Raw genomic sequence first — 115,313 nt, 5'->3', positions numbered from 1 at the left:
CACACTGCAGAATATTAGATTAACTTAACTTAAAGCAATCCATCAACTAAGAAAAGAAGAAAAACTAATTCATTTATTCTAGAGAATTTCTTTTGCTGAAATGAAGTTTTTTTCATTATGTGCAGAGAAAATAGTTTCTCTCTGTCTATTCTGGGATGTGCCTACAAGAGGAGGCATAAATACAGCTCGGGTCCCCCAAGTGGAGGCCCAGCTTTACCTCAGAAGCTGTAGAGGCACAGGCCTGCCTGAGACCCAAGCACATTGCCCCTCTCAGCAGTGCTGACCAGTTAATGCTTCACCAGAGCTGAGCTTGTTCCTCACCTGAGCAGCAGGGACACTGCTGATTCCTCTCACTGCCACTGCCATTGACCCTCTATCAGGTTACTGATGAGATATCTTTTGATTTTTCAGTTTGGTGTAAAACTTTTCCAATGCAAAAATTGCTCCCTGTGCATTTGTACAGCACCATCAGCACCTGATGCTGATAAGAACCTTGTGCAGTGTTTCTAACAAGAGATTTCCAGGCTTACGTGCAAACAGAAAGAGCATTTTAGCTTGACAGTGCTGTTCTATAAATTTGGATTCCCAAACCATTTATTCTGTCAACCTTTGAAACTGATTAGTCGGCATCTAAAAACCAAAGTTCATTTGGCACAGGATTTCCATACCTGGCTGCTTGTCAGTGCTTTGTGTGGTGTTATGAACCTCTGTTCCTCTATTACTATTCACTGCAGCAAGATGATGAATGACACTGAAGATGTATTTATCTGATGTGATTTCTTATTTGCCTTCACCCATTTACTATATACCTCATTTTGTTTCCTTTGTTGTCTTCAGTCTTTTACCAAGGAAAACTGTTATTTTTTTTTCATGATTACCATTTTCTGCATATCCATGAACCTGTTCCAGCTTCTTTGAAAAAATTCCTATTGACTTCAGAACACACTGGATCTGGCCTCTGTGGAGGATGAATGTGTCTGGCATGCCTAATGCTGCAGTACCACCACCTACTCATCCTCTCTGGTTCTTGTCTCTTTTGGGGCTTCACACTTTACCAGCTCTGCCAATAAAATGCTAAAATTTACCCCCCCCTTGCTTGCATTTCAGAAATATCCCAGCGTTTGGCCATGCTGGTACCATGTGGCAGTCCTGCCTAAGCCTCAGTCTGCACTCTGACCTCAATAAACAGCGGTACCTTTGATACCCAAAAGCCAGCAAGAAGCAGCTCATCTTGTCAATCTCTGAACGAGCAGGAAGATCTCATCATTTTGTGACATGCAACTTAATCCATGACTGATCTTGGTCCCTTTTAAGCAGTCAAGCATACATGCTCTACTTGCCCATTATCTGTAAAAAGCATTTTTTTCTGGATGTGACAATGCAAACATAATGCAATACACACAAGAATTTTCCCCATTACAGGATGTAAGGTAGCAATCTTTACCTTAGGACTTTTATTTTCCAATTCATATGCAACTTTGCAGGACATGTCATTTCAATGGGAAAAAACAAATTATGCCAGAGGGAATTCAGCTCATCCTCCCTCTCCACAAGCCCAGCCAAAGGGACCGGCTTTTTAATTATCGAGCAAGAGACAGTAAAACATCTCCACCTCCTTTACAGGATCCTCAGGCTCCAAACTCATTATCAGATTGCTTTTTAAGAGTCAGCAAATTAAACTCCCTCCAGTGTTATAACCACCACAGTGATTATAATTCCATGGTACAGTGAAGTTTTAGGAAGCTACAGACTTGGAGCCAGTGTTACAACCACAGACTGCAACACACAGCCCCCACCAAGCAGCACCACACTGGGAAGCTCAATCTGCTTACTGGAACAATCTTTAAATAGTATTAACTGGCAGACAGCATTTCCTCTAGCTCAGGCTGCAGCAACACTAGGGGGTTGTAATGCATCCCAAATAGAACACAGCACATGCTTCGTAAGCTGTCCTATAACTGGCTCTTATTTATTAGAAATTCAACTCTCCCACAAAGTGGGTTTAGAAAGGCAACAGGGGAAAAAATATTTTATTTTTCAAACTATTATTTTCAAACTATTGCTTCAAAACCAGCAATATTTTATAACCATTTATTTGAAAAGCCATGCTTTTTAAAATAACCATTACAAAATAATAATGGAGAATATTTCAGAAAGCATTCTACTTGATGAAAAGCAGTAAGCCAGAGATGGCACCTTCAGGTTCTAAAGTTTCCTTTACAGGAAAAAAAAAATCCTCTTTTATATTTTAGTCACAGACTTGACAGATGAGTGTAAAGGGCTTGGACCATTTCTCAAGTGCTTGGCACTTGCCAGGTGAGGTCCAGGTAAGGATAAAATTTGGCTAGACTTTAGAATCAGCTTCTAGGAACACTCTTAAATCTGCCTGTAAGTAGATGCCAATCATAATCTAGTCTCTCTTGGAACTCTGTCCCTTATTAGATTCAATAATCACTCTTCTGAAAGACAGTAAAGGGAAATTCACTAAAAACTGTTTTGGAGATCTGAAAGGATCTCTCCCAGTGTGATAATTACTATGTTTCTATTTCTGTTAATGACATCTAAGAACTGGAAACAAAAGTAGTGGTGGAGGATTAAGTAATTATGGAGTATTAGATGCATTTGAAGAGCAGGGTCACAGAAAAAGGCAGGAGGAGGAAAGAGTGAGCATGCTGTGGGCTGCTTATCAGCTTGAAAGCCATAACATATTCCCCCTTACTCACAGTGTGGTAGCTGTAAAGGACACAGACTCACAGTACAGATCAGCTGTTCTTTATTGTTCCCATTCTGGAAAGCTACAGCTTTTATGGGTAAGTAAAGCTCTTGTTAACTATAGATAGATACAATCTCTAGTCTGTGCTTAATTTTCTCTCATCTACAAATTGCAAATGTATGTGACAGAAATAGAAAACTAATTTAGGCTCGTTTAAATATACAAGTGTAGTTCTATGACAAATGCAATACTATAGATGACCTAAAATTCTTCTCTCTTCTATTTCAAACAATATTTAACATTTAAAGTCACAAGAAAATTAAGGCTGGTTTAAAGAAACTAGTAAATTATAAGAATGGCAATGAAAAGGGAACTTAAAGCACTGGAAAATGATGAATTCTTATGAAATTTAAGTATTTGAAAGCAAACTGAAATTCATTCTTCTCTACTGACAGTACAACATCCATCAAAGCCAATATGCTCACATGTGCCTCTGCATACATGCTGCACTTTGCCAAGCACTACTGGGAGGACTGGAGCTGCATTTAGGTGGTCCAGCCTTTGAATATGCTTCTTTATGATTCAACCCTCAGCACAGGGAAAGCTGGAGTACAAGCCCTTAGCTCTGACCTTTCCACGTGAAAGGAATGCCTTTTATACTGGATTTAAAATATACCTTTGAGACTTTAATTTCCATTAGTCTCCAGATCATTCCAAGGTATTGGTTAACTGGATCAAAGGGTTCAACCTTCCACCTTCATTCACGTGATGGCAACTCACATCACAGTTGGACCTCATGACATCAGCAGAACTAATCTTAGTAAGACTCAATATGTTTAATGGTGAAATAATCTCTCTTTAAGAGCAGTATGACAACTGAGCTGCTATTTAGAGTAATTACCTTCCTAGTCAATTAAATGATTATTCAAATAAAGTTAAGCATTTCAGTAGTTTTGGGATACTGATAAAAAAGCAGGTCAAAATTTAACTTAAAAGCACTTTAAACAGCTAGAGAGATGGGCACAAAACATAAGTGGACTAAACTAGTATTAGACAGGTATTGCTTCTGGCTAAACCACCTCTACTGTACAGGTCATTTCTATTGCAATTCAGGTGGAGACAGCTGAACTTGGTGGATTGTTTCTTCTACTCCTACATCATTTATGTGTACCTGTCCTACTTTCTGAATGTTCTGCTCAGAAGGCTTATCCTTTTGATATATTTGATGGTCGTGGCTCAAAGTTTTTATTCCCATTTTTGTTCCAGCTTTTTCCAGCCTGATTTTACTCACACAGCACTGTTTCTGCTGCCTTAGTACAAAACTCTAGGCATAATAAGAAATGACAAACAGAATCCCACATACTTCTAAGTACAGGTTTGTCAAACTTATCTGGAAGAAAAAAAAAAAAAAAACATTCCTTCATGTAAAATCATATAACAACTCAGGCAATTTTTAGATGTAGGCTGTGTTACCTTCCTTGCAACTAAAAATGCTAAAGCCAGCCTGGAAAATATTACAAATTCCTTGTGTGTTCCAGTTTTCAGCTTTCCCCAGCACCTTGGCATTTGCTTCAACAGCATTATAAACCCATAATACAGCAATACCATAGGGAAATCCCACAGCTGCTGCTTTTAATACAAGTTGCTTTTCCTTGTTGATTTTAAAGCATTATATCAGATGCACTTAAATAAATCAGAGTCACCAAACTTATTGCTGTCTAGAACATAATGAAAATTCAGCTACTACTCTTATTCTTTAGAACTAGAAAGAGACTGCACCAAAGTCAATAAAGCCATCCTGACCTGCACAGGCTGCAGGAGGGGAGACAGGGTCCCAAAAGCAGTTTTGAACCAACTCTTCAAAGGCTCTCAGCCTCATTTCTGAGGTGCTTTATGAAACAAAGCTCTTGCACTTGAGGAAGGATGAGAAGGATGAAGGCTCATAGCTGGTATGTGTTTCCATTTTTTCTGTTTCTAAGGACTTGTTTGTATCACAGTGGCACCTACAACCTGAAAAGAAAAAAAAACAATCCCCCTCTTCTTGCTCTGTTGCAATCCAAGTAACTTTTAATATCCATTTGCCTAAACTTATTCTTGTGCTTTGGGATCCCTCCACATGCATTAAAAAAACTAAATTATGTAAATAAAACACAGTGCTGCTTGGAAAGAGCTAAATTATCTTTATTCTAATATCAAAAACAAATTTTCAGAGGGAGCTGTTTTCTAATGGAGTTACAATTTAAATTAAGTCTATACAGAAAAAGTACTTCATTCAGGGCCCAGTCCAGGGAAGGACAGTGACAGTATATTGTTGTTTATAAACTGGAATGTGGACTTTGCTATGGTCCTTTGTAGTTAAGAGTACAAAACTATATTCTGTCAAGTCGAAAAACATTTGGGAACAAAAGCAGCTCAGCTTTACTGAAAGATCTGTAGAAAGTCGTTCAAAAACACCAATTCCAGATGGGAAACACAAATACCCATTTAAAAGAAATTACCCCATGTTACAAATTAGATAATATCTTAAGACAATTAGAAATATCAGAAGTATTTGGAATCAGCATTGTTCAATGCAGATGTTGAATCTAGCATCCCAAAACTGTTTTATCCAAATAATTTTATCATTCTTTAACTTATTTGTGAAAAAAAAAAAAAAAAAAGGTAGACAAATAGGAAGAAATCTAGCCACAAAGTAATTCAGCCAGGACAAATTCAGCACAGCAAAAGAGTCTTAGGACTTGCTCAGAGACAGTCCCTCCCTCCCTTTATTAAATGTTTCTTTTTCTGAAAAGCCCCTCCCACCCACTCAGATAATTTTGATATGAATAAAATTAATATTAATAAAATTATTTAGATAATTTCTAATGATTGTAAGCATTTCTGCCAGACAAATAAAAGTGAGATAAACTTGCCAAGAATTTTGAACCAGATAGTTCTAGGTAATGTCAAAAAAGCTTGCACAGCATTATGTAAACATGAATTTGTCCAGAAAAATCTTATTTCAACCTTCAGTGCCCAGGCAACACCAACCCACTCATGCAGCAGAGCTCAAACCTACTCACACAGCACAGGTAACCAGGTCAACGTAATTAAGTTAAAACAAACAAGAAATTACCCAGCAAAAAGAAATATTGGATTTTCAAAATTGCTAAAACCCCTGTGTCCACCTGCATACATTTAAAATCTGATCCTTCTTGCTCTGCTGGGAGCAAGCATAAAAGTAACACTTTATAGATATTGAAAAAGTGATGCACCAGTAAGCAGATTCTGCTGAGCAACTTGGGTTTGGAGCAGAGCTTTAAATTGTAGGTCATATCTTACAGCACCATGGTACTTGCATTAAGCACTGAGAGAGCTTATAAGGCCATAGCTTTTAAAATGTGTGTCAGAATTGAGAATGATCTTTTTTTACAGTACAAAGTCTCTTATATGCATAAAAATATCCAAACACACACACTCGCTAAGCAAGAAAAAAGATTCCTGGTACATCCATTACGCAACCTATTTCAATACTGTCTTCCAAGGATCTTCTTCACATCTCTCTCATTTTCAAATGGGTGAAACGCACATGTCAGGATCATAATACTCAGCACTACAACATTTCAGACAGTGCCACAAAATAATTTTAAATTTAACAGGATTTAAGCAAATTCCCACTGTTGTCCAGAGATCTCTGAGATTAATAAGGTACCTCACTCCATCGGTCATGCAATACTCTTATCTTCAACAGTGCAGGAACAAAATCTTCCTTTCTCAATGGCTTCTTCCAGATCTTGAGTGGAGTCATACAAGCAATTAGCAAGAACAAGATAGGTGCAGGTAGAGGACAAGCTGCAGACAAAATATACTCTTTTGGCATTGTACCAGAGAAGCAAAAGAGAAATGAATGCCCTTTCCAGGCCTACAATATGTCTTTGTACTATAGCTCTTCAAAAAACATTTGTCACACACAGGCAGAACACGCAAATGCTCAGGCCTGTGAGTTTACTTGCATAGAAGCCATCGTTAATTAAACCCTAGAAGTTCAGGAATTTTAATCTGGACAGTGGAACCTTTGTGCTGTGCCTGTTTAGGTGGAGTCAAAGCACAAAAAGCCAATAATTGCATTTGGTTTGTTATTTGTCATCTCTCCACATAGGTCTCCTGCCACTGGGCTCCTGGTGGGGCCTCCTTGCTCTGCCAGCTGTGCCCAACATCCACCTACACTCCCAACAGATTGTTTAGCAGGGAGAGCTGAGGGCTGGGCTGATGCTTTCATATCAGCAAAAAAGGCTTCTGCTTTTTCACAGCTGCTCTTTTGCTTGGCCAAAAAGCCCCTTGTAGGAGTTGTCAGCCAAAGCAAATTAGTGTTTTCTCTGCCATGAAGTCTAATTGGTTTTTTCTCTACTGACAGTTCTTCAAGCTAAATTTAGGGAGCCAGGAAAATTAGGCTGAATGCTATTTGGCTGAGACTACAGCCCACTTCCCATACACACATGATAACCATAGGGAAGGGTTCCTTTAATTCACTTTATGCTGCAAAATTTAAGACATATATTTGATATATGCAGTTGCATAATCAAAGGTATCTTTAGAGACCAACATCACTCAACAAATGCAGAAAACTAGATCTAGTGAGCAAGACAGAAATTTCATTAATTTCCATAAATGAAGCCAATTTATCCCCAGCTGTCACAATTTGTGTGATTGCTTATCTGCTCACATGTAGCTTTGCTGCACTGACAATTTACGCCTCTTTCACAATACATGATGAAATCAACACCTCCTGGAACCAAACAACTGTGAAAGAAGTTGAACTTTGATTAAAACCATCAAGTTTCCTGACCCTTTGTTTATTAAAAAAAAAACCTACCAGAAAACATTACCCAAACACAAATTGTGCTGATGGTACTTGACTCATTGCTTTGAGCACAGCACATTTGTGGCTATTCCTGCAAGCATGACTTCCAGCCTTTGGATCTAGAATATCCTTACCTTGCATAATAAACTGGAGTATTTGGGAGCTCAGGCTCAGCATTAACCTATGAAGCTGGTCTATTTCCATCAGACTTGTTCCCTAAGCACTAAGTCAGTTAAATTATCAGGCATGTAAAAAAACACATACTGGTACACAAGTTCACAACATTGGGATACCTTTACACTAAAGTGAATTTTATCCCCATTCTCCATCCCTCAAAAAGGAGCAAGTTTAATAGAACACAATTAAGCAGCTTTTCATACTCTTCAGCAGATATGTTCTCCCTGTCTGCACTTGGCTGGCTTTATTTTGACTTAATCTCACTGACCTGTTTTAGGTTATCATATTTTTCCTCTTATCTGTTTTAAGTCAGGGTTCTGGAGCCATTTTTCTTGTTGACTCCACAGGGCATAACATCAGCCGCAAGCCAACAGGATCTGCTTTCTACCCACAGCTTTCCCCACACACACTTTTTCCTGTATTCCCTCCTTGGCAGACTTCAATTACCCAAGGATAAAGCCAAAAATCATAAAAATATAGAGTTGCTTTCTCCCACCCAAACAGTCTCCCTTTCACAATCAATTGCCATTTTTTTTCTCACTGTAATATATCAATTTGGGTTACCACCAGAATATCAGTATCTCCTTTTACCAGGGCTTCTGTGATTTCTTTAACTCATTTTCAAAAAAAAAAGCCATGTGTGACACCACATCAAAGAGAGCATTTGTGGCTGTCCTACCTGATTTGTGACAATTAAGAGAATTTTAGACATGGATTATAGAAAGTTTTTTAAATCCTTGTGATTAATAGAGAACATTAATGTAAATATCAGCCAGTCAGGCTTAAATTCCTGTTTTCGTCAGCCTAAACAGTGGCTCAGGCTAAACAGTGAAAATCTCCTTTAAAACCTGCTGCTTTCTCATATTCTTTGAATAGTGAAATGTTCAAAGGTCCAGCCCACAGGATTATAGGCATTGAATACTTTAAGGAGCTCAGGATGGGCCAATGCAGTCCAGAAAGACTGCAAAAGCAATGAGCAAAGACAAGATTTTGGGGACAACACAGTGGGCTGTCCTCTGTTTTCCAGTTCTAGGCAAGAGTTACTTTTAGTGCACACTTATGTATTTCTCCATTAACATAGAGAATAATTACCCATAGTCTAGACCAGAAGAATATTGGGGAAAATATGGGCCTCTTCAGATTCTGAAAGTGGGTGGAAGGAGATATTTCAATTCCCAGGTAATAACAGGGCTCCAGCTTTCTAGGAAAAACTATACTCATACATTCCTGCTCCTTTCCCCCTTGAAGAGAGTTGCTGAAGAATGCAGAGGAACAAGAGTTAAAAACCAGCCAGGTCAGGAGTTGTTCATAATTACATCCCTTTCATCCTCAGGATATTAGTTTTAAATTCTCTCCCCAGGTCCTTTTTAATCTCGTGATTTTTCTCCTACATCTCATCACCCCTGAGTGCAGTGACAAAGACAGAAAATGTATCTTTTAACATGGCCATAAGTGACTTTCCATGGAGACATAGATAATAGCTTATCTGATTTATAGGACAATTTCCTTGCCATGGGTTTGAAAGTCTGAAGAGATGGAGGATCTGTTCCTCCAATACTCTACTTCATGTACCAAGATAAGATAGTTCTATTGGAAAGAATATATGTCAGCCCAGTCCCAAAACAGTTGCACGACTTTCTAGAGATGAAATACAGTAATTCACCACTGGAGAAATTAAAAAAAAAAAAAAAAAAAAAAACCCTTGCCTTGGATTGAATTGTACCTTTCTCCTCCCTTCCCTGGTAACAAAATCAAAAGCAGCAGCTTTTGCTACCCTTGGTTACAGCAAAATGCTATAATCATGTAGCTGCACCACTCACAGCTGGCAGGAATGTATTTGACCTTACAGGCTTTATTTGCTCTTAACACACACACACTCACCAGCCCTCCTGGAGTTCTCCATCCCCAGTTTATACCTTTATGTTTCCTATGAAACAAATTTAATATCACATTCCCAGACAAGGAGACCTGGAGCTTTATTTCAACTACTATACAGTAATACTTCTACTCAGCATACAGGTACATTTATTACCATAGGTTCATTTAGGACATGCCACAACAAACCAGGAATTATTTTATCTGTTTTAGGGAAGAGCATTAAAAAATACTGTGAGAAAGTGGAGACTTAACAGCTACATGATTTTGCAGGCTGCCACACTAACATGAATGCAGGTCAACTTTGTTTTTCACCTTGTTTTTAATTACATTGCTAGACAGACCCAACAGCTGTTTTGCAGTATTATGAGTTGAAATTTTACTTTCTTCAGGCTACATCTTGTGCTTTTAAGCTACTCTTGACCTGCAGAACTCTAGGAGTTTCTCAACCCTAACCCTCATCTGTTACGCAGGATACATCAAAATAGAGACTTGTGTTTCCTGCCCTGGTGATAAAATACATCTACAGAAAGCCACAGTCAAGAGAAGGCCAGATGACAATTTCAAGAAGAAAAAAAAAGGAATTTTAGTTATTTTCTCTCTCAATCCAAAGTTACTTTGCAGCACTTATCTCTAGTCCATATTCTGCAAGCTAAATTACAAACAAATTCAACATAAATACTTTAATGAATTTAAGTGCAATTAAATAAGAGGAAACTTCCACCAAAGAAAATCCCTGTGGAGTTGATTACTGTAAGTTATGAAAGCATACCTGGGAAAGGCTATACAGTGTAGTCTTTTACTGTCATTCTTTAATCATCTATTACCAGAGACATTAGACAAAGCTAAATAGACCTCTATTGTGAATAACTACCTCAATTTTATACTCTGGAAAAACACGTTACCTTGTTCTTCTGTTTTGAATAATGATTATGATAATCTATGGAAGAACCTTCTAAAGTATACTAAAGGTAAGTGACAGAAGAATAAGTTCAGTATGTGAAATTACTGAAGGACAAGGCAGCAAAACACAAGGCATTTGACTGGATTAAGTTGTTTCAAGCCCTCAGATTGGCTCATATAGACCTCACACTGCTCAGGACCCAAATAACCATAAGTAATACCATGAGTAGCATTTATATTAAAGTATAGCATCTATGCTTCCTCTAGAAAAAATGAGAAAATCATTTCTACACATGTGAGCAGCTATAAAAAGGAAAAAAATCAGAAGCCATTGCAGTTTTACAAGGGGCAAAATCAGTTGCTGAAAGAAGGAGATGTATGGAATTCTCTCACTCCCTAAGGACTTTATAGGTCAAAACTAGCACTGAGAATTGACACAGCAGTGGTCCAAGGGATCAAAAGAGCTCACTCCTCGTGGCTCTTTGCCCACTGCAGAAGTCAGATGAAGTTGCTGTGCTACCGCACGTTTTCTGCACTATTGTCTCTGCTCTCATTAGGATGATAAAAAACCAACTCCCACAGCAGAAGTCTGGTTCCTATGCCTCTTACTCAGTAGCTTATGTACAGATTTATGTGTGAATTAATAATCTATGCCTTCAGCTCAGGAAAAATGCCTTTTGTATCTCAGTCTCAAGAGATTTCTAAACTCAGGCCCTGCAGACAATGAGTGCCCATTTCCCTCTCCTCTACAGTGAATTACTGAAGCTGATGAGTGATATTCTAGCAAAAATGCTGATTCAAGAGAACGAATAGTATTCCTTCAGAACATGTTTATTCTGCTAAAAGCCTCCTCAGAGGCCAGGGGGGCAGGCAGTGCCTGCTGTGTGACCAGCTGGCTGGCCTGGCTGGCACCCTTCCAGCCTGGCTCCCCATCGGGCAGTGCACCACACAGCCCCCAGCTGGCCCAGAACCACTTCTGCAAAACACCTGAACAAATCCTTCTGCTTTGCCTCTAGCTCCACTGTGCCAACAATCTATTCCAGCATGGGATGAAACAGAATGTCAGCACCCCAGAATTTTCCACAAAGGAGAAATAAATACCCTTTTCTGGTCAGTTTTAGTCACAATCTGTATATGTTCTACTGCTTTTTCACATAAATAACTGTCTTAAGTGTCCTCTTCACTGCAGAAGCATGGATTTAAGCACAAGGAGTACTGAGGAATCAGTCCCAAGCTGGTTATGTTAATCATGTTTTTATGAATAACAAGCATGATAAAATTCTGAGTCCCTGAGAAAAGGGTTCAGTATTTTAACACTTATAGTTAAATGCTGCTTTCTGTGAGGCTTTTATAAGTAACTCTTCAGTCAGCTACCGCTCATACTACTCATTTCAAAATCCTACAGACTGAAACCAGAGGGTTTTTTACAAGGACTTTGTCATCATGCATATGGTGCTATTCTACTATCTATTCCCTGGAGAAATGACAAAGCATCCGGATTTCTAGTTACCACTCTACTGACCCAATGAGACACCAGGATAGACTGTCCCCTGTTATTTGTAAAACAGCCTCCTCCATCTTAGGAAATCCAATTGTCTTTCCACAGCTTTATAGATCCTAATTAGAAATATTTTAGAAATGCATTTACAAACATCACTATTGCTCTAATTAGAGAACGCAGTACTAGAAGTTAAATGTCAAAATATTTTGGGTCTTGATAAGATGAAAGCAGAATTCAGTAGATAATTCAATCTCACAGGCTTCTAATTTATTTCATGTTGCTTAATCAGCAGCTGTAGCCTTCTGCCCACTCCCACTAGATCTTTGTTTAAGATCAAACCCAACTCAACTGTCAGGTTGCTCAGGTGGTTTGAGTTTCTACTGGTTTTTGTGTAAAAAACCTGCATTCTACTGTACTTCATTTACACAAAATTATTAATTCAGCAGGAGAACTTGACCTGATGAGTTCAGCCATTTTTCTGGAGATGCCAGCTTCTTTAAAGCACAAAAGCAAAACTGTTTTTAAATAACTACTTTTAATTTTTTAAGCCAAATAATTTTTCTTCTCAATAGGCAGTAACAACTTTCAATTATGTTCTACTTCAACTCCCTTTACTTCATCCTCTTTTCAAAATAGCTCAGGACACTTCTGTTCCTCAGAGGTAAATTCCTGTATGCACTGAATTCACATGTTTTCATTTAAAAAAAAATCTCACATTAATTAATGGATATCTTAGGGACAGAAAATATAGTGAATTCACCAAACAAAAATAAGTGATCAATTATTAATCCTTATGAAATAATTTGAGGCATGACTCATGAGTTAGCATTTTCAATGAAACTGTTTGTAAAGCAGAAATGCTATTTTACTACAGTTTTGATAACATCCTACATCATATCCTACTACGCATTAACATCAGTTTTCCAGCAATATTTCTTACATTAATTTCAGCCACTTTAGGTCTTTTTGTTTCCAGAAAGCAGATGGAGGAATCTCCATATTAAAAGGACAGAAAAATTCTAACAAAACAATAAAATAAATGGCAGCTAGCTGCCAGAATTGGATGCTATACTACAGAATTTATAAGAGATTAAAAGATGATCCATCACATCATTAACTGTGACATGCAGAATATCATTGAGATCACAACAGCATTAATAAAGTTGGAAGCAATAAGAGTGGGATGAGTTTACAAAAACAGTTTCAAGGAATCTGGGAAATTAAAATGCAGAAGTCTGATCTCTGCACAGGTAAATTGTAGGATTACAGTAAAGTGCAGAGATACTAAACACAGACATGATGAAAAAGGACAGTCTCTCTGACTTTTGTGGAGGTGAATCTCCACAACCTGTCTCAACCTGTCTCCAAACATATTTTTAAGGAGCTGGTAAGAAGGTTAATAAAGGAGATACTGTTAATGCATTTCAATTTCTACAAACCTTTCAATAACCTTTATCTAAGTTACCTTGGGATATGAGAGATGATTATCTGATGAAGACTGAAGAGCTGAATAAAGGCTACTTTTACAATAGAAAGCCAAAATTATTAGAGGTTACCTTTGCTGTAACCTGTGTAATTCAATATATTCATAAATGACCTAGAAATAGCAGAATGGTAAGGAGTTGTTTTATTATTTGGAGTACTCAAATTTTACTGTAGAGAACTGCAGGAAAATCATATCCTGTGTGACCTGGGATAAAGAGGCACATCAAGCTCAGTGACTGCAAATGCAAAACAACCTACATGGGGAAAAGATGGCCAAATTATAAATGATGGTGGGGTTTAAGTTACCTCCCACTGCCTGGAAGATAATTTTGATTAACTGCACAGAAGCCATTCTCAAATGGACAAAGAATTAACAGAGTAGAAAACAAAACATGACAATCTCTGTCTGAATCCCAGTCCATCTGAGTTTTGAGAACACTTTCAAATTCTAGATCCTCATGAAGTATAAAAGTGAGTTGGAAAAATATTAAGGCAAGTTATCCAATAAATAGTAAATACTTAGTAAATACTAAGCAAATTGGCAGAGGAATTACAAAGGAGGACTATAATAAAAATCCATCTCATTATGACAGACATGGACGAGCTAATATATTGTAAAGGATAATTCCTTTCTCTTACAATAGCAACTCAAAGGCCATCAACTTTGACCTTTCTGGTAAATATTTTAAAACAAAGGGAACTATATTCCTCTTACAGCAGTGAAACTGTGGAACTCTGTGATATAGAGATAAAAATTATGACTTAACCTTTAGAGATAAAAAAATCTGAATTAAAGTTGATCAACATGTATTAGATATATATTGATGTAAATACTAGGTATGTTTCTAAAGGCCAAAGTTGCCAGAAACAAACCTCATTTGTTTCTTGCATTTCAGGGCCTGCTACTGGCCACTGCCACAGTAGATAGTTGAGCTGCAAGTACTGTCTTTATCATAAACATATATTTAGAAATTACAGGCTTGATGTGGGTCCTGCAATTATTCCTCTCTCCTCCCCACCTCAAACTCTGCTGCAGTTATTATATGTTAATTTCTGTTTCCATATAGAATTTATCCCTGCATGTTTATGCTTCCCCAGAGCTATGTGCTGTCTGAGAAGTGACCACGCCTTTGACCTCATGCTCTTGAAATAAATGAGCTATTTTGATCTTCACCCCTCAGGATTTATTTTATACTAAGACATTAGCACTGAAAAGAACTAGCACAAGGAACTGAATATTTTCCCAGCTGGCTCACCAAAGTTTTCTATCCCATTCTGTTTAGAAACCCTGAATAAGCACCTGGAATACCTTGGGCTTTGTGGAGATGACACAGAAGCTGAAGATCAGATCCTTGAAAGTTTGAATGGGATTCTCCTGGCTATTACTGAAGATAGTTAAGTATTACTCTGGATCACCAATTAACCATTTGCATAATTCAAAAGAATTCATGGCAGGTTTTGCTTATTGTGATAAACTCTATTTCAAGAAGTGATTGCTGCTGGAACTTAGCTGTTCTCAGACTGTGATGCTTTCTTTTCTCTCCGTATAAAACTCACAAAATTACCTATGACCAGATAAAGTTTCTGGTCACTAAAATACCAAAAGCTCCAGCAAAATTCCAGGTTTAATATTCTATTTATTATAAACTCCTAGGATTAATTTAAGGTGACCCTACCAGGTCAGGCATTTTAAAAGTAGTTTCTAGTCTACTTATACAAAAGTCCCTAAAGCCTATGCACATTCTCCTAAAATTACATAAACCTGCATTTATTTGAGTCTCCTGGCAGATGGTAATTTACTAGGTTCAGGACAGCTGGCCATATTTTTGATGAAAAAAGGCTAAGGGAATTGTCTGTTCTAATTACTAGTCTAATAAAAGATGCTGTGCCTACCTACAGAATTAATTGCTAGGCCATACCACAGGAATAGCATCTTAATCCCTGACTTCCCATGCCTTATGCAGGCATCCTTTCATAGTCAGAGAGGATGAAACTGTTTTCCTCTTTGCCTTGCCGCCCCTGTTTCAATTCAGCATAAAGCAGAGTAATCAGCTGGAACCACACTTGCTGCAATTCAAGCAGATGACTGTGCCCATATATTCAAACTCAGACTGCCTTTAAGAACCTTGTTAAATCAGAGGTTTGGATCCCACAGATACCCACTCAGAACTCTAGGAAACAGAGGAACACGTGAATAAAACAGCTGCAAACCTACTGCAGGTACTGTTAACACTCTTATCACTGCAGAGCAGAGATCCTTCCGCCTACTCAGAGGGAGTGGGATCTTCCCAACTTTGGCAAAAATCCTGAAGGGCAATCCACGATGTGCAGTGAAAGCAGCCCACGTGCTCTCAGAGATAGCCAAAAATGGTGAGTCATACTCAAATTTTATTACAAGGCACCTTACAGCACATTAGCTTCATGTTTTCGCTCTTGAATTTTGTTTCACGGCTACCAGCTACTCCTATTGCCATTGTTTTATTCCTAAACGGCAAAAGCCTGGAATTCCCTCTCTTTTATCTACACAGAGGACATGAAGAAACCATGTATTGAAGCTGATTTGGTTCTAGCACTGATACCTTTGCTGGAGAGCACAGACCAAGAAATGCTGCTCCATGCTGGGAGGGCCATTGGCCGTATCTGTTACGATAACCGTAAGTATCCACTGGAGAGAATGTGCTTCTCCCTGGCTCTAAGGCATTTTTTAAAAGGCTTTGTAACCTCTAACTCATAATAACTTTATGAGACGTGAGCACATCATGCACCTCAGCCTCCAGTTAGGTATGCAATTCACAGAGCTCACAGACACCTGGCTGAATGCACCCCAAGCACTGCCTGAACTCTGGGCTTCCCCCCTACATTTTTTACTGCAAGTAGCACATCTCTGTCAGAACTGCTTTGAAATCACAAGAGGAGCAGAGCCTCACACATAGCTTAACCAATTTTGCAGACTTGCCTTGGGTCCAAATCCTGAATAGCTTGGACTTCTTCCAAAGTAATAAGAACATCTATAGGGCAAAGCACTTGTTTTAAAAGTGCGTTAGGAAAAAAGAGATAAAATACTGAGATACTTGTCTGTGCAAGGAATAGTCTTCTCTGAGAACCACTGCTTACATGCAGGAGATCTTTGTGCTCCAAATTCCCTGAACAGCTTGCTAGCTGGTCTCACAAGTTAAACAATTTTCATTTACTTGCCCAAAACAGTTTAAGATATTTTTTTAATCTTTATCTCTCAGACTGCCCAAAATATTTACTGTATACTGAAAGTAATATGGAAATTTTCACCCAGTATCTCATATCCATTACACTCTGCCTTCAACCTATCTTCTCTAATCCTTCTAGTGCGGATCTGCACAACTTAGAAATTTGTGGGTTTGCCTCCTTCACTGTTCTTATGAAATCCAAGCATGATAGGTACCTGGTATAGATTCCACTAAGCCCCCTGTGAGTTACAGGTATTGGTCAGGGAATGACAATAGTCTAGAAAAGCTTTCCCCCTACAATTTCATTCCCTGCTCATGTAACTCCTGTACACAGCACTGCTGCAGCATATGGCCATCCTGCACATCTGCTTCCCTTCTGGCAGAGCACAGGCCCAGCACAGATTTGCCAAGACAACTGTGGCATGCTTTAATAAATCCTATTACTAACACAGCAATAAATGCATCACAGAAGAAAAATTAACTTCACCAATTCCCTGTCTGAATTCCAATTGCCTGTGCTACAATAGCACCAGACCCTTCCTGGTGTCTGCCATGCACTCTGTCACATGAGCAGCAGCCCAGCTCTCAGCAAGACACTGCTGCAAAAGCAGTGCCATTGCACTGTTAAGCAACCATCACTGTCCAACTTTGTATCTTACAGTTCTTGGCACCCTCAAAATAATTTCAGATATTAAGCTTTCATTCATTACAAAAGAAACTACAAAAAGAAAGAAAACAGTTATCAGACTTTTCCTCAGAAAGCACACGTGGATGGAGACAGTGGCTTAATACCTTAAGTCAAAGTTGAACCAGGAGGTTTAGGAAAAATCTGTCCCAAAGTTGCATTTCCTCCACACAAATATTAGCCTGGAGCCACCACTAAAACCTTTACAAATTCTAACTAACAGTGTGAGAAAGAACCAGACTACCTTGCTGCTGAGCATCTCAGTTGGACCCTTTCCACTGGTTTAATCAGTTCCTGATTTAACCACCTTTAACACCTCTGCTTCGCTGACCAGGGGGCCTTCAGGAAGAGCTGGTGAAGGTTGGAGTAATCCCATCACTGGTCCGAATATTAACTGACTATGCAGAGACTGAACCACTTGTCCACGTTGCTCTATTGGCCTTGTACAATCTGGCAGACCTTGGTAAGTAAGGTCTTTTTTAAAGTTTTTTTAAGTTTCTGCATCTTAGAGCAAAATATCATCTCCACACTGTCACTGCCTTTCCATGCCCACAGGTTTGCAGGCTTTGTTTGTTTTCTCCTTTGTTTTTGGGGTGGGGTAGGGCTGGTGTTTGGGCTTTGTTTTTAAAACACAACTAATATCTAATCAGGAACTGGCCACAGTTCCTGATCTGGATTGGAGAAATAACTACTCTTTTATGGACTACCAGCAATTACTTATACTACATTATAGCAATTAAGTTTTAACAGTCAGCTTTTGACCCCAGATGAAGAGATGGCATAACTTCATATGATAAATTGACAGTTTAAACTCCTTCAGATTTGGTACATTAAAAGCTTGTTTATTAAAACTTCATTTCTATTTAATAATTAAGTTTCTAAACCTTACTGAAACAGCTTCCGTTTTAATTTACAGAAGTTTCAAATAAAAATGATCTCTCCACGAAATTTGTGGAGACAAATATATTTGCCCTACTTTACACAAGTTGTGAGTAGAAATGGAAGAAAAAGATCGAGTACAAAGTTATTACCACTCTCTATATATGGTCTGGCTAAAATTTGATCTACTGCTTCCTGCATTTAGGGGGATATGCAGGGAAGGGGACATGCTATCACACTGTCACATTATTCTCTAAGGAGGTCTGTCCTTGTTATATCTGTTATATTATTTAATACCATATTCAATTGAAATGTATTCTATGTCAAACAGTGGCAAGCTTTGCTAACACCCATCTTGCAGATGTTTAGGATGCCAGCAAGACTAGAAGCACCTAATCAAGGCAAAAAATATACTGCTACAGCAAACTCACATGTGCCAATTGTTATATTAAATAATCACACTACAGATGGATTTGTATGAGTCAGTGAAATTATGCCAGGATTAATTTGATACCTATGAGGTCTACAGAAGTTACAGAAAACATTTAAAGAACTTTGGGGGGAGAAGGGATAGAGTTCTGCTGTCTCAGTGCTGTCCAAAGAAACAGAAGAGTCTACAAGAACAGAAAAAGCCTTCAAAAACAGTGTCTAATCACTTCAGATCATAGGGAGGTATTTTTAAATGTTTACTCAAATAAAAAAAACTCAAAATCCTGACTTTATCACATACACAGATTCAGCCAAGGAAGCCCTAAGCATGACAAAAGTTGCTGAACAACTCGTGAAACAACTGAGGAGAGCAGAGAGCCATGAGAGGTTAGAAATTGTCTTTGAGGTCCTGCAAGCACTTGCAGAAAATGGTAAGGCTCCTTTTGGTCTGGGTGGAGCAAGGGGAGACTGGGTATTGTACTGGTTTAAAGCCTGGGTTCCAAGTTTGCCATGAGATCCTGCTAACGGAACCAGCAACCCTTTCAGGAGAAATAAACCCAAGAACATGCCAGATCCTGGCCCAAGCAACACGCGAACAGGTGAGACAAGAAAGAAAGGAAGGAGAGAGTACCATTCCACTGCATTTCAGTAGATCCAAAAGACAGCAGATTCACACTTACTCTCCATGGTGGGTAAGAGGAAAGCAGCAACACAGATATTTTTTTAGTTTTAAAAATCAGAACACTAGGTACCGGTTCAATCCCTGTTTGGGCCATTTACTTAAGAGCTGGACTCACTGCTCCTTGTGGATCCCTTCCAGCTCAGAATATTCTGTGACTCTGTGAAGATGCACACTCTAAGCAGAAGTGCAACTGACTGCACTGACACTGCTCCACTAAAAATATCACAATATCTGGCACAGATTTTAAAGACGTGAAAGTTCATGACTCGCAACACAAGAAATGTCAAAGACCAATGCAGAAAGCTTTGCTCATTCTGCCTTGGTGTCATCCTAGCTCCAGAAATCTGTTACAAACAAATCCAAAACAGTGACTGCACCTGAAAAACGACTGGCTAAAGTTCAAGGATTTAGCTTTCTATTTGAAATGCTTCCAAAAAGAGCCAAGAATCTTTTAATGTGCTTTTACTGTGATCTCTACAGATACTCTGAAAGTGCAGTTGGTGGATGCAGGTGTGCCAGAGGTGCTGTCCGAGATCCTGCTGAGGCTCCACGGCAGTTCCCAGGCTGAAGATACATGCATTGTGAAGGCTGCATCGGATCTCATTGTCTCTCTGCTTCTTGGAGGTAAAAGGGGAATATTACAGGTCAGGTGCATAAAGAATCAACATCCAAAAGTCTCTTTAGCAGAAGAGTTTCCATTTCTGTTGGTTTCTTTTACTTAAAGAGGGACCTATTCACAATCTCCTTTATCATCCTTGCAGGAATTCTTCTCAGGCATGACACTTTTCATTTCTATAGCCTAAAGCCCAGTGCTTGTGCCTAACTTCATATAAACTTAGTTTATATTCCTGCTATGCTGTACTTTGGGCAATATGGATTAAAAAATAAAATATCAAGAACTGGCCACTTACACTTCATCCCACCACTCTCAACCCCAAAGCAATCAACAACATAAAGGTCTTAACCTTAACAACAAACTAAGTCATCACTGACTGACAGAACAGCTCAGTTTGGGGGCTAATTATAATCAGATGTGAGATATTCTCTATTTCTCATAACACAAGTAAGTACTTACAGAAGGTTTTTGCTAAGGGCTGTGGCATCATCTCTTAGAACTGTGGCATCATCTCTTAGAACATAGGTACTTGCACCATCTAGACACTTGCAGGTACCAAGAAAGGGGCAAGGCTTATTGCTAATTTTACAAAAGAAATTATAAGGTTGGTTATTCTCTACCCTTCAAAGATGGAAAGCCACTGTTTGTGAGTGCATAGAAAACCAACACTATCAGATTTCACTACTCCTTGGTTCTGAAATAGTTACTTTCTGTTCTGCAGACTAGAGACTTGCATGCTTTTAAGTTACAGATGCTACTGAGACTAAATTTGGGGGGCATAATCGTAAAGAAAGGGGTGATCAAGTATGCAAGCCTCTGCACTTTTTTTTTTTTTTTTGCTGAACCACACTGTATTAGAGTGGAGACTCTGGAAATACTTAATGGCAAATGTTTGTTAAAAATAAAAAACAAAAAAACAAAAAAAAAAAAAAAAAAAACAAAAAAAAAAAAAAAAAAAAAAAAAAAAAAAAAAAAAAAACCAAAAAAAAACCTACACCCCAAAAGACCAAAAACTCACGAAAACACACAGAAGAAAAACCCAAATAAACAAACAAAAAAAAAAATCAACAGGGTTACTGCTGGTTTATGTTTTAAATCACTTTTAGGAAGGGAGGTTTACTCAGACATTGAGATGGGAAGAAATCTCATGATAAACCATTTTATCTTTCAATTCCTATTATAGAAAGCAATGAGCCTTTATACTCTGCAGAGAGGAAGAGATATTCTTATGAGGAGACTCCTGGAAAGCATGCTGTGCTCAATCAATCAGCAAAAGATCCCCCCCACACTCCCTGTCCTATCTCACTGATAGCTACTATACAGGCTTCAAACTCAATTAACAAAATTGCTCAGCTTTCTGCATTAGTAGGTGCTTAATTATTAGAAAAAAATCCCTCACATCTGTCTGAATGTTGGTTTTGGGGTTTTCTTTTAAAGCCAGCTATCATCCACACATCTCTTCACCTCCACCTCACAACCTTTCTAGACTCCCTTTCTTCTTGCCTCATAGCTTGCTCTGAATCTGCCATTGTGCATCATGGCTCTACAAAGGCCACAGAAGTGCCCCCAGTGCCTTTAACTGGCTATTTCAATTTACCCAGTTGAATGGCTTGCTTTGTCACTCACTTTTCTTCCCCACAACAGCATTAGATATTTCATGTGGAAGAAATGAATAATCCCTCTCATGCCTCAGTGTGTGTCACTGATGTATGCACAGCTTTTAATCTGAGAGAAAAAAAATTCTATGGAAATCTGTTCTGAGCATCAAATGACTTCTAGGCAGTGAAAGGATGACAGACAGCTTTTGCAACTATCAAAAGTGGCTGTTCCTATCAGACTTTAACTATGAGCCATTAAATGGAATGTTCTGCTGCTATCCAAGCAAAAACTCCATAGGAGAGAAAAGCAATTTGGAGCTCTGTGACAATCAAAGCAAGGCAACCACTAATGGGCTCTGCCTATTTGCACTTTACTACATGAGGGGAAAAAAAATGTTCTGACATTCTTCAGTTTGAGAGGTGGGGGTAGGAGAGAAATTAAGTTCAATTAAGGTTAGTCTTTATGAAGATCAAAATATTTTCCCTGTAGAATTTTATCAGACCAAAAGAGGTGACCTATTTCTATGGAACCTGTTTTTAAGGAGGACTGGGCAATTTTCCTCATATACTCTGATCTCCAAAGATTAGGACTAGGAAAGAGAGTACTTGAAGAATGACAAGCAAAACCATCAGCTTTAGAGAATATATGCATAAAATGGTATCAAAAGATTTCTGTGTGAGTAGAATCTTAACTATTTCACAGACTGACAGTTCTCTAATGAAAATATCCAACTACATTTTACAAGCATTTGACAAATTCTGATCTAACGTATGTAAGAATACAGAGGAAAAAAGACTACTAAGTGAAATGTTAAGAGATAAAGAGACTAATAGGCACTCATTCAAAAGACAACAGAAGTGTCTATGACTTTGAGGTGGAAATAACATCCCAGCCATGAGAAGTACTGTTGCATACAGTTAGAGATATTATTAAAAAAAAAAAGGCCTTGCTCTGCTGAATTACCAGCTAAGCCTCTAAGTTCCCTTAAGAAAGAAACAGAGGAATGAGAAGCAGTGAGCACAACAAACTATTCTGTTAAGAGAACCTTTTGCATCTGCAAAAAAAAAAAGTGTCTGTCCCATGAGAATCCACAAAGAAAATATGTAAACACCTGGATAAAGAAAGAGTCTTAGCACATAAACACAAGCATTTTCTATCTAATTAACTGAATGGAAAGAAAGTTATGAACCAATTAGAGTTGTACATGAGGTCTTGAAAACTGTAAAAAATGGGCTGTAACATTTGGCTTTTCTGCATTAAGAAACTGAGTCCCATCTGCTTATTACTGCAACAAAGTACTAGAGCTACTTTTGGCCAGACCATGTATTTGCATGAGGTGTGTACAGTTCCACTAATAACCCTTTATTCCAGGTGAATATGTCTTTCTATTTAGTGTTCACACTGTTTTGCCATTCTTAACAAACAGCTTTCAAAAGCACACAATAAGGAATTGTTCATGTGTGTCAGACATACGCTTCTCCTGAGGCATAACAAACTGCATAAAGCAAAATACAAAAAATTATTTTCCAAATGGAAAGTGTCATCATCAAAACACTTCCATCAGAAAGGATGTCATCTACAGCATAGAGGGCTTCCTTTTGTTCTTTAGCAGAATTTTCTCATTTCCTAGGCAAGCTAAGCAGCTTCTGAAAACAAAGCTGCCACCTGTATTGAGCAAATTCTCAAAGACAGGAGGAGAGATCCAGACATGCACTGACAAAATACTTGCAGAGCATTACTGGGCAAAGTGGTAGTTTGTTGGAATGTACAAATCTGCTCTTTCACTGGGATTTAATAAACCAGGTCAACACATATTTTCTGAGCTTCATATGAGTGCAACACAAATAGACTTCTCATTTCAGAAAATGGGTTTTTCAAAAGAGGTAAGAAAAACCTGGTTCTGATTCTTTCAAGGAGTTGTTAATGACTATTTATTTCATAGAAAATAAAGAACAGCAGTACAGAACTAGTAATCAGACTTACCATTGGTGGGTAAGATCCCTGGTTTCACAATAGTGCCTTAAATCAGTAGAATAGCAAAATTAGAGGAGTGTTAAAGATGTCCTGGTGAGAAATGAAAAATGCCACTGGTATTCTACCTCATGTGTAGTGGAAAATGCAGCAGCAGTAAGGGAAAAAAAAGGGACTGGGGAACCTATGGTTTTCAATTTGACAGTGATTGTCCCTTGAAAGCTCTCTCAAGCTAAGCTCCATTGGAGTCTGTCTCAGCATCCGTTTATAGGTAGCTGATATTTGTCTCTAAAGAGCTGAAGGTAACAAAAAACAATGCAAAAGCTATAGTCAAGACATGAAAACAGTCGAGGCAAAGACTCCCTGCATTCTGAATTTGCATCATTCACTTATCTTATTGTGTTTCTTACCTCTCTCACCTGCTTGGTTCTGCCTCTCTCTTCAGATGGCAACTGTCTGCGAATGTTCCAGCTGGGAGTCGTTCACCAGCTCCTGGATCTGCTGGAGAAGCACGTGCAGAGCGGGGACACCTCTGTGCAACAGGCTGCGCTCAGCGCCCTGCAGAGCCTCGCTGTTCCAGGTGCACAGTTTGAGCACAACTGCCTCACTGCCATCCTCTGTACAGATGGGGCATCCCTGCAGCTCTGTCCAATCACCAGTACCAGTCCCCTGTGTTTTGAGGGGCAATTGACCTTTTCCCCCACCCCTGCAGGAACATATATTTGAATAATTCATCAGGACTTCCTCATCTACATAAAGAGTTTAAATATCATAAAGTGTAATCTCATTACTAGCTGCTGAAGTAGTTTCATATTAATAGCACACAGCAGCTCAAGACAAAAAAATCAGAACAGGGTTCATGGCTTAAAAGGCAGAGAATGGAGTGAATACACCTGATAGGGATGTCTAACTTTCTCTTCTATAAAGCTAATATTCATTCATATTTTACAGAACCAGTAAATCTTAATGTTCTTTCAAGCTACATTTTAAAAAGCTCAACTCAGTTATAAAATATCAACATACAGCATTTTGTTTATCTGTTCTGTTCAAGTCTGTTACAAATCATTTTAGATGTTTCCAAGTGTTTGGACACTTAAAATGCTATTCCTACAATATACTTTTCCTCATCAATTCATAAAAATATCTGTATTTTATCTGTAATATCTGTTAGGTATTCTCTAACAGAAACACTTCTAGAAACAAACTCTATCACTTTCAACAATATAATCTGCTACCTGAAAAAGAAAAATGAAAGACACTGAGTGGAAATCCATAAACATGAATTAAATATGGGTGAACACTTGGAAATAGACATAGAAGAACTCTCCAATTTAAGCATTGATCTTAAAAGATAACAGATGCTTATAAAAATTTAAAAGTCATTATGATCTAGTAAAAGGAGTCAGTCTGCCACTGAAAAGCAAGGACATCAAGAGCAAATTACTTAATAGGGTGTGCTTCTCAATTTGCCCAATAAAAGGATGAGGGATATAAGTTTTCTCCCTCATTTCACTGTCCAATCTTCCTCACCACTCCCCCAAAAATATATGCAGAAGATAGGAAAAAGATTGCTCTGGAGGAAGCAGCTTTTGGTAGCACAGTTAAGCAGTATTAAGACTCCTTGCAAACAAGCTTCTGATTATTTCAAGGGATTTACTGCACCAACCACTGGAGCAAAGGCATAAAAATGAGAAGATGAAAGCACAGAAACAAAGGCACGAACAACAGGGCATCAGTGATCTCAAATACAGAAAGAAAATCCATTTCCAAGAAATATGGCTGAGTAAATCACTTCTGCCCCCCAGTTCAGTCAAGATGAGCTAGCAAATAACAGGCTTCCTCATGTGACTGGGCAAGTGGATGGATAATCTATTACAACTAGAAAAAGGAAGAGAAACAACAATGCTGTGTTTTACATACTTTGCTCTGGGCAGGGCTAAGATCAAAAGTAACCAAAACTACCCAGGAGCAGTTACTATCAAAGTTTTAGCCCAAAAGAGAAGTCTAAGCAATCAGGTAGTCCTGACTTAATTTCTGAGCTGGCTAACAAGTTGGACTCTTCACTAGAAGCCTAACACAGCCTAACACACAGTTCACAACAGTTATGTCATATCTACATTTTCAGGTGTTTGTGCCATTACTGAGCCTCACATCAACACCTCTTTCCCATTTTCTAGTTGTCAGCAAGGTTCAGATGCTGGAGGAAGGTGTTGCAGAGCGGATCGAGGCGCTTCTAAGGGCGGAGAGCCCTCCTGTGCAGTTTAAACTCCTTGGAACATTACGGACCTTAGCAGATGGCCAAGGTAGGCACCTGCCAACGTTCACTGGGATCAGCCTGAGCTCCCCTCCTCCCTTACCCTGCAAAACAAGGCTGTGCAAGACTACAGGCTGAGTGTCCTGCTAACCCAATTCCACTCCATCTGGAGACCTTCCAGCAGAGATTACTGCCAGAGGCTGCATGCTTTCCAGACTGTCCCAGTCAGCCTCAGAGGCAGTTGAGAAACAAACCACATGGAATGAATCTGCAGCAGTCAGTGAGAATGGGCAAAGGCCTAACAAGATGTTTTTCACCAGAGATACAGCAGCAAGGCATGAGTATGATGAAAAAGAGACAGGTTTTAGTGGCAAATCACAGGACAGCAAATCAATAAAGAACTAGAGAACGTAAAAGGAATAAAGGGAGCTGGGGTAGAGCAAGGCAGGAGAAATTAATTTCTACCAGTCTTTCTATACATGTTGCCAGTTTTATCTTGCTCATGTGGCTCAAATGTTGAATTTATTTTTCATGTCAATGTTTTGGATTATTTACTTGTACTTCATTCAGTTTAACACAGAGGGGGGTATGCAAAAACAACAATAATCTTTCTGAGCACATCATTGCATTTTGAGAAACATGCACAATGTCAGCATTACATTAAGATATACTTCAATATCTTCATTTATCCTTAGGCTTACTTAGCTCTTACCAGACCATGACACAAAACAAATGTCGTGCAGTTTGGTACTGTCTTTCACATTGCCAGAGGAGCTGCTCTAGAGCACTAATCAGTACTGATTCCTTGATATGCAGGAATAACAAGTTAAAACTAGAATAGTTATGACCATTTTGTGATGGGAAGTGATAACTGACATAGGACAATTAAAGACATCATCACTTCATTAGTTATATGGAAGAGGATAAAAGCTCACTCTGCTACATTCCATGCTGCACTCTATTGCACTGCTGCAGACACCACTTAATATAAGAACTATTTGCATCTTTTATCAAACTAGCATGCAAGATAGAATATTTAGATCTAGTTCTGCTATTAATTTGCACTACTTCCAGTCCAGTGAAAAGCTGCTTTCATTTACATTTCACTGTGGTAGGAAATGAACATTGTGAGACACATGGAAACCTAGCATCTTCTTGTTGTGAGGCTTTGAAAAAAGTCGTTGTAAGAGAATTTCTCCAAAGTTATATCTCAATTGTGATAAGGCATTTAACATTTAAAATTGAGACATCACAGTAACATAGATCTAAATTATCAAACAGTAAATTATCTTTTTTAATTTTATTAATCAGCCCTAATACAAACTTGGAATTTGACACAAGGTACAACTCCTGAATCTGAAACAAATGATTTATCAAAACACAAAGTATAATAAGATATATAGAAGACTCAATGTTTATCCATTCCTACCTATGAACACACAATTCTCCCACTTTTAATTACCTTCTATTCTATTAAGCTAACATTGCCTTTAATTAACTCAGCCTGAAACACTTATGAACACACATCTACTAAGAAGTCCACACTAAAGTCAATTGCCTTATCTAGTATAAATTCATTACTCTGACTATCAGCAGGCATGCTGAGGCTTACAGACTAGAAGAAGCAGGTTTCTTCCTAACCACAGAAAACTGCAGGCAAATCTGTCAGCTTCATTACTCTAAAGAGTCCTTAAACTCCTGGTTCTTCCACCATTTGGCTTCAGAGGAGCAGAATAATTTGTACACTTCAGTAGCCAAAGGACTTTGAGCACAACTGAAAATTCCATCTTATAAAATGACAAATTTGAATAAATTCTAAGTTAAAAGGTCTTCCTGTTAAGAATAACTGGGGTTTATCTTAAAGAGCTCTACTGCCTGTCAAACTGAGTAAAGAATCTGCCTTTGCCACAAATCTCTTAAACTAGTTCCATCCTCCAGCCTCTTACCTAAACTTCCTGTACTAAGCTGGATTACTGATCTCTGCAGACTAATGAGGAACATCTGACTAGAAACAAGAGTCTTGTGTTACAGGAGATAACAAGCAGGTAGCTCTGCAATGCCCAGTAACTCGTCTCAAAACAAAGTATGCCAGCTAGGCTATAAGCTCCCAGATTCCTTGTGGGATTTTGACCTGTGGACTGTTCCTTAGCATACTGGACAAATTAAAAAGCAAGTGTATGTACTTCATCATCTCCCTCCCCCAAAACAGACAGAGCATAGGCTCACTTACAGCTTCTGGAAAATGTCCAGAGCAATCGTGGTTTATTGACACTGACCATCTGGTGCATGCTCCATCTGATTCTTCCAGCATATCTCAAAAGAAGTGCACAAAGAAAGGGACAGGTAAAGGAACAGGAGCAGGGTGAGGCCTCTATCAAACCCATCCCTTCTGTTACAGATGTTCACACAATTAGAGTTCCACTTCCTAGGACAAGTTATCTAGTGAGGTTTTTTCAAATGTCAACCACAGACACTAATATTTCTAGCAAGTCTTGAGATAGGGTTCCTGAAATGCAGGGGAATGTAAATTAAAAGGCTCTTCCACAGTAAGGGGAATTTCTGATAATGCCTTATACATGGTTCAACACACATTCTTAAGACTCAGGTCATTCAATTACTGACATGCTGCCATTCTGTACTAAGACTTGGCTTCCCATACTACCAACAGTAATTAATTATCACCAAAACAGCACAAACAGGCTCCCAAGAGCCCACAATTACATTTGTGCAGGGCTCAAAGTGCAAGTGCCAAAAGCCAAGTGGGAAAGGGATGAGCCTCCTGAAGTATCACAACAGAATATTTTTTTCAAAGACAGAAAGCTGCTTATTTTAAGCCCTACTTCAGCAGCCCCCTTAAAACAAGAGGTCTATTGACACAGCTTATTTTGTCCTTCCCCTGCATGATTCCTTTGGAAAATATTTCCAAGATCTTTTAAAAGCTCAGTGCTTCAGTTAGAGTTCTTGAAGGTTGCTGAGCACAGGTCCACCATCTGAGTTACTTCTACATTGGCATTCCTGTGACAGACTGACTGAGGGACCTGATTTTGAATGCCTCTTGGTGATGCTTTTCTCTTCAGCTGATGCAGCCGAAATCCTGGGCCAAGACCCCCAGCTGCTCAACAGGCTCGTGCAGTGGTGCAGTGTGAGCGACCACAGCGGCATCTGCGGAGAGGCAAACCGGCTGCTGGCATCCATCCTGCACCACAACAGATCCCAGGTACCAGAACCCCTGCTCTGAGAGATTCCTTCTTCACCTTCTCAAATATTTTTAAAGTTTGTGGACAGAGCTAGGCATTAAACAGCACATGCAGCTTTATAATGAAAACCATGAAGGTTCACAGTGACAACCTCTCTGGTCTGCCTCAATGCCAGTAAGGGGGAAACCTGTGCACCCCATAAGCACAGACACCTCACTGAAACGAGCACCATGGTCACTTCCTGTCACTTGTCAACACTGACCCTGCTTGAGGAAAGCTTGAGAAATGGTAATAAGCAGGTCAAGCTTTTCTATGGTCATAAATATGTTTTAAATTTCAAATTAAAATGTTAAAAGTAACCCAGAGCTGTCCTAAATGTCAGTCCTTTGGAAGCTCCACAGAGCCCACCTACCCATGATGGACAAATCTGGCATGATCTTTACGTGCTGGCATTTTCAAACCAGTTCCTGTTTTTGGTAAATTGTGCTATTGCACACAAGCATCCAAGCCATGTTTTACTATGAGGTAGTGACTAAAAAACTCTCTGCATGGCCTTTGATAAAGCAAAACTAATCATTGCTAGTTTGATGGCTTGAAATGAAAGTGGAATAAGGACAAGTAGAAACAAGACAAAATATATATTTATCTTATAGATATGCACCTGTAGTTAATTCTAAGTATTGATATTCCAGGTATATTAGACCAACCCTAAGCAGACATGTATGATCAGTGCCAAAAGCAATGTTATCCCTAGACTTTGAATATTGTCAGTTTGCACTGCAGCAAACAAATCATTTCCCTCTATTCAGGAGCTGAAGGGTGCAATCTCATTTCCCACTTCATTCTACTGCATTCCTACATTAGATTTCCATCTGTTTTACTTTTGCTTTCACAGGAAGTGGTCAAAGCCATCCAGGCAGCACAAGGAGTGAAGCATCTGGTTTCCATGACAACAAGTGAACATGCTGCCATGCAGAATGAGGCTCTGAATGCCTTGGCAATAGCTTCTGCCATCGATTTAGGTATTTTCTTCCTAAAAGCACCTACCTGTGCAAGATCCTCAATTATTAAGAAACACTGTCATGCTGTTAATTCATAACATATACAGAAAAGCATGTTTCTTGTCTAGATTTAGCTCTTCAGCATGAAATGAAGGTTGCCACCATTCAGATAATAAAATCAACATGCTTTAGGAATGGCCTGAAGGCTTTTTTATTTAGGATAGAGTCAAATTATCATACTGTGTGGACAGGCACTATTTAAGTAGCATAATATGATGCTAGAAACTTACACAAAAAAAAATAAGGAAAGTGGAGGTGATGGAGATAAAAAAAGATGCTAAAGGCTAAATGAAGGACAAATAATATACTCAGATGGTCAATGAACACTGTAAGTAGCAGAAATAATCTTCAGACCATGAGGAAAGAATAAACCAGAAGAATAAATAAAAAGGCATTGTAGAAGCTGCAAATAAAGCAAGTGAGAAAACGGTAAATATTCAAACTAATTTTCCTGAGCTAATTTTCAGAGTTACATACAAATTTCTTCAGAATTTTCCTGTATAACTTGAAAATAGGTCTGAATTTATTACAATAAAGAGATGCCACATATCTATGTACATCAAAAGGTAAATTGAAAAGAAAAATAAACTTGACATTTGTAATTTTCTTTACCAACACGTAAGACTGAAGAGCCCATTCTACTGCTTGTCTACCACTAACTCTCAAACTCATTTAGGCAACTAATGGGAATCAACATTTCTAGCACTGAACATGGCAGGTTTTAATTTACTATCAAGGTTAACTATATACAGTCAATAGTAGACTGGTCCCATCTTCAAGAATAAGGCCAACAAAGAAATTCTGTACAGAAAAGAGCACAGAAATTCTTCCGTGCAGAAGACAGATGCTCAAGACCTTCCTGTATAGCCAGTTTTAAATGAAGCCAGTCCAGAACTTTCTTTAAAAAAGGAAGCATATTCACTTTATAATTTCTTTCCAGATAAGGGTCACCATATCTTTGTTTATTTTTCAGAAACTCTTGAAGAATCTTTTAAAGAATCACAGCTAATTCAAAGCTTACACAAACTTCTACGAGATGATAACACAAGTCCTGAGGTGAAATACAATTCAATGGGCCTTTTGTGCAGACTTCTTAATTCAGGTAATTTCATTTTAAGTTGTCTTGTGACAGAAGGATGAATATTTGTGAAGAAGACAAGTGGTTTCTGTTACCAAAATATGCTGCCTGCAATGCTCCAGTGAATGAGTAAAGGATACTAGAGGTTCATTCCATAGTGATCACCAAAAATCAGTCAAGTAGTTTCCTTCTCTAGGAAAAGCTGATTAAGCCATTACTTGAATAAAATAAGAGAGGAAGGCTTCATTCCAGTGAGTCAGTGGCATAACCAAGTCCCAAAATAGCAAAATTAGTATTGGAGTAAAAGCATCTTTGTCCAACTTCACCGTGCACAAGTGCCTGGGAGTCCCAGAGTATTTTTGTGTCCAAAGAAAGAGTGAGTCTGTACCATGCTCACAGGCAGGCATACATTTGTTCTGCCTGTGCTGTGAGCAAACCAGAAGCTGAGATAAAGCAGCCATTTTAGCAATGCTGCCTTCCCACAGTGACTTCCAGTAAAGCATGTGAAAGGCATAATTTCACTTTCATTCCATGGTCAGGGAAGACTTCAAATGCTTCCAGCAGGCTGGGACTATCCTGGATGTGTAGCACTAAATGAAACGAGCACCTTGAATCCAGGAGTCCAAAAATCTTATGGCAGTTTCTCACATCTTAACACAAAAATTACATAAATTGAAAATAACAATTGTACTTGGGCAAGGATGGATCACAAGGTGAGCTGCCTTTCAAATCCTTGAGCCACCCTGTATTGACAGACAAGCTGGATTCTGCAGTATACTCTATTTTATCCCTGTAGCCACACAGATATTGGAATAGGGATAAAGAACTTGCAGCTTTCAGTGCTACTATGAAGTATTGACATAACAGATACAATCTATAAGACTTTTTTCCAGAGATGTCTATACATAGCATTTTATAGACTAACTGTAAGGCTAAGAGTTGAGTCTTACTAATATGGAATGGTAGCAAAAAGCATACAAGTGCCAGAAATTGTCCAGTATTAGAATTTCAAAATTTGATTTTCTAGTCAATCAGCTCTTGGAAGTCAAACAGGAGGAAAAAACCTTAATATTTCCAATACTTCCAATGGCTGAAAGGGTATATATTGAAAAAAAAAATGTTTTAATTGAAGCAGCTTATTATGAACAGCAAGTACTCCAAACTTTTATCTCACAATTGTTGGGAACCAGTATGCCATGGCAGGTAACTAAAAGTCATCATTTCATCTCCCATTCAGGTGACCTGAGACAAGAAATAGAAGAGGACAAGATCAAAGACACCCTCGAGCAACTCTGCAGCCACAGCAATGCAGACGTGGTCAAGGAAGCCATCACAACATTACAGGTTTTGAGAGGAGAGACACCCCACTAACCTCCCTTCTCCCCCACAGCAAGCCAGCACTGCTGCTGAGGCAGACACCACCAGCTTTGCAACCCTTGCATTTGTCATGCTGCTGCACAACTGCTGAGGCCCAGGTGCAGCTCCTGCTTCAAAAGCTGTGTATAAAAAACTCCTCATTAGCACATCTCTTTGGCCTGATACTTGCACCACTGCTGCTCCTCACTGAGCCACTAACACACAGCAGGAAAAAGTCCTGTCAAGCAAATGGTGTTAAGAAACCTCACAGGAGAAACAACAGGCAATTACCACTCATTATACATTTTTCAGGGGCTTGGTTTTGTGAGATTAGGATACACACTTGCAATTTTCCTTGTATCAACTGGACTTCTAAATAATTATATAGAAGTCTTAAGCTTTTATCGTGCAACCTGAAACACAAGTTAGATTAAAGCGGTAGCTTAAACAATGCAAAAGGCTAACTGGCACATTGTGAATGACACTGTTAGGTGAACATGTCAAAACCAAAACTATCTTTAAGCTAACTCCCCCTTTAATCTCCAATTTTAAAGCCCATCTCTGAAACTGTACCTGCTCCTGTCACAAGTCATATTCCTAAACACTTGAGGCTACAGTCTTGTCCTGATTTCAGAGTTGCACCTACTGGAATGAGACTCTGCAGAAGCAAAATTTACAATAAACTACAGTCAGTGAATGCAGTGCTTGGACAAGACACAGAAAAATAAAGCCAGTCAGAAATTACAAGTGGGTAGGGGTGAGGATGTGGAGGCAGCCAGCACTCCATCATCACCCATAAGAGAATGTGGGTTTAACTTCAGATAATGGGAAAAAAATGTAGTAAAACAGATGTCTCTGAACATTTTTGTGGAATCCTTTGTATTTAAAGGATGAGACGGTAACAGATGAGAAGGTAACAGATTCTATTCCACAACTTGTTCTATGGGAAATTTTTGAAGCAGTTGAAGCTATGTTGCAGAGTCATGTTGTTCAGACCTAGATCAAATTCAAAACAACTAAGTGGTAGAGACTGAAAAGCTTGGGAGCAATTATTTTTTTTTTTAGCCAGCAGAAAAGCTATTGAGAAAAAAATAAACAAGCAGTGATCTTCAGAAACCTATTATAAAGCAGACTGTATTTAGAAGTCAACAAGGCTTCATGTTCTCAAATTGAGAACAACTGGCTTATGTCTGCAAACAAACATGACAACTTTGTTCCTGCAAAAGCCTTCCCACTTGCAAAACCCAGTAACACTACTTAGCCCCTGACACTCATCACCAAATATCACTCTCAGGAGTAGCCTTGAGAAAGGGAATTTCATAAAACTACCCCAGAGAAGTGACACTTGTTGAGCAACACACAAACAAGTTTTGACAACATTGCAGGAGAAAAGAAAAACAGCACTTTTAACTTTTTTGATGTCCAGAGATTTAATAGTTACTTTACACCATTCTGCAGCTCTTGTCTTGCTCATGGCTTTCCATTAAAAATGCAGAGAAAAGCATCAGTCTTATCTATTATTCAACAACCCAAACTGAAAAGAAAAAATATCAAGAATTAGTTTCAGCAAAATACAAAAACAAGCACCCTCAATCTCAGTAGCCAGTCTAAACCTTTGAGAGTGAAATATTAGTGACTGGAAGCAACATATCTCAGGAATCAAACTCCAGCAGTAGAAAATACTGAATTTTATTTAATCAAATTTAAGGCTTGAAAAAAAAAATATATTGAAAGTCACTCAGAAAAGCCAGCTCAGAAGAGGAGAGGAGCTCCCCTTCCAGTGGCTGAACAATATTCAAGCTGCATGACAATGCACAGGTAGTAAAGGGAAGAAAGAGGGAAGGATGGAACGGGGATACAAAACCCAAGGCAATTCTACACACAAATCAATGGCCACATTGAGCTCCATGGACTGGAAACACAAGTCTGTCCACATGGCACTGCATGAGCTCACCAAAGCTAAAGATTTCTTGGGAAGAAACATTCAGGTTTTCACAAGGCAACCCAAGGTCCTTTGGTCACTGCACTCTTCAGTGCTTATATTCATCCTGCTCTTCATGCACAGGGAAACTGTGTCCAAATCAGTTATAGCAATAAAAACAGAGGCAGTTGCACTGTCAGACTGACACAGACATACATTGCTTAACGGAAATAAGTTGTGCTCATTTCTGAGAAATAAAAGTGATCACATTGAAGTTTGCTTCTCTCAGTCCAGTTCTTCAAGTCCGACCTCTTTTGACATCTTCATGAAAAACCTTGGTAGTGTTTGTGAACTTGTTCCAAATGCAACCGCTGAAATCTCAGCATCAACAATGTGTCAAACCCCTCTGTGAGATCACTGAATTACTTTTCCTTTGAGGCTTCACAGGCAGGCTCACACCCAGCTGCTTTTGCTGACTTTAGACCATAACCTAAATCTTTAGCCATGATGTCACTGCAGGTCCACAGAGAAGGTGCTAAATAAAACTAAGTAGAAAGTCTTCCCATTAGAAGTCTGAAATTACACTAGCCACGTATGGGCATACCTCAGAACATACAGGGGCAAAACAACCTAGAGTCCCAGGATTTTAGAAATTATACTGAATAAGCACAGAGAAGTTTATCCACAGTGGCAAAAAAGACAACTCACTCCATGAATTTAAAAGTCCTCAAGATGAACTTCTCTCAAATTCAGTTCCAAATAACAAACACTGATACAAAGGCTGGTGTTAATATGGCCAAAGCCATTAAGAACAAACTGTGGAAAGACTGTGTTTCAGTTAAATTCTGGTTTGCATACAAACAGTACTTCAAAAAAAACCCAAGTATTAATTAGTCTTCAGGTAACTTGGCAAGATTTGCAGACCCTGGAATCCTAATCTGTAATGCTGGCTCTTGTCAGCAGCTAATTCCAGTGCATGAACTCCACAGCCATCTTTGACACCAGAATGATTTCCACCAAATCACTGGAATTCCTTCCTAGCATTAGGAGCTGGCTGTGTCAAAAACTGGCAAAGGGAAACGTACTCCCTAGCTGGTGTTTTCAATGCAATGTTTTATGACTAAAAAGTTCCAAATAGGAATCATCCTTCTCCTATTTTACATATATCAGATTATCACACATAACCGTAACCAAGTAAGTCGGCCGATGAGTTGTTGCAAAGTTTCAAGCACCAGAATTTAAAGCAAAGTTTGATGGCCACTGCTCTGCTGCTTGCCAAGTCGTAGTATAATCACACATTTCTGGCTGCTCCTGGATCAGATTCAACAAATAGGTAATACAGACATCAAATTCATGGCTTTACAGAAGAAATGCCTCTTGCTCTCCCCTCAGTGATCTACTGCTATTGTTTTCTTGTTGTATACCAAATTTTAAAAGTCACAGTGTACTTCTAGCCATTTTACTTTCAGGTTTTCAGATGAGTTAATAGCAGACTATTCTCTGCTACTGTAAGGAAATCAGCCATCCTTAGACAAGCTTCCTTTTCCTGTTGTGTCTCAATCACTGGCCAGAAAAAGAAACTATGAAAGCTGAAGTACACATGAGCACTGTCTGAAGTGCTTCACAGATTACAAGCTAGAAGGATGTCTGGACAATCCACCAGACACAAAGATTCTTACTGTTGATCAACTTTTCCCAGTGAAATGTTTGTTAATACATGCATAATAGAAAAAAAGGACATAATATATTTAAAAGTTTGGCTTCCAAAGAAAGCCATATACTTTAGAAATACAAGTATTAAACCCTTCAGGCACACTACATATAGTAAAATATCATTATAAAAATAGATACTTTTCTAAAATGTACACTATGTTAGGCACTGTAAATGAACCTGCTCTCCCTGAAAAACCTGGTGTCACTGGAAGCAGCAAATGATGTTAGTTATATGGCTCACAGTAAAACCGACAGCCAGAGCTACTTCCAAAAACTTTTCAGTCAGATTCTGTTACCTTACAGCTAAGGATACAACACCAAAGTCTTACAGAAGAGACTGCACCTCCTACTGAGCTACAGATCCATCTACTAAGCCCCCACAAAGGGAGGGCTGGAAGAAGAGTTCACTTTTTCTCTTGATTAAAATAAAAATAAGAAGGACTAGTTCAGCTTCATGTAGAAGATGACTGAAGAAATCATTCTGCTTCACTGTATTTTGATTCACACTGGAACCATGAACCAGGCAAAACTGATGGCTTGACAGCTTTACACAAGACTTTAAAATTCAACAACTTTAATATTTTGCTAAATATGTACTTCCTTATTTAAAAACGTATTTCAGTAAGGATTAACACTGAATTTGTAAGTCTTTCATCAGTCCTGGCAGTGGCAGTTAAGACTTGTGAAGATCAACATAGCAGTTCTGAGAGAAACTAGAGGAATAACAAAAGCCATCAACAGCTAGCACAGCATGCTTGCTACCTACTGAAACAAGCTGCATTCTCGAGTGTATGCAGACAGCACTTTTTAAAGATATTACTGATCATTGGAAGGATAAGCATTTTTAAAGAGGTTTTTCTTCTATAAATAAAGAATATTTACATTTTCCCAGGGAACAGCATCAGGGCTTTACACCCTCTTGCCTGAAACAGAAATTTGTAAGACTTAATGCTACAGATAATCAGATTTTTCCCATGCTGGGAACTGGCTTGCATTTTTCAAAATAGTGTGGGGTTTGCACAACCTAAAATCAACTCAAGATCTAGACATTTTGTGATTTTTTTCCCCCCCAGTTTCCAATTATGGTTGCTGGATATGTTGCCAAAAATGACTGGATAAGTCTACTGGAGAGATTAATATGATTGCAAGATTCTGAAGAAATCAGCATGAGACATTTGAAAAGATTACAATTTAAGACAGGAGACAGGAGTGAAGACAGAACAATCTTCTTAGCAATCCTTCAAGGAAAGGGTTCAGCAGTTTCATGGCTCCCCGCTACAGACTTTAAAATCTGTTCTGCCAATGTCTTGGGAAATTCCATTTCTTCCTCAGAGATCAACACCAGTGCACCGAGTTATCTTGCCAGAAAAAAGGTAGACAGCATGTGTTTGGTGATTTTTTTTTTTGTAACAGCTTCTAACAAAAACCATGAGCAGGGAAAAAAATCCACATAAGGCTTTTAACAATGGGAGTATTTCATGGTCCGTGCATTTCTTCTGCCTTGGTGTCCAATCAGTAATCTTAACATACACTCTCTTGCAACATGGGTCTGCTTTCATATTCAGAAGGCATTACTTGCCTTTACAGCTTCAATATCAGAAATCAGTGTTCTGGCTAGGAAAATCCCAAAAATCTAAAAAGATAAAAAATATACCATTTTGTGAGATAAAACACTTGTAACGTACCGGTCTGCAAGATGTTTGTTGGCAGGTTCAGATATCATTTCATAGCCAAGATTATCCATCAAAGTATAGCTATTACTAAAAGTAATAAAGGCAACAAAATCCTGCAGGTAATAAAACTCATGAAAAAAATGCTTCATGTAAAACTTCAGCAGCCTTCAAAATAATATGCTTTCAGATGCTTAGAGCTAGAACAAATCCACTTAACCAAATTTGAGTGTCATAAACACCCATGCTTACCTACTGCTAAAGCTACAAAGCAGACATTTGCATTCATTGCACAACTTTAAATAACAACCCAGTCAGTTTTCAGATCAACTTTTTTAAATACAGACAGAATGTGCTAAAATGAAATTCTTGTCACAGACAACAGTTAAAGTAGTCCCAGATTATTCAGAGACATTTTAAATTTGGAAATTTTAACATTCATGTCAGTTCTCAGGGAAACCTTCCTTTACGAACTGAGGATAAACTTTTAACTCAGCAAATTTTCTAAAACATTCTTAGCAATAATATAAAACTGGGGTGAAGTTTTGGAAAGCTAAAAGATTTCATTTAAATGCAGTCAGGTTATGTCTAATTCTCAGTCCCACAATGAAATAGCTTAATGCACAAGAATGACCCAATTGGAAAATACAAATAAGTGAAAGTGGTTTCAGGAAGCCTTGGGACACAAATAGAGAACAACATAGTCAAGCTATTGTCAATCAACACACCGCCAAAAGATTAAACTTTGTGTCTTGACCATCTTCCTAGCAAGAGGTGCTGTTCTTAGCATAGCATTTCTTAATCCCTTCTTAATTCCTTCTTAGTAAAAGCATTATCACCAGACGGTGAAAAAACCAGATCAAACCCTAAGCTACAGAGGGCAGTATTACCAGGGTTCCAGGAAGGTCTTTTGCCAGCACTCTATATTCAAGTATTGTCAATTACATGGAAAATACTTTCTGTAGCAGAACTTAAAGATTATTGTTTCCCATTGAAGTGAAGGAATTTCCTAGCACAGAAATTAATGCAGTGCAAACAACTGCCACAATGAAAGCGGGATCCACCTTGAAAGCAGCAATCTAGCATGCTTTACTGAGAATTTCAGCTCTCTCCTGATGTACCAAGCACTGATGAGGTAATAGAAGTCACTATCTTCCATCTGGTTCCGCTAACATCACATTTGCAACCTGTTCACCTACTTCCCTGCTCTTACATTCCCAACCATTTTGAGCAGCATGCTACAATCACTTTAGCTTAGCCACTGTAGGTTACCTACAGCTGGCTGAGGTAACCCAGCAGGTCTTTATTTGCAAACATGACTTTTTCCAAGAATCATAACATAACTAACCTGGAGCAGTGAGATAGCTATGAAGACACCTGCAACAATGTAGATATTTCGGGGTAACCAAGCTTCAAGCGCATGAATACATCCTTTGACAAAAATCTGATCATCCCATTGACTTTTGCTCTGAATGTAGAAAGGAAGAATAAGAATATTACTTTTCTGCTCAAGTTTGCTGTAAGATCTATCACATGATCCAGCTAAGCTTTGTCAAAAAGTTTTGTCACTTTTGCAGTTAAAGTTTTTAACCACACTTCAAAAATACACATCTGAATCAAGGAATGTCAGACACTGATATCTGTATCTTTCTGAAAATCCTGTTTATTAGAAACACTATAGAATTAGCAAATAGACTGTCAAATCAGCAAACAATAGATCAGCAGATTTAGACTATTACAACTGGTAACTGAAAGGCACACTTGAAATCCAAGTCCCACCTCTTTTTGAAACCCACCTTTCCCCTTACCTGTTCCCACTTGTTTTCTCTGCCCTCCCACAGTAGAATGTTACTTTAAACAAAGGACAATGTCTACTTTGCTCTACACCTGTATTATGATGTAGCACAGTTATTAATTGCTAGAATTTTGAGCTGACACATCTATCAGCAATCCCACCACTTTTAGTTTTGTCTGTGGAGGCACAGAACATGACAGACAGCACCTTACCTTCTTTCTGATATCATAGCCACACTGCGTATTCACAACTTTTTGCTGCAAAGCAAAAGAGATTTTAAATAAACAAATCAACTGACTTGTACTCACTTCTGTTCACAGCAAGTTTTTCTATCTTTTATAGCCATAAACAGGTCAATTGTCAGAGCCAACCATTTTTTAAAGTATTTTTAGTAAAAAAAAGCAAAGCTCTATCAGAACACAAGAAAATTAATAACAAAGCAAAAGTGTGTACTATAGATTATGATATCCTGCACCAGAAATTTCAGCTGCTTCTATCACTTGGCATTGAACTAGCAACTTTTTAACATGAAAACTGGACTGCCAGCACACGGGTGAGACACCTGCATTTACAAAATTTATACTTAGTTTTATTGAAATATTAATAATAGAATCTCACATGAGATTTAAGCATCCTTTTGCCTCCTTAAATATAGCACCAGCAACAGAAAAATGTGCATTTGAACAGTACTGCTCCAAACTAAGCTAGAAAATAATTACTGGGGAATCTGAATATGGAATATGTCCCTAACAAAGGCCTTTCTTGGCTGATTTCCAATACAACCAGAAGCCTACCAGGTATTAAATATAACTTACCAATGGCTCCCTCAGCACAAGGATTACTGGATGGATTTTAAGCTGTAAGTATTCCCAGCAGTACCATAAAGCACCATAAGTTAGCCCCTACCTCCACATTTTGGCATCTGCTGTAAGGCTCAAATGTTTCACAAAGTTTAGTAAAACAAGTTAACCAATAAGCACCTAAACCCTGCCAAAACCAAGGATTGACTCCGAAGCTTTTAGCTTCATACATGAATACTTCACTAATTACTGATAAACAAGCAGCAAATGGAGTTACTCCTGCCTAACTGGCAGAGGGGTGGTGAAACATTAATTTCAACTGGGGCAAGCATACTCTTAGAGCTCTCAGCTCCCTAAAAGCCAGGAAAGGCCAGAGATCCAAGGGAACAACACACTGGGAATAAAAAAAAAAGCCAGCCACAAGTGCTTCAGATCCAAACCATACTAAAATGGTTTGAATTCCTGGTGACAATACATTTTCAGTTAACAGGCTGCCACATTTGGACTCTAAAAAGAATGCAACAGAAACACAAAAAAGTTTGTCTGCACAAGAGTAATTTTTGGTCGCTTAGGACACCTCAGAGCCCTTCAACACCTTATTCAGGAAGAACTTCCTGTCATAACTTTACAATCTCAGGGCAAAAACAAAGCCAGGAAGCAACTTACAGCAGGATCAGGTATACAACAGGAAAAAGGAACTCCGCACTTCTCACGACTTTTGCTTTCACTCTTGCAGTCAAAGTATATGTTGAAGTCCCAGTCTTCTGGACCTTGGGCACCACAGCAATGGTTCTGCAGCAGATAAACACATTCCAGAAGTTTGTTCAGTGGATAAATTTTCTCTAAAATACCTCCAAACAGTAAGTGTTTGCTTACAAATCTTCACCATCCCTAAATCTGTGCAGAATCAATGACAACAGCAGAGTAAAAAAACCTAATAGACATGAAATCAAAGCAATACATCTGGAATACTGGAAACAGGTGTCAGCATGTCAAGCAAAATCATAAAAATTATCATTTTGGATGTAATTGTCATACAATCTGTTCCATTGCAAATTTTTTTAAGAGAAAGCTTTTTCTTAGGGAGCAAGGGAAAGGGGAGTAAATGAGAAAGGTCAAAGGCAGATGCGTGCCTGAGAGAGCTTCCACAACAGAAATCACAATAAGCCTGAGTATCAGGGTATCTTCTATCCCTACTGCTTTCAATACAGAAGGAAGAAAACCAGCACATCTGTAACACAGTACTATCACCTACAAATTATTATAATTCTATAAAAAAATGAAAACTTTAACATCTATATTCTCCTAGAAGGTATCAAAGAAGTGACAGGATATGAACTTACAATTCTCTGTAGTGAATCAATGATGTTCTGGAGGTCAATGTCATCTCTGTAGGATTTAATGTTATTCTCAAAGAATTCTTTTACCCTGTCCCTCACCCAGTCCTGGAACAGGAAAGCCATAACTGCTACAGCCAGCTCCAACAGGAATATAAACACAATTGTTCCACAGAACTGTAAAAAGCAAAAGTCCTAAATTAGAAAATATGAATTCATTTTGAATGCATCCCTGTACTACCAGAAACAGACACAGAATTGGGTTCAAATTTTGATTCAGTACAGATACTGAGCACAGTGACAATATAAGGTAAAGAAGCCCCAAGAGGCAGAGTTACCCTTTTGTTTTTGTCACCTGAACTTGACAGTAAAAAGAGCATCTGACAAAGTCATTATTTACAGCAGTAAAAACAATAAATGAGAATCTGTGAAACACAGGGCTAAAGAAGTCTTTATTACCTCTTGGATTGTTTCTAATTTTATAATTATTTTTTTAGACTTTTTTATCCAGATTAACTGTTTTCAGATCTAAAGCAAAGAAGAAGTGTCTGTATAAAAAGAACCATTTAAGAAATTTTACATCAGTCACTGAAGTCCCAAAGTACAAGATGTACAAAGTACAACATGTACAAGAAACTTTAAAGTTTTTAAGGGATTTTGTTCTACTCTATTATATTCTCTCAGTGATTCCTAACTGACTAAGTATGTTCCATAACATCACAATGTTAGATTCTGATATACCTACTGTAACATCATCACAGAGCAGAACAAATTTTAAAAGGCAAGGAAGAGCATGTTCCACAAAGAGGAAAACAGATAAGCTGGAACCACCCTGCTTTCAATACCATTACTCAGAGGTTTGTCAAGGCAGCAAGTTTGCCATATACTTTGCCACAAACCAAATTTTATCATTAATTATGTGGGCTTGCTCCCAGTTCATCATTTGCAGCATTCACACACATAATAATCCCCTCACATAATGATGTTACTTACAAACTTCAGCAGGCAGATGTTTTCTCTCAGTGCTCCCACACAACCAGCAAATCCCAAAGTAAACATCACTATTCCCACCACTAAGACAAGCACCACTGGGTCCAGACCGTGAAGACCAGTCACCTTTGTCAGATCAGACAATACACCCTGAAAGAAAAAGCCAGAACGGAATATGACCACTGTAAGCATGTTATTCACTCAGCACTCCTCCTGGGTGATTTCCACATGATTCCAAATGAACTGGCTGCAAACCCTTGAACTTGCCAACAGTGACACCAACAAAAAAAAGTCTTGCTGTAAAATGGTCATTGACAATACCAGTTTTCTTCACCCCAGCAGAGGAAGTATTAAAGTTACAGTTAGCAATTCTTTTAATAAGTCAGTTTCTCAGACTACATCCTCCTACGTCTATTTGCCAAACAGAATTCCACAAGATGGTGCCAAAACCTCAATTCTATCACTGAATGTTCATTTAGTTTCAAGGTAAAAGAATGTTTTAGATTAACTTGAAATGTATCGATCCGAAAGGCACTCCAATATCATGGCCTAAAAAATAAATTAAGAAAACTTTTCCAATCCTAGTGTTTAAGTGGGAGAAAGGGAAAAACATTCTAAGGACAAAGCACCTTATGGATGACATTTTAAAGAGGGAAACAATTTTTTTTTGTTTTCGAGGGAAGCATATTTTTCCTCTTTTTAGTTACAACCCTTCTAGTGCTCAAGGGTCTTAGTAGTGTTCCTCCAAACGGTTTCATATATATATAAGTATAGTCTAAACACTCCCTTTTCACCCCAATAAAAATTCTTATACCAAAAGCAGTTAACTATTCTCTATATTTGCAATTTGCCTAACACAGAAGCAATATTTTCTTTTTTGTTAACTATCCAGAAACCACTTATCTTGACAATAATCTTTGCTATGAAGCCTGTGTGCTTAGATTGCTATATCTATGTGAATGCAATGCTAATACAGTGAAAACCTTCCTTATACTTCCTAGATTAGGTTTTAAAAAGTTACAACACCAGCTACCATTAAAATTCCATTAAATACACATAACAGGATTCTCATGTGATATGCAAGAACAAGATGGAAAATGCACAAAGATGACAGAAGGGACAAACAAACTCTTCATGAGGATGATTTGTAGGGACACACAAGCAGCCTTGCAGTAGTCTGAGCGTTCATCATACAACCATCAACAATACACAGAAGATTTTAATAAGGGGATATTTTCACTTTTGAAACAAATAAATAACAAATCAACATAATATCCCATCATCATGTGTTCACTATTTTTTTTTCTTTATAAAGTATATTTGCAGGCTAACCATGTTTAGAGTAAAAAAAAAATATCAGAGAGACTTGCAATAAGCTGCCCAATTCTTTCAATAAAATGTGAATTACCAGGTACCTACTCTAGGAGTAAAGTGCAAAGTATATACACCTAAGATAACACCTTGGGGAAATCCCTCACTTCTTATTCAACTGCTTACTTAACAAAAATAAAATCTACAGCATTAGAAGCAAATGTGCCCTTGGAGAAACTCCATCAGCTGAAGACATTGATTAATAGTACTGCAGTGTTCCACAAGACTCCATCTTCTTTCATAGCATGCTCCATAACAGCTTCTGTCAGAGCTGTAAATTTGGCAACAGCAAGACAGAGTTGTTTATATCAAAACTGGCTGGTGGGGTGAAAAGGAAAAAAATAATTAAACTGTAGCACTCAGAATTGCCTTGCAACAGCTGGTGACTAACAGCTGAAACAGGCTATTAGAAAATGGTCCTAGTTTGTTCATAATGTTTTATCAGTCACACATTTTCATTCTTAAAAACTGTTACAGCTCACAGCTAACAAACTTGGTCTACCTGGTTAATTATGGGAGGCTCACCTAATCAAACCTTGGCTCAGACCCCACAGTCAAGAAACTTCTGTCAGGATCAGATGGGCTGATGCAGCATCTTTGTAGACTCAACACGCTGTGAAACCAAGCACTGTGTGACCAGAATGCTGGTCATAACTATTGCCAGCCATCTCCTTCCCACACCCAAACTTAAGCTTTTTGTTTTCAGATGATCTCAGCTGCTCAAGCAACATTTTTTGGAAGACAATTTCCTCTGTTAAAGCATGTTACAAGTAGAAGTAGGCAAGAGCGGGGCTTTATTACTCAAACTCAGATGTCACTGGTCCACAACACTTTCTTCACATTCACACAATGTTTACAACATGCTCTTTTAAAAAGAAAGTTATGGGGATTTTGCCTAAGAAATTATGTTAAGTTTAAAATCCTGAAGGAAATAATGGAATTAACTCAGAAAACTCTCATCCCACCATACCCATTTTGCTAAAGACACTCCCACCTGTGCCATCTGCAACAGGTACAAACAGGCTGCCCTTTACAACAGAGTTCCTCAGGTACACAGGAGTGCAGCCTGATACTCAGTGTCAGACATGCTGTAACAAGACTCACACTTTAAGCCTTTCTTCAGTGACTTATTTCTCCATGCTCTTGAAGTTCCTCTAAGCAACAGTCTTGATTTGAAAACTGACTGTATTCTTTCCATTTGTTATTAGCCATGAACTTGCTGGAATGAAGTTAGGCTGATCAGCCTCTAGTTTCCCAGATCTTCCTCTCATAAATATCTTCCTTTGTTAACATCTTCCTTTTCTTCAAATTTTATGCAAGTTAACTTTTATGTGACTGTTCAGAATAACTAAAGCCAGTTACAAAATAGGCCAACTAGCTACAGCAGTTAGAGAAGCTGGAGCTTAATCAAATAACAGGAGTAACGATGGTAACATTTTTCCAGGTAGTATTTTCAACACTTCTCACAAACCAGCAGTCTCATTTCAATATATTATCAGCCAAAAGAGAAGCACAGGATTTATAGCCAGAGAAAAAGACTGCTGATTAATTAATCTGTGGTCCTCATGCACAAAGAAGAGAAAAGCAGAGAAATGAAATGGATCTAATGTACTTCATGTTGTGGTAAGAGACAGGATGTTCAGAACTCTTCCACCACCTGTAGTTTATCTTTGGGTTCACCACTGCAGCTCAGTTTCTGCAAAGTTTGTCTCTTACTTCCCATCTATTGTTCACACAGATGTTTATCTGTAAAATCCAGGCACTATTGGCTGAAGAATGGCACTACTCAAAGACTGAAAACATAGCACAGAACTGACATAAAAATAACGAACAGATTTCACAAACCATTCAGAAGTTCAAAGGCACAGGAAAGGCTTTGAAGCATTTCTTTGCAAGATAGCACAGAGCAGAAAGAGCTCAGGCAAAGTTAAAAAATAAAGACAGAAAGAGTCTGCCTTTGCCTTTTAGTAACTTCAGTGTACCATAAAGCCAGTTTGGCAAATGGAGATACTAGTCGCCAAGCACACAGATCCTATCTGCTTGTATACAAAACAGAAGAATGAACATAAGAGAATACAAATTCAAGGCAAGTTTAACACCCTCCTTAAAGGGTTGGAAAGAAAATTCTTTTGTAACAACATAGGAGGCAAATGCATTTGTGTGTTGAGGTAGGTTGTCATACAGCAATGACAGCACCAATCTAGTTATGAGGATGTGTGCAAGCAGATGGGGAGCAGGGAGGAGGAGAATCAATACCTCAGAATTAAAATCACCATAAAACTCACTTCCAAAAAGAAGAGCAATCTCAGAACCTCTCTGCTTGTGGATAGCTGCTGTACTTAACCACTTCAAGGACAAGTTAACACGATGGCAATTGAAGTCTTACTAGCTCGTAGTACAACTGAACAGCGAGGGCACCTGCCCTCCACTCCTGACTGAGATGCAGATCAGTGAATGTGCTAATGGTCACTTTCTCTTACTGCTTGAATTCATTAAACCCACACTTTTACACTCCCTTTTCAGTGGGGGGAACCATTCATTTCCATACCTGTATCATTCTCTTCTCTTTTAACAGGAGAACTCTGACTACATATGCATATAACTTCCTTCAGCTGAGGAAGTTTCTTAGCTACTAGAAACCTTTGCTAAAAATAAAGTTATTCAGCTACATCATGTTCCCCAGTTTTTTTCCTCTATGTGGAAACACAATCACTTAAGCACTCCAGGGGGAATAGAGTGGACAGAGGGCCAACAGACTGGGAGCATCTTTCTGAAGTTTTTCAAAGATGCACATTTAGATTTAGTGGTGCTTTTTTAAATATAAAGACAGCTCATACCCTTGCAAATATTTGTTTATAATAAAAGGAGGAGAGTAGAGAAATACAGATTTTCGAAAACATGCTTTTGAAAGAGAGCCTGTTGATAAAGGCTAAATTCTGCCCAGCATCCTGCTCTTACAAGCTCATAAAAAAACTCTGATTATCAAGGGTCACAGCTTAAATCCTGATCAGGGACAAGCATCAAATTCCAACTAAACTCAGTTTAGATTATTTGAATATGCTCCTCAGCTCAGATGCTACATTTAACTTTTGCTGCTTCCTGAGAAAGTAGTTTTACTGGAGCAGGAGGGGGCAGCCACTGAAGTAAGACCAGTTATTTCTATCCTTACCTTTTCACTCCATGCCCACAGACCAGCTGCAAGGAAGGCCACTCCAGCTAGCTAAAATTAAAAAAAAAAAATTAATTAGATGTACTAATCAACCATATTCTCAAACTTGGCTAGTAGCACTATTGCTCAAATAAAACAAATATTGCCTGTAATTTGAGATAACAGTAATGGGACTTTACTCCCCATGAGTCAATCTCCTACAAAAATTATTTGAAGGGCATTTATTCCACATTTATGCATTTTATAAATTACTTTTTTAAAAGTATTTTAATTTGATTCTTCATGATTACTCAAGAAGTACATGGTACTTAACAGACAACCCCACAGAGCAGCATGCAAGTGGGAGTTATCCTTGTCCCAGTGACTTGCTATAAAGTGTCTGCCTACTTTCCATAAGCACCAAATCTGACTTATAACAAAGCCTCCACTAATTCATATGTTTGGATAATAAATATTTCTGAATTACAGTCACTCAAATGAAGCAAGAGTTCCTTGCTCTAATATCTTATTCCCTTTCTTCAGTGCTCAGGCAACTTGTTCTTAACATCTAATTTCAATAATCAAACTAAAATGACCTCTCCATAACCCAAGGGCAGCTCTTCCTCACTACTTAAAAAAATTCAACCCTGTAAGGGGACTTATGGCTCTCTATGACTACCTGGACAGAGGTTGTAGTAAGGTGGATATCAGTCCTTTCTCCCATATAACAAGTAACAGCACAAAAGGAAATTGCCTCAACCTGCACCAGGGGAAGTTTAAACTGTATATTAGGAAATACTTATTTCCTGAAAGAGTTATAAAGCACTGGAGCAAGTGGCTTAGTCACCATTCCTAGACATGCTTAAGGGATGTATAGACATGGCACTTAGGAACATAGACTACCTGGCAGTTTGGTCAACAGCTAAATTCCACCTTAAGAAATCTTTTCCAGCCTAAATGATTCAATTATCCTGTAGAAAGGACTGAAGTTGCCTCCCCAGTGCCAAACTTTACACACACTGAAGAGTAAATCTCAAAAACTGAAAAAACACTTTGAAAAAGGAATCCTTTTCTATAGTAAATGCAGCATCTCCCACGAACTAAATGGGCATCACAGGCAAGTTTCTACAGCACAGGTAAGAAGCAAGAATGGAACCCTCTTATAGTCACACAAGAAAACAGATGTGTAAAATACTGCTGGGCCCATGGGCTGCTTGCCCTAAGAACCCTTAGGGCAAGTGAAATTGTTCTGGGTTTACTCTACTGGGGAGAGTGGGGGAGAGCAAAGCCAAAAAGGGCTGCAAGCACCATCCATGTTATTCTGTAAAAATTAGTCAAATTATGTTTCACACTTCTGTCTAGGCAGGAATTATTATGTCATATTCTGGGTCTTAAAGATTAAGCAACCAAAACCACCACTGACACATGGAGCTAGACAAAGCGGTACAAAATAAATTGCCAGAAGCAACAGCACAATGACTACTCACCTTGGACTCTGAATCAGCTAAGAACATCTAAAGTGATCATTTGGATCAAAACATAACTTGAAAAATACTATTAAAAACCACACCAATATAAACAGAACATTGACCCAGATTAACCCTTGGATCTCAACTGAGTGATCTTCAGATCAAAAAAAGCAGGGAAAATAGTCAGTAATCAAACTTGTATGTCATTAAGTTGCACAGTGCATGTAATTGATGAATCCTTCATTCTTTTCACTCCAAATGCTCCAGCAATGCTGGCAGGCAAATGAAGACGGTATAATTTGCAGTAATCAAGGTAAATTACACAGAGAGCTGGATATTTGGAATTTTTTCTACATAAAACAAGGCAGAAAAAAATAATTGGGAAGACATATTCCACTCTCTGTATACAAATTAATGGTACTAGAATACTAAAATCATGCTATGGAATTTGTAAATAGAGTAACCTCTTCAGACTGTCTGCCTTCCATTATAATTAGCTTCTTAATTAAGTTGCAACGGATTTTTGATTAAGTAGATTTTTCACTAGCATGCATTATTCTCACCTTTGAACATTAACTTTGCTCTCATGTTTTTATAAAACATTCAGTTTCAAGAAAATCTACTACTTTTGCAAATTTCCATATGCATCTGTGCAAACCAGCTACAAGTAAAAGAGTTCATCAGAAGAAAAATAAACTTAGTCTCATTAAAACAATGTGGATAAATCTATAACTTAATTCAGTTAAGACAAGTAAGTCAATATTTTCACTAAAAGCAACCAAACCAGATACATTAAAAATTCTTTAGCAAAAATCCAGTAAAGTATGAGGTACTTGCAGAAGAAACAAAGCATCAGCCACTACCACTGGCAGGTGCAATTACCAAAACAACCAATTTGCAACAACGTAAAATAGTAGTGAAATGAAAAAGGAAATTAAGTCCTTTTGCTTCAAAGACTATGTGCAAGATACTTTAAAGTATCTCACTGAAAACCATGGTACAAACACACCACGGTGATCAAACTAGCTCAGGAGTTGGTGTGATAGAGCATGCCCAGAGCTCTACAGAGAATCAGCCCCAGGAAAAAACCTTCCCTAACACACTTCCACAGAGGCATCCAAGCGATGGCTCCAGGCAGACCAGGGAACTGATCTGCCTAAACTGAAGGCCAAGTTTTAACCTTCTTCAGCTCACTGAACTAAATGGCTCAATGGGACACAGGCAGCTGAGAAGAAGCAAGGACAACCAAAAGTGCTCCCAGGGTGAGAGAAGGCTAGTCAGCTATTTCAAAAAAGCACAGCATTTTGAAATTTGCCTTTCACCAGAATCTGAATGACATGTAAACAAGAACAAACTGGACTTCCCAATTCACTACTGTGCTGCAGAGTCCTTGAAGATGCATACTACACGAAAGGTTGGATGGAAACATACACAAAGCAGGTCAATTGTGCCCCTTTGAACAGGCAACTGAAACACTATTTACCAGCATTTGCTTACTTCTTGCTTTGGAACTGATAAATCCACTTTTTAAACATATTGCATCAAACTGTAGGCTCTGCTCAGATGTACAATACTGATGCCAATTCAGTGACACTGCCCCAAATGACCACTTATCCATTCCCAAGCATACTTTGAATTCTACAATTCCTATGACTCTGCTGTCAGAATCACACTACCAACTGAGAAAACAGGGCTCATTTGTTTCTCAGATGTAGGCAGCTCTTGCAATACAACTCTTGCAACACAAACTGATTGTGGGTCACTCTGCCCCTAGCTCTGATCAGCAGCAATAGGAATTGCATGCAGTTTTTGTATATTCTTACAGAGAATACATTTCCCACTCCCTGGATAATCCTATTTTTACTGCAGTTCCACCCATGCTAGAGTAATCAGCAGCCTGCAGCCCTTCCTTCCTATCCTTGTCTCTTCAGAGACTCTTCCTCTCAGTGTCAGGAAACCACCTGGTGGTACATTCTCTCCTCTTCCTGGCAGAGCAATGCTGTTTCAGATGTTCCTGGAAAACAGCATACATAGCAGGAGCCAAGAAAATCTTATGCTAACCTGGGTCTTCTCTTATTTTTCAAAGCAAGGAACTCAGAATTTTTTCCAGAGCTGAAGAGAATTTTTGACCTTCATCACCATGTGCAGGGCAAAATTCCAAATCTCCTACAAGAGGAGTGAAAAGTTCTGGTTTTGTCTCCAATAACACTTAAGAGTCACCCACAACTACAGACCTTTAGAAGATAAACCCAGATGACAGCAGCTAAAAGCTATTTTACCCTGTCCTCTCAATTCATGTAGGAGACAGTGAGCTCATATGCAACATAAAAGGCTTTGGCAGAGCGCACATGCAGTCCTTCACTTCACTGAAACAGCCATGGCCCAGCTGAGGTGCAATTCCCAGCTTACTCCAAAGAACACCCTTTCAGCTGTTTGGAGGCAAAGCAGCAAGCACCAGAGCTCTCACAGAAGAGCTCACTCAATTGCAGAATGACTCAAAACAGAAAGGTGCCAAAACCAAGCTCTTCACTTGGCATTGTTGCAGTCTTTAAATTGCACCATGACAAATGAAGCGATTTGACAAAAAAAAAAAAAAAAAAAAAGCTTTCAAAGACAAAAAGGTCCAGCCTTCTTATCTTGCTCTCTGCAGGGCTATCTTAATGGCTGCAGTACTGCTTTATCACCACTCATTAACAAGAGTGTACTTGGACAAGCTAAGTCTTGTGAGCATGCTTTAAAAGCAAGATGGAAACAAAGCAATCGCACATTAAAATCATACCTAGGCAGAGCCTTCCTATGGCCTCCATTCCCTTTCTTAAAAGAACAGAGAAATGGTATTACAAGCCAGCAGTGCACAACTAAAAGCCAGAACTTTGTATTCCCAAGTGACCCACCTGAAAACAAGAGACTTCCAAAGAATGAAGATTTACAGATTTCTAAAGGGTGAAAACACTGAGTTTGCCATAATTAGTCATATTTGCCCTCTTTGAGTTCAATATTTTGTTTAATCCCAATCTATGTGAACTGTATTTGAAGCATGACACAAATTGCAGTAACCACTCAGTGAAAAGTTTAAAAATTCTGGGAATTACTATATCACCACATGCTTTAAAGTTTAAACAGTCAACGATATCTTTAGAGCTACAATGGGAAAGTCAACATTTAACTTTAATAAGTATGACAGAAGAACAAATACAACTATTTTCATGCAACTATTTACTATTACCTGGTTTGTGCATTAACTGTGCATAAATACAGGAAAGCTCTAATAGCTTATATGGGCAAAAGGCCCTTTACATCTAGCTAAATCCACCCCTCATCCACCTCCTGAGCAGCCATGCTGACTAACAAATGCTCACAAATAAGTTCCCAGAAGCACCTGTCCTGCAACCCAAGGAAAGTGAATCAAAACCAACATTCCCCTCCTTCAAATCTCCTTGTGAGTTATGGTTACATTTCTCCTTTTGGTTTTGTAGTCCTTCAGCTCTTTTAAGGCACACATAAAATTCACTCAGTTTCACAAATGGTGAATTTGTAGTCATCCCAGCCAGCAGGATTTCACAGGCTCCTGAATCCTTGTGTCAGCTAAATGATTCATGGATTGCCTATAGGGGTGTCTACCTTCAACATTTACATAGCTTGTTCTACAACTAAAGGTGCCAAAAATCTTATCAAAAGAGCTGTAGCCCCACATCAATTACTAGGTCAGCCTGATAAGGTCAACAGAAGCATCAGACCCTTTTGTTGAGGAAGCTACCAGGACTACAAGTACCTGTTCAGAAAGTTAATTCCTCCAGCCAACAGATCTGCTGAAACACAGGCTGTATTATCAATTCTCCTCAATGTTTTGGCATCTCTTTAAAATTTTTTCTTTAAAGAACAGAAAAATCTTTAGATCTTCATCATTCATCTCAAGAGAACACAGCTTCTTAAAAGTGAAAAAAATGTAATGACTGCAGAGAAGAAAAGATACAAAATTTATTCCTGTGAAAAAACAGAGGCAAATTCTTTACAGTCTTCTTCCCCTTACAGTGAAGACAAAAAAACTTCAGTTTTTAAAAGGTTGTCAGAAACAGTCATAGACCCCACTTCATAAGACACTAGAAAAAAAGCAGAGGTCTAGAAGAATCCTAATATGTTCATGAACAAGAGTGTTGATTTCTCACATACCCCACCATGAACTTCTGAAGTGCATCCACATAGTTATGAAGTGATTTTTCTGAAAGCCAGAACAGTTTGGCAAGCATCACTTCTCACTTCATCACTTCTCACTCCACCACAGGTACAAGGGAATTGTACACTACAGAAGAAAAGGAACTGCAGAGCTGGTGGCTTGTAAGCACAACTTTTGACCTGGTGAAAGCATCCTCAATTGTGACACGGAAAACATCATGCCTAACAAACACTTGCACTATGTAATATTGTAGCAAATTACCCCCAGTGGAACAAAAGTTTCTACAAATCTTTTCTGCCCTGGTATCCACGCAAGTATAACTCCCCTGTGGCTTAATGCTACAGTATCATGTTAGAGCACTGCACTAGTAAACAAAAGGTGGTGACAGTAACAAAAACTTCTGTGGCTTTCAGCAACTTTACTGCTAGCACTGGACAAGTCACTGTATCTGCACTTTTCCAGGACTACTCCTGCCTGTCCATGACTGCAGCTCCTAGGAGTTCAAGTGCAAACTTGTAAACATTTGACCTCAAAGTTCCAAAAGGAATTATTGAGTTTGTCTGAACTGCTTCCTCACCTTCCTCTCACAGACATCTTCACTCTTTCTAGTGGAACACTAGGCACTAACCTTGGCAGGTGCTTCGTTAACCATCATACACATCTGAAACCACTCATCTATTGTTGCACCTTTTCACACTCACAATTCCAAACATTATAGGCAGGTTAGTCCATAGCTAAGTATTTCAAGACTATCAGACAATTCAGCTGCCCACAGAGCACGACATGTGTTGCCAGCTGTTGACACTCTCTGAAGAGGCTCCTTTTTACTCTTCTGCATAGTGTATTTACAGCTACACCACCCAACAAAGATTAAAGATGATCTGAAAGGAAACATTACAAAAGGATTCTTTTAACAGGGAAGCAACTTAACATGGATAATATGGACACCAAGTTCTCACACTTTCAATAATAATTAATTTCTCATAAGGGATAAGATTCTTCAATTACAAAACACCTGGGGCATACTATACATCAGTTTCCTGCTTTCATGCAACTATTGCAGTTTGTTCTCTTGAACAGAGTAATTAAGTTAATAAAACTTAGCTGTGCCTAAACTATTTCAGCATCTACATTTCATACTCACCCAAAAGACAATGTTGTAGCTGAAGAGCAAGTATTTGTACCAACAGCTGACTTCTGCATTAGAATATCGGTAATAGTGCATCTTCTATGGCACAGCGTCTGCACAGAAGAGAAAGAATGATGGGATTAGGTAAAGATTTCATGAATAAAGGTTCTTCGCAAGCCCCTCTTGATCTGTTGAGAAAGAGAGGACAGTAATCAGTACCATATGCCAGCCAAAGGCATTTTCAAAGTCAGCTCAAGCTTCCTCTCACCCTACGCTTCCCTTCAGTATGTTATAGGTAAAAATGATCAAGATGAATTTAATAATTAATAAAATAGATTTTTATTTCACGACCGAGATTTGGTCCAAGACAGCCACAATCAGAAGGTCAGTGCCAAGCCCGGGATCGGCGCTGGGTGAGACACAGGTCCGACCTCTACAGCAGAGGGTCTCCTATGTTCACACCGACTGTTCTGTCTGAGCAGTTCTTAATACTGTCTATTTTGCCTGAGGCAGGGTTTCTTGTCTTCTTTTCCCAGGTTCACATATATTCATGTAGTTTCTTTTCTCTGCCTCGACCTGAACAAAACCGTGTCCAGGAAGGGATGTATGTCGATCAGGGAGTTACTGGAACTCGGCATTGAGATGCATCTTCCTCATAGCTCTGGCTATCCCAATCTTAGATATTTATCGAGTATTCATAGCTTGGGTGTTCCTCAGATCACCTTGGAGAAGGATCAATCTCTGAGAGCCACATTCATTCCCTTGCAAATTAGGTCCTTTTCTCTCTGCTGCCAGCTGTGGTTTCAAAATACCGTGAAGCAATCTTCCTGACTCCGGTTTGAGTGCTAAAGAAACCTTGTAAGAATATTTCTTACCAACATAACATATTTCATACATCTATTTCTCATAAGCACGAATTATCCAAAATACACATAACAACTATCTGTTGCTTAATAATCTTATCTTTAAGCACCCTAATGTTATAACAGGGCAGGCACACCCACAAAGGAAACTCACTACACAGCTAGCCTAGGAAGATCTACATCAGCAAGCTGACACTCATCTGCCTTCTCACTCTTTCAAAACTGTTTTACTTCTGGAAATGGCTGCTTGGGCTTATCCACAAACCCTATGGATTGTACATCCAGCAATCCAGCTAGTGGGATACCAAAGTGGTTACCTGGAATCTCTCAGTGTCTCTGGATTGCTAAACACAAAAGGTAGTTGTACCCAACTCTTCCATATTTGCGTGTTCCTTTACAAGATCATCTACTGCAAGAGGTTTTATTCTCAAGAGCCAAAGTCCCACCGTTTAAAACCCACCTGCTCTGTGGATTTCGTTTGCTTCCTCACACACACATGAGAGATAAGGTTCAACCACAAGTCTTGCTCAAGTGTTTCAGACAACTACAGCTGTTCAAAGTATCATAACTAAACCACCTCTGCAGAAATGCCATGCATAAGAAAAACAGAACAAGCTGTAAATTCAGAGCAGGAATGAGCACTTGCACAGCCCTCACATTCTGGACAGCTGAGTGCTGCCTAAGACAGATGAGCAGCATTTCAATCCTCCACTTCCTTGAGGTAAATGTCAGTGGAAGGTTTGCAAAGGCAAGGAAACAAGAATGCAGAATTTTCAAACACCTCCCAACTAAGAAAATGTACTGTGCCACCCTAGTCATGCACAGACAGCATGCAAAAAACAAGCCTACCCAGTAAATCTGAAACCCAGACCATGGGATGGACAAGTGGACTGCACGACATCCACAGCTATGAGAAGGTAAACTAGGTTTTTGGGGGTTGTTTGTTTTTGGAGTTTTTCTCCCTAGAAAGGAATCTGCACCTGAGTATAAAAAACACTCCCACTTACAGAAGAAACAGAAGCTGGCTTTGAGAATCTCATCCCATTACTAGAGTGTGAATTAATACTTGAGCTTGGTATTTCTAGAGTTCAGATGTTGATTTCCATATAATTTTAACCAAACACTAAAAACAAGTCTTCTTCCTTCACCTTATAACTTCTAATGTGCATGGTCCATTTAGAGCAAAAATCATTTAACTTTCATTAAAACAAAGGATATTGTACTTTATTGGCAGTATAGGCAGTGACTGGAAAAGACCCTCCTACATGTGGCCAGTTGTACCACATAAAATGAGTTTTGTAATTTAGTTACTGACCTTTGCAACCATCCAATGTTACAGACAAAATTTAGGAACCTTTACAACTGTTATGAATCACAGCAAAGAACTCTTGCTTAAGCACCATTCTCTTGTTTATCTAAGTCCACAACTGAGTGAATATAAGAAAAGGAACAAAGTTTTGCTTTCCCAACTTCATTTCAGTTTCTAGCTCCAAATAGCAATTCTTATGTCAACAATCAACATGCATACACTTGTCCAAGTCAGTCAGTCTGATGTGCCTGGGCAAGAGAGGAAAGAGAGGGCACAAGAATAGAATCCCACTAATCTGAGCAGAGTTCAAGACCCATTTGTATGAGTGTAATCCCATTTTACAGCAATACACTGGCTGCCAGTGCAAATATATTCTCCAGATGCAGACACATCGAGGCTTCCATCATTGTTCTGCCTCCTCCCTCTGAAAATCAGGAACATGGTAAAAGACAGGAGCAGCAACTGCAAAATGCACATAAGGAACATTGCTTTTGCTGCTGTTACATCTACAAAAGAGAAGGCAGCAGGTTGCATTTAGCTAGCACATCAATCAATTTCACAAAAATGAGGTTCTGTTAGACAAAGAGGCTTAAAATATAACCCGAGGCAAAAAGGCAAGCAAATCATTTCACAACCTAAAGTACAAACATCATCTGAAGACTTACTTTTTGTCAGGTTACCCTCCCTGGCATTGGACTTACATTCAACTGTTCAGCCCCAGCTTCACTGAAACAATTCACAGGAATAAGAGGATTAAAAGTATCCTTATTCATAAGTACTACTCCCCACCAACCTCACTATTCTGACCACCAGCTTGCAAGACATTTCTCCATGCTTCAGACAACTGCTAAGATGTCCCAGTCAATACCAACCACAGTATTTTAGCAGAATGAAAAAGTAAAATACTTTTTTCAGCATACACACCTCTAAATGCTCAGAAATGATGAGGGGTGCATTACCAGTACTAGCAAGAAGCTGTCCTGTAACAGCACACAGCTCCTCAGACAGATATTAGCTTCCAAAACACCCGCCTATCTTAAGAGCTGATTTGGCTTGCTCTGTGCTTACCTTCATCAGAATTCTTTTGGTGGTTCTTGACAGACCACTGAACACAGTATGGCTGGTATGGGAGTAGCATAATAAATCTGAAGTGCAGGTACGTGATTTTTTCCCCCCTAACACTACAAACAAATTAAGAAGTCCACTCAAGACTACACAGCCACCTTCCCTGTGTTTATACTAAAAGCAGTCATGTTTCCTAACACAGAAGGCATCTGTTACCAGTCCAGAAATCTGCTTGTCAGTAATTCACTTTGTTGACAGCACAGGCTGCATGGCTATGGTTAGGCAATACTAAAAACACTTGGAAGATTAAAGCAGTATGTGGGCAGCAGAGACTAATAACGTTCTCTACTGTTTCAGACAAAGCAAGTCACACAGTGTCAGCTGACAGTTATCACCCACTCACAGCAACAGGAATTTCTAAAAATCCAATACAGAGCCCTGCTGCTTTGGTAGAATATAATTTTGTCTTGGTGTTTACAGCTTTAGTGAGAGGGGAAAAACATAGTCATTCATCGAGCCATTTCCAAAGCTTTTCAACACCCACAATTCCACTCTTACCTTCAAAATGCTACAGTAGTGATATTCCTAATGTATATTCCTAACTCTCATAAAACACAATGTCATCTGTTGAATAATCTAATGTAGATATGCAGAGAAATCCTCATAGATAAGATGTTAAGTCTAGAACAACTGCAACAAAGTAATTTTCTCGATTTAGATCCAAAAATTATTTTAATCCTCCAGAGACATTTACTTTACAAGGCAAACCTAAGTCACACTAAAACTCCAAGTTCAGCCAATACTGCCACCATATAGAATCCTGATTCCCTTCCCTGCCCCTCCTAAAATCCACAACCATTAATCAACCTACTCAGTGGAGCAAATAGCCACACAGCAAACCACTAGCAAATCTTCAGCTCAATCCTGTAATCTTGTACCACACACCAAGAAGTAAACAGGTTTAAGCCTTCAATCTACCTTGCCAGACTGTGTACAAATGCCAGCGTGGGGGCAGTCAGGAGGTGGCAGGAGAACAAGCAAAAGCTTTCCCATGAGTGTGCCCATGGAAACACAGCAACCCTCTAGTGCCAGCCTACAGCAGCAGCACACCTGAAGCTATTTTTACACACGTGAGGCTGGGGAACAGGGGCACAACTGAGGCAAGAGGAAAAAAAAAATGTCATTATCCAAGCTCTTGGCTTCTCCAGCACTGTTCATCAATACAAAGCATTACATCTGTATGAAGCTGGTGAAGCAAATGGACAAAGAAGAATTTGCTGAGGAGCAAGAATTTTTAAAATACAGCAAGAGATGTACTCTGGTCTACGACTTGTTTTGATATGACTCAATTCTATTCCATCAAGACCAAATATATATCGAAAAGCATCAGTTCATTTAAGATATGGTGCCATTAAAAACAACTGTTATTCTTTGAAGGTGCTCAATCATTAGGGCTTTTTGTGAAGGTAAAAGGAAGCCTAATCCCTGACCAGGAAAAATTCTGAGATATTCTTAGGACCTTCTAAAAATGGAACAACTAAGAAGCATCTATAGATTGCTCTTTCCACATCCTAGAGAGACGCTGACCACCAAAGGGGTCCTAATGTTCAGAACAGTATCTGGGTGCTGTCCATCAAATCTTCACGTGAAGAGGCTGAGCTGGTACAGCAAAAAGCAAGACAAACTGACAGGATGTGATGCTCTTACAGGCTAACCTGCTCCTGGAAACAGACAGTGGTCCTGCTGATGACTCAGGAACTCCAAGCAAGCATGTGTCATTTCGCAATTCTGTCTCAAAGAAACTCAGACTAGGGCCTCAAAAAGAACAGACAAGCTTCTCTTAAGGAACACTAGTATAGTTTATTTAGTTCTGCTGCAGTTCAGATGAGCAGAGAAACATTTGCTCTTTCTTAGAAGGAACCTGAGGATTAATCAACAAATGGGCATTTTTTAACCTGAAAGACTTGTGATGAAAAACAAATATCATTAATAGGTTATCCCTGTTTTGCCAGAAAAATAATGGCAAGTAACAAATCTCAGAACTCAATGGAAAACATGGCCAAAGCCAGACAGAATTCTTAAGACATCTCTTGGGACCCTTACTTTGTGCTGAAGACTCAAAGAATATTTCAAGCAGAAGCTGTTCCACTGTAAGCACTAAAAAAACACTCAGAGAAGAACAAATCCCCAACCTGTCGGGAAGCATTTCATGTTCCAGTGACCAGGGTTTAGTCTATTTCTGCATCACAAACTACAACTTAGGAAAACTTGTCAGAAACACACACCAGTGTTTCCAAACCCCAAACAAGGAAGCAGTAATTCAAGAGAGCTCCACTCCAGGTCTCTATACCTCACACTCATTATGCTGCACTTTTGGCCAAGCCACTGCTTCTATGTGGATGAGTTGCATCCAAAACACCATGTAAGTGCTCAGAACTCACATTCACAAAGTGGACATTCCACATTTTTGGGAACAAGCTACATTGTCATCAAGAACCTCTTCTGAACTCCCCACTTGACTAACATCACCAACCCTTTGGCATAAAAGCTCTACACTGCACAACTGTAATTCAAGGAACTATTCAAGCTATGATTCATGGAATATTTTCAGCTCTATTTGATTTCTTAAACCAACAGAACTACACTAAAGACTTGCAAAAGGCAAGCAGAATTCAGAACTGCTCCCACAGCAATTCAAAAGCTGTAAGAGGACAACAGCAGTTCTACCAATTTCACTTTTCACTGTTCTTCATGCAGAAGCTACAAAGGATACATTTGTCTGGCCTTGCTTCCATGTGAAGAAGTATTTATTCCTACTCAGAAAAAAACAAACAAACAAACAAAAAAAAAACCTACTACTAATTTTAAAACAAAATCAGCAAAACAGAAGAAGTTCCAAAGAGTCCACATTTTAATTTATACAAACCAGTCAGAACGCCAGCCAATGACACTGTACACTGAGGAGAAACACAACTCAATTATTCTGAGAATTTCAGTACATTTATGCTAGTTCTGCCCCACTGACCTCAGGCTCATTGAAGTAGTAACTGAACAGATGAGGTCGTTTCTGCTTCAACATACTGAGGCTCTTGACAAAAGGTACCAACTGAAAGGCAAGGATCTCTTACCTAGTTCAAGCAAAATCTGCTTGAAGTAGCTGACTGCAAACAAAGCATCAACTCCACATTCTGACTTAAAGCAAGAGATAGCACAGGAAACAGAAAAGAAAATGTTACATGTAAACTTCATCTAAAAGCCAGCAATTTTCTAAAAATAAGGAGAATGCAGTGGAAGAGAGACAGATTCTTTTGTAAGATATCCATCTCTTTACTAATATTTAAGAAATGCAGAGAAGAGCAGGAGCACAAGATGTAGGGCCTTCACTGATCTTATCCTCAAAAGCATTATTGGTTAAACCTCTGGAGTTAAAACTCAGTTGGATTACACCAAAGTAAGTGAAAACAACACTAGACACTACCACTACAGTTCAACAGATCCCTCATTAACATCTTAGAAAAGTTTAGAAAAATATTTTGTGACTATGAAAACTTTATTAAAGAAAGCTATTGACCAGTTTCATCTGAACAGGACATTGCCTGTGCTGCAATTTATTGACGATACACAATAAGCCACAAGTCATGCTTTCCTTTTACTTCACAGCATGTTCAAGTATTGGGAAACACATAGAAGCCAGTTAGTCATTCTGAGCAGGAATTTATCCACCCCAGGGTGCAAAACCTGACAGAACAAGCAAACAGAATAATTGTAGCTGACCCAAACTTCCCAGTTGCTTTCTACTACCTCTCATGAGAGCACACACACCCCAACTCTCTGTAACATTGACAGATGCAAGGCAAAATTCAAAGTCTTCATGTAAAAGAAGCATGTGATTTGATTTTTTTTTCCCCTTCTAACAGAAGGTTTTGGAAGCCTTACAAAGCAAATATCTTATCTGAGGAGCCAGAACTTCCAGTTTGGGGAATATTTTTACTTCTATTTAATAAACCAACATGAACCTATTTCATACACTTTGTCGGCTCCCTCCCACACCTCCACACAGACCAGGTTTCAAGAACTGAATGGGCCCCTCCATTTGCAATACCACTTCATAGCATAAAAAAAGACAGGAAGCCACCACCTTTCTTTGCTGACAAATACACTCTTTCTTCAGGGAACATCCTGAAATTTTATACATATTGTGACTTGTCTCCACTTCCAGGAATGCCACTTGTTTTCAGTCTCCAGTTATATTTCAGTCTAAAAGAATATATCTTCATTTTCTCTTTTCATAAGAAAAAACTCCTGAGAAACTGATTATAGCAATAATCAAAGAAGTGATGAGCATATAATTTGCTTTGGGTTTTGCGGTTTGTTTCCTTAAAAATGTTCCTTGCTTTGGATACAATGTGCAGTCTGTCTACATCCACACCATATTTCTTAGCCTTCACACTGAACACTCCTATATATGAATTTGTATATATAAACATATCTATTACATATAATAAAATGGATATTTATATTTTAACAGTTTAAATCAGATCAAGGTATTTCTTAGTTAAAAAAAATTAAAATTCCAGGGTTGAAATCTGATCTCCAGTAACGAGGATGCTAAGTAATAACTGTAATATCTGGATAATACTAGCGACATTCACCACTTGCTCTGCTTAAACAATGTTGACACCATGTCACAGAAACCAGATAGGGAGTTCTATCCACAAAACCTCTTTTTTTCTTCCGCTCCCACCCCAATTACTAGGGCCTATGCTTTCAACACCAGAGCAACACTCATTTCAAATGAGGCACCAGGGAAGGCTACTTTTTGGGGAAAGGCATGGGAGGTTTGGGGACAATGCCCTCAAAGCTTTCTTTTGCTGCCCTCCACCTCCAGCAGCTGCGTTCATAACAACCAGGACAGCCTCATTTTACTTGCCAAGGACGACAATCACCAGCTTCCAAGCCACAAGAGAAGATGGCTCTTTGTGGCCACGTAGACAGTTCAACCACTGTGTAATTTTTCTCTTAACCTCCTTTCTGGTAAAGAAACACACTCGTGAAACTTGCAAAACCCAACTAGAAGATAAACCTCTAAGGCAGCACTGGAAAATCTTAAAGATGTGACAAAACAGCCTTCACCAATGGCTCACAATCCCAGCCACTTCAGCAGAGTCAAGGTCTCAGCCCAAATACACAGGAACAATTAATGCTTCAGGAGTTATAGTAAGCAGGTTTGCAGAGCACCCTGCACATGCTACCACACCACAGGGAAAAGATTAAAAAGACAAAAACCAATGCTGCTTCAGGACAAGCCCATGCTTGAACAGCTCCAGCCCTTCCCCCCAAAGCCAGTGCTCTGGCAGGTCGTGAGAAAGCCTCCACTGTCTCGCCCAAAGTCTCTGTATCCGCCCCTGGGGAAGGAGGAAAAACAGGCTTTCCACCTCTCAAGATGATGCCAAGAACAACACTGTGCCATTAAGAGATCAGGGCAACAAAGGCTGTGAAGGGACGCAGTCACTGCTCCTTCCAACACAGACCTCAGTCTCTGCAACAGCTAATTACAAACATGCCAGCAGAATTAGAAGGTGCAGAGCTTAGACAAACACTTCCCAACCTGTGCCTTCAGTAAAATGAGAAACATAGCTCCTGATGGAAACAACATGACAACACAGGAAACTGCCACCTGAACGGGCAGTACGGTGTGACTGGCTACACGAGCAGCACAGCTCAGATAAAATACCACCACAGAGCTAAACTACACCCTCCCTTCTCACTCACTCCAGCTGGACAGACTCTTTCAGCTGAACACTCCCCTGTTTCGCAGGAGCAGACCACTGCTATGACCACTGAATCAAAATATCCTTTGCAAGCTCAGCATGATGGACACTTGGCAAAGAAAGCTGTCTTGCTGTCTTCCAAGAGTCATCTCACCAATTGCTTTCCAAGAGTCATCTCACTAATTGCCTTCCATTAGTTTCAAGTCAGACAACTCTTTTGATGAACCTTCCTCCTCCACAGGCTTGCCACGCAGCCAGACTGAAGTAACTTAGTACTCAGGGCAAGGTAGAAAGCTTTGCTGTTTTCACCCTTTATTCGATACAGCTACACCACTGCAGGCATATTTCACCCCCATGAAGTCCTTCCCTGAGCACCATCTAATAACCAGCTGTTGAGGGAAAAGCAATATGCATCCAAAGAACCAGCTCCATACCCTGCCAGTCAGAAGGCTGCTGTCACATAAAGTCCAACCTCTCAGGTGTCTTCCTTCAGATCCAAGCCACTTGAGGCTATTCCCTTTGTTTTCTACTCCAGAAGTTTCCAGATGTCAGTGAACGTATTTCAGCACCCATTTTATGCCCCAAAGCAAGAGTACACAACTTGCCAAGCTGAACAAATGAGGTTTTAAAAAATATTAAAATTCACAGCATTCCGCTGCCTCGAAATACTCCGCTTCATCCTGTAGCTGCAAGGGCAGCAACTCAAACACCTGACTTTGCTACCTTCAAGTCCATCAGTTATATAGAGAAAGCTCCTTTCCAGAGGGACTCAAGTATCAATTATTTAGTCTTTGAGCAGGAAACAAAAACAGTTAAAAGAGGAAAAGAGATTTCTGGAAAGGGCTGTTGGGCCACATGAACATATTTGGGCTTGTACACAAGCAACCTGCCTGAAACAGAATGAGAATGCTAGAACAAAACAACCCCTAAAGCCAAAAGCTCTTGTGCACACACAAGCTCATCAAGTGCCAGAGCCAATTAGTGCCAAAGAGCCCCAACTACATCAGGGGGTGTCAGGACAGCTCTTCCCATTGAAGACCTTTATCAGTTTGGTATAAATGCCTGTTCTCTAGCCCGGGAACATAAAACAGGGAGAAGCTCTTTTCTAATACCACAGAAGCTCTTTTACAATACCAAGACAACATTCAACAGCGCTTACTACAGAGATCAAGGGGAAGCAGAGCCCTCTGTTTATCACACCCTTGCCTTTCCCACTCAGGTTCAGATTAAGGATGAAGACAGGCCTAAGATTTTCAGCTTTTGCACAGCTTCTAAAGACAATGACACAGAAAGAGCTCTCAGAAGAAGCACAGATAAAGCATTCACCTTAGATAAGAGCAGGAATTCTTCCACCCACATGTATCATACATAAGCTGTGGTATAATGAAAAGGACAAAACACTATTGCTTGGCTCCCAAAGAGTTGAAAAAAGACAGGAAACACTGAAGCAAAACAAGTGCTGATCCCTCCCCCCTGCCAAAAAGGGGCTGAGGCACACTATGGACCAGAAAAGAAAATAAACCTATTTTTAAACCCAGTTAAGAGCTCTGGGTTTGGATATAGTTCCTATTGTGGCCAGTGTCTTTTGATTTGTTAAAGGTTTTCTGCACAAGTGATAACAGAATTCACATGTATCAAGCAGAAATGAACAGAATTCACATGTGACTAATCAAGCAGAGTGGTTCTTCTATCTGAGAGCTTCGGTTCCAAGATTAATGTCAGATGGGTCAAAAAGTTTAGCAAAACCCTGGCCATTCAAGGCAGTTGTTTCAACTGCAAACATCACAATCTCTTATGCAGTCAATTTTTAAGGATCACCACTTTTGCAGGTGATCCTCAACACCTGCACTTTGCTATTAACCTCACCTGTGACATTCCCAAAATAGAAGAATTTGCCCAACAATGATTTTTCAGCTACCTGAAAGCAGATTTTATCCACAAAAAAGTTGTTTTAAAACACAAAAAGAAGTTCCAATATGACATTCAGCTATAGTTAAGTAGTTAAAGTGTGCATTTAAAATTAAGCCATCATAGCTTAGATATTTCAGCCCCTCGCCTTCTTTTTAGATCGCTGAATCAAATTCAGATTCCTGTATTCCTGGGAAGATCCAAACTGTTACTCTTTAAAACCCACACATATCTAACCTTGATAAGCTTTAGTCTGACTATCTCTGACGTTGTTCTTAACCTTCATGAGATACTTTGTCTGAGCATGAGCAAAGGAATCAAAGAGAAGGATCCTGTCCCTGTCCAAACTGTGCTGGGGGCTGAAGGCAGCATCAGTAGCTCCACCCAAGCCACCAACAGCAGAGCTTTGGAAGAGCCAGAGACCTTAGGACTGGGCAATACCAGAGAGGAAGACATATGGCCATACTTTGAATCTAGAATATAACCTTTGCATCTAGAAATAACTTCAGCTTAATTCCCCCTTAGTAACACCCTGCACCATTTACTGTTTGAGGGTCTACTTTACTTTATCTGAGCTACTTCAGCTTGAAGCAAAATGCAAACCACAGCACGTTCATGGATTTTGTGAATTGCAGCCCTCTTAGCCTTAAAAATGTACCACAGGTGGCAAAGCATGAAAGTCTGTTCTACCAAAAAACAGGAAGTTTTGACACAGGAAGCCACAATGCAAAGCAACAAGGCACAGAGAGCTCACAAGTAAAGCGTGTCAGAAATCCACAGATTTTTTCCATACCCCACCCAGGTGAAATTTTTTGTAAAAGCAAAAAAATAAAGGGAGGATCTGTGGAACAGTTTTGACAATTGCTCTGTGAACTCCACTTCCCCTCACATACACCCCAATGAGAATTCTGAACTAACACAGGGAGATCAAAACAAGAGTTTAATTTATTCACACTTATCAGTGCTCAAACTGTGCCACACCTAATCCACAATGAGAAACTTGATAGACTATAAGAATCCATTGTAGCAGTCTGTCAGCAGAAAAATTCCTCTTTTTCCAAACACCCATTTACAGGTAATGGCACATTATAGTAGTCACCCACTAAAGTTTCATAAACTAAATAAAAATACCTTTTAAGAAAATCAGAGGTCAGCCTCAAAACAATCCAGTATTCCTCAGTTATTCAATAGAAAGATACAATAAACTCATTCATCACCCAGATAAAACCAAATTCATAAGACACCATGTCAACAATTTTCTTGTTACACCCAAGAGCAAAAAGTTATGCCTTCAATACCAAGGAAAGTATCCCAATTAAACAGCCTCTTAGAGCTGAGAGCAAGGGCTTTTTATGGTCCTGTCATTAAGTACTACAAGACCTACCGCCTGTAAAAGGCAGCCCAGAGCACACTCCCTTGCAGTCCTGTCAGGTATGTCACCCATGCGAATGCTCTGCACAGACACCGCTCCCAGCAAAAGATCACACTTTTTCCGTCTTTTCTGCCACCCTCCTGCTTCCCAACAAGGAGGCAGGAAGGACAGGAAAGAAGCTTTATACAGGAAACAGTAAGATTAGCTTGTCTACAATGCACTAAATGCCAGACAAAGTCTGTGCCCAAAAAAAAGAACAAGACTTAAGTGAGTTTTCTTCTGATTTGGGGACTGGAGATAAGGTGACAATACAAAGGAAGCTACAAAGGAAGATAACTGGATCGACTTACACACAAAAAAAAAAAAAAAAAAAAAAAAAAAAAAAAAAAAAAAAAAAACCACACAGAGCGCACACCACCCAGAAAATCAGCTTTCCATGACTGCGATTTAGACAGACTGCACCTTCAGCAAGTCCACCTAGGAACAAGACCAACAAACATAAAACAAAATGCCAACTGTGTAACTTACTTGCGCATTGTTTTTTCAATATAAATAAACTTACAAACTTTTGGAAAGCTATTTCTAAAAATTCCTGTTTCAGTGGTATTATAGTTTTGAACAAGACAACCTTCTAAGGACAGGTAACACCACTATATTCCATCCTCCAAGAACAGAGCTAAAAGGATATAGATCACATCCTAAAAGTACTTTCTTCCAGTCTCATTAACCAAAGGATAAAGAACACCACTCTACCGAACAAAACTGTCCTGAACTCCTCTAAAAAAAAAAAAAAAACACACAGAAACCAAATCAAAAACTGCAAAGCAGTTCCCACCACAGCTCGTTCCTACTTCACACCAATGACCAGACTTGAATTCCCACCAGATCCCTCCTTGTCTCTGTACACAATTCTTCTGTCAAGCAGATGGTGCTTGGTGCTAGCACCTCAACGTTCCACAACAAAAGCATGTCAAGCTTCACACATTTACTGTGAGTATAAAGTGTCTCAGTACTGATTGCCTTACTCCCTGCTAGAGATAGCCAGAAATGATGGAGCATCTCACCAGGGAACACTTATGAACAAGACACACCGTGCGCTTCCATTCTCTAGGAACTGCTTTCCTTCCATTTTATCCAGAGTTCTAGGTCACAAGGCTTATGTCACTGTAACAAACAAGCAAAAACCCAACCAAACTAAAAAGCAGTGCTGGAAGAATTTTGTCCTACCAGTTATTTTAAAAGATCCTTCACACCTCCACTACCACCGCCTTGGAAGTTCCATCAAAAAAAGGAAAAAACACCCAAACAAGTAGCCTCTTTTACAGCACGGGTTAGGCTTCTTTGTAGGGTTTAATTCCTTTCTTTTTTTATTCAGAATGTCTCAAAATGAAATCGCTAAATCTACACAGAGAACGGAAGATAAAGCAAGAGCCAAAACAAAACTGAGCATGGAGCATCACCTCTGGTACTCCCGCGCTCCACGGCCGGGCCTGTTACGGCAGGAGGCTGAAAGGGTCTCAGAGAGGTCGCTCATTACCACAGGCGACAGGCAATTAAAGTTAAAATATTTTAAAAATTAAGTTACGGGCCTCAATCCTTACACCCACTGCGCCGCTGCCCCCTCTAAACAGCCTGGGCTCAGGACAGGGTCTGGCAGCAGCCGGGGCGACAGCGGAGAACGGAGCGAGCAAACTGGCTGCAGCACTCCGAAAGGCCTTTTTCTACTATTTTAATTTTTGTTATTATTACTGTTTTTCTCCCTCGTGGCACCTCAACGAGACAAGCTAGCGTGAACTCCCAGAGGAAGCCTCACCCGGCCTCTCGGCTTCCTTTAATGGACAAGGACAATGGCAGGGGCTCGCCGTAGCTGCCGGGAAACTCAGGCAGCCGGGGGCTGCTCCCCGCCCGGCTGGCCGGCCCCCAGGGGATTCCGCAGGGAGCGCACTGCTCCGGGGAGAGGGGACAGAAATGCCGGCGTTTCAAGACGGGGAGAGCAAGGGGCACGCCGGACGGCGCGACCGCCGGGGCAGGCAGGGACTCACCGGGGCAGCAGCCTGCTCGCTAAGTTTCGCCGAGCCGGGCGGAGGGCGAGGCGGCGGTCGGCGTAGGTCCCTGCGCTGCCTCGGCTAGTCCATGGACACGGCGGCGCTCCCGGAGCCTCCTCCCCGCGTCAGCTCGGCCGGTGCGCCAGGCGTGCCCGCCGGGCGTGCCCTTGTGCCGAGCCGCCCCGCCGCGCTCCCGCCGGGCCGAGGCAGCGCGGAAATGAACGTCCCGGCCACGCCCGCTCCGCACGCCGCCGCGCTCCACACAAAGGGGCGTGCAGGAAGCCCAGCTCTGCCTCCGGAGCCCGCGGCTCCCGCCGGCTTCTCCCGCTGTGACCCCCCGCCCCCCTCCCACGGCAGGCGTTCCCCCCCAGCACCCCCGGGGCCGGGCGGAGGCTGCGGGCGCCGGCGGCCCCCGCCCCTGGCGGTGCCTCCCGCAGCCCTGCGAGCGCTGCCCCTCGGCGAGGCCCGCGGCTTTGTTGTCTCGGCCTCGTTCCGTGGCCGGGTGGCTGCGTCCCCCGCCCCGGCCCTGCGTACGGGGCTCAGCCCAGCCCGGCTCGGCTGCGGGAGGGAGCGCGGCACGGCCCGCGGCCGCGCCTCTTACCCCGCGGGGCTTCGGAGCATGAGCCGGCGTGTCAGAGACAGCACATGCTGAGCGATACTGAAGGCATGGTCGAGCCTACCTGGAGAGCCGCAAGGCGAAGGAAAGACATGAAATAAAACGACCCCGAAGAGTATTTTGAGTCTTCCGGCGTCCTAGGGCCTTTACACCTCCCGAGAGAGAGGCTGAGAAAAGAGGAGGGAGGGGAAGGGAGGGCTGAGCTGTTTAAACCCGTGTAGTTAGCGGGTGATAGCTCCCACCTGAGGCAGCCACCGCCTGGCAGGAGGGAAATGCTCCCCTGCCGTCTCGCTTGGCTCCCAACCTCCACGCTCTCCTTCTGTTCCCTTTCCGCACCTTGTGATCTCTCTTGACACAGGGAAAAGTCTCTGTCACCTTTGTTATAAGTAAAAATAAATCGAGCTGAATTTAATATTTAATAAAAAATAGATTTTTATTACGCGCCTGAAATTCGGTCCGAAATAGCCACAATCCAATCAAAAAGGTCAGTGCCGAGGCCGGGAATCGGCGCTGGGTGAGGCGTAGGTCCGGCCGCTACAGCAGCGGGTCTCCGATGCTCACACCGACCGTCCCGTCCGAGCGGTTTTTATACAGTTTATTCTGCCCGAGGCAGAGTCCCTTTTCTTCCTTTCAGAATTTCACATATTCATGTGGAGTTCTTTCTCTGTGACTAGCTGAACAAAACCATGTCTGAGGAGTGATGAGCATCCATGACCGAGTTCCTGGCATCCGGTATTGAGATGTATCTCTCCGACGGCTCCGGCTATCTCAATCTTAGATATTTATCTCGTATTCATCGTCCGGGCGTTCCTCGGATCACCTTGGAGAACGACCCATCTCCGGCTGGCTACTTTCATTCGTTTGCAAATGAGGTTCTCCTCCCTCTTGTCCACGGTGGTTTCGACACTGTGAATGCAATCCCCTACACTGCCTTGTGCGCTTAAAAATCTTTTATAAGAATGTTTCTCACCAGCATACTATATATATAAGATACAGATAACATTTTATACGCACGAATTATCCCATATACACAGAACACCTTCATTCCCTTGCTCATACATAAAGCAAAACTGATGTCTTCGGTGTCTCGCTATGAAAATACATTTGTGGCAGGAAGGCAAGGCCAAGTGAGGTAGTGCAGCACCACACGTGCTCTTTCCTACAGGCTGCCTCATATTGTTTACACTTTCTTCACCTGCTCCAGCTCTTGGACTTTGAGGAATCCCTTATTCCCCCTGGATCAGGAACAAGCCCGCTCACAAAGACAGCAGCAGTCGCACTGAACTGAAAGCTGTTGAGCAATCAAATGGTGTGAGCTTAGCACTTCTCTAGTGTGCTAATTCTCCACTCATCAAAGCTGACTACCAAAAGCGTGCTAAATTAATAGCAAATGCACAGTTCCCCTCACCCAACCCCTTCTGATGTCTGACAAAGCAGATACACACCAGTGTGTCACCCACTCGCCGCTCACATGATCAAGATTCCTTCTCATTTCCCACACGCAGTTGTTTAAATAAATGAAGGGTTTGGTTTGTTTTGGTTTTTTGTTTGTTGCTGGTTTTTTTTTAAGAGAGGGGGACTATTTACCAGTCTCCCCCAAGCTTGCTCAAGCCTTCTTAGAAACCAAAGCAAAATTGAACTGAGTGTTAAAGCTGACAGAAGATGCCAGAAGAACTACCTGAATTTTGAGAAGAATCTAAGAGGGGAAGGGCAGCTCAGAAAGGTCACTGGATTATCAGATGGTAAGAAGAACTAGAAGAGATCCTTTCTCCATCTCAGAAGTACTGAAGTAATCTCACAGAGTACAGAGTCATGTCTTCAGAAAGTCCAGAGCCAAGGCAGAAAGCTGTAGTATGCTGATTCCGTAAGAGAGAGGAAGATGGTGCAATAGTAACTTCTAATTCAATTCAATGGGGAAAATGGGAAATTTCAGGGAAATTCAACAGCTTTAGGATGCAAGGACTGTGGAATTAAGAAGGGTATGTGTCGATAAAATAAGGTTCTCTTGCAATTTACTCTTTGTAAAATGGTTAGTGTTAGCAGCTCACAGCATAGTTGAATTGAGCGTGTTCACTGTTAGCATGGAGCTGGTTCGAACAGCCTCTCAGTGTGTCATTTATTTGCCTTTGACATTATCTCCACACAGTGCTCCACTGTGTTGCCAAGAAAATTGCAGTAAAAATCTCATCCATCACAGAAACCATTAACTAAGTGCTAGGGCAAATTGGAACACTCTTAAAAGACAGTCACTTCAGCAGTAAGAGATGTAATAATCCCGCAGGAATGAAAATAGGAAATCTGATTTTTAAAGTGAACATATGCAGGCCGAAGTTCATGTATGGTTTGTTAATGTTGTTTTCCTCTGACTACTAAAAAACGTTTTCTAAAATAAATGAAGTCTTCATGAGGAGTAGCTGGTGGAAAATGGCCTGACCAGAGCTGTTCACCACTGTATATGTTCAACATTATCACCAAATACCATTTTTCAGTGTAAAAAAAAGTCTATTTATGGAGGGAGGCATCCAGAAATCAGAATTGCAGTCGGAATTGTCATGTGGTTTTGATAATTATGAGATTAAGAGAGAGGGGTGTGCAAGGAAACAAAGCCCACAGAAGCTACTGAGAGATCTCAAGCAACTTCAAGTACAAAGAAATCAGTAGCTGGATCTAAAAGAGAAGCCAAAATATTTTTGGGAAAGCCTTTATAAGACGTCTGAGATAGATTAGAAGAATAATAAATTAGGTTGGAACTGGTCAGACACCCAATAAAATTCGAGGGGATCAGGCTGGATCAGTGATTTAAGTTTATCCTCAGTCCCACAGCATTTCCCCACCTCGCTCTGCTGTTAGCAGCGGCTGTCGCACCTCTCTGCTCCGGTCCCCTCGATCGGCCCCGGAGAGTCCGTGAGACAAAGGCAGCCACGCACATCCCGGCAGGCGGAAATTACTACCACAAACCGCAATAGGTTACATTTTGTAAGTATCGCAGTGAGTCTGTTAATAATTTATTCCCTCCACTTAGAAATATCTATATACAACAAACTGTGTCCGTCAATACAGTATATCCTTCCTCCAAGTTTCTTATTCTTAAAAGGAAAATGTCCATACAAGTGAAAAGATCGTAGGAATAGATGTCTGTTCCAACAGCTTTCTTCCAGCCGAATGGGACCCTAAGCAGTCTGCTCCTGGAACCTGTCATGCTAATCTTCTCCTGCAGAAAACCCCTCGGGTTCACCGCTGACCTGCACTTTGCCTCTTTGCCTGGGTAGCAGTGACATCCAGCGGTGCGAGAAACTTGCCTTTTTTTTTTTTTTTTTTTTTTCGTCCACAGTGCATCACAGGAAACACATCAGAAAATGGCAGGGATCCCTTGGCATTCCCGTCTCGTTGTGGAAATTTGTGAATGGCACCAAGGGCAGGCAATTTGACAGCGTGGGAACAGATAATGCGCACGGGGAAACAAAGATGCAGAACAAAAACCACCCTCTGGGGCAGACAATCTTTCTAATGGCCCTAAAAGGACACTGCAAATAGGAATTGCAATTGGGGATCCCTAAAGTTCAAATAAAAAGCACTTTCCTGTTTTACACTTACATCAATGACTTCATAGCATTTTCATTCTTGAAATATTTTCATTAACCCCAGTTACGTGCTGAAGAAAAGATAAATGGGCTGACAAACACGGAAAAGTTGATGGAAGAGAAATTACCACAGCAGAGCTGGGTTTCTCAAGCCCTACCCCTGCACTTTGTGCACTTTCCTACTGACCTGATCCATCTTCAGCCTTAAAGATGAGGATAAATAGAATATCATACTGCATGGGTGCAAAATGCACATCTCAGAATAACAAACTTTTAATTATTAGTTTCCAGTAACTAGCTGAGTGTTAAAGTATGATGTGATATTTGATGTGCTGAGAAGTGATTTAGATTTTGGGTACATGCCATGTTAAAAGAAAAAAAAATCAAAACATTAAATGCATACAAGGGACTGGGCCAGCAGAGGTAGCTGTTAGCACAACAAAATTAACAACTGTAGTATTTTTTTTCCCAGTGGACATTCTAAATTCAGTCTGCAGTATTGGAAATTCACTTAGATTTAATTTGTTCCTCCTCTACTATTTTGCTCTAATTTTAGTTATTTGGGTTAGCCCATTTCCAATGGTAATTATCCATTCCTATCTCCTATGTACTACCTATTGTCTATCTTTCCCATTTTTATTTTGTCAATATGGTGTTCAGAAAAGATGAGTCAACTCCAAGTAATCCCAAGGTTGTCTTGAAAAAAATCATCAGATTTATCAATAACAATTTTTCAGAACAATTTCAAATGCCATTTTGACCATCTAGGGCTCCATCTTGATTTTTGAAAGACACAGAAAACTTTTAAATGCATGTAAGCTTATATAACTTTCAAATCAAGACGTGCACTAACTGTTTATTGGAAATAATGCTGTTTAAAGCAGGAAAAGACCTCAGTCTGATGTGGTTTCTGTATACATCCCTCTGGGGAATCTGCCAAAGCAGAGAACTTTCAGTTTCCATGAGTACTTTAATAAACTTAAAAAGACTTCATGACTCTTTCTAAAAATGTTTTTACACTACAGGAACACTTCAGCATGTTGTAGTGTTAGTGATTTACACGTTTGACAGCCATTATACTTCCAATGAACATTCCAAATGCTGGACAGCATTGCTTCCTACTTCTGTTGCCACTCCCTTTGGGTAGGCTGAGAGCAGGGCTGCAGCCCCATGGCATCCTTGTCACCATCCAAGGCTCCCTGAGCAGCCAGCTCTGACACAGTGGGTGGAATTCAGTTGCCTGTACACAAAATTGTAAGGAGATACTTTCCAGATTCAGCAGGTTCTACAGGCACTTCACTTTATCTTCAATTTCTAGGAATTTATCTGGCTTCCATTCCATTCTCCAAGGACTGTTTATGCCTTTCACATTTCATGTTTATGTGAAATGCACAAACAGCCCTTGGGACAAGGCCTGAAATGCAGGTCTAAGATCAGTATTTCCTTTGCTGGTCTTTGTGCAAGATCAATTCTCTGCAAATGGCAAAGCTTTCTACTTCCCATGAGAAAGAAAACTCAGACAGAAGCCACAATATGCTGCTCTAAGATCTTTGTTAATCATACCCTCTTGCAACCATAGGAAATGGTAGCTCACACCCATTGCTTTTAGCATCTCTTGTGTTCCCTACCACTTGCACCCCCAAGTATCCATATGCTGACTGCAAACAAGTGGACACTTACACAATGCTTTGAATTTTTTAGGAGCTTGTGTCAGCACACAATCCCAGTAATGCGCCTTTCAGTGGTAAAACCCAGGAAAAGAAGCCCTCAGGCACAATTCTTTATTTCATGGTTCTCTGCACCTGTCCATAGCTCTGAGGAAAGCCTTTATAGAGAAAGTCCATATCACAGAGTCAATTTGCCGGTGTACTCTCCAAATCCTTCATCCCCCAAAACAGTCAAACACAAATAGTAGCATAAATGAGTCCAATTTCTATTTAGTTTCCAAATGAAACATATGAATCACTCAAAATTCTCACTGCTAGTGCTGTTTCTGGGAACTGTGAAAAACAGACTCTGAAGAGCATATATTTTTCTAAAATCAGTTTTATCTGGACATAAATACTAAGGAAAAAAGGTCAGAATTTTATCCATAAGGATGCAAATTTTTTTTAAAGAATCTTAGATACAAAAAGGAACCTGCCCTTGAGCCACAATTATTTTCCTTGCAGGGAATCACGTGGACTTAGAAGATCTAGAACCAGTAGTGAACTAACAAGAAATTCACTGTGCAGACACAGTGGCATGTCTTGAATGCAAAATCTCAAGTGTTAGACTGACAGGGTGTAGTCTTCTAGAAACACAGATGTATTTACATGCTAATGAAAAAGCAAAAACCAAAGGCATTTCATTTACGTAAAGTTTTATTATCTTTTCCCCTGAGCTGGTACTGCATCACTACAGCCTTAGAAGAGTTTTGTTTCCCTAGGTAAACAGGTTTTCAACCGACTGTTTCTGACTGAGAACATCTAGGCTAGGTCAGATTTTAGACCCAGCCTTTCATTAATACAGTCAGATACAAAGGACCAGTCGAAATCCTGTCCACCTGGAAGGCTATAAGGAAACCAAAAACAACCCAAGAGGATTTTCATAATTTTCTATGTTTGAATAGAGAACCTTTCCTGTGCTTTGATCACTAAATAGTTAAGCAATTACACCACACATTCAGGACATGGATACATTCTACATTTCAAGCTCTAATCAGAAACATGTGCAACTGTTTTCAACTTATGAAGCTTGTGGTTTTATCTTCTCAGCAGCTTCAAGGACAGATGGAAGGCTGACTTTGTCTCCAAATTCTTTCTCACGATGTTCCAGTAAAACACCCTAGTCAAAGACACAAGAGAGAAATTCAGACACATCTCCCAGCAAAAGATCCACAGCCCAACCAAACAATTCCAGGAAACAAACTTCTGATCTTAGAGAAAAAAGCCTCCTAGATGGCCTGCAGTACCTGTCTTCCTGCCCCAATCACATATACACCTCCCAGGGTGAATCCTTCTCCTTCCAGATTTCCACTATATCCACTTCTCCAAGCACGGAAGAAATTTTGCCAAACTCCCAAGCGGAAGAAGCCTGACAACATCATTTTTCGTCTGCGTGGACCATAAAAGCCTTTCTGCAGGGGAACAGAAAATATGTCAGCAAACAAAGGGAACAGGGCTTTTAATTCATGTGGATTTTAAGCTCATCCACAAGTTTTTAAGCCCCATGTACACTTACATCCCTATTGTTGACAACAGCAGTGCTTTGTGATAAATGTATTTTTTTTTGTTGGTTGGTTGGTTGGTGGGGTTTTTTTAAATTCAATCTGATTCTTTCACACAGGCAGGGTGGAGAGAGAAAACAAAAGGATCATCTAGATTTTGAATATTACATATCCTTTTTTCTTCAGAACCCAAATGATTTTTAAATGTGTATCCTGGTTTAGGGAGAAAGCAGGGCAGTGGTTCTGTAGGACATGAGATTGGCAATCCAGCACGTGCTGGTGTACTGGAACAAGATATATCACTGCAATCCATGAATTAATTATATGTGTCACCTTCAAACCTTGATTCACACACCATAAAAATCAGTGAGTCACACAGCCAGTGAAAGAAAGGAATAAATATTAACAGGCCATATTGTTTACCTGCTAAAGGGGAGGAGTAAGCCTGCAACAGCAGGATATCAATGCACTGCTACACCGCAGTTTGTAAGCTCAGCAAGATGTGTAAATATAGAAAAACAAAGCCAATTAACTACTTAAACTACAGTGCTACTAAATCCTTTTTCAATCAGACTACATTCTACTTATTTATACAAGCTCCTCAAAGAGGGCATTCATAGATTTGTTTTTAAACAAAAGGAGAACACCAACTTCACTATACCTTTTCATCCAGAAAGATTTCTCCTTTGAAGTAATGCTGAAAATCCTCTACTTCAGTCCCTATCTTCTCTTTCACAACAGCATAGAGAGGGACACCCAGCTTGGACAGCTGGGGTTTCAGAGAGGAGAGCTCGGAAGCCTCCTAAGCAAAGGAACAAAACCCCAAGCATTTCAGTCGATAAATGGAGGTTGCAAAGCTTCACCTTGAATTTCAAGACTATCAGAAACACACAACTTCTAGCTTGAGGCACAAGCCAGAAACAGACCTGTAACATTTAAGCTAGTTGCACTCCTAGGTAGCTCTTCATAAGATTTACTATAATTTTCTTTGTTAAACATGGAGGAAACAGATTCTTCTGAGCTGGATAAAACATATATTTAATTTAAAGCTGTAGAGATACCTTGCCTGTAATAGAGCTTCAACTATCTTCTGAAGTATTTGAGAATGGTAGAAATATAATGCCTGCACATCACTTAACTTTTTCAGAATTTTCAATCCTTTTTTCCAAGTTAACATCCATCATTATCAGTACTTCTGCAAAGTATTTTGAGGGTTCTATGCAGAAGCAGGCTATGCAAGTTTACAGTAAGTAATGAAGATACACTCTCCTTCCTAATTCCCCCAGGAAAAAAAAAATCAGGGAATTTATTCATAGACTTTCAGTATCCCAGAAGCAAAACTGCTTTTTTTGGTGTATAAGAATGTAAGGTGTCACCCTCATCTGCTGGGTTTTTTGTTCTCCTAAAGGAATCCAAATTCACACAGTTTATACAGAGATCCCTGAGGTTTTGAACAGATCAGAGTGTGCACTGAAAATATGTTTCTTATCTCCCATGGAGAAAGGTATTTTTTACTGGACAGAATTCCCACATAAAAAATCAACCCCACACTTTAAAAACATGGACACAGCTTATATTATCACTCTCAGTCACCTAACAGAAATACCTTAACTGAAAGGCTAGCAGGACATCTAGAATTTACTGAGCACCAAGGAGCAAACAGATAGGGATGAACAGACAGGCAAATTTGAAACTTTCAGTAATACTACTGCTAATAATAAAAAATCACTCTGGGATTCCTGACTGTGTGTGAAAGTTACAGAGGCAGGCACCTAAGTGCATTCTCCTCCCACCTGTTCAGAGAGCAGAGCACTGGAACCTTCCAAGAATTCTACACGTATTTAAGCAGTTGCTACTGTTGGGAGCAGATGCCTTAAGGTAGAGGTTACAATGTTAATTGCTCCATGTTATAGAGCAGTGAGTAATAAGATAATAACTATTTTTCCCTATAGCTATGAGAAACACAATGTCCAAGGTGCAAGCTATGGCTGTTCCCAGGTATTTGGTACATTCAAATCATGTTTTAGGTGTCTGCTTCCAAGGAGCTCCACCCAAGGAGCCTAATGTCAACTTAAGGATCAAAATTTATTTTCCAGCCCAGCTTGTTATGGAACAAGAACTCCTTATCTTCAGAGTCTGTACCTTATGCCTCACATTTAGCACCCAGCACCAAGAGGTACTCCCTCCATGCACACCTCTTTTTGCAAATGAGCTTTATCTGATGGCTTTCTGCCAATCCAGTCTTGGGCTGTATTTGACCAGACACTACCTGGCTCACAGAGACTTATTTTGGACTATATATATATAAAAATAGCTCATAAGACTCATTACCAAGTGAATCTTGTGCAATCTCCCTTTCTAATTACCACGGACTAGGTCCCTGGCAGATGTAAAAATCATGTAACCATCACCTTCAGAAGGAAAAGGTAAGGACCTGGACCATACAAACCAGCTGCAAAAGAAACTAAGTATGCTGGTAGCTGGTGGCCAGTTTGAACCATGAAACAGAACCTTTCAGATACTTCAGATGTATTTGATGACTGTGCTATTCATCCCCTCCCTTTATTTACAGACTACTTATGCAAGCAGATCTCAACTCTATTTAATTAATCCCCAAGCCCAGCAAGTACCTCTCTGCACAAAAATCATCCAGGTCTTCGTACAGCCATGATCACTGCACCATTCTCCTTCCACAGTTCACCTGCTTTGAATGTCCTTTGTTCTGTTTGTACAGGAGAAACAACACCAACAATAATATCAGCCAGTCTTGTTTATAACGATTCATACTTCATGGACCAAAGCACTGCAGAGAATTCCACATTCAAATACAGTTCTCACAGGAAAAAAAGTCATAAGTATAAGAGGAGATTACTGCATTATTGATTTTTAGAAGTGTGTCTTGTTTCATCCAGAAATAAATAACAGTTTTGGTTGTTTTTCCTTCACCACAAGTATTGGATATCAAGGACACTCAACTACGTGTCACAACTAGGAAAGACTAAGAAAAGTGCTTCCAACCCTGGCCTTAGAAAGGTTCTTATAGAAATCCAATTCTTGAAGAATGTGGTTTGAACTAGCCATAATCTTACCTGATCCCAAAGTTTTTAGCTCTATCTCCTCTAAAAACTCCAGTGTAGCCTTTTCTGGCTTGGACAAAAATAAGTCTGTGTTAGCAAGGACGATCCCCGTCACAGCTGCACCAATGGCTCCCAGGCCAACAGACCACATGCCCATGGTGAAGGCGCCCAGGTCAGGCAGGAAGGACATTTCTGCAAAGAGAAAGAAAGAACAGCTCTGACACTGAACATCAATGATGCAAGAGGACGAGGAAGTGGATTAAAACAACTAAAAGCTCATGCAGGTATTTTTGGTTTAACGGAGATGACCTGTATATTTATTAATGTACTGAAAGGGGTTTTAAAAGATAGCAATTACACTCCAATTCTGTGCCTGACCCACATCAAAACTAGATATTGACAAGATGTTCTTATGCTTCCCTGACACCAGACAAAAACATCAATTATTAAGTGCTCAGATGCAGTGAGGAGAAAGATGATCAAAATGTATGTAATAAAGCGCCTCTCATAATATGACCTGTACATTAGTCAGTAACTTAAATTATTACAGTAAGACAGAAGTTTCTTCAAAAAAAAAGAGAAGCATTTGTAAATTAAATGTTTTACACACACTATATTAAACAGTGAACTTTACAAATATACTATAGAAGACTTGGGGAAAAAAAAATCTAAACCTGCTGTATCTGGTTCATCATAACTGGTAACCTTTCACATTCCTTATAGTTCCCCACTGAGAACCACTGAGTTCCCCACTGAGAAAAGGAAAAGCAGGCACAAAGCCAAACTTAGAGCTCATGCCTGCAGACAGAAAAATGTAGACTTGCAACCATTTTATTACCCAGTGATCTGGCATTGCAAATATGCTTGGGCCAGCACCTTCTCCCTCTATGCTAACTTGCTGCCACTCTTGCTAAAGCAGAAAGGACAGCAGGAACAAACAGCCTGCACTCCTTGGAACACCACTTGGAACTGTGCATTGCAATGGGAACCATCACTTACAAATATTCCTGATAGAATATTTTGGTAAATACTGCTGTCTGTATATACTTTTGTATGGGTGAGGTTCCCACCTCAATAAATGTAAGAATAATATTAGTCTTTTGAACTGTGACTGCTAATAAACCAGACATACACATCATCTTTATCCCCATGGCGAGCTGTTTCCAGAATTCAGAAACAATGAGGAGAAGCTCCTCAATTTTGGGCCGAGAATTTTCTGTGAGAAAACCCCTTTCTATCCTTAAACCCAGCTCCAGAACACTACTGATAAACAAATGCAACATTGGGAAATAAAAAGAAAAATCACATTGTTCTTTTAACAGCATACTTGGTTTCAAGGGAGGCAGTATCACGGTTTAAAAACGTAAGTAACCCATGATCCTGAGCAAGAAACAAGGCCAGTTTACACAAACATCATGCAGATAAGAGAACAGATCCTACCCTATTTCACCAATTATTTCTAACCAAGGCAAAACTTCCTTGACTGTATCTGCTTTCTTTACATACTTCTTTCAAACATGAAGTCATGTTGTAATGACATTTTTTATATCTGCCTCTGACACCTATCAGAGACCATCCTGACCCCAGCCTTTGGAATGATGCAAATGTAACTCCAAATGTATGTAATGCAGCAATATCCTTGTGTAAAGACTTAAAATCTCTGTAGCATACCCCATTGGCTAAAGCCCCGCTCCCTCCCAGAGTTTGATTACCCCATTATTTGGATTTCAATCTCATCAGGTCATGAAGTGTTGTTTGTTTTTTTTTTTTAACTTATAGTTACAGGCAGTGGAGCAGGACCCAACTATTAAACCCTTGTGCACATAATTTGTACAAAAATGTTACAAAATTTGTGGCAAATGATTAATGAGTAGTTCTCACATAGCTTTTAATTGTTGTTAGCATAAAGAGCATCTCTAAAAGTCAGCTTCCAATCAGTAGTTATTGATCCAGGAGATCATTAAGTGTAGTTGGACTCTTTGTCACGCTCCACACAGTGACTAAAAAACCAACCTTATTCAAATATGGGATTTTTTTGCTATTTATATAAATAGGAAAAAGGAAAATGCAGCTCTGCAAGTTGATACCTAAATTGCTCCCCTTCTAAGCAAACACCATAATGAGCCACTTTGAAAAATATGCATGGGAAGCAGCAGGCAGGATTATTAAAACATTTTCTAACGAGATAGGCTGAGCCCTGACGCATCATGTCATTGAACCCCAAGTGCTGAGACTGACTGGAAAACAGCTGAGCATTTGCAACTAGAAGCTCCATTTCTGGTTAGCTGCTGTTTATTAAGGAAATCTGAAGCTCAAAAGGACTTCAAAACTCTCCCCCCCACATTAAAATACAAACACAACTGCCTTGCGATCACGTTTTTAAACGCCGAGCAGCAATAAGAAGACAGAAGAAAGCATCCCATAAGCCACAATGCATGAGAGGAGACAGGAGAGCATCCCGCAAGCCTCGGCGGGGGTGCGGCACTCACCAGAACCCATGCAGGCTGCTGAGCTCCGGGCACCAGCAGCGCCCCGGCGGCGAGCGCAGGAGCGGAGCCGGACTGCGCTGCGCGGCGGCCGGGGCAGGGCTGGGGAGGAGCCGCAGCCGCTGCCTCGCCACGACCGCGCTCTGCCAAGCCCTGCCCAGCCACCCGGCAGTGACAAAAGCCAGCACGGCCGTCCAACCCAGGGCAGGACTCATTTAAAGGTATCCTAATCGTTCAACCTTCTGGTTTGCTTTTTAACTGAGCCCTTTTTATGGGGCGGGTAGTTACAGGGAACAGGAATTACAGAAAGCCTTTCTGAAGCTGGGAACACAGCACAAAACGATTAGATCTGCATGCTAAGCCATGCTCTTCTGTAGAACCGGGCATTTTTACAAGTATTGTTTTCCCTGTGCCTATTCTACATCTAACCCCTTCACACATGCATGCAGTATACAAAAACAATACAAACAACCCTGGAAAAAAATTTAAAAGTCATCACAATGCACAATATTAGGAAAAAAAAAATTAGTATAGAGGCTGTACCTCTATAGAGAATTATAGTTTTTATAGACAATTACCTGCTTTAATGGCAACATCCCTCTGCTAAAAAGCATCATTTTCTCTGGGACTATCAGATCTTCAACCTCTCTTAACCTCTGTTAAAACTTCCAGAAAAGACTGAACACTCCTCTTTAAACAGTACAGGCCAAAGAAAAAACGAAGACACAAAAAGATGTTTTATGTTTTTGTGGTGACCACAAGAGATCTACAAAATAACAGTGAGTTATTTTATGGCCTGTCAGTACTCAGTTAACCAGAATTTAGACAAGCTTAACCTTAATCCTGTTTTAAGTGCCAGTGGATGGTCTTCACTTTTGTCAAGACCAGTTAAAACGTTGTTTTTTAGATGTCTCATTTCCCTCCCACCCACAACCAAAGAAAAAATTGTCATTCAGAGGACAGTTATCCTTAAACATTTATTTTAATAGTGTAAACAGGACCCATTGCAGCTGTGTCCCTCTGTTTTCAAGATGCCAGTAAGACTCAGAGTAGCAAACAGATTTCCTCACATACTTTTCCTAAAAAGAAAACTGTCTTGCAAGTTGGACTGCACTAGCAAATACTCTCTAGCCTAAAGCGGTTTTGACCATTGCTCGTTCTTCCTTCCTCTCCCACTCCAGCTTCCCCAAGACATTCCATATCAAGCCTAAAAATGTTTCAGGGCTTTGTCATAACTTGCGTATCCCAAACAAGTTACAAGTTGAGCGGATTTTTTATGAGATATTTTCCACCTCCCCCCCCCCCAAAAAATGAGTCATGATTACAAATACCTTTGTAAGCTACCCCTATAAAGAAAATTTACAATTCACAATAACCTGGTAACATGCTCATCAAGATTTCATGAGCATTTAAATACCATTAAGCATTGCAAAATACAGCATCCTGACAGACCTTCAAACTTAGCCCTGCTTGAAGCAGGGTTCTGACTGGAGAAACCTAGGAGTACTCTTCCAACTTAAATTGGCCTGTAAACCCCAAAATCAATGCACAGAGAGGCCTCCTAGCATTTCTTCTGGCATAAATGTAATCTTCACAACACAAGGGATTATTTTCCTTTCTTTTTAGCATTGTAAAGACCTATCAAACCACACATTGTGTTGAGAATAACAATCATCTTTTTGGGTTTCTTCCCAACTCGTGCATGGTTCACTACTGAATTCTATAGCTGTAGCTGTAGAGAAAGTTGGTGTGTCAAGCAAACAAACCATACTCCTTCCTTTGAAAGGAAGTTAGTTGTTACCCCCATTTAAAGACTTTTTTAAAAGACTGTTTTAAAGAAATCCAACAGCTCAACAAGCCTTTTCTTTAGAGCAAGGGAGAGCAAAGAGCTCTGGCAAGCCACTTTGGAAATCTTCCAGGTCTCTTGGTGTATTGAGAGGGAACAGGCAGCTAGACACTATGTATGGAAAAATTCAGATCTCTGATGAGTCAGTGAATGGATACCATGGAGATGTGTGATATTTCATGGAGCACAGAACTGCAAAAAGTACCTATCTGAAGATAATACAGGATGAACTCACAGCTCAGTCTGCTGGTGATCCAGAGCAGGAAAGCTGCACTCTGTGTCAGTCTGAAGAGGTGGTGGAGGAAAGAGAATACCAGCAGACCCACTGATAATACAAGTCAGTATTTACTGAAAGCACGGCAGGTGCTAGGCAGCAAGTGATCCCTCCTGTTCCTACACAGCAGATCCAGGAATTCTAAGCCCTGCAGATTCAAGCTTAAATAAAGATTTCCCTGCCTTTTTGGGTTCTTAGGCCTTGCTTATATTTTAACGTTCTATATTTTAACTTCTGCATTTCTCACACTATACAATTCATAACAGCAAAATTGTTACCAAAAGCAAAGACACCAGATAATGGACACGTTTCAACTCCACGCCATAAGGCAGAGGGGCTTTATGCATGAACGAGGCTGTAACACCTCCACAAACCCACCCAGTGCAGATTAATTTCCACACAACCTTGTTTCCCCTTCCATCGTCTGCTATGAACCAGGTCTGATGGGAACAGTGCCCCTATGGTTATAAAAGAAAAGGCTGGGAGACCTCCAGGCTGTCCTTCGAGCAGCTCAAAAATGGATTTCCTGAGCTGAGCGACTGCACCCAGGACCCAACCAGCGCATCAGGAATGGAAGAGAAACGAAGCACGGAGTCTCTTCGTCCTTCACGGATCCTGCTGTGCCTACTCACGCACGGGATAAGATTGCCTAGCAAGCAGGGATCTCTCAAAACGTCAAACCACGAGGGCAGGCATAGGTAGGATTCCAAATCTCGACAGCTCGGGCTGGCGAGAGCTGCGGGGGTCCCCGGCCGCCCGTCGGTGCTCAGTAGCCGGCGGTCGCCGCCGCCTCCCCCCTGCCGGCGCGCTGCGGCTGCGACCCGGGGCCAGCGGGGAGGAGAGAGACCCCCGTGGGGCGACAGCCACGGGTGGGACACCCGGCCCCGGGCGGCACAACGCGGACCCGTGGCCCTCCCAGCCGCCGGACGCCCGCTCTGCGGCCCCGCACGCCCAGCGCCGCTGTCCCGCCCATCCCCGACGCGCCGCACGCACACGCGGCGCCGCACGCACACTCGCACCGTGCCCCGCGCTCACCCCGCACGCACACTCGCACCGTGCCCCGCGCTCACCCCGCACGCACACTCGCACCGTGCCCCGCGCTCACCCCGCACGCACACTCGCACCGCGGCCCCGCACTCACAGCGCCGCCGCTCCCGGCCCGCGGCCGCCGGCACCGCCCCCCGCGCACGCACGGCTGCCGGCCGCGCTCGGTGCCCTTCGGCCCGGCGGCTCTGCGCCGGTGCGGCCAGCGGGATTAGCCCCGCCGTTAGCGGCTGCAAGGGATGAAAGCCTTCTGTTCCCTCTGGGAACCCATTGTCCCCTCTCGGGGGCTACTGTAGCTTCTGGCTAAGCAAAGAAAGAAACTAAACACATTATGGGATACAGTGCTTAAATACGCAAGGCAAAAAAAGCACCCAACCCATAACGACCCGAGTCCAAGAATGTAGTGAGTTTATCATTCAACTAATCTGATTAATGGGGCACTTAAAATGTTTGCATATATATTGCATTCAAGAATATACTTGCTCAGATAAGCCAGCCAATAACATGTCACAACATCGTTTAACAAACACGCTCTTCAGATGCTTGTGGTCAATGGGCAGCACTCCAACCACAAACTCGGAGGACTTGTCTTTGCAGCTGAAATCCCAAAAAACAACAACAACAACAACAAAAAAGGTAGTAGCAATGACAGAACAGTCTGGTCTGTAACACAGCAGTAGCTCAGAATGAACATAACCCTTTTGATGGTACTGGCATGTCCACATTCCACCAACTACTGTTTCACTGTTTTTCACCACGTTCCAAACTTAACTAGACAAAATGGCCTTTTCTTATCACTCTGCTCCTACAGCAGAGCACAGCAGCAGCCACGTGCTGCCAGAAAGCCACATGGAACAGCAAGTTCTGCGAGACAGCCTATTGCACCATATTGCATTGCACATGTCAGAATGGCATGGGCTCGGGCAGTTGCAAGGAAAAGATTTTGAGTCTTTTTGCCCAAAATTGTGGTAGTTATCCTTTTATCTGCACACATTATTTTAGAAATCAAATGGATTATAAAAAGCACTAAAGTCTTAGCAGCAGTAAAAAAATAACCTAAGCAGACCTCATGGCAGAAACAGTATTGCCAGACTGCCTGAAAGAGATGGGGAATTTGGAAGGATTAAGAATTTGCGGCTGCGTTTTTCCTGGGAAATACATGAAACAATAGCTCTGCTTTTTCTCCTTAATCAGTGTGGGTTGGCTCTCTGTCAACACCAAACATAATATGCTGAAGTGACTGTCATTTTTTAAAAATTCAATCAGCATTAGAATATATGTATCTGCCATGCTGACACAGCAATCTTTAGAAAAATACTATGAGTAAAAAAAATTATTGGCAAATGTTGTCAGCCATCATTGTATAATTAAAACCCTAATTTCTGCAGGCTATCAAGATTCCTTTCTTCTGAATTTCACTATGGTTGTGGAACGAGCTGACAACATTTGGCAATGTTGCAGCTCCATTGTACTTACCATTGTTTCCAAGGTAAGTACACAAAATGAACTTTTTTCTTAATGATACTTCTGCACATTACACCTCTAACAGCCTGGCAGCTGGTCTGTCACAATTCTAAGGTAGCCAATATTACTGAGGAAAAAAACACCACCTATCACAAAATGAAAACATCTATCTATTCTTTGCTCTGGGCAGGACTCCATGACAAAGCACCAGGCAAGAGAAACAGGCAGTTCATCTCAGAAGTGACTCTGATTTCATTCGTCCCTATTCTAAAAATGTTGCAAAAAATGCAGCAAAATCTGAGCCCACACATCTGGATTCCATCCAGGAATAGCTTTCTACTTTACAAAGCAGCAAAATCCTTTGAATGCATGCACACATCTAATAGACACAGAATCCAAAGAGTATGGTGTCATGATAATCTACCGGAATCTAACCTTCTCTACCCACACCTCCAGAAAAACTTGCTTTCCTTGAAAAGCTACTGTATTGCATTAAGTGGAGTTGCAGCAAAAATTACTTTATTTTTATTAGAATAGCTTTGCCTTCATTGCTTCAGAAAAGTAGTGAAATTTTGGTAGGAAAATGGGAATTTGACTTCTTTGGTTTTCTGGTTTTTCCTCTTGATAAAATCATATTAAGATTGATCTCTTCTAGTTAAGTTTTTCTATGCACCTATTCACTTGTTATTAATATATTTTTCCTCTTAAAAAACGGGACTTTCTAACACATACGGTGGGAAACACTTCACAAAGCAAGAGACACCAATATTTAATCTTCAAGTTTCCAGGTTTTGAACAGCGTTCTTAAAACACACATTCAGCCTTTCACTTCCTGCCTTCATAATTCAGTTTTATAGCAGTGAACGAGGAAAATCAGTCAGTAGACTGCTTGTACATCAGTTAATTAAATTTCCCTGGCATGCCTGTAAATCAGAATGCAGTGTATCAGTAGCTATGCTAAAACATGATCTAGTATTACGAAACTTTCAATTCATGTACAGAATGACAAAGCTATGCGTTATTTCAGAAGTTTTTTCTTTTTTCTTGTTGGATCATGCTTCTATAGATCAGCCTTAGACCAAGGGCATTGTTAGACAAATGGCTTATATTAGAGAAACTGTCTTTTCTATGAAGAAACAGGAGATCTCTAAAGCAACAAGGAAAGACAGTGGTGGGATCTAGGCCCTAAGTCTGTAAAAGGACTTCCAGACTTTCAATACCAAGCCAGTAAGATTAGATGTAGATATTAAAAAAAAAAAAAAACCAACCCCAACAGCCTGAACTTTTCACCTATGTGCTACTAAAGGCAAAGCCACCCAGATTCAGACTGATGTAGCTGTCCACTTGGCCAGGCAGAAGCTGTCTCTTGTCTGGAGGCTGTCCAGTGACATGTACCTGTGTAGGGGTGTTCTCAACCACATCCTGATTCTCAGGAAATAAACACACCAGTCAGCCTAGACACAGAATCTCAGATTTCTCTTAGCTAAGATCAGGGAGCAGTAGTCACAGAAGAAACAAAAGGAAATACAGGTCTTTTGAAATTAGTTCATTCACATAAGCAGTTCACAGTGGGACACCAAGAATAGATTGGTGCAATACCCTCCATCTGGACAGGAACAGGAAGAAAGAATTAGTAAGTCTTTTCAGTGGGTACACAGATTCTTACAACAAATCTCTTTTGCAATAGCCTAATAAACACTGAATCATGGAAAAGCCTACCATTTACAAGACAAAAGATAACCAAGGCATTTGGAAAGTGCAGATGAGGTCATTAGTCCTCCCACCGTCCTTCAGTCTTTAAATATCCTTGTGTCAGGTAAGTGTAATTACTAAGTGCAAGCAAAATAGAATCTGTGGTCTATAGTTTGTCTCCTGTTTACTGCAGTGCTACAAATAAAGCTACTCTGATTATTTTAGTATTCTCAGATTAGGTAGGACACTAAAGACCAGTAAAAAAAGTTATTTTTAATGACTATTCAAGCCAGATAGTTCACTAGAATAGTGATCAAGCCTCAGGCTCTACAAGCAAAACAAGGCTCTTGAACATCTCAAATTACCCACAAAGATAGCACTGAAAAGGCAGCAACTGCACTTCTGCAAAATCAGGACATCAGAGGAAAACAGTCATTTTGCAGTTGATCCTGGTTAATCACCTGAATGTTCCTAGTTAATCACCTGCAACTACTGTGTGGTTTCTATTAAAATCCAGGCACTCAGCATGTTTCTAGACTATTTATCTTTCAAGTTATTGTGATGAAACTGGCATGTTTCATTTCTTACTATGGACTTCAAGAGTAGCTAAGCATCTTCCAATCTATAGAAGTCATGAGTAAGGACAAGACTGCTTGTGTTATTAATACAACTGAAGTGCCCTACATCGTCTTGAAGATAACAACTTTCAGTCAAATAATGTATCTCACCAAGGTGGTTGTATGCAGCTAAAAATCAGATGTAAATACTTTGATCTTCTCCAGTAGAAGATGAGTTGCTCTTAATATTTAAGTTCTGGGAGAAAAATTCCTTGACCTCTTTTGCTAAAGAACATCCATGTAATAAAACCAAAATAACCCTGGTATTAGAAGTGTTGATGCCAATGTGGGTCATTTTAACAGAACTTGGCTAGGAATCAAATACACATGCCAGCAAGCCTCAGTTCCAACTCCTGGTGGCAAGGCTGCTATGAGTAGTTAGGCACAGTAAACTTCTAATCTAGCAGAGCTACAGCCACACTCTAACCACAGCCTTAAGAGCTGAGCTCTTAATCCTCTTATTACACTGAGCTATTTGTCTGCGTAACTTTCTTCTGCTAGAGCAAAACACAAGTGTGTTACTACCAAACTGAATTTCAACACTGCATTTCTCTATTTTGTGATAGTGTTTGTTCTTTATACATCTACCTAGGAAGGGCCACAAACTATGTATTTCATATTTTCAATGCATGGTTTCTGTTTAATTCTTGGTGAACTTTCTTTTTGAGAGATTATACTCGTCTCTCATGGGCATATATACAATTTCCACATTGACATCTACCACTGTTACATAACTTGATGACAACTTGAAAGAAATGCAATATAACAAAGTATCCAATGCACAATCATAGGGTATCTGAAATAAACTCTAAATAATGACTTAAAGGGTGAACATCATGGAGAAATGCAGCAGAAAAGATGTTCTACTTACTTAGCAAGGTACATTTCAAGTCCACAGCATCCCTTCTGAAGTCCCATTTCTGAAAACATATGGGTTTATTTGCTTTTAATGGGAATGTGGAAGACTTCCAGCAGTATACATAACTAAATCACGATCAGCCTTTCTTCCTAGAACCAAGTTAGAATCCATAACCCTTCCTCGTGACTGATTAGTCACCAACATAGAACTAGAAGTTTGCAAAGATATTGTTTAGATTTTGCCTGAATGGTTGCTTTGTTAGATAAAGCCTGTCAAATTGTAACTGGTTTGAGGAATGTTGATAAAAAACCAAAACATCAATATAGTCTTCTGTTAGTAATGTGTTTGAGTGTACTTTCTTTCAAACATTTTTTCCCACACCCATTTTGTTCACATCCACTGTATTTTTTTTTCCACTGTATAAACTGTCAAAGAAACTTAAGTGTAGCGCATACTTAAAATGATTGTGTAGGGGGTAAAACCCAAGAACTTTTTGGTTAATTTTGCTAAATTAATAACTTGCATAATTTTAATGCATTTTGTATCCTGTTCTTGACTTAACTAAATTTGTATTTGGGTGATAAGTGAGTGACAATGGGACAGAATAATGTGTGGTATGAAATAGTGTGCTGATTGTGTTGAGACCTTTCAAGGTTGCCATTTGCTGTGCTGCACTACCAAGCCAGCATTTTAACAGGGATTGCTCATTTGTATCTTGCAGGTTAAACTTGGAATGCAGGCTTTTGGAAGGGAAAGGAGATTGATTAGGTAAAGTGCAGTGGTAAGGCTAATTCCATTTCAAGCCACAACTATTCAGGAAATGATCCATGTCATTGCCCATTCCTGTGGTTGTACTATTATGATCCAAGAACAATTCACAAAAAAAAAAAAAAGTTAGCACCCTGAGATAATTTGGCAAATGCTTTTCTGCCTGTGCCAGCTATTGTTCCAATACAGACAACCTGCAGAGGCTCTGGTTAGCTGAAATTGAAAAAGCTCTAGAGAAGAACAGTTATTGAAAACCTGATTAATTTACAGCTTCTCATGTGTAGTAAGAGATAGACTACAGACCCAAAAGGTTTATGGGATATGAATGAAAGTCACTGCACCTGGGAGATGACAGGTGAAAAAAGATGACTAAAGACCTACCAAGCCAGATGAGCAATGCTCTAGATGCTAAATAAGGAGACCAGAGAAATTCACTAAGAATTCTGAATTGTAGCCATTTAACTCACATGGAAACCATAAGAGCTGTGTTCCTGTTGAACCAGGGGAAGCCCTAGGTAATCACATTACAGATGACTCAGAGGAGCTGGCTCTGAACTGAAGCAATTTCTAAATGACAGAGATGCCAAAGACAACCCTATCATCAAATGCCACAGGTTGAGCTTTGGATTAATGACATACAGAATAAACAGGAAAAATTATGTTTCCACTTTAATTAAGATGGTATTTAGGCTCACCCTAATTAATTCATTTTTAGTAATTCCCTTTAACTATTGCTATTAAACCATTCAGCTCATTAAGAAGCACAGAACATCACAGATCTAAATGACTGCCTAACAGCTGCAAGGAGATCATTAGGTACCTACAATCAAGCTTTTCTCCCACAGGAAGAAGGCATCAGTTACTACCTTTCCATTAATCTAGGGTTCTCCTCCTCTCTCAAAACAGTAGCAAATTACTCAGACATTAAAATTCACTGAGAGTTTACCCTTCCAAGACAGCATCTCCTCTATATGCATCGAGGGACTGCTACACAAAGAAGCCAAACATAGTTTTTTTCAGAAATGCTGGTTTTGTTAAAGATTAGCAAAATTCTATGGCATCTTTATGCTATTACTAAAGAAAACAGTGTCTTGAATCAAAAAACACATGACTATTATTGTGACATCCTTATCACTATGTCCTTAATACTAGGCAGGTCATCACTTAGGGAAAGTGACAATATCCCTGTGAACATATTTTTGGTCTTATCTGATCATTTGCCTTAACCACCCTGTGACTGCTTTATGCTACACCCTGCAATTATTTTCTGGTATTCTCTACCTGCATTTCTCTTCCCAAATTTCATAATATATTAAATAATTACTTCATGTCATTGTATAAATGGAGCACCCAACCAAAATTAATGACCCAACCAAATTTAATGACCCATGGGATACTTTTTGCTATCCCAAGTAAATATGGATAGTTTGAAATTTTAATAACTGTACAAAGAATTACATACAGCTCACAAAACAACCAGTTTTTTTAAAGAAGACCTATGTAGTTATGCTTCAAAATTCAGATCTAATGAAACCTTCTAAAGACCATCTTCCCACTAGTCAGAAAATTCATGAACATAAACAGGGCTTCATAACCACAAAGGTGAGTCGAAACAAACTCCTGAAACAACACTAAATCAAGCTGAGTGGATAAAGAAGAGAAATGAAGAACAACCAAAGTCTAGTACTTCATTTAAAAAAATGCTTTTAATATAAATCTGAATACAAAAATAAACAAAACACCCTACAGCCATCACAAACAAATCCTCAAGGCTTCCTCTTATCAGTTCCCTGACAGTTTGGCAAGCGCTTGTTTTCTCTGTTGTGGAGTCATATACTCACAGGCTTCCAAAATATTTACTATAATTAAAGTCTGTTGAACTGTTTTTGCTTTTACCCATATTCTTCCATTCATTCCCAGCACCAGCTCAAATGGGTACAATTGTGACAACTCTTGAATTATTTCACATTTGGGAGCCAAGAGCCTGTGAAGAAGACAAAAAAAAAAGTCAGATGAAGGAGTGATCACACTTACAGAGACCACATTATTACTGACCTTTAACTCCAGCAATACTGCTATTATAGGAGCTATTTAAGAAACACTGAAGATGATAAAGTTGCATATACATCCAACTAGCAATACAGTATCAGATTTTCAAGGCTCCTGACATATAAAATGCATGCATCTAAAAAAAATAAAGCCATTATAAATTTAGGTTTTTTCTCATTAGACTCAGAAGCAATCCCTGACAAGTTTAAAGCAAATTGATAATTTTACAACAATTCTATGAGCTAATAAATTCTAAAAGTACACTGTTTGACCAAATGACACCTTTGACATGCTATTTAACACCCCAGAGGTGTCTTTCAAAACAGGACTTCCCTTCTATTTCAGGAAACAGTATTAACAGCAATAAACAGCCTACATTATTTTTATTAGATGACAGCATACTAAATACTGTAATAAGTCTAGGATTAAATCAAGACTGGACAAGTATTCACAAAAACTAAAAGCATATCAGGATTTAGCAGTTTACTTGTAATATGTTGTTATTTTTTTACTTGCATACAGACAAAATTTGTCTGCAAGAAGTTTTTGTATCAGTTCGCACTGACTTCTAATAGGACGTATAAATCAGACAATGCCAGGTATAAAAAAGCTGCTCTGCAGTGCCAGATTGCTTATCCAAAGAATGACAAAAACAAAAAAGTCCACCCAAAAAGCAACAACAAAGTTTGACTATTGTTTATCCATGTAATCTGGTATTCTTTGACAGTCACAAAAAAAATCATGTATTTACATCAGCATAAGCAACTCCGAAGTTCACAATACATTTAAAAGCTTATGCAACAGTTCCTAGATTTACGTGTCAGTTTTAAACTAAAATCCTACATTTTAAAAATCTTTATTTCAATGTTATTTATTTTTCTTTGGAAGTCAGAAAATAATGTGTACTGATGTGCAAAGATCCCTTTAATCAGCTGTCAGCCACACATACACCCTCTACTACCCCATGAAACAGGAAAAGGACAATAAGCGTTGCCAAGTTTTAAACTCCAAGGTAATATGTACATACCTGAAACACCATCCTGAATGTTTGACTTCCCCAAGTTGCTACTTTTATTTTCCATACTGCCTTGGCAACCACATCACTTTTTTGAACACGTGATGTAACACCATACAAAAGAGCTTCTAAATCTCTTAAGAGAAAAAATAAACTTTCCTTCTAGATCAATCCATACTCTATTCAGTAAATCTAGTTTCAATGCACTACAAGAATCACACAGTCTGATTTACCAAACTCCCCACTCTGCTCAGAAGACACAGTTGTGGTCATCTTACACGTGAGAGTGACTAATTAAATTTTGTAGTACTTACTTTCTTATTAGACCTAAGGAAACTTTAAAGAGGAAGCCATCTTGTCCAATTATTCCCATGCCATTTGATTTTCCACTGCTGTCTATACACACCATCTCTGGTTCCATGTCTTTATTTGCTACAACGAACTGACCATAAATAAGATCTCCCACCTAAACAAAACAGTGTCAAGGAACAAAAGTATAGGATTTTATCTCTTATAATCATTTAGCACGACAACAATAAAAAATATCACACCTATTTTGTTTTTTTTTTTACAGTTCCTTTTACGTTCTGTTAATGGCATTTCATCCGAGTGCAGAAACTATGGCATTCATGTGCAACACAACCTTTCTTAATAGTGCTGTTAAAAGAACCCACAGAACTAACGTTTTCTACCAGCATCACATATTTTAAAATCTTAACATGGGAGCGCCCTTTCGGATGCACCTTACGAACTGCATCTGCTCCTGGCAGCCCTATGAGCGAACAAAAACATGAGCGTGAAGCAGCCAGCCGGCTGAGAGAGAGCAAACCACGCTAGTTACAGTCCTCCTAAGAAACCTCAGAAAGGCCGCGACCTAATGGTGCAAAACCCTCCGAGGAGGACCAAGGCGAAACCACTACAACCAGACCTGCCCACCTCCTCTAATCTCCCCTAAGGAAAGCTACTGAAACGCAACAGAAGCGCCACCAAACGACGCAGCTGAAGCGCTACCGCCAGCTAACCAGGGCACCCACCTGCACGTTTGGCCTGTTCCTCTTCGTGGCGCCTTCGAAGGCCAGGTAGGACAGGGACGCCGGCTCGCTGCCGCCCACGTCCAGTCTGAACACGTCCCCTGCTTTGGCCGTCACGATCCCTATGACGTGGTCGCCCTTCACCGGCACGTACTGCAGCGGGAGGGGGACAGAGGGTCAGGGGAGCGCGGGCGAGACGGGGGCTAGCACGCAGACACACACACACGGATACCCGGGTCCCGCCGCGCCCCTACCCGCTTCTGCTGCGAGTCCACCCAGTAGGCGCCGCCGCCCGCGGGCCGGTGCCGCAGCAGCCCGCACTTGGTCACCAGCAGCCCGGCCCCGCTGCGCCGCAGCCCCGGCCCGCACAGCAGCCGCCCCTGCGGCGCGGTGCCCGCGCTCAGCCGCAGCCGCTCGCCCTCCGCGTCCTCGTCGTAGTGCGCGGGGAGCAGCAGCAGGTCCCCGGGCAGCACCACCTGCCCCACGAGGGCCTCGGCCGCCGTGCCGCGCTCCGCCGCCATGGCCGCGCCGGCGCACGGCCTCTCGGGCTGGGGCGGGCGGCTGCGCCCTGCGGCCTGCGCGGAGCGCTCGCGGGGCGCCAGCGACACCCCCCGGCCGCAACGGCCCTGCCCGAGCCCGGCCCACCCCGAGCTGCTGCAGCCCGGCCCTCGCCCCTCACGGCACCTCCGCCGGCTGCCCTTCCTGCAGGGAAGCAGCCCGCCTTCCATTTCTGCCGGGGAGCGGCCGAGATCATGTCAGTGCACTTATACGTCGGAATTAATAAACACACGGAGTTAATTCTTCCAGCTGTAGTTCCTTGCTAGGTTTTCGAATAGCCGATTAGAACTTGACAGCAAAACAAGCAGCTGGTAAATCTGAGGTGAACGTCATCCGATGAGTTTGGCAGGGAGCCGAAAAGATCACGTCAGTTGTAAAGAGAAACCGCTCACAGAGAGATAGCATTAAAACAGTTGGAAAGGATCACACCCCATCTGGTCCATCCTCCCTGCTTAAGCAGGGTCATCCTAGAGCACGTTGCACAGAACTGCATCTAGACAGTTTTCAATATCTCTAGACAGAGTCCACAACCTCTCCAGGAAATCTATTCCAGTGTGTGGTCACCTGCACAAAGTAAAGAAGTTCTGCCTCCTGTTTAAATGGAACTCTCTATGCATCAGTTTCTGCCCATTGCCCGGCATCCTAGTGGTTGGCACCACGGAGCAGAGCTTGGCACCTCCCCTTTAGATATTTATACATATTAACAAGATCCTCTATAAATCATCTCTTCTCAAGGCTAGACAGGCTCAGCTCTCTCAGCCTTTCCTTGTAAGAGATGCCCACATCCCTTAATGATCTTCATAGCCCTCTGCTGGACATGCTCCAGCATCTCCATGTCTCTCTGTCCCTGGGGAGCCCAGCCCTGGACACAGCACTCCAGGCAGAGCCTCAGCAGAGGGGCAGATTCCCTTCCCTTGACCTGCTAGCAATGCTCTTCCTAATGCAGCCCGGGATACCATTGGCCTTCTTGGCCACAAGGGCACTGCTGCAAGAGCTTGCTGTCCATCAGATCCTCCAGGTCCTTCTCCACAGAGCTGCTCTCCAGCACATCACCCCCAGCTTCTCCCGGTGCTTGGGGTTATTCCTCCCCAGGTGCAGGACCCTGCATTTGCCATTGCTGAATTTCAGTTTCTTCTCTGCCCATCCCTCCAGCCTGTCGAGGTCTCTCTCAAGGGCCACAAAAGCCTCTGAGGTCTCGGCCTTTCCTCCCGGTTTTGTGCCATCGGTGACCTTTCCGAGCAGGCCCTTCACCCCTCCATCCGCTCCTGCGGGCGGCGCTGGGGCTGCTGCGCTGGCGGCGCTGTTGCGGAGCAACCCCGCGCGTTCGGGGCCGGGCCGGGCGGTAGCAGCGGGGCGGGCCTGGGGCTGCCGCCCCGGGGCTCGGGGAGCTGCTGCCAGGGAGGAGCCGGAGCGGGGCTGCTCTCCGAGGGAAGGCGAGCGGCTACAGCACAGCCCCGCGACACTACCGGCTGCCGGGAACTGTCGCGGAGTGTGAGACGAGGAGGGGTAACAGGCCGGGCCCGCCCAGGATTCCCAACACCCAGCGCAGGGATGAGGAGCGGGCCCGCCCCGCCTGGAGTGTAGGGGAAGCGGCGAGGCCCAGCCGGTGCTTAAATGGAGCCCGGACAAGAGGGCGTGGGTGGCGGCTCCGGGTTAAGAGGGTGGTCATTAAGGTCACCGGGAGCCGCCGTGAACGCGGAGGATGGGGCCGGATTCGCTGGTGTGCTGAGTGCCTGGGATCTCTGCCCCGGCACGTGTTCAGCCCCCCTGACAGCAAAGGAAGGCTCCTGTTTCCTTAGACGGGGCTGGTAGAGTGTGTGCACAGAGATCTGTGCCTTTCGTCACTGCAGAGGGAGTGCTTCAGGCCCTCAGCTTGCATACATGTCTTAAAGACAGCTTTGACAGTTCAAACTAAAATTACCCCTTAATTGTCCTCAGAGTTACTTGCTTGGTCTTTGAGTATCTGTATAGGAGTTTTCAATGTCCTATGTAGTTTTCAGGTTTGGGGTTTTTTTTTGTTTTTTTTTTTTTTTTTGTTATCATGCAGACCTAGAATTAGCAGTGTGTTTCCAAGTAGTTTATGAATTATACATGTCCAAACAGTAAGGTGGGGTTTTAGCATTTTTTTTACTGCAGTGATTGTTATAACTGACCTGTCACTGGAGCTTTTAAGAACTAAACTACTGCTAAACAACTTATATAAATTGTAAGCTTAGTAAAAAGTAATGTTGTAGTCAGTGTTTGGCACCTGAAGCAAGACCTCTTAAAACCCCTAACTTAATTCTAACATTGATGTCTAATATCTGCCTGTTTATTGTCAGTAGATTTGGATGGAGTCTCAGTACCTGAAGCAATGCCTGGGAAGTTGTTTGAAGAAAGGACTGGCAGAGGTTGTAGAGCATCGGCCAGCAGATCCAATAGAGTATCTTGCACACTGGATTTACAATTACAGAAGAAACTTAGATGAAGAAAAAAAGGTAGATTTAACTTAGGAAAAAAAAAGATTGCTACAGTATAGTTTATGCTATTTAATATATATTTCATTTTTATGTTTAATTGATTCTGTGTTATGTCTGAAACAGAGAATGCTGGAGAGAGCTGAGCTGGAGCAAGAACGGGAGGCAGCCTTAGCAGAACTGGAAAGGTTAAAAATCCAGGAAGAAGAGCAGCGGAAACTTGAAGAACAACGTCAGGTTATTAATGCTTAATAATAGATAACTCAGAGCAGCATATGGTGCTGTGGCATCTTGGAGCTCTTTGTATACTAACAATAGCTGTATAATGATTTTGGTAAAGGTGGCATAAAGCAAGTATTTTAATCTCACTTTTCTGAGTAACTGAAATTATTAGTCAGCACATAGGTAGGAAAAGTTACATACTATGCAGTAAAATGTTATTAAAAATTATGGCTGTTAAGTTAAAAGGCAGCAAATTTAGGAGTTACGTGACAAGTAACTGAAAATACTGTTTGGGCTTACAGTATGAGAAGTACAGTATCTGCATTTCTAGCCATTCTTTGTAGAGGAGTCATATGAACTCAGTGTTGCCATGGTGATGTTAGTGTGACTTGACTGTTTTTTTTTGTAGGGATGACTTTCATGATGTTAAAATCAAAAGCTTAATTTTAAATTTATGCTGATCACATTAAGCCCAGCCCTAGTGTAAGATGCATTCATTTTATTTCATTTACTGTTTTCAAATTTGGCTTTTAGTAATTTGCAAACCAAAAGTAACGTGCTTAAGGGTTTCATGAGTGATATAAAATAGTAAATGAAAATAAAGAGATTGTGTCTAGAGATAATTCACTGAGAATTGAATAAATTATTTCACCTGAGCTATGGGAAAGATGTTGAACAATACTCACTGTAGATACATTTTTTTTAACCTAACTCAGTTTTGGCTGTAGTGAAATACTGAGGTAAGTTTTGCTTTTATGTACCAAAAAGGAAAAGAAAATTATGACTATACTTGTAACTACTCACAGAATGCAAGAGCCAACTCTCTAAGCTTGTTGAATGTAAGTACTTAGATTATGCAGTTTCTGAAGTTTTGCTGTAATAGGACTTATGTTCACAATTAATAAACACTTCCTGTTAGATATTTCCAGTTGTAAATACTAAAGGTTGCTGATGGACATGATGAATGCTAATGACATTGCTTGCCAAATTTTTTCTATAGATTTGATTCTGTATTGATTCATCCATCTGTGCTAGGTGCTACACAAAATATCAAAGAGCTTAATCCAAAGGATAGGAGATAACTAATACAGACTGATAAAGAGCTTGTGTAATGAGACAGTATCTGAAGTGTGTACACTAACTTCAGTTTTAGCTTCCTCTAGGTAGAGGAAGCTATCTATAGCTTTATCTATAAGAGTCTCAAACCTTTGAAAATGTTAAACCAGATGATACTGAAAGGACTTTGTTATTAGCATAACATAGCAGTTATGGTTTATGTTTACTTTTTATTATTTCAGTATTAAATACATTGTAAACAATGTGGTGAAAAAGATAAATATGGGGCTTGTTTCCATTCTAATTTGTCCTTTCTTAAACTGATTGTAGGCGCAGTTGGAGAAAGAACTTGCAGAGTTGGAAGCACAGAAAAGAGAAGCTGAAATGCAGTTGCAGCAGGAAGATCAAGAGGTTTAAGCCAGTGCTTAGTTGGTGGTTTGAAAATACCATTTATCAGCCATTTTTTCCAGATGCAAGCATCTATTACAAAACACAACACCCATGGGTGTTGAACTAACGTATAAATAAAGAAACAGGAGTGTGGATAGGGGAGAATGTCTAACACGTGGCTTCTGCAGTCTGGGTTTTATACTTGAATTTTGGTCAGAACAGAACATAAATTTATTGCAAAAATCCAGCATAAGGTCAGCTTACCTGATGCTTCCACATTTCTTGATGGTATTTATTAGAAAGCTTTTTAGAATAAGCATGTCTAATTTAAGTACCAAGGCAATGATATTTTACAGGGGGTTAGCACAAAATCTATTTACTGTACCTGAAAAAAGAGCTGTGGTTTTGAATTGTAATGCATCTGGATTCTGATATCTTAGTGGTGTATGGGAATTTGTACTAACAGAAGAGTGTGTATACACTTACCCATGTTTATGGTCTTTTAATGCTGCTTCAGTAAAAACATATATGGATAATTGGCATGCTTATCTCCCTAAAGCTTTTAAAACTCTGTAGAGCACAGAGTATTTTAGAAATCTAAGTTTTTAGAAAACTCTGTTAAAATACTGGCAAAACATAACTGTAGGAAGATAAGCTTATGAAAGCAACAGAAAAAATGAATATGTAAAAATTTTAAATTGCTGTTAATTAAAAAAACCCAAAAAAAACAGGTTTAAGCATACCAACACCATGTTCCCATAGTACTAAATTTATATAGCACTTATCTAAAGTGCTCTCTTTACATTAATACATAATGGCATTTTAACACACCTGAAATGCGATTTCATGACATGGGACATGTTAACTGAAAACTGGTTTTCATTACCACAGGAAAATGAAGAGACAGTAGCTGAAGTTACAGATAGACCTGGAACACCTACTTCACCCAAAGCTGAGGAGCCAGATGAGAGTGAACCCGTAAGTGTGTAGAAAGGGATTATAAATGAGTGATTCTTACACATCAATAGGTTAGAACTGTTTAAGGAGAGGTATTTTGGCCACAACCTCCAAACTGCCCATAGCTGCTTTCTGGTAGGAGTTAAGCCATTCTGGAAGACTCTGTGGTGTTAGCTGACTAAATCCTCAAGATTTAAAACACCATTTTGTATTCAGACATGTTACTGACGAAAGCATGAATATATGTAAAGAGGAAGCAGCCTTTCCCTGCTGTGTGAACAGTTACGTACGAAATCACTTCATTTCTGGTATCAGTAGTGTAATTCTTCCCAGAATTTATTTTGTTATATTAATGTGCTTTATACTTAAGGTTGTTTTAATAGCAGCCTGTTTTACAAGTGTTCTCTCAATAGCTTTATGAAAATACTTATGACTGTTCTTAGGGTCAGGTTTTCACAGGTGTTTTTTCCACTGAGGTAAATCAGGTGTGTATGCAAGATCTCATATAGCCCCAATTTTTATAATTTTCTGATAATTACATATTTTAAAATATTCTTGTGGCTTTGGGCTTATTTTATGGGTTCTTTAATAAGAAAATTGCAAAACTAGAAGTGAAAATGAGTCTTAAGTACCTGCTGCTTCCTACATCTGCCAAGTTTTCATGCCTGAAGGTGTTAGATTACATTGGCTTTTGGGGATGTTATTTCACGTTTTACAGTGCCATGTTTGCTACAAATTAGGATCATATTGATAAAATAAGACCTATAGGCTTGTACTATTGATTCTGCCCTCAAAATTACAATGCATCATCTAAATTTGCTGGATTTTATAGTAGAAGTCTGGTGATGGCATTCATTGTATTCACTGTATTGAATGGAAGAATACATGGTTATACTGAAAGGTACCAACTTGTCTGTCATGGGCAGTTTTGTTCTATTTTCCTTTTTATAAAGTTCAGTGTATGCTGGTAAGTGTTTTTTTGTTGTTGTTTTGTTGTTGTTTTCCAGAGTCAAACAAATCTCCCAACAGTAGCAGAAGAAGAAGAAGAAGAAGAAAGTTAGAACTGACCTGAGAGCAGTAAATATATTTTCTACTCATTACTTGCTGTTCTGAAGTGTAGTATCTTGATTTATGTATTTTATAAATATAAGTGATTTACATAACTGTTTCTCCAGTGTCTGTTTTCAAGGTGTTTGTATAAAGTCTGTTATTTCTGACATTGCTTCTTCCTTTTTATTCTTAAAGCATTGTAGGTAGCATGGCTGACTTGCAGGAAGAAAACTGCAGCTGAAGTGAAAGCAGCAAATATATTTTCTACTTATTGCACATTGAAGTAACCATAATAAATAAAAGTATAACTAAAGTGTCAATATGATTTGAGGATAGATGCTACAATATGATAATTTGAATCAATATTAAAATAATAAAATATTACTGAACATTATTTTCCAAGAATTTGAATGGTTTCTGACAGAAAAAGGGAATGCTCTGCAAATTAAAAGATGGAGAGAGTATTCTGGACTTGGTGCAAAAATCCAATCAGATTTCCCAAATATATTTGAAAGAGGTAAATTTAACTCTGACTCAGTATATACTAGAAGATCTTGTCTCCTAGAAGTCATGAAGGGATCTTTGTAACATGACGTGTTTGCTTTAGGCTTTATTATTGGATAAATATATTTATTATTAGAACCTTTTTTGGGTATTGTGTGGTACTAGGTAAGCTGAAAATGTCTGCAAATTAGTCTTGATTAGTCAAGTTTTTAAGACTTTTCTGCATTTTTCTTGAATTTGTTAATCAAGAAATTAAACGTGTTTTCCACTAAATACCATTATTATTTCCAAAACTTCACTTCTAAAAATTTAGAAAAATATTTAGCTTGATCCATGGTTATCTATAGAAATAAGTTTTATAATCCTTAAAGATTGCATTTTTACAGGAACAGATGTTTGTACTCACTGGTATCTTGGTATAGGTTGTCAAGAATGTTCTGTGTCTCTTCATTATAAATGGAAAAAACATCAGCATTAAGAAATCTTGCTGTTCTTCAATAAAATGTGCCTTTGCATCTGTCTTCTACTACAGGTTGGATGATCGTGGCCAATATTGTGTAATGAAAATACCTTTCATTACAAAATCAGTGCATAGTTAATGCTTTCACTGCATTCTTCAGTCTTGGGATGAAAAAGATTTTTCTGATAATTTCACTTCGTTTTTTTTAATAGTATTGCTGAGTCTAAGGGGTTTGCTATGCTTGGCAAACTGTTGAAAATAACTATACACCTAAAATTGACAAGGGTCAATCACATAATAAATGTTTTCCTGCTCTGAATAACTTGTTTTGATCATGTAGATCAAACTAAGAATAATCTTACAAAATTTTAAAAACATGAGCACTATTGATTTTTTTATAGATTAATGTATTATTTTTCCCTTAAAAATAAAATACCCCTATTAAAAAATCCTGTGCCCATCTTACTGCTTTTTGAATGCTGTTAATGTCTTACATGAGCATCCTTAAAGTTGAAAGAGGAAAATGTCACTTACAAGGTATAAATACTTAGAAATGTTTGTGTAACTTTTGGAGTAATGAGAAGTGGAACTATTTTTTGTGTCTAAGTGGTCAGGCTTTGCTATCTGCAATAATTCTGATTGGTTTGCAATTTCTGTGATAGTCAAAACCTTTCCTGTGGCATGAATACACCCTTGTGGTTAATGTTCCAGTAAACAGATTTTGACACAGTTTACAATTATATTTGTTAGTAACAGTTAGTAGAGTAATTTAGGGACACACTGTGATACCACAGTTCTAATTGCACCTGTTAACACTGCATGCACAGCAACCTCTTGTGCCAGTCTCAAAGGGATAGAGTAGATGGATAAACAGATGGAGTTTGTCTTTTAAACCAATATGTATAACTGATTCTTAATATTTAGACTGACACTTTCAAAAATTGGTAACTCATGTCCATTTACATTTAATGTCCAGTCATGTTGACCATGAAACTTTCAACCTTCATACAGCCTTCAAAATGTAAGACACTATTGTAAAACATGCTAAAAATTAATTCTAATGACATGTTGCTTTCATTTTTTTTATTGTTTCATACTGTTTGTATCTTTGTTTGATTTCATTATATGTGTGTCCACTAGAGTGCATCCTAAATAAGCACACTGGGAGTTCTGTCAATTACAGCCCATGAAAACTACAACTTCTGTTTGTCATTCTGTTTCAGCTTATTTTTAACTATGACTTTTTCTTTGTGATGCTGCAGTCCATATTCCTCACTTTATTTCAAGGTAGGAAGTTTTGGATGCAAATGTTTATCAGAAAATTACTAAGTAAGGGTCAAAATAAAGTAGATTCCAATTTACCAGTTTCTTTGTTAAGTACAGAATTTTTTTGTTGTTAAAATGTTTTTTATAGGAATACCCATTTTTTTTCAGGATCTGGTGTGCACAGACCTAGTGCATTATTCTGCTTCTACAGCTTTATAGGAATTCTTATCTTGGATATGGGACAAGAGGTAAATAGTTATTGGCTCAGTGCTTTCTTGAGGTGCAAACCTGCCTGTAGGTTACTTGAAAATGTAGTTCACAACAGAGATGACTTCTCCTTGGGTGTCTAAACCTGGAGGGAAATTAAGGCAGCTTAAAATAATGTTTGCCTTCTCTTTCTGAACTTTCACCTTCTTTGGAGTATAGCAAGCTAGAGCCTGGAGGAGAACAGATGACTCTTTTAGTTACTGAACATGATGTGATTTCAGAAGTGGTAACACATTTAACCTCTGCATAAAATGTAAAATTGTACCTTGGAAAGAGAAAAAAACAATTACAAAATGTAACTTCATCTGCAGCTTACACTCCCTTTGAATAAATTTTTATGGAAAGAAGACAGAATTCATAGACAGATGATGAAAACTGTCACTGAAAGTAAGGTTTTAAGTACTGACAGAAGATTTACGAAATTTTCATTTTTCCTTTCTTCAGAGTAAGAGCAGTCTTGTTTAGGCTGTGGCCAGGCCATGTCCAGATCCTCCAGAGAACACGCTGATAGTATGTTTTATGCCCATTCACAGCTGTTCTCATTCCAGCAATACTGAAGCACAAGGATGAAAACAGATATGAAGCCCAGAATAGGACAAAATGATTCTGATTAACTATCAGTCTGCTCACAGAGGTGAAAACAAGTCTGCAGTGTGAGAACCTTCTCTTGGATGGAGAAACACATGTTGCAGCAAGCACATTTTAAAGTTATCTTTTAATAGAATAGGTTTTATTAAGTTTGGAGTCCCTTTTATGATGAATGGTTCTCCTTCATAGTCTAAAGGAACTAACTTATCTTTTTTTACCAAAAGTTGTATATAGTAATTTGCTACTGGTAATGGGAGCCATATGAATTAGTCTGGATGAAATGTTAAATTGAATTTCTGTGAACTTTGCTAATACAGTTTACTCCTATTTGAAGTCAGCTATTAATTGCTTTACTTCTTTGAAGAATTTCCTGTACTTAGGTTAGAAAAAGAGCAGTGTTGTCTATTGGCTACAGCTAGAAATGAGAGTCTAAGCCTGTTATTTGCTGATAAGGACTTTTAAAAATATCTTACCAGTATACTTGTTTGCTTTTACAGTTTTGTATTTGAGTTCTTGATTTTTTGGAGTTTTTGTTTGGGTTTTCTTGTGGGGGAGTTTGTTTGCTTGGTTTTCTTACTTTTGTTTATTTTCTGGCACTGCCATTATAGACCTTCATGCAGTCATTGTGTTTTATACTTGTGTATTTGTTATAATTCATACAATGGAAGAAGTTTCACTATTACAAGCATTTGTACAGGTATTGGGCTAATAGTAATGGAAGAAGGTAGTGGAAGGTGCCCTTTTTTTGAGCTGTCACAGTGTAGCAGATTTTTAAGAAGTTAAGCAGAAGACTCATTCTCAGAATTTGAGAGTTCTCAGATATGTATGCAACTTCAGTAATCTGGGTCTTCCCTGTTAACTTGTACATCACAGAATCATTATCATTAGCCAACATCAGTGTTTAACTTAGATCACAATTTTTGTAATCTACACTCTTTTTTATTTTAAATAAATTAGAAGATACTATGTCATGAAAAATTACGTTCATGAGAGCCTGTCTGAAGGTACTGAGTGCTCCCATTTTTTCTTTAGTTGTAGGTCATACAAAATCAATGCCCAAAAATTCAAACCATATCAATACATTAATACTGCCTGTGTTTGTTTTATCACCTGAAAGTAAATGCACATTCATACTGTCAAGTAATAGAATGAGCAGAGAAGGTTGCCATTTGCTTCTTGTTGATTAATATTTTTTTGAGTTACCTATTTCAAAGGCTGTATTGACATTTCTGTACTGCTACAGAAATATACGCTTCACTAAAAATCCCAAATTTTCCCACATTACTTTCATCCATCACAGTATAAAAATTCAGTGTACTTTAAATCATGATGTGAAGCATGGATTTGATTTAGAAATAAAAACTGATATTTGGGCATATCACACCAAAGTTATCTGAATAATCCGAGCTTCTCTAAGGGCACGTAAAAAGTTTTAAGAATTTTTTAATGAACTCCCCAAGGGAATTCTGCCACTTTCTCCATGTAGTTACTCATGGATCTCAGTGGAAGTTGATATAATAAAAGTTTGGGGGTTTTCTTCCAAAAAATCTTGGGAAAGTACTCATGAAAAATGTGACTTTAGTTTGATGCAAGAACCAGCTGGTGTTTGAGTTCAGCAAATTATTTTATTCAGCGGTTCCTCCATAGTTCAGATGTTGTCTAGCAGATGCCAGATAAAGAAATTGGCTGTTCCTGATGGAGGAGGTGGATGTATGTTTGAACTTGATCAGTATTTTGGTTAGTCTGTTTTTCTTAATGAACTGAGTCATATTTTCAGCTCCATTATAGAGCTGATTGTTGTTATTTTGTTTCAAAAAAAATCAAGGCAAACCCTTTTTTGGCATGGTGAAGATGCATTCCAAGGATCTCAGTCTTGGTCTCATTGAAGTTGCTGAAAAAGTTGTGGTTGAAATCATAAGAGGATTGAGCTCTCAGCTAACATGGAGTTCTACCCCTGAGAAACCATCTCCTAGTTATTAAACTTTTAATGTACTTAATAGTAAAACAGGAGAGAATTGAGTGCTTCAAACTGTATGCAAGGCAGATACCACAGAAATAAAAAGGGCTTAATTGTGGGGAGGGTTGGAGAGAGGAAACATTCAGATAATAAATCATTTCCATTTCAGCAGAGGGGCACTGCAGCTCTCTTTTGCTCTGTTTCAAGTCACATTCCTGGGAGTGTGTTAGGCTTCTCCAATCATTCTGCCTAATTTCTACTCCACCTCTTGGATGTACTTTCTTGCAGAAATGACTGGCTACATACAGACACACCTGTATTTGGTTCATTATCGTAAGCAATTGCGGTTTTGCCACTGATGTGTTTAGTAGATAAGTTTAAAAAATTCTATTTATTTAGCTGATAATTGTAACCCTGGAAACAGGATCTGTTTGTTTCATTGTAAGCCAGGCTGCACTGAAAAGTTACCCTTAGGCTCTGACAGCTGAAAATTTCTAGGGCTGGGACTGTGGTGCAGTTCTGAGACAGCTGTTCTTCAACATTTTTTCTGTGGGCATATATATCTAAGTGGAGCCTATAGCAAACATGCACCAGTATTTTGTTTCTCACTTGAACTTGGGTTGTTATTGTATTTGCCTGTATTTTAAAACTATTGAGTAGGATTTATTGGTAAGAAGTATGAACCCTATAAAAACTACCACTGATGATATATTAGAGCAGTATACTGAAACACTATTATCTCTCAAGTTTGTGTTTATAGGCACCTGTATCTTCAGGATAAATGGCTTTGCCACTGCTCACATGTAGGTTGCTGTTAACTGTACCATGTTTTCCCCTTACCTTCCTTATGTGACTTTTCTAGGTTGTTTTTTTTTAGCTATCACTTAAAAACTCAGCATAGTTGGTATGTGAATCTGTCTGTGAATTTGCCCAAGCTGTGCATGGCACAAAAAAATAAGGAAATACAGCCAGACCTATATATTTGCATTTCTATACATTTGGCTTGTCTCTTGACAGAGTAAAGGCAGGCTTCTTTATTTTGCTGCTGTTTCTTCAAAAGTCTCTCCAGCAGCTACAACGCTTTCATTACTCTGTGACTACAAGAAAGTCACCACTTTTGTGTGTGGTGAGCTCATGCAACTGGCATCAATACACCAATATTCTTTTCCATACTTCTTTAAATCAGAGGACCATCTAACCTTTAGAGAAAGGTCCATTGATTTCTCTGTTTTGCTTTGTTTGGTAGGATAAGTAAATTCCTAGTTTTAAGTAAAAAAAAAAAAATTGCTTACAGTATTTCATTGTTATAAGCACCATAAAAATGAAACCTGCAGCTTTGAATAGGTTCACATATTTGTGAACTCAAAATCTGGAAATGAATTCTATATTTTAGTTTCTAAGGAGATCAGGTATGTGCTTACTGAATTTGCTGGCACGAATCCAGCTTGAGTCCTAGTAAAACACTCATGCCAACTGCGTGGGAATATCTGTATGTGTCTTAAAAATAATTACCCATTGAAATGACCTTGCTGACCTTGCCTCTAAAGACTTACAAATCCCAGTGACATGTTTTATGGTACTGCAGAGGGGGAGAAGGAACAAACCAGAACTGATTACCCAAAACCTCTGACTCTTGTTCTTGGGATTCTCAGCCATTGGTAGCAATTGGGAAGAATTTAACAATAAGCTGCCCAATAAAATTGCCATTAGTTTTCTCATTAGCCAAGATTTCTAAAAACACAGAAAAGAGAATACCTGAGAGGAGTTGGCTTATGCTAGGTGCTGATTTCAATACCAATTTTCAAAAGCAGAAATGAGAGGCTTCACTTCACTGGCTAAACCTTCTAATATGTGTGACTCAAATGTTTTTCTTCTCAGAGTCAATAGGAGTAGTTGATAGGTTTTCATTGTGGCAGGTCTGCTCTGATCTCTGTTTTCTGGCTGATTTACCAAACTGTTGAGAGGCCAAAGGCAACACTGGTGTTTAATTACAAGCAACACAGATTGTAGACATAAAAAAGAAGCAGCAGCAGGAAACTTACAAGCTGTCAACCTCCTGTCAAGAAACAGGAAAAGAATCCTCTGCATAGAAATTGAATTGGTGATTTGTATGAATGTAGGAAGTTTAGGTGCTCTTTAAATTGATTAGCAGGAAAACCTGGAAGAGGGGAAAAAAGACTCAAGGGGAAAAAAGAAAGCTAGAGATATACCCTAAGACCAACTCTTCCACATGTTTAGTTATGAGCTGTTACCATTGTGGGTAGCCTGTTTACCTATGTAGGGTAGAATTTAAGATGGTAAAGAGAATAGGTTTGTCCATCTCTTTCCCTGCCTAGTAGAGCTGCAGGCTTCAGTTTCAACTTAAAGGACTAAAATTCTCTTCTTCCTTGAGATGATCTAGTGTTACTGGTTTATTTTCTGGAGTACTGAGATTTGTGCAAAACTCAAATACTTTCCATTGCAAAAATGAAAAGGTTATTGATCTTAAACCTTAAGAATAAACTTTTGAAGTTTATAGTCTTAATTTTCATTGCAAATGCTGATTGTATTCAGGAGGTTTTCTGGGGGCTTTTTTTTGTTCATTTTGTTCATATTTTAGTACAACGGGTAAGACATAACATTCCAGGTACTGATATTTCTCATTGCTACAAGTGTTCTTGTTGCTAAGGGTCAAAGCAAGATCATAATACATCATAATTCTTGAGCTTTTTAGTTTGTTTCAGGGTAAAGGACTTGGAAGGGGAAAAAAAAAGAAGAGTATCATAATGAAACTCTGAGAAGGCAACTATGTCTATAAGTGTAAGATCTTTTGGTGAGATCCATTTTCCATTCGATATTCTGTTAATGGGAATCTAGAAATATTGATGCATTGTGATTGCTGTATGAATTTTTGTGTAGTACTGTTTATATACTTGTGTTAGGTGATCCTACATACCCTTCTTCCATTACTTAATATCCCCTGTTTAGACAGATATCTAATAATATTTTTTGGCTGTGTTTTAGTTCAGACCTGCTTATCTGAAATTGCTAAATGACTAACTGCAGTGAAATCTTTCAGACACAGATAAAAGATAACAATCTTTTCTGGTTGCTAATATATTTGCCTAGGTGAATTATGTGAAACTGCTACTTAGGTGGCAACCTTCCCAGTCTGGATCAACTGTAGTAACAAGGTCAGGTTGGAGGATTTCTGAAAGATGTCACCAATCAGTTGATTTAGTGAAGAGTTTCCTGCAGACCTCACAGCACTAGTAGAGCATTTGAGCTCTGTAGCAGTGACAGTGGGAGAATTTCTGAAAAGGCTGTGAATAACCACGGATAGGAATCATGGCTAAAATGGATGTTGGATGTGTGCAGTATCTTTTTCTCCGGATAGCCATACAAGCCTAATTCTTGAGCTCACAGCATTGTGTAGTTATTTTCAGTCATGCAAAATGCATGTAAAATTATGCTATACATTATTTACTAGATTAGTACGGAGTGTTTGAATAGATGTTTGCCTGTATCAAGCAGTTCAAGTATGTAAATATTTTCGTTGCAAGCATAGAAGAGTAGGAAAACATACACTAGTAGTGTAGGAAAAGTGCATTGCTTCCATATGTGTAGTGTATGTTTTACATAGGGAAGGCTTGTAGAGAGTTTTGGTCCAGAGAAATAACTACAGTTTTATACCAGATGAAGGAGAAGTATGTACTGGCATTGTATCTCAAAAAAGTCAAATGTGTCTGAATTTAACCCGATGTTCCTTGTTGGGAAGCCAGAATTAACAAATTCCACAACTGTTCTTGCAGATAGGTTTCTGAAACCTGATTTCATGTACTAAAGTCAATATTTGTTTCAAAGTCCAAAGACCACCTGTACTGTAAACATCTATGAAACACTGCAGCAAAAACTCTTGGGCAATAGCTGTTTAAATGCATCAGTCTCTTTCCTAAGGTACTGAGGAAATCTTAATGGTTTACACTGATAATGTCACAAGACACGGGAAAGCAGAAGATTGTACAGAGCCCAAGCTGCTGGAAGCCAAATTGAGATACAGATCTATGGCTGTAATGGGGTTTAGTCTGGGCAGGTGATCAGACCTGTCATTCACAGCAAAAAGCTCTAACTACTCCCACAGAAAGAAACTGTGGCTGCGTGTGGATCTCATGTGTGGTCACACCCCATGCAATTGAAGTTAAGGGTTGTGCTTTGTTACATGTCAGATGAGTCTTTCCTAGCCAAACAACTGATCTTAGCAGCTGGAAAAAACATCCAGTAAAATATATAGATGGCTTTTTGTAAGGTTTAAGGGAGATAATTTCTAATTGAAGACTTTCTTATACCTGTCTAAGGCATAATTTTAACAATGAATGGGTTAATTTACTAAATTTACTATGGTGGCTTATGAGTAAAATGCTAAATATGTATGTTGTACACTGCTACATTTGCAAACTGAATCTTTTAATTGTGTGAGGTGAGTATGGAACAGAGCTCTATTTTTTCCCTTCTACCCCCTCATTGTTTGTGAAGGATACAAAGAACTTGTGATTCTGTTGTAATAGGCCTTCACATGAGCATGTAACACAAACAAAAGCTTGTGCATTGCTCTACAGAGCTTAGCACTTAAACAGGAAAACTGCCAAAGACTAAAGGCAGAACTGATTATATACCAGTGTGGTTTAATGCTGTTTAAATGAGGCAATAGTAACCAATCAGCAAATGGAAAACTTTAAACTTTAACTAATCTAGCTATTTTTGTACCATTTCCAGTACATCGAGGGTTATTAATGAAAAATTATTAGGAAAAACTTTTAAATTTATTTTCATCTTGGGATTGAGACATGAACTGCTAGTACTTTTATTAGGTGAATAAATAGAAAATTAATTTGTATTAATTTCTGCTATTTTTAAAGAAATAATGCTCCCAGTGAAATTAACACCAAGATATATTTTAATGAAAGGCCAATTTAGCCCCAGTGTAGCTTTAATTATTTCCTAAGAAACTAAAAGTTGCCACTTCATGTATAAAGGCTTGGCACATACTACTTTATAACATGGCCATGAACACCCTGTTCAAATTGGTTCTCCTTTGAGCAGAAGGTTGGAGAAGACTGTCCAGCTTTAAACATTGTGATTGAGTGAGGTATTGGAATAGAGAATTGGAGGTTAAACAGATGCAAAAAGGACAAGCATAGGGGAGGGAAGTAAAATCTTTTCTCTGATATTGGTAATAGAAGAACCTGGAAACACTTCTTAGGAAATGGCAGGCGTGGCAGTTGGGAGATGCAACAGAGGACCTCTCTGAAGCTGAAGTTACTGTGGAGTGAGTTACATAGAATGCACACCAAGAAATTGCTCTGACTGGAATTGGTATTTACTCAAAAAGTCATAAAGGCCCTCCAGAATGAAAGAGCTGAATTGCTCATGGTCATGTGCAGGAGGCCCCATAGTCCAGTCTGGAGAAGGAGAAATGTGAGATGAAAGAATAAATGCTGGGTGATAAACACCCATCTCAGGGCACACACAACCTTCTTTCTTTCTACAATCACAACCATTTTTTTTCTGCTCTGCTGTATTTATTTTACCCTGAATGTTTATGGGCCAGTGAAATGTACACCTGCACATTTGAGAGGCCTTGAGCCACTCTCATTTTCAGATAATACTAGATAGAGGCAAGAGTTTTGAAGCAGGTGGGAAGCGAGTTTTGAATTCTCCATGTTCAAACTCTATTGCTTTGAGCAGGTTTGTTATTCTTCATGCAAAGGAAATAAATACATCTTAAGAAACTTTCCTTATGTTAACTCTAAAAATAAACCAGAACAGCTACCTCCCCCTAACCAAAATGTACAGGCTAAATCAAGGCTTTTCCCCAACCAACCAAAAAGCCTTAGAGGATATTCCCATGAGGCTTGCAAAATTTATTGCTCATTTCTAATAGGAAAAAAAAGATGGACTGCAGTAACTCCTTGAAAACACATTATTTATATAATATAAACTACTAATAGTAAACAGCAAAAATGAAACTAGTATTAAAGTTGTTGTAAGCTCCTGAAAAACTGTTTTCACAGGCATTAATTAGGAGTACATTCCTTGCATGAAGTGAGAATAAAATAGCCAAGTAAGAAATTTAAACTATTAGCCTGTTAAACAGTTAACTTGGTAAAAGAATATCTGAAGATAAGAGAACAAAACAGAAGCATTTAGGAAAGCACTTTCCTACATGTTATTTGTATCCATGAAGTATTCCTGTATATTGCTACACCTAAACATGTTTTGGTTCTTTAATGTAGTGGAATTGTAATTTTAAGTTACTGTAGTAAAAAGTGTGTGATCTCTACATATCAAGTAATTATCCTTAACATTTGAAAGCTGTGATAAGAGAAATTGCACAGCCTAAGAAATGGTTTTCCCATAACTGATTCTAGTAATGCAGAGTTCTTCCGAGATCTTGATACAATCCTCACTCAAAAGAAGTCACCAAAAAGTTACCATGGCAATGAAACCATAGGAGTGAAGGAGCCTGTACTTCTTGCCAGGAAAACTTGATTATTCTGCAGCTGAAGTGAGGATGCCTAAGCCTTAAGAGATACCTGCTTTCTTCTTTGCCTTTCTGCTGTCCTAATGTTTGTCTGTAATTCATTAACTCAAACTTGTTTCTCACTTCTACAGATATCATTCACCCATGTAGGCTCCATTTTCAGTGGTTTATAACTTGAATAGGATATCAGTAGTGACAAAAAGGGAGATGGAAATGCACAAGGTAAAGGAGAAAAACAAGAAGAAAGGGAAAATGTGTTTTAACTAAATGGTATAAGCAAGACAAAATGAGGGAACAGGAGAAAGGCAAATAAATGTAGAAGAGGAGAAAATGAGCAAGTAAAACAATCTGATGAGAATGAGAGGTCTAGGGTGAAGACAATTTATCATCTTTCTAGAGAATCAGCACCATCAATAGCAATCATTCATAAAGGTTTGTCTGTTAAATCTTGTTCACTGATTTCCAGGGCTTTCCCAAGGCTGTGATAAATCTCTGCCTTCTTGTCAGTCTTTGTTATATGAGCTGGAAAAGGGGTGGTCTTGCAGAACTGCTGTGAATAAAAGCAGCAGAACCATAGGATGGTACCAAATATGAAGACTCTTAAAGTCAATAGAAAGATTTACATTGGTATTCCAATTGAAATGGTGGTTTCAATTGGCATTATAGGCGATACAGAGAAATACAGAGGGGCAGTGTTGTTTTTACATCAAGTGTTTTCCTGTCTTCAGCCTCATTTCAAAGCACAGTAGTCATACTGATTTGGGAGATTTTATCAGTAGTTATCTTCTGAGTAAAGATCATAAATATGGTCAAAAGATAATATAATGATGGGCAATACATGAATTATAAAGAGATTTACAGAGAAACAAGCGAGTATGGCAATAAAGTTAATAGGAAATTTGGAATCCTGTTACATTGAGTGATGGTCTTTATTAATAAAATGGAATAAGGAAAAATGCTGATATCACTCTTAGTGTAATTTTTTTTTTTTCATAGACAGGAGTGCTATGCCAAAAAGACATGATGGTAAAGCACTATCTTGCCTTTTTACAAATATTTAAAAAGTCAAATTGTCTGGGAAGAGAAGCCAAATTAAACATTACATAATCCTACAATGCTTTAGCATTGGTCATAGATGTCCTAGAAGAGAACATGCTGAGGTGCTTCATGGCCATAAAGCAAATGTATTGTTCTTGATAGTAAAAGCACAGCTTGGAAGAAGCTCAAATTGGAGGTTTTACACAAATTAATGTGAAATGCAGCTGGGCAACATTTCTGGAGTACTAGTAGCAGAGAGGCTTTTTGATGAAGGGTGACCCTCCAAAGGTCACAAGGACCAATGCATTTAACTAGACAGAAGCAAGTGCAAAAAGAACTGTGAAATCAAAATAAACAGTGGTCCTGCAAACTCATTCCTCATGTATGTCAATACTTGTGCTCTTCAGCATTTTGAGAGCTTGTGATTTTTTTTTACATGTGATAAGAGAATTGTGTGAATGCCCTGCATTCTCCTGAAGTGTTATCTTAAAACCATGAATGCTGATTCCCAAACTACACTTTCTCTCCTTTAAGTGGCATTGAAAACCAAGGAAAAGCAAAACCAGAAGCAAGAGAGAGTGGAACTCAAAGGCTAATGATAATCAGTCTTGTCTGCTTTTGTTGGATAATTGTTTGTAGAATCAGAAAGAAAACCCTTAATACACACAAAATAATTTTTTGTTTCATCCATTCCCATTGTGTCTTTTGGTGCTTTCATAAGGAAGAAGAAAGCATTTGCATTTAAGAATGAGTGATTATCAATGATGTTATTTCACTTTAAAAGTTAATATAGTTTTTGAATGTTACAAATTAACTAGGTTTAATATGGTTAGTTACTATTTGGTGGGGTTTTTTTTGGTTTGTTTTTTTTTTTTTACAAATTCTATTTTTCTGGGTGGTGTTAATGTATAATTTATTCAGGCTGGGATAGTATCTTCATGTCAGTGGGGTGACCACAGTTTACTCCAGAGAAATCTGTGCCTCATAATGTGTATCTGATGTGTGAATTTGTGGAATTTTTCAAGGGCAACCAGTGCTCATCATTCCATGAGATGAATTCTGTACAATAGAAAACCAAGGAAGAGTATTTGAAATGAACGATTCCATGTTGATGATTATTAGAGAGGGGCCAATGCTGCAGCAGATTACTGGTGAACATTCACAGGCATTGGTTATTGTTTTCAGGAATGTAGGCAGAAAGTGAAAATTCTAATGAGTTCTTACATAAATATGTCGCAGTGAGAAATTTGAATCCAAGGAACCATGTTGGGGATTTTTTAAATAATGGTATTAATAATAATAATAATAATAATAATAATAATAATAATAATAATAATAATAATGGCTAAGGGTTTGAAGTAAACTAAGTTTTTAAACTGAAGAGTGACGTTGAAGTAATTTTTTTCATAGACCAGTGCTTTGGTCAGAGATTGAGACTATAATGTTTCTGTAAAGGAAATAAAATTACACCTACTTATAATGTTGCAGTAGTGGTGGGCATTTTGTGGATCTGTCCTGTGGGTATGTTTACTTATTTCTTATATACTCCCTTAAAGACACAAATACTCACTAGATGCCCTCTGCCTTCATACCTGACATACCATCAGCATATTCCAGACATGAGCCATTTGACTAGAAGAAATTCTTTGCAGCAGAATTGATCACTGAGTTCTGAGATGCAGCAGTTATTGTATTTATAAGGGTTGTGGAATATAGTATGGGAATATGATACAAAAATATAATGAAATGGACCTGGATTAATAGAAGAAAGGACAGCGGAAAAGAAAAGCAAAGGCTGAAGGGCAAGCTCTGTGTAGCAGACTGAAGCAGCCGTGGTGCTAGATCTTATCAGATGTTTTGTCGCTCAAACATGCACGAAAAATGAATGAAAATTAAAAAAAAACAATTCATTGGGGAATTCTAGTTTTGTAGAGATGAAAAGGTAAAAGGAAAATAAAGTTTTACAATGCAGAGCAACCTTCTTCTAGTCCTTTGTTAGGAAAGATGTGAGTTTACACATTTTGTATCCATCCCTGCAAAACC

General features: G+C 39.6%; 5 protein-coding genes across 18 annotated transcripts; 2 read left to right on the top strand and 3 right to left on the bottom strand.

The window, feature by feature from the left end:
• The first annotated feature begins 2,669 nt into the window (after positions 1–2,669).
• LOC128791311 (rap1 GTPase-GDP dissociation stimulator 1-like) lies at positions 2,670–32,576 on the top strand. The gene is given in 14 exon segments (XM_053948858.1): positions 2,670–2,756; positions 2,759–2,810; positions 14,778–14,888; positions 15,742–15,864; positions 16,023–16,148; positions 17,717–17,845; positions 18,996–19,121; positions 19,853–19,996; positions 24,004–24,138; positions 25,736–25,861; positions 28,890–29,029; positions 29,905–30,031; positions 31,044–31,172; positions 32,386–32,576. Coding segments are annotated over 14 exon segments (1,689 nt in total). The 3' UTR covers positions 32,520–32,576.
• Positions 32,577–34,169: 1,593 nt separating this feature from the next.
• TSPAN14 (tetraspanin 14) lies at positions 34,170–69,091 on the bottom strand. Of its 2 annotated transcripts, none has more exons than XM_053948864.1 (9): positions 69,035–69,091; positions 54,037–54,134; positions 47,271–47,321; positions 42,734–42,880; positions 41,747–41,917; positions 41,070–41,195; positions 39,816–39,860; positions 39,157–39,276; positions 34,170–37,771 (listed from the first exon to the last, which is right to left on the bottom strand). In XM_053948864.1, the coding sequence occupies exons 2-9, from the start codon at positions 54,115–54,117 to the stop codon at positions 37,700–37,702; spliced, it is 813 nt and encodes a 270-aa protein (XP_053804839.1). In that variant the 5' UTR covers positions 54,118–54,134; positions 69,035–69,091; the 3' UTR covers positions 34,170–37,699. The 2 variants fall into 2 exon arrangements, with proteins under 2 accessions (XP_053804839.1, XP_053804838.1); XM_053948863.1 differs by lacking the exon at positions 69,035–69,091 and adding an exon at positions 68,352–68,471.
• A 5,805-nt stretch (positions 69,092–74,896) lies between these two features.
• Positions 74,897–89,152, bottom strand: PRXL2A (peroxiredoxin like 2A). 5 transcript variants are annotated; one of them, XM_053949359.1, is made up of 6 exons: positions 89,131–89,152; positions 78,849–79,028; positions 78,390–78,481; positions 76,421–76,561; positions 75,505–75,669; positions 74,897–75,377 (listed from the first exon to the last, which is right to left on the bottom strand). In XM_053949359.1, the coding sequence occupies exons 2-6, from the start codon at positions 79,024–79,026 to the stop codon at positions 75,279–75,281; spliced, it is 675 nt and encodes a 224-aa protein (XP_053805334.1). In that variant the 5' UTR covers positions 79,027–79,028; positions 89,131–89,152; the 3' UTR covers positions 74,897–75,278. The 5 variants fall into 5 exon arrangements, with proteins under 5 accessions (XP_053805334.1, XP_053805331.1, XP_053805332.1 ...); XM_053949356.1 differs by lacking the exon at positions 89,131–89,152 and adding an exon at positions 84,584–84,692; XM_053949357.1 differs by lacking the exon at positions 89,131–89,152 and adding an exon at positions 83,931–84,366.
• A 2,421-nt stretch (positions 89,153–91,573) lies between these two features.
• Positions 91,574–94,502, bottom strand: EXOSC3 (exosome component 3). The gene is made up of 4 exons (XM_053949656.1): positions 94,236–94,502; positions 93,985–94,134; positions 93,265–93,416; positions 91,574–91,870 (listed from the first exon to the last, which is right to left on the bottom strand). The coding sequence occupies exons 1-4, from the start codon at positions 94,500–94,502 to the stop codon at positions 91,669–91,671; spliced, it is 771 nt and encodes a 256-aa protein (XP_053805631.1). The 3' UTR covers positions 91,574–91,668.
• A 118-nt stretch (positions 94,503–94,620) lies between these two features.
• Positions 94,621–101,361, top strand: DYDC1 (DPY30 domain containing 1). 9 transcript variants are annotated; one of them, XM_053949673.1, is made up of 6 exons: positions 94,621–94,735; positions 96,864–97,016; positions 97,122–97,232; positions 98,604–98,684; positions 99,555–99,641; positions 100,628–100,783. In XM_053949673.1, the coding sequence occupies exons 2-6, from the start codon at positions 96,870–96,872 to the stop codon at positions 100,679–100,681; spliced, it is 480 nt and encodes a 159-aa protein (XP_053805648.1). In that variant the 5' UTR covers positions 94,621–94,735; positions 96,864–96,869; the 3' UTR covers positions 100,682–100,783. The 9 variants fall into 9 exon arrangements, with proteins under 9 accessions (XP_053805648.1, XP_053805644.1, XP_053805641.1 ...); XM_053949669.1 differs by lacking the exon at positions 94,621–94,735 and adding an exon at positions 95,885–96,045 and having other exon boundaries at positions 96,861–97,016; XM_053949666.1 differs by lacking the exon at positions 94,621–94,735 and adding an exon at positions 95,886–96,045.
• The last annotated feature ends 13,952 nt before the right edge of the window (positions 101,362–115,313 follow it).

The sequence above is a fragment of the Vidua chalybeata genome, chromosome 8 (assembly GCF_026979565.1).
Source record: "Vidua chalybeata isolate OUT-0048 chromosome 8, bVidCha1 merged haplotype, whole genome shotgun sequence".
Lineage (NCBI taxonomy): Eukaryota > Metazoa > Chordata > Aves > Passeriformes > Viduidae > Vidua > Vidua chalybeata.
The sequence above is the reverse complement of the archived record's forward strand: the minus strand, read 5'-3'. Positions and strand labels throughout refer to the sequence as shown.

Bases quoted from the DNA above. Each gene is read 5' to 3' on its own strand.
- TSPAN14 (XM_053948864.1), bottom strand. From the start codon at position 54,117: ATGCACTATTACCGATATTCTAATGCAGAAGTCAGCTGTTGGTACAAA. The intron at 41,918-42,733 runs GTAAGTAACATC...TGCTTTTTACAG, and splicing joins ACATCTGCCTGCTGAAGTTT to TTCTGTGGAACAATTGTGTT. The intron at 41,196-41,746 runs GTAAGTTCATAT...TATCTGCTGCAG, and splicing joins TTGATTCACTACAGAGAATT to AACCATTGCTGTGGTGCCCA.
- EXOSC3 (XM_053949656.1), bottom strand. From the start codon at position 94,502: ATGGCGGCGGAGCGCGGCACGGCGGCCGAGGCCCTCGTGGGGCAGGTG. The intron at 94,135-94,235 runs GTAGGGGCGCGG...CTCCCGCTGCAG, and splicing joins TGGACTCGCAGCAGAAGCGG to TACGTGCCGGTGAAGGGCGA. The intron at 91,871-93,264 runs GTAAGTACTACA...TCTTCTTCACAG, and splicing joins TCCTTAGGTCTAATAAGAAA to GCTCTTGGCTCCCAAATGTG.
- DYDC1 (XM_053949665.1), top strand. From the start codon at position 96,870: ATGGAGTCTCAGTACCTGAAGCAATGCCTGGGAAGTTGTTTGAAGAAA. The intron at 97,017-97,121 runs GTAGATTTAACT...TGTCTGAAACAG, and splicing joins ACTTAGATGAAGAAAAAAAG to AGAATGCTGGAGAGAGCTGA. The intron at 99,642-100,627 runs GTAAGTGTGTAG...GTTGTTTTCCAG, and splicing joins AGCCAGATGAGAGTGAACCC to AGTCAAACAAATCTCCCAAC.